The 144,179-nt window shown below is 43.5% G+C and overlaps 2 protein-coding genes and 1 long non-coding RNA gene across 13 annotated transcripts in view; 2 read left to right on the top strand and 1 right to left on the bottom strand.

Moving 5' to 3' along the window:
- Positions 1–19,296, top strand: part of Enpep (glutamyl aminopeptidase) — a 63,573-nt gene extending 44,277 nt beyond the window's left edge. Inside the window, exons 12-20 of the mRNA NM_007934.3 lie at positions 4,290–4,423; positions 4,550–4,605; positions 6,779–6,929; positions 7,498–7,571; positions 7,684–7,788; positions 7,880–8,050; positions 11,691–11,831; positions 17,050–17,128; positions 18,051–19,296. Of these exons, the coding sequence (NP_031960.1) occupies positions 4,290–4,423; positions 4,550–4,605; positions 6,779–6,929; positions 7,498–7,571; positions 7,684–7,788; positions 7,880–8,050; positions 11,691–11,831; positions 17,050–17,128; positions 18,051–18,194 (1,055 nt within the window). The 3' untranslated portion in view covers positions 18,195–19,296. The remainder of the gene's footprint in view (positions 1–4,289; positions 4,424–4,549; positions 4,606–6,778; positions 6,930–7,497; positions 7,572–7,683; positions 7,789–7,879; positions 8,051–11,690; positions 11,832–17,049; positions 17,129–18,050) is intronic.
- Positions 19,297–68,878: 49,582 nt separating this feature from the next.
- Pitx2 (paired-like homeodomain transcription factor 2) lies at positions 68,879–88,595 on the bottom strand. Of its 9 annotated transcripts, none has more exons than NM_011098.4 (5): positions 88,311–88,595; positions 84,481–84,536; positions 83,896–84,033; positions 72,629–72,834; positions 68,879–70,139 (listed from the first exon to the last, which is right to left on the bottom strand). In NM_011098.4, exons 2-5 carry the CDS (start codon positions 84,524–84,526, stop codon positions 69,576–69,578), a joined length of 954 nt encoding a protein of 317 aa, NP_035228.2. In that variant the 5' UTR covers positions 84,527–84,536; positions 88,311–88,595; the 3' UTR covers positions 68,879–69,575. The 9 variants fall into 8 exon arrangements, with proteins under 9 accessions (NP_035228.2, NP_001273871.1, XP_030108320.1 ...); NM_001286942.1 differs by having other exon boundaries at positions 83,896–83,994; XM_030252460.1 differs by lacking the exon at positions 88,311–88,595 and adding an exon at positions 85,178–85,687.
- Positions 88,596–89,563: 968 nt separating this feature from the next.
- On the top strand, positions 89,564–112,219 carry Gm40149. Of its 3 annotated transcripts, XR_003954553.1 has the most exons (5): positions 89,564–90,697; positions 91,028–91,218; positions 100,519–100,658; positions 102,513–102,611; positions 112,053–112,219. It is a non-coding gene; the product is annotated as a predicted gene, 40149 (long non-coding RNA). The 3 variants fall into 3 exon arrangements; XR_867634.2 differs by having other exon boundaries at positions 89,564–91,218; XR_003954552.1 differs by lacking the exons at positions 89,564–90,697; positions 91,028–91,218 and adding an exon at positions 92,972–93,306.
- The last annotated feature ends 31,960 nt before the right edge of the window (positions 112,220–144,179 follow it).

The raw sequence follows: 144,179 nt of genomic DNA, 5'->3' as shown, positions 1-144,179 counted from the left end.
TGCCTAGGCTAGCCTTCAGCTCATGATTCACGATCCTCTGATAACAGTCTCTTGAAAAGCTAGGGTTGTGCATGTAGCACAATTTTGTTGAAGACATTTTTTTCATTGTGTGTGTATCTGCACACTATAGACGTGTGTGTGCACTGGCACATACACATTCAACCATGTATATGGCTATAGACGTCAGAGGTCATGCACTCTCCATCTTATTTTTTTGAGGCAAGATCTCTCTCTGATCCTGAAGCTCACTGTTTTGGGTGTTTTGGGTAAACTGGCTGGCCATAAGCCCTGAGGAATTCACCTCTGCTTACCCTTAGTGTTGGGCTTACAGATGCGTGCCTACGTTGTGGTGTTGGGGGTCCCAGCATGAGTTTTCCATCTGTATAGCCAGTCTTTTTCTCACTGGACCATCTCAGCAGCCCTGAGAGGGAAATTTCTTAGAAAGAGCCCCTACCCAGGGATGATTTCTTCAACGTTTGCAGCACATAATCATTTATGAGAGTCCTTTGTGGTCATTGTGCATACATTTTCAAATATGTAAAATAAAATTTCGTAGTATAATTTCAAATGACCAAAGATTACTAATCTTAGAAAGAGTAGGTAGAGTATCATTGTGTGTTTTATGTCTGCTTATGCACACATGCAGAAACCTCTCATATGCATACATACAAAGAAAAATTAAAAATTTAAGCTTAATGAGTAATTTTTTATATTATTGTGTACTTTGGGGGGGTTGGTTTTGTTTGAAACACGGCCAATACTGTAGCACAGGTTAGCCTTGAATTTACAGCTATCCTGTCTTAGCCTCTCGAGTGCTGGAATTACAGTACCGGCATGCACCACCCTGCCTGGAATTCTTTATACTTTACTTTTCAAGAACCCCATAGAGAACACATGCTGGTGTTATAATCATAAAACAAACTAGAAGCAAATGTCCACTCTTCTGCCCATAAGCAAACAAGGGTTGTTCAGTTCTACTTGCTTCATTACATTATGGAACAACCCTAGAGTTGGCTGTTGTCAGCTGTTCTCAAAGAAGCATGAACTTGGAAGGTCCTTAACTACTGACTTCCGGGGTCTCGGCTTCCTCATCTATAAAGTGAGAAAAATCACAGTCACGTTAGACAGGCTTAACTGGGTACACAGAAAGCGCAGTAAATTACTGCAGTATTTAGATGGATTGCCAGGAACTTCTCAACGATATTTATATTTGCTTGGCTATTTCTAGAACTGGCAGCCTATCCTGTTTCATAATAATGGGGATAGCTAGCATCTGTTGGTCACACAACACCAAACGAAGTGGCCCCGTGTTATCTGCGTTATCTTACTTAATCTTCACAACAGTCCCAGAAGGATTTTTTATCCCCGTTTTTCCTCCTGGGAAACTGGGACACAGGGAGGTCAAGTGATCTGGCCAGAGTTACACAGCTTGCCAGTCTTGTAGAAAGGACTTTATCCCAGGTCTGTCAAACTCCTGTTCTATCTTCAGTAACATACGGCTTTACCCTTAGCAAGAAACTTTCCTCCCAATACAAACATTCAAAGAGCGAGGTTGCCAAAAGATTAGCTTCCTTTCAACAACTTCCCCATGGCCAAATGACAAAGGAAGATTAATACTGCACCAGCGAGGTGAGGGTTTATATTTTGTCAAGTACCTGTTCTGAAGGTTCCTAAGAAAACTTACTGTCATGTTGAAGACTTGGCTTCTATATTATGAAGAACTGCTGGGTCCTGGAGATCTTCCAGACCTTGCAAATGCTTCCAAAATTTAAATCACCTTTCCTCCCAAACTTGCCTCCTTCTGTTCTGCGCTGGCAACACCATCACTCCTTCCACTGTGCGAGCCTTCGCCCCTCCCCCAAGGCAGGAGGCAGGCTATGCTGCGTTTACCTCTAACATGTCTCTGCTCTGTTCCCACGGTGGTCACATCAGTCCAAGTTCAAACTCTTTCTTGTCCTACGTGACTACAGTTGGGTTCCAAGTGGGTCTTCTTGCTTTTAGAATCTAACCCAAAATCTCTCCCATGGCACTGTCAAAAATTCGTTTTCTGGAAAGCAGACTTAAGCATGTGATTTCCTTGTTTGACAATCTTCTCGATGTTTTTTGCCTCCCAGAAGATGAATGCCTTGGCATGGCATGCATCATTAACACTAAAGCCCTGGGCTTCGTTTCTAGCCTCGCCTGCTATCTCTCAGACCTATTCCCTGCATGGTCCCTATATTAAACTCCTTGAAGACTCTCACTTATTGTAAATTTCCATACTATTATTTGAATGATTTATTTTCCATGCAGGCAAAATGTATATTAATGAGAAAGTATAGAAGTGATACTGATGAATACTTGTGATGTTAGAGCACAGTTTATTGTTATTGCTATTAGTTATTAGAAGATAATCTTGTAATTATATTTACATACAGAGAACTTAGCAGTGTACATTGTAACCCAGTTTAGTGGCAAGTTCTCTAGCCTTTGCCTTTTCCAGCTTGGTAACTCAAGCCACAGACTTAGGACTCAGGACATTGCCTCCCTAGTGGTGTCGGATCTCACTGTATTTGTCGTTGTGATTGGTCCTAATAGCTTCCATCAGCTTAGCCAGAGCACCATTGTCTTCCAAGTTAACCTGTGTGAAAGCAACAGTGGTACATGTCTTCCTGTAGAACCAGGCATCCTAGCCTGGCCTTTCCCTTGATGTTGCCGTAGGGGATCACCATCTTTCGGTACAGGGCAGGCAGGAAAACCTCCTGCTCAATGGAGTTTACATCATGGGCAATCACCACCAGCTGAGCCTTCTTGTTCTCCACCAAGGTGGTATTGACCCCCTGCTAGGAGGATGGACATCCCCTTTGCCAGTAGCTTTCTTCTCAGCACCAGCCAGTAGCCTTTGCTTCTTCTCCTGCTCTGTCTCTGGCCTGTACTTGTGGGCAAGCTTAAGCAGCTGAGTAGCTGTCTGCCTTCCAGTGCCTATGTGAACTGGTTAATGGCAGGAGGTGCTTTGAGCCGGTTATAGAGGATGGCTCTTTGCCACTGCAGCCTGATGTAGCAGGACCACTTGATGAAGCGTGTTAGATCTCTTTTGGACTGGATGTCCTGCCCAATGCCGAAGTTCTTGGGCCTTTTCTTAAACAAAGGATTGACTACCTCTTTGGCCTCCTGTTTCTTCACGAAGGCGGGGGCTGGGGCCAAGCTCTTCCCCTTGTCCTCCTTTGGGCATCTTCCTTGGCTGGAAAAGAGAGAGCCATAGGTATTATTTTTAAGGTGTATATTTGACCTAAACTTTAAGTTCCTCTCCCTTTAGCATTGGGTTTCTAAAAGCCTGATCCTTGAGCCCTATGCGTGTATTAGATGTTACTCTGGGAAGACAGTCAATTTGCTAAGTCCACTGATGAAGAAACACCATTTCATCCAGCTGAAACTGGGCTGTAGACGGCCTTGCAAAGGCAAATCTAATTGAAAGCACAAGGAAGACGTGATGGCCAAGTAAGAACATTGCATTTGAGTTCCCAGTCAATTGTAGCATGTCCTTAACACCTCAAATTGTAGTGAAGCTCACATTATTGTTCTGCTTAGCAGTACTTATTTCCACTACCTCCAATGTTAATATCTTTTGTTTTGGGAATTAGACCCAGGGGCTCCCTCCTGCTAGGCAAGGGCTCTACCACTGGTTCACATCTCCAGAGCTATTCTAGTTTTATTTTGAGACAAGCTCTCACTAGGTTATCCAGACTGGCTTTGAACTCACTGTAGCACAGGTAAGCCTATAAGCTGCCACACCTTCCGAGTAGCTGGAATTGTAAATGTATGCCAGCAGGTCCAGCTTCCGTGATGGTTTTGAGAAGGTGTTCTTTAAATGCTGGCATTTCAGCCCTTCCTGGGGCTGTCCTAGTGAAAAGCCTTCACTTCGTTGATCCATTACACTTGGGAATGGATGGATCACTTCCAGGAGGCACGGATTTCTTTGTCCACCACTGTTTTTCACTGCTAGACTGGCCAGCTTGAAGTTATTGCACTCCTGTGGCCTGCTGCTGCCAGGGAGGAGTGTAAGCTACAAACAGAAGGTTGCTGGTTGACATTACTTATTTCCTGTTCATCTCGCTCACCCCAGTGACATTCTAAAGTAAGGCAACTAAATAAGAATTAGGCTTAGAGGCTCTGGGTCTAAATCAAACTTGACTCTGTGAGCTAATATTGCTTTTCTTCCCTATTTTTTCCCTTTGCCCTCTGGGTCTAATTGCGCCGTGTTTACAGCGTATGCAAACATGTTTCTCATTAGTGTTTATTTACTGCCACAGGAATCACTCTGAATGCTAATCTTAGCGGAGATGCTTTTCTCAAAATCAACCCAGATCACATTGGGTTTTATCGTGTAAATTATGAAGGAGGAACGTGGGATTGGATAGCCGAGGCTCTCTCCTCAAACCACACGGTAAGGCACCGCGTGGTTAATGAACGATTGCCATTTTGTTGCAAGAACAGCATTTTCGCAATACTAATTTTTCTTCCTCAATGCTCTTTGCTTTGAGAATCATGGCGTCCCTGTTTCTTCTTCCAGAGATTCTCCGCTGCTGACCGGTCAAGTTTTATTGATGATGCTTTTGCTTTGGCAAGGTATGTTTTAAACTAAGATTGGGTCACTCAAAACACCCTGAGTTTTCCCATATGTCTTTAGAATTAATTACAATCACATTTGACTTCTTAATTGAAAACATCCACATGTCTGTATTTTAAGCATTATTGTTATTATTTTTTTTTTTTTGCTCACTCCCTTTTTAAATTCACACGAGCCTTATGACAAATACTGATGCTAGCTATTCATAGAATACCTTCCCATCCCAACCCCCTTCCCTGTTAGAATGGAGTATGAGTTACTCTAGATCAGGGTCTTTGACTTCATTAGTGATGTTTGAAAGGGATCAGAGTGTACCTTGAGCTGATAAGATGACTCAAAGGATAAAGGTGGCCTCTGCCAAGTCTGCTGACCTGAGTTCTAGCCCAGGACCCACACGACAGGAGAAGAGACATAATTCCAATATACTGTCCTCTTACCTCCATGTGTGCACAGTGGCAGGCCCATCCCCCTAAAAAAACAAGTGAAATATCAATGACATAGTTTTAAAATATACCTTCAGAATTTGATTTAACAAATGCATAGTGTATTTCAGTTTTGTGAGTCCACACTTACTACTAGATATTTTGAACTAGAATTGTCATTCTTATCTAGGTTTTTGGGACAAGAACAAGCCACGGTAAGCTAGCATTGGCTAGCATTCGGACACCATTTTAGAGATTTGACTTTTTTTTTCCTTCATGACCTGAGAGTAACTGGAACTTAGAGAAAGATAAGCAATCTAGATTGGGGAGTAGAGGAACAGTGACCATGGCTTCTCGACTTTTTCAGGTCCCCTGACCCTAATAATTATCCTCTGCAGGAGCTACATACTCAGCTGATTATTGGTATCAAAGTTTTTCAGAAGCTTTGCACCCTGCTAACATGAGAGTAGATAGATGCTAATTCCTTTGGAAGCATCTTCTGGGTTCTTCCTGAGCAAAGCATTAATTTTTCACTCTGTGTCTTTTCCAACAGTACTGTATTGTCATTGCTTATTAGTATCCATACTGCCCAAGAAACACTCTTATGAGGATGGGCATCTGAACCCCGCTCAGGAGAACGTGTGACTGTTAGAGATGTTGTCCAATAGCTACTAGCCAAGCATAGCGATAGCTGGTTGGCTAGGATAACAAGGAGAAACGTTTCACATGAACCCCTTAGATAACTTACGGGAAGTCAAAAGATGCCATCAGTCTTCCCAGGGTTAAATTCCAAAGGTTAGCCCTTCTTCCAAGGGCTTTGAGCTTGCCTAACATCCTGGTTCTGTAGAAGCTGGAGCAAGTCTCCTTCCTCACCACTGTCTGGGTCAATCTCCTAATAGAAGATTGGAGATGACTTCAGAAGACTATTGTAAGGATCAGGGAGAAGACAGATACATGGAACCTCAAAGATGATTTTTCGTACGAGTTCCTACTAAATTCTGTCACTTGATCGAAATACATGCCCCTTAGATTTTTAACAGCAAAGATGTGTCTCAAAGCTCTTCTGCACTGCTCCCTGAACCTTACAGGGAGACGTAGAGATGTGTGATTTAGGGCTGAGCCTTCAGTCTCCATTTATGCTCAGGAACTTGAGCAGCCATGTCTTCCTCACTCACCACTCTTCACCACAGAGAGGTGAGACTAGCGTTTTCTTGGATATCAACATTCGAAATACAAGCTTTAAAGACTGTTTTTCTATTTGATTTTTTTTTTCTCAAGTACTCCTGAACTATAACTTAAAAAAAAAAAAAACTTTTCCATACATTTTTGTAGAATTGACTACTATGGTATCATGGTATCATGGTGGCATCAGTTGAGTCTCAACAATGAATGCAATTTCTTTTCTTTCCTTTTTTAGTACTTACTTTATTATTTTTATTTGTGTGTGTTGGTGTGGGTACACTCACATATGTGTGGGGCACACAGAGGTCAGGATTGGGCATTGGATCCCCTAGAGCTAGAATTCTAAACAGCTCTGAGGCTACTGAGAGGGGGGTTGAGAACTGTGGTCTCCTGCAAGAACACAAAGTGCACTTAACCAATAAGCCATCTCTCTAGCTCCGAAGTACAGTGTTTTTAATTACTTAGCAGAGGAATTCTCACGAACATGAAACGCTAGGGTCACCACACTGGTCCTTTTCAGTTGAAAGTCTGGTTTTCAATTAATTGTCTTATTTACTTTCTCTCTCAGAGCTCAACTTCTGAATTATAAAATAGCTCTGAACTTGACCATGTATCTCAAATCAGAAGAGGATTTCCTACCATGGGAGAGAGTCATTTCATCTGTAAGCTACATCATTAGCATGTTTGAAGATGACAGAGAGCTGTACCCCATGATAGAGGTGACGTTAATGTTATTAGTATACCACAAATGTAAATGTTTAGTCGATTGGGGTGGCTTCTAGGGGAAGGACCTCTTGGGGAATCTCTATCTACCACATGAAGTTAAGAGATGAGGTCATGACTGGTCCTGCAGATGGGTTGTGTGATCTTTTGCACTTTAAAATATTTAGTATTTGTGTTTCTGTATGTCTCCAAAAGGTATCAATTTTAATATCAAAGTGAATATAAGACTGTTTTATTTAAAAATTTAACACATTATAAATTAGAACACGCTTTGAAATGGAGTTACCTGCTAAATTTATTTTAACAAAATACAGCAAAGTAAAAAAAATATATTACCTCCACATTGATATTTTTGTTTTATTTTTCATCTCTACTTACCTTTTCTTTGTTATTTCCATAGCACTTTGGCAAGCTGCTTGCAATTTTAAACAAATTCTTTTTCTAAGCACTGATCCAAACCTCTCAGGTCTAGTAGGGGAAAGATTACAAGGGGGGCTCTTGGTTGACAGGAGATTCAGAGACGTAGCAATTTCTTACTCATGGTGTCCTGTGCTTCTCTTTCAGACGTACTTTCAAGGCCAAGTGAAGCCCGTTGCAGATTTGCTGGGATGGCAGGATACCGGAAGCCACATCACAAAGTTATTTCTTACCTTTTAAAAACTAATATTCACTTAACATTTGTGTATTTGTGTTTTAAGATATAGTGAACATTTGCTGAGGCCCTGGCTCTGTGCTTGTTTGTTTTTGAAGGTTACTCCGGGCCTCTATCTTAGGATTCGCATGCAAGATGGGGGACAGAGAAGCCTTGGGCAATGCTTCCCAGTTATTTGACTCCTGGCTGAAAGGGAGCGCAAGGTGACTACTTATGTTGTTTGCCTGTGGAGAAGATTTGAAACAAAGTGTGAACAAACACAGAAGATGCCTGAAACATTGTTTCTTCTTGCAGTATTCCGGTAAACCTCAGGCTGCTTGTGTACCGCTATGGAATGCAGAACTCTGGCAATGAGGCAGCGTGGAACTATACCCTAGAGCAGTATCAGAAAACATCGCTTGCCCAAGAGAAAGAAAAACTGCTCTATGGGTTAGCTTCAGTGAAGGATGTTAAACTCTTGGCAAGGTAATCTGTTCCCGGTTTGCTGTTTGCTTTCTGGTCCTGGGGATTAAATCCAACCAATGCTTTGTCTGTACCAGGCAAGCCTTTAAGCATTACTATGTATACTTATGTGTAATTTATTTTTTCACTTCTTTCTTTCTTTCTTTCTTTCTTTCTTTCTTTCTTTCTTTCTTTCTTTCTTTCTTTCTTTCTTTCTCTCTCTCTCTCTCTCTCTCTCTCTCTCTCTCTCTCTCTCTCTCTCTCTCTTTCTTTCTTTCTTTCTTTCTTTCTGTTTGTTTTCCAGATAGGGTCTCACAGGATGGCCCTGTAGGTTAACCTTAAGGCAATCTCCCTGTTTCTGCTTTCCACGAGGCCTGACATGTTTTAATGTGTACTTTAAAATAAATTTGAGGAACTGGAGAGATGGCTCAGCAGTTAGGAACACTTGGCTGTTCTTCCAGAGGACCCCAGTTCAACTCCCAGCACCCACATGGTGACTCACACCTGCATAACTACCACGGGAGTTCATGGCCTCTTCTGGCCTCTATGAACACCAGGCTCTAAAGTGGTGCACAGATATGTACACATAAAATAATAATAATAATAAAAGATTAAATAACTAAAGTAAAATTGGTTTCGATTAACTAAAGAACATGACCATCTTGACATTTGTCAACACATTATGCTAGGCGGCATGGTGCTAATTATATGTGTTAAAGAATTTAGCAACTACTTTGCGTGCTTTAGCAAGACCTGGATGCATGTGCAGGAGAAGATTGCACAACAAAGAAAAACCGATTGCCTTCAGGGCCCACGGTATCAGTATAGTTTCTAGAATTTCGGCGGCTTAGTGTGTCAAAATGTTTCCTAAGACATTCCTTGAGAAAGACAAGTTGTACCCCCTTATCGTATCTGCTGTAGAAAGTGGTTTGAGTGGTTAATGATTTTTGTAATCTACTTGTGAGTTTGAAGCAATATATTTTAGACCTTGAGTGATGACCATAACACAGTGAGGTTTGGTAGCAAGTTTGGAGTGAAGTGAGGGGTTCTCTGGAACTCCTTGCTTTTCTGAGCACGTGGTAAACATGCTGCTGCATTTCACACGAAACCAGGTTTATGCGTACAACTGCAAGAGCCTAAAAAGGTAGCCACCTCTGCTTTCTATCTGACTGGGACTAAAAGTCAATATAATGAGGAACCACGGATGCTGGCTGTTTTTGTCTGCAAGTCTGTTTTTTAAATAAATTGTTAAACCCTAGTTTATGGAGTCTATGAAAGTAAGTATCGGAGAGTTTCCTCACTCCCATATTTTCCTTTTATACAAAGGAGACACACATCCTTTTGTAGTGATGGAGAGAGGGATGCTCTGTTTTTCTTCCTGGTCTTCCTGAAGGAATTGATCTAAGTTGATCCTGGGCCAAGTCTACTGGGTTTTAACCAGTCACATTTTACCTGCTAGAATACTGTCTGTCTTCTAGAGAGGAATGCTGTGGTCAGTCATGTCTTCTGATCATGAAGTGCTTGTGATGTATAATACTTTAGTTTGCCCAAGGGCTTCTTCAGTATCCCTGAATATCTTTTTTAAGAGACTGAAAATAAGTCTAGGGTTCATCTACACAGCCAACAAGCCAAAGCAACAAGGGTGTTCCTGAAACCAATTAATATAGTCACCTCATCTTGCCTATGAGGTATATCATCCTGTTTTGCTCCCAATCCATGCTGGGCATTGCACAACTAAATATTGATCTACAGTACTTTCCCTTGTAGAATGAAAGGACACCATGGCATTTTCGAATGTCCCACAGAATATGAGCTTACCTTAAAACTTGAGTTTTCTTCTGTCTCATTTATGATAAATTTCTTAGGTCAAATGTCTTCCTTCTCTACTGCGGTGCCAGAGCACCCAAGAAAACAACTTAAAGTGAGGAAATATTAATTTTGACTCATGGCTTAGCGATCTGAGTTCACATTCCAATACTCTCAGTCCTGACAGAAGGCAAAAACATCACAGTAGAAGCGTCAGGAGAAGGAAGGCTATTCATCACATGTCAGCCAAGAAACAGGGAGAAACAGAGAAGGAGAGACAGCATGCACCCCTCAAAGTGATCTACCCCTAAGCAGGACCTCTTCACAGCCTATTGAGTTAAGCATTCATCACAATGGATGAATCGACTGATGAAAATGGCACCATCATGGTGCAAATACTTTTGATACATTACCAGCTGAGGACCAGGCTTTCAACTATAGACCTTTGGGGCCATTTTACATCTAGACTCCAGCATTAAGTATGCTCAACTTTGATAAAGTATAAAATGTCAGAAAAATCTATACATTTCATTCTTTTTGGATAAAAGCTATTTCTCTAATCTACCTCACATCTCAAGTTGAACAGTAATCTTTTAAATGTATTTATTAACTCTTCTTTCCCCCAAAAATATGAATCGTTTAAGTCAAAATGCAGGAAGCCATTGAATGAGACAAGAAGATTATTAAAATGAATCTGATTATTAGCAGTAGATATTTTTGAGGTGCCTTTTTCACAGTAAACAAAACATGTGGTGACTTCAGATAGAAGTAATTCTAATAGCAATATAGACTTAGAAGGTCAACTCTAGTTAACACCACAGCATCACAATTGATAAACATCTATTTGTTTTTCTTTAATTTATTCTAGATTTATTTGTATTAAACTATAATTATACCTAGATAGCTTATATTAGCAAACAAAGTTTAAGTTTTGTCCCATAGAATAAGACCTTAAGTTTTTCTTTACATATACTTTTTAAAAATTAAGTAAGTAATTCAGCAATTAAGTAAGTTCTTGTATTCAATAATTGGTCTTTATCAGAGCAGTTGTTCAAATTTAGTTTGTTTTGATATTTCTAAAATGATTTAAGTTTTAAATTAATTGAATTTTCAATAACCATTTTAATATTCAATATTAGCTAAATTTAAATTATTAGATTTAGGTGTTTGTATTTCAGTACTCACCAAAACTAGAGGTTATTCTTTTTTTAATTATTTATTTAATGTATGTGAGTACACTGTAGCTGTCTTCAGACACACGAGAGGGCATCAGATCCCATTACAGATGGTTATATCCACTATGTAGTTGCTGGGAATTGAACTCAGGACCTTTGGAAGAGCAGTCAGTGCCCTTAACCACTGAGCCATCTCTCTAGCCCTAAGGTTATTTTTAAAGAACAGTTAAATACGCTGATATGAGGTCCGTAACACACATACACTTCCAGGTCTGTGTTCATTCAGAGATGATGCATCTATCCCTGAAGAGACTGGAGGCCCCAGGGAGTTTAGAGGTCATGTGGGGTGGGGGGAGGGGGCATCCACGTGGAGAGGGGGTGGGGGGAGGGGGCATCCACGTGGAGAGGGGGTGGGGTGGGGAGGAGGGATGTAGAACAGACAAAGGGTGGATGGGGGGGTGGGGAATGGAATATGGAGTGTTAAAAATAAATGTAAAATAAAATTAAATTAAAAAACAAAACAAAACAAACAAAACCCATCTTTCCCCAGTTGCCATATTTAACTCACTCTGTCAGCTGACACCTCAAGAATTGAATTGCTGGGTTGAAAGCTGGGAAAACTTTAAGCAACAGTCAATATTCAAAGTTCACTTTGAAGCCGTTTTCTTCTTGCCTTCTCTTAGGTATCTGGAAATGCTCAAAGACCCCAATATTATTAAAACTCAGGATGTATTTACCGTCATCCGCTACATCTCCTACAACAGTTATGGGAAGACAATGGCCTGGAATTGGATACAACTCAACTGGGACTATCTGGTCAGCAGGTGAGATGATCAGATAACGGCCTCTTGTCCTCCTTGTTTGACACACCTTACAGGTGCCATCTTTTTGTCTTGGCTGTGCTTTCTCTGACCTCTGTACCACACCAAAGTGGCATATTGCTAAGGTAAAGGGACACACTACTGTTCTGGGTGTGTTCATTTAGACACAATTCATTTTTCTTTCTTTCTTTTTTTTAATTAGATATTTTTTCATTTACATTTCAAATGCTATCGCAAAAGTCCCCTATACCTTCCCCCCGCCAGGTAACCCAATCACAAAAGAAGTAACTTGGTATGAACAATTCATTTTTCTTAAAGTTACTGCTTCTGGTTGATCCACAGGATTCTGAGATCTGGAGAGAGAGAACTAAATTGCACTATTTTTTGTTTAATTAAAATGAGTTAATATGGGGCTGGAGAGATGGCTCAGTGGATAAGGGCACTAGCTACTCTTCCAGAAAATCCAGGTTCAATTCCTAGCACCCACATGGCAGCTCACAACTGTTTGTAACTCCAGCTTCAGGGACTATGACACCCTCACACAGACACGCATGAAGGTAAAACACTAGTGCACATAAAAACTGCAATAATAAATGAATTAATATAATTCTTCACACTATATCATTGCATAGCAAAATGTCAGATAGGTGTTTAGTTCTCAGCTCCTATTTGCTGAAAACTAGATGAAAATTCCTGGAGTTGAGCTCCAAGAAGAGCCCTATGTTCTCAGAACTTTCATCTCCCTTGACCAGATAATAAACTCTAAGTATTCTGAATATTTTTTAAAAGAGATCTACATTTTTTAGGCGATAGTACTTTGGGAGGTGGGGTGGGTGGAGACTTGGTCTAGTCACCTCTGTGTGTGTGTGTCATGTGCGTGGTGTGTGGGTGTGTGGTATATGTGGTGTGTGTGTGCACCTGCGTGTGCGCACGTTCATGTCCATGGTTCACCTGTTTGTAATTACTTCAGTGAAAGACTTGGTTTAAACTGAGCAAATCTATTCAACAAGCACATGCCATCTGAGCATATGAGTTAATCTTGGGCGAGGAGCACTTTCTGTTTATAAAGATGGGTTACCTACTATATGTTCTCAGTTAGCTGAAACACTCCGAGTCTATATATGGTGCAAGAAATTTATATAAATAAAACACAATGTTTACCTTTGAGTTATTGTGAAAAGATAAAAATATCTTGTGTTTATTATATAACTTAACAATTAATAAGTAGAAAAAGACCTTATAGGGACCATAAACATCTGGCTTTAGAGTAAACATGTTAGATCTTATAAACTAAGCCTTTTTCCAAGGGCAGTGAATTGATTGACCATTGTCAGAGCTATGCCCAGAAGCCTCGCCTGAGGCTTTTAATATTTCTTCATCATTGGCTGCTCTAACATTCATGAGATATTATTGCAGATGGACCCAACACACACACACAAATCATACAATAGCCACATGTCTGTTACACAAAAGGCATTATTAATTATGTTTGGTTTGAAGAAATAGAATTTCCCTATGAAAAATTGTAAAAGACAAGTTAAATAGAAATGAGCCAAATTTTATTCAAATATTTCCAAACTTCTAAATGCTTTCCAAATTTTGGATTGAGTGCTGTTTCTGCCTGTGTTTCAGAACAATTTATTTTTAGCCTCAAATACATGATCTGTTTTTCTACTAAGCTTTATGACTGCTGTTTGCCAGATCACTGCTGTGTTTTCCAGTTTAAACCTTGAACACAAAGCTCCAATCTCTATGGGAAATGACTCTTCACCCTGTGCCTCCTCAACCCTTAGGTACAACTCTGAGGATCAGTGAGTTTAGTTGGGCAACAGTGAGGTTTGATCAAATTTGATTTTAGTTTGTCACGGATGAAAAAATTCATTAATTTTGACATAATGAACATGGCGTAAACATCTCAAGAAAATTTAATAAGCACGTTATTATAAGTTTTGAATATATCAAAATAATTTCTATATGATCTAATATTAGGTTTACACTTGTTAAGTCGAAGCAGACGATCTCATCTAAGTTTTTCAAGCCATTTAAGATATACTTGAATTCTTACTGTAGTTTTAGCTACTTTGATAAAGACATAGAACGCTTCTGCACTTCCTGTGATATTGGGCCCTTGAGATGAACACAATTTGTTGCAGCATTGGTAGTGTCTATATAAGTATTTGCAGTTTTTATTCGTTGCATTTGTTGCTAACTCCCAAGTACTTCTCTTAGTTTTTAGTTTATAAGACTCAAACAAGAATAATAATGCAGAAATTATAGTCCATTTAAAAAACTATGACTTGCAATTAGCAGCTGTTCATGGGACTCGTAGACTCTCACTGCAGCAACAAACACATTTTGCCTTTTAAAAATTCCCATCTTCCTCTTACAACACCAGTATGTATACTCTTCAGAAACTGGGTGGTAGTAGTGTTTAAGTAATCTATAAAATGGAATTGGTCAGAAATAACTTCTGCCATCAGATCGGTGTCTATTCTTGAGTCGTTTCTCTATGAATGCTTATTAGACACATGTGGAATCACGCTAGCCACATGTTTTTATGTTTTACTCTTTTCATAGCATATTGCTACTGAATAAAAGAATTTTACGGTTTCTGGTAAATGGCGCTTTACAGTAACTGCCCATTTCCCAGGAAGCTCCCGTACTTAGTGTTGTTCTTAAATATCCTCATTATCATTTTCTTTCTTCATTTTTAATTTGAAATTTATTTTACTTTATATGTATGCGTGTTTGGTCTGCATATATATATGTGTGTGTGTGTACCATATGCATGTCTGATACCTAGAGAGGCCAGAAGAAGGCATCAGATCCTCTGAAACTGGCATCACAGATAGTTGTAAGCCACCATGAAGGTGCTCAGAATTGCACCCTGGTCTTCTAGAAGAGCAACAAGTGTTCTTAACTGTCGAGCTATCTCTCTAACCCCCAATACCTCATTTTAAATTGTAATTCTTCCCTCTAGTGAGTAATGTAGGGCACACATTATGCGCTAGGCTTGATCTTTGGTATTGGGGCTGCAATGAGGAAGACAAACAGACCCAACTTTCTGCTTTTGCAGAACTTAATGTGTTGGTGAGAGCAATGTTATTATAGCAAGAGTTACACAGATGCATGCATGAAACCTTAGTCATTACCCAGGAAAGAGGCTCAGGGGACAGCAAAATAATGCAACTAAGGGGAAACTAAGCAACCTGAAAGAAGTTGGCGGCAAGGTCTCCCTAAGGAAGTTCAGGCTGAACTGAAGGAAGGGCAGGAATGAGCTGGGTAAACAAAACCTTGAGGATCTTGGCTGAAGCTACCAGGAAAGAAAGGGATAAAGGTCAAAAGGGATAGAGTCGTGTTAAAGTTTGACTTTTAGTCCAAGAACAATGATAACTCAGTCACTAGAAGTTTGAAACAAAGTGAAATGATGGGTTTATTCTGAAAAAGCATGCTTGGGTCGGCGATAGGGAAGTGTAGGCACCAGGGAGACCAGAGTGGAGTTCAGAAACACAATCAGCTTCTTTAATAGGCCCAGCAAAAGGCAATGGTCAACTGGCAGCAAAAGACAGTGAGACCTATACCATGGAACAATAGTAAAGATGAAAGATTCACAGGCATGGAGGGGCATGGAAGTAGGAGAGGAAAGAGGTGACCAGGGCAAGCCTGGGTTTGTAGCAGGGTTCAGCTTGCTAAGCATTCATTTATCTATATATCTGTCTGTCTGTCTGTCTGTCTGTCTGTCTATCTATCTATCTATCTATCTATCTATCTATCTATCTATCTATCTATCTATCTATCTCCTTCCTCCCTCCCTCCCTCTCCCCCTCCCTCCCTTCCTTTTTTTTTTTTGTTTTTTTTTGTTTTTTTTTTTTCAAGACAGAGTTTCTCTGTATATCCTTAGCTGTCCTAGGACTCACCATGAAGACAAGGCCTGCCTTGAACTCACAGAGATCTGCCTGCCTCTGCCTCCCAAATGCTGGGATGAAAGGCGTGAGCCACCACCACCATCTTTTTTCTTTTAAGGGTATGAGGGGAGTTGTTTTTGTTGTTGTTGTTTACTGCTTTTCGTTTTTCAAGACAGGGTTTCTCTGTATAGCCCTGGCTGTCCTGGAACTCACTTTGTAGACCAGACTGGCTTCAAACTCAGAAATCCACCTGCCTCTGCCTCCCAAGTGCTGGGATTAAAGGCATGCGCCATCACCGTTTTGTTTGTTTTGTTTTTTGTTTTTTTGTTTTTGTTTTTTTTAAAGAAAAATATGGCCTCTTGTCTGATTCCACTTAAAAAATTTGAGTAAACTGAAAATCAAAAAAAAAAAAAAAAGCCAGCTAGATTTATTGATATAAAAGCCATTAGTAACTCTAGAAAGAGCTATTTAGGACATGATGGTCAAAGCTTTCAAGAGCCAGTTCCTTTTTTCCACTGTGTGTGAGCGCCTGACTCACCAGCAATAGGATCCTTCTGCACACGTTTATTGGGAGAGCTCAATTACAGAGGCGAAAAGACCCTGAGCCAAGAAATGGCGCTGCTTATATAGGCCTAGGAGTGACATGTCCATACCTGATTGGTTATGCTACCAGTACCTCATTAATATGCATCGGGCCAGGCAGTGACTCGGCAAAAAACTCTTATGCACATGCGCACATTGGTTGTTTACCCATAATCATGGGCGGTGGCCAGTGGTAGCCAGCGCCATCTTGTAGTGGCGTTTGCTGCTTCCCACAACTGTGGAATTTTAGGATTGGACTCAGGGCATCAGGTTTGCATGACTTGAGGTTTTTTATTCCCTGAGACATCTTATATCTTCCTACTGTGTCTAGTTTCCTTTGAAAGCTACTTTACACACACACACACACACACACACACACACACACACACACACACACTCTTGTATACACACACACTCACATGTACAGTCATACACACATGAGTGTACCACCTGTGCACATGCATACACACGCATACACACACTTGTGCAAACACACACACACACACACGAGTGCGCACACCTATGCACATGCACACGTATTCACATGCACATACATACACACTCACATACATACACACACAAGTGTACAGAGCTGGACACTCATACATGCACACATGTGCACACATGAGTGCGCACACACACACTCGCACACAAACACACACCTTTGTCATCTAGTAAAAGATTTCATGCTTGAAAACGAATATTCTGATTTATTCTCCTCCATTTCTCTACAGATTTACAATCAATGACAGATACCTTGGCCGGATCGTCACCATAGCTGAGCCCTTCAACACTGAACTGCAGCTCTGGCAGGTATGGAGGCCGATTCCATTCTGCTTGTCTAGGAAGAAACAAACTTGAACTTTCCTCCAATCAAATCCCAGATGCAAGAAGGGGGGAAAAGCCCCTATATCTAATTAATTATACACTACTTTCTTTCCTAACCTGAAAAATGATTCAAATGACAAAGAAATAATGAGGTTTAAAAACTGAGAAACCTAAGGCCTGGGAAGGTTGGGGCTGGCTCATGGAAGTGTCTTTCCTATCCAGGTGGCCGTCTGTGACTCTGAGATAAGTTGGGTTGAGATTTGAGTCCATTCAGAATTGAGAGTTTGGGATGTTTGAAACTAATACCAATTCTCTGAAATCCCAGCAAAGGAAAAAAAATGTCAATAGGACAAAGAGATGCCATGAAGTTTCCATGTCTGTGTATTAGATAGTGCAATGTTTTGATTCTTGTATATGTTAAGAAACAAAATCATTCTTACTTTTGAAAATGGCAGCATTACTCTGGTTTAGGGGTAAGCTCAGGAGAGAGGGGTAAGACAGAGTATAGAACTTTGTTGAAGAGAAATTTTTCTTATAAGTCTTTAGGAAATGAAAGCATATGAAACCCTCCAGACCCCTAGGATAAAAGCTGGAGAAAACTGATCACATCACAGATCACAGCGTCCACAGAATACTTTAGTAAATGTGCAGACAATAGGGAAATCCACAGAAGTGGGTGGTGACCTCTTTCCCGATCAATGCCTCTTGTGGTTACGCCAGCTCACAGGGACCCTCAAGCCAGAGAAGTGACTGCTCATGCACCTGGCAGGCTTGTTCTGAGTGCTGCACCAGGAGATGCCATCCAAACAGATCCCCCATAAGAAGAAACAGAGCTAGTTTCCAAATGGAACTTCTGAAGAAGCAGGCTTCGAATGGTTTTTCTAACTACTCCCCCTGCCTTTTCTAGATGCAGAGCTTTTTTGCAAAATATCCAAATGCTGGCGCTGGAGCAAAACCTAGAGAGCAAGTGCTGGAGACGGTGAAGAACAACATCGAGTGGCTAAACGTGAACAGACAGTCCATCAGAGAGTGGTTCGCTAGCCTGCCGTAGGACGGACAGTGAAAACACGTGCAAGGGTGAAGGCACGTCATCTGTGCCTCTGCTGCACCGTGGGCGGAGCCTGAGATGGCCTGTTTTACAGACCGCAGAGGGGAGCCTTTGAAACCAGTTCTGCTTTTGCTAAGTACTGTATTTATGTCACGCAAAGCTTTTAAATTATTCCTCTTTGTTTTTGCAGGAAGATACTAATAGAGTATTTAATATACTCAGGGATTTCTGCTAAGTGTTCTTCATGGGAAAGTCTTTACAAACTGAAGGGTTTAATAGTCACATTAATGTCTTTAATATCATTCCTTGTATCTTAGATCTGTGAAAATGGAGCAATTTGGTCCTAGCTTTACATTTTTAGTACCAAAGAAACACCACTTAATCTTCTCTCTTGATTGATTTTTAAAGTTTAAATACCAGTACTTGCAGGGTGTATTGCCATCTTAATCTTTATTTTATTATTCAGAATTACATAGACCTAATATCATTTTATTCACAAATGTCTCACTGCTTTAAATCCTACCAAAGTAACCTTGGCTTAAGTTTTGATCAAGGATTGAAGGAATGAGCCAAAGAAATGACTGACTGTTGCCTTTGGTCTTACAAAATCAGACAATGCTGTATTCTTTTTTTTTTTTAAATAAATTTAAATTATTACCTTGAAAAACACATTGTTTCCCAGTATCACCTTACTCCTGAGTGAATGTGACGGCACCATTCCCCAAATAATTTAGCACATTACAAGTGTGCTTCAAGAGCCTGACCTTGGTCACGCATGATGCACTGCTGTCTCTCCTGATGCGTGCAAAGTTCCCTTCAAATGAGCTATGAAATTAGTGGGCATGGGGGCGCTTAACTGCGCTCCATGGATTTTTATAGGGAAGAATGAAAGTAATTGGAAACTGTTCAGGAAGGAGAGAAGGCGGATTTAAATTTAACTTTGCCCTCCCTAGCAGCAAAAGTGTGAAAATGGAGAAAGTTGAGGTTGTCCTCCAGCAAAGCTGCACATCTAAGGATATGTCTTCTTATAGATAAATTTTATATATACACCTTTAAATGTAAACCAATATAGAAGACCACTAATAAAAATTATATATGTAGACTGGTGAGATGGCTCAGGGTGACAACCTATGTTCCATTTCCAGGCTCCACAGGGTAGGAGGAGCGAGCCCAAGCCTGCTGATAGTCCTCTGACCTCCAGACATGTGCTGTGGTGTAGTGTATAGTATGTGTGTGTGTGTGTATTTGTGTGTGCAGGGGTATGTGTTTGTATGCGGGTATGGGTGCGTATGTGCCCGTGATCACAGGCACACATACTAAATTAATAAATAAAAACTTTAATTTATGCGTGAGACTGGACAGACGATGTTAGCTTCATAGGAGCTGGTGGCCAGGGTCTGTTGATTGTGGCACTTGATGATCACAATGGCAGTCCAGTCGGCAGAAGAGACAGAATCCCTGTTTTCTCATCTGTTCCATTGAGAAAAATCTAAATTTACTTGGAAAATTCAGAGCTGGTTTGAGGAGAATCGAGGGCACTATGCACGCAATAAAAGATGCCATATTTCAATTTATTTCCATAATAGGCCCTCAACCATGTACCCCACTGCCATACTTACAGTTGTCTGAGATCAACAAGTGGCTTTAAAAGAGTAATGGAGGAAGTGAACGTGGGGTGTGGTGGGGGGACACAGAGGGAAGACAGGGTGCAGAACCAGGGTTCCCTCCTGATGCTCCTTTAGAAAACCCTGGAATAGTACACAGCAACAGATAAAAGTAAAATACGCATGCCCTCATGGCAATTAAAGTACATGGTTTCAAGCTTGGTTAGATATTGTCCGTTAGCACTGGACCACCCAGGGCAGGAATGATAGACTCTGAGTTTTCACCCGGCTTAGAGTCCACAGCTGATGTCCACCTGTGTGAAGTTTGGAAGACAATCAGCTGAGGGGCCACTCTTCCCATGACACTGAGGAGAAAAGAGTGTTGTGGGCAGACAGGAGCAGGCAGCCTCTGAAGGACTCTCCCTTCCCGCTTAGCACATCTGCGGTCAGGGCATTACCGTTGTGACCCCTAACTTGCTCACTTCTGGGTGATATTAGTTGTGTTTATTTCTGGATCAGAAAGAGATGGGTGTAGAAAGCCCGGCACTCACCTCTGTGTTGTACTCAAGTCCCTTGAATGGCAGGCACCTTCTTCATTCCCTCTGCTGAATTCCTTTCTGCTTGGAGAACCTAGAGTATTTCTTGGGCTGATCCTGAAAATATGCAAACTAGAGTCACAGAGATGTATTTCATTTTGTATTTCCACTGACCCAGCACTTGTTTGCTGCTCTTATTCTTCATACATAAATGCTGCAAATAGACCCCTTGTCTGGTGATGAACTAATGAACCAGGGTGCCCCCTTCACCCCTATATACACAAAGATTCTGCTTTAGTTCCAACAAGCTTTAGAATATGGGAGCTGTGGTGGTTTGAATGAAAAAAGCCACATCTTCTCAGGCATTTAAATACTTGGTCATCAGTTGGTGGTATTGCCTGGAAAGGCTTAGGAGGTGTGGCCTTGTTGGAGGAGGTGTGGCCTTGTTGGAGGAGGTGTGGCCTTGTTGGAGGAGGTGTGGCCTTGTTGGAGGAGGTGTGGCCTTGTTGGAGGAGGTGTGGCATTGGAGGTAGGCTTTGATAGTTCACTCAGGCCCTTTTCAGTCTCCTCTTTCTGGTGTATGCCATCATGCCTGTCACTGGCTGCTTCCACTTCACCATCATGGACACAACCCCCCTGGAGCAGTAAACCCAAATGAACGTTTTCCTCTATAAGTCGCCTTCATTGTGGTGTTTCATTATAGCAATAAAAAAGTAATGAAAAACTATTAGAAGGGAACATAACATATTAGAAGCAAAGTAAAATGAAATAATATAAAATGTTTAATTAAAAATTTAAAAAGTTGGCACAATGGCTCCAAAGGGCACTTGAGCAGAAGTGCTGGAGCCCGCCCCAGAGCCTTAGGAAGGAAAGGGAAACCAGTCTGGGGACTCTTCTGACTTCACTCATGCATCATGACATGTGCAAGCACACACAAAAGCATATACATGCCTGTGTATATACATACAAAATGGACAGTAAATCAGTAAGTTGTAAAAAAAAATAAGTAATGAATTCAGGGACATTTAAGGAATGTGGAGTAAGGACTGTTGTTCCCTGTGGTAAGGAGAAATAGAGCCAGAACTATGTTCAACTTCTTATTTATTTTTTCTTAATTTTTTATTAGTTATTTTATTTATTTACATTTCAAATGTTATCCCCCTTCCCACTTTTCTCTCTGAAATCCCCCTATCCCAACCCCCCTGCTTCTATGAGGGTGCTCGCCCAGCCATCCACCCACTTCTGCCGTACCACCCTAGCATTCCCCTACACTGGGGCATTGAGCCTTCGCAGGACCAAGGGCCTCCCCTCCCATTGTTGCCAGATAAGGCTATCCTCTGCTACATATGCAGCTGTAGTCATGAGTCCCTCTATGTGTACTCTTTGGTTAGTGATTTAGTCCTTGGGAGCTCTGAGGTGTCTGGTTGGTTGATATTGTTGTTCTTCCTATGGGGTTGTAAACACCTTCAGCTCCTTCAGTCCTTCCCCTAACTCCTCCATTGGGGTCTCCATGCACACTCTGATAGTTGGCTGCAAGCATCTGCATCTGTATTGGTGAGGCTCTGGCAGAGCCTCTCAGGGGACAGTCATACCAGGCTCCTGTCAGCAAGCACTTCTTGGCATCAGCAGTAGTGTCTGGGTTTGGTGTCTGCAGATGGGATGGATCCCTGTGGGGAATTGGGCTATGCACAGACAGGCTGGTCTCCAGTTGATCTGAGGTCTGAACACTGGAAATGGTGATAATTCACCTACATGACACGGTAGGCATTCCCTCATGCTCCTGGAACTCTGGCTCCTGCCTAAGTTACCACCCCCCACAGCCCCCACAAGAGAAGCATGGCTAAAATTCATGTAGGCAATGGCCCAAGCTTCTGACCTTCAGGCTAAACTACTCCTCAGTTACCTAGCAACAGTAAAGACCATAAAAAGGGCTGTTCAGCCCCACCTCACTCTCTTACTTGTCTCTCTCTCTTACTTCTTACTCCTCACTCTCACCCTCTTTCCTCTCTCTTTGTCTTTTCCTCTCTCTCCTCTCTTTGTCATCTCTTCTCCTCTCTCTTTGTCTCCTCTCCTCTCCTCTCCTCTCCTCTCCTCTCCTCTCCTCTCCTCTCCTCTCCTCTCCTCTCCTCTCTCCCTCTTACTCTCTCTTTCTCTCTAGCCTTCCTTCCTCTCTGTCTTCTCCCTTCTCTCTTTCCCCCTGCCTCTCTATAATAAAGCTCTAAAACCATAGAGAGTCTCTGCTCATCAAGGCTGTGCTCACTATCACTGGTGTTGGGAACCTCTCTTCTCTCATCCCTCTTTCCCATAACCCCTGGTGGCTTTAGCAAAGTAGCTCCAGAGCTCCCAGGTAGGGCTGCCCCTTGCCACCCCCTGAAGAGTGAGTCAGAGGCTTAGATGCCCACCTGGAGATAAGTAGAAGGTAGATAGCAGCCCTCCCAGGCCTGACTGATGAGAGCATAAGTGAAACTCTGGCAGGGTGTGGGTTTTTCCTTCCCCCTCTTCCCCAGGGACCCCCTTTTTAGTTCCCAACAGATCCCCAGGTGGGGCAGTCTCTGGATGGCTTTTCCTCCAGTCCCTACACTTCCTTTTGACAGGAGGAAATCTGGGTTAAAATTTTTGAGATGTTTGGGTGGCCCCATCCCTCAACCGGGGGCCGTGCCTAACCTCTGAATATGGTCTCTACAGCTTCTCTCTCCCCTTTAGGGGTTTTTCAGCTAATGGCATCCCTGATATTTGACTTTTGTATCTTGATACTTCTATTGATTGAGATATATTCCTGCATTGCCTTCAACACTGATGTCCCCAGCTCTGCAAATGTTAAATGTGGTCACCAATGATGAGAATTCTATTCTTAGGAATATCTCCAGGAAAATATGTTCATACTTACACAGAAACTCTGTTGTTGTTGTTTGAGGCAGGGTTTTTCTGTGTAGCCTTGGCTGTCCTGGAACTTGCTCTGTAGACCAGGCTAGCCTCAGACTCACAGAGATTTATCTACCCGCCTCTGCCTCCCAAGTGCTGGGATTAAAGGCATGCCCACCACCACCCAGCCAAACTCTTATACATGGATATTCATAGAGGTGTTACTCAAAGTAGTGAAACAGTAAGTAAATGCTCAGCAATTAATAAACAAAAGAAAACACAGCCATAAAGTAGACTACAGTTTAGCCAGGGTCTGGTCACCTTATACCATATAGATAGACCCTGGTCTTTGAAATCTGTAAGCCTGTAAATCTCTACAGTTATGCTAATTTAAATTGAGTTATTTATTTTCAATTTCAGTGAAAAAGGCCCTCCAAAGAAAGACTCTATTATTTTCCCAAAAGAAATACACACACACACACACACACACACACACACACACACACAACTATATGACAAATTCTATGGAAAAGAAAACTGAAGGTTACAATAAACATTGACAGGAGGAAGAATGGCAGGAGGGAGGGGAGGAAAGGATGACAGGGAGCTGAGAACACTGTTATAATCACCACGGTAACCCAGGTGTGAATAAGATGATGGTTATAATCACCACGGTAACCCAGGTGTGAATATGATGAATCACTTCTTTTTTTTTTTTTATCAATAATTTGTTTCTATTAGGAAAAACACAGTCATTTGTTTTTCCCTCTAGTTGAAAACCAACAGAGACAGTTTGTTGGTCTGCTTTCCACTGCTTGACAGCATAGTTGAAAAATCTACTTTAAAAAAGGAGATTTATTTCAGCTCCTGTTTCTGTTCTTGGTCATCTGGCCTGGTTGTTTGGGGGCCTGTGGCAAGGCATAACAATGAGGCAGAAGGACTTGATGGAGGAGGCTACTTACCTCATAGTGATCAGGGTAACAGAGGAGGGGGAAGATGGCCAGGGTCCCAAGATCCTCTTCAAGGGTTTATCCCAATGAGCTGCATCCTCCAACTGGGTTCCACCTCCGGAAACTAGTATGGGACCAAGCTTTTAACACGCGTGTTTGTGGGGCACATTTAAGGTGGTGGGGTGGTGGTAGCTGATAGTAATGTTATTTTGTTATCATTAAAGCAGTCTATCAATCATTGAAATTCCATGGAAGAACAAGCAGAGGAACTCCCTTCCCCTGAACTAGTCAACGGAGCACAGGAAGGACAGAAGGAAGACACAATGAACCAGACAACACAGAGCCTAAAAGACTGGCTGACTCATTTTGCCACGTGTCATACTAAATCAAATGGTTTGAAATGCCCAGGGAGAATTTTTATTTTAATGACAGGTACCTTTGTCCCCATTTATTTAAATCCTACAGTGTGCCACTTTTCAGTGAGAAAGAGAAAGGCAGCCAGCGGCAAAGCCAGATTGTATTTCCCTGAATCCACACTCTTTTCTGGAATGTAAAGTTATCCAAGGAAAAGAACATGGTCTTCTAGTGTTCTTAGCTTGGCATACAGTCCGGGCGTAAAGATGCGTGCAACGTAGATTTTTTTTTTTGAAATAATAACTGTTTTCTTGTTTTCCAGGCGTGTCAGCTAACCAGTGTCCCTTCAACTAGCGTGGCTTCTGTCATTTTTCTCATTTGACTACTTTCTTTAGTATTTCAAAAGAAAAGTCACTGAAGGATGGCCAGTGGCAGATGGGGCAGAGAACCACACCTGTGATAGGCCAGTGCCTTCTTAAGAGCATGGGCAATGTCTTCTATTTGAGCGCTCAGCTCCATCATCATTCCACTCTACAAAGCATTCTCTCTCTTCTGTCAAATATCCCACATAATAGTTGGTTTTCTTCTCCCCTTTGTACCTGTAGAGAAATGGATCATTATTCTTCTGAGAGGAAAAATAAAACAACAAAGTTTTCTTGATATCCTTTTCAGGTCTTGCAGTATCTTTACCACACATTTTCTCTAAAGAGCTGTTGGCACTCACCTAAGATCTCACTTTGATCCCATCCTAATAGGGCTTTGATCTCACCAGTCTGCTAAAACTACATTTCCTGAGGGAAGCAATCGAAACTCAGTAGTGAATTATTGAAACGGTTGTACAGGAAGTCAGAGTTATGGTGTGCAAGTACAGAGTTAATTCATAACATAAAGCCAAATTCAGAATATCCAAATGGAAGAAACGCATTCTTCAGAAAAATCTTACTACAATATTATTTTAGTGGGAGTTTAGTAAGTCCTATCAAACCAAAATGACTTTGAATATAGATATTTGTCCCAGTGACTTTAATAACTCGATGAGCTAGGGACCATGCTGGCAAATACTTATGAAAGTTCAAAGGCACCTGTCTAGATAGAAATCACTCTAAAAGTTGTGAAAGGTAATACATAAATAATTCTACATCCTTTTGCTTTAATGTATAGAATAATTAGCAAATTTCCCCCAATTATAGGATACAGAGGAGGATTTCGATTTTGCAAAAAGCTTTATAAAAATGTGGTTAAGCTCCTATCTTGCCCATTTTCCCTTAGAAGAAAGAAATAAAACAATTTGATAAGCAATTCATGATAAAGTAACATGTAATCTATAACTTTAGTCAATATATCTTTCCAATTACCATTTCCAGATCAATAGAATTTGTACTCTAATTGAAGGATCTTGTGCTAAAATTGTAACAATGATTACACTTGAGCAGTGTGCCTGATTCTCACCCCAGGTGCTAAAGGTCCAAATGTAGAGACCAGTAAAGGCTCAAATAAAGGTATGATTTTGTAAAATATTTCCTCACACTGTAATGAGAAATGATGTTCCAACTTTTCAAAACATCCAAACTTGCAATTTATCTAGAAGAAAGCCATAAAAGTTTAACAAAGCCTCTAATAGACAGACAGGGCCGTAATTTGAGGTAATTAAAAGGCTGTGATTTTGGTCTTTCTTTTAAATATAAATGATAAACTATACTCTATAGCCAACCAAGATTCGTCAATAAAACACCAAAGTTTGCCTAAAACTTTGAAATCAAGTGTGTACTCACAAATTAAAGCACAACAGAATACCATGAGATCTCCGTGGTCTTAGTTAGGCTGGGTTTATATGTCTGAGACCTAGTGTTCAACTGAAATCTAATCTTTAAACTTTAATACACTGCTTTCATGCTTCAAATTACTGTACCCTAGAAACTATCCTACATCTTGGTCTTGATTTCCAAGCTAAGATCTTTTTTTAAATTTTCCATTTTTCATCATGGCATTGAAGGGAAGGGATACTTTCCTTGGGGATCATTAGGGAGCACAACTCAAACATGACAAGCCCTGTGTGTGCTTTGACATTACATGGCACTTGATCTGTTTGAGTTACACCTTTGACTTTACCCAAAGGTTTGGTGCTGTGACAAAACACTGGAGGGAAATAGTTTAACGGGAAGAGAGTTTTATTTTGACTTGCGATTTCAGAGGTCTTAGTCCACAATCACTTGACTCCATTGCTCCTGGCTCCAGCGTGGCAAGGCAGAATGTCAGAGCTGATAGCGTACAGTAAAGTAGGTCTCTTTGTGATGGTGGTGCCTATGTGGTCCAAATACTTGCCCAAATCCCATCAGATAGCATCCAAGTCTTGAGCACTTGGCTGGGGGACATTTTGTGTCTAAATCATAAAATTCTCCCCAAGGCTCATGTCTATCTATCTCAATGCAGAAATGTGGTTATTCTTTCTCCAAGAGTCCCCAAACCTAAACATTTCCAATAATGTTTGAAGGTCCAAATACACGGTTTCAGTCTCTGTAAAGCTAAACAATTTATATATGCCTGATGCACGATGTCAGAGATGCCAGTATTCTCATTCTGAAAGTGAACAACTGGGTTATAGGAAAGAAAGATGAGATCAAAGCAATGCTAAAACACAGAAGGACAAACATTAAATCCTACAGACTAGCACACAGAGCACACAGAAGCCTGATGTGTGCTCAACAGGGCTTGATGGTTCTACCACTACAGGTTTTTCCTGTGCTTCTCTCCTCTCTGGCTGTTTTCCTTGGCAGATAGTCCACATCCATGACATTTCTAGTTCCTTGGGGAAGGGGGTCTCCATTAATCTTTGTCTTCATTCTAATCACTTCCTGTGTCACCCTTTTCTGGGCTACTTAAAGGAATCCTGGCCTTGACATACATTGCCTGGCGTTGCTTTCAGAGCTAGGAGGAAGCTTCCATGACTTTACAACTCTTGAGTTCTTCATTATTAACAATATTAGCGCCGGGAGTGGTGGTGCACGCCTTTAATCCCAGCACTTGGGAGGCAGAGGCAGGTGGATTTCTGAGTTCGAGGCCAGCCTGGTCTACGGCGTGAGTTCTAGGACAGCCAGGGCTACACAGAGAAACCCTGTCTCGAAAAACAACAACAACAACAACAAAAAACAAAAACAAACCAACCAATATTAGCATCACGGAAACAATGGCAAGATCATCAGCAATAAGTAGATTCACTTGAATTGTGGCCTTAATGATCTCTGACTACCCAGGCAACTGAACATTAAAGCAAGGTGCCCAACAAAGACACTCTGTTCTCAAGGGAAAGACTTTCGGTGACTTTCTTCTTTAATACTCTCGATCTGGAAATGGGTTGAGTCTGGCCAATTTCAGAACTATATTCAAAGTATCTTTCCTACTGTCCCTGTGCAAAAGACTTGTGTTTTGGCTGTTGATGTTTTGAAATCATGTGGTCAGAAACTATGTCTTCTTTAGCTCCAACTTTATTCCAGATTTTCTGATGAAACACCAGATTTTTCAAAACCTTTCCGCTCTGTTTTTTACTCCCAATTTTCATTTTCAACCTGGGTAAGAGCAACTAACTATACTCACACAACAACTTTGAATGTTGGGCTACCTTAAAATATCTCTACAGATTAATTAGAAGATAATGCTTTCTTCCTACCCTCCCTCTTTCTCGCTACTCTTCTCTCTCTCTCTCTCTCTCTCTCTCTCTCTCTCTCTCTCCCTCCCCCCTCTCTTTTCTTTGAGAGAGGGTCTCTATGTAGCTATGGTGGTCCTAGAACTTACTATGTGAATCAGGCTGGTCTTGAAGTCAAAGTTCTGTTTCTGCCTTTCAAGTGCTAGGCTTTGAAGGCATGTACCATCACACACTTATGATAACATCTTAAAACTCAGTCTCCCATGCAGTCTTTGAGCACCAAAATAATTTAGACAAAAAAAATATTTTTTTGATTTAACATAACAAGCATGGCTTCTAATTCAACTCTCAATAGAATGTTTGTTCTCATCAAGTCGTTGTGAGCACCATCTTTACTGTCTCCCTTCCTATTTGCATTGTGGACTTCTGAAAACCCATCAAAATGGTCTTCTAAGCTCAGCTTACAGATGCTAGATCTCCACTGGTCCATATCTCCAAACTTTTCTAAATTCCTCCCACAAACCATGAGCAGGAACACTGAACCTTTGACAAGCGTGTAGTCACATCAGCCCCCAGGTAAGACGCCATTTTTCTATGCTAGGCAGACTTTTGTTGCACTGATGAAATGCCTGAGAGAAATACTTTGAAAAAAAGGAAATGCTTATTTTGATTTATGTTTTCAGACCATGGTTCCATGCATGGTCAATAGAATGTTAATGTGCTATAAAATGTGCTGAGGTGGCTTACAGCACAGGGACAGAAGGGGGGGGTGGATTGAAAGGGACATGATATTCATTCTTCATAGGTCTGCCCCACGGCGGTCTATTTCCTCTAACTAGGACTCATCTCCCAATAAAGCAATCAAATAATGAATCAGTTAATGGATGAATCTGCTGGTGAAGATCAAGCCCTCAGGAATCCCCAGAATTTACCATCTGGCTGTTGAGCATTTACACTTGGGCCTTTGGGGGAAAGCCTTCATATCTAAATGACACCATTTGTTTGGTCAGCTTCCAGTCTTTTATAAACCTGACAGTAACAAGACAGAGAAATGATAAAGTCTTAGTGCAAGGGTGTAGCAGCTATCCACGAAGAAAACTCAACAACTAGCTTTTTAGAGACAGTAAATTGTTGTTGTTTTTTTCTTTCAAGTTTTCTACACTATTGTAGAAATTCTATGAGTCTCTAGAAAAGTTTCTTGGGAAAAAATCCTTTCTTTTTTCTTTTCTTTTTATTTATTTTTCTGTTCCACAGGTATTAGTAATGAGTTAATTCCTAGTTCCCACGGTGTCCTTAAAAGTGTGTGTGTGTGTGTGGTGGGGGGAGGGAGGCACCTGGATCTGGATGGATGGCTCAGTGGTTATTGGTGCTTTCTGTGAAGCCAGGAGGATAGGCGTTCAGATCCAAGCATCCATGTAACAAACTGGCTTTGCCATCCACACCAAATAATTCCAGCTCCGAGAAAGTCAGAGACAGAAGGATAATCGTGACTTGCTGGCTTCCAGCACAGCCAAGAAAACATCAGCCCTAGATTTAGGAAGAGATCTGGCCTCAAAGGAATAGACAGAGTAATAGACTAGCACACACACACAATGCCCTCTCCTGGCCTCTGTGCACACACACACATAGAGAAATAGACTAGCACACACACAATGCCCTCTCCTGGCCACTGTGCGCACACAGACATAAACAGAAAAATGCACCCTCCTCCCAGGTGTCTACAAGCTAAAACTGCTGCCCGCAGATACCTTCTACCGAGACTAGCTGGCCCCTTCTCCACACTGTGCATTTGGAGAACCCAGTCTGATCCCAGCCCCATTGTAAGGCCATCTGGGTTTTCTTCCTTTCTTTGCTATCTCATTGCCCCTCATCAGTGTTTCAGGATCCAAGCCTAGAAGGATGGGACACTAAGCAGGCCCTGAGTCATCTATGAAACTGTAGGTATTTTGTTTTTGAAACAGAGTTTCTTTCTATATAGCCCTAGGTATCCTGGAACTTGCTATATAGAGTAGGGTAGCCTCACAGAGGCTAAACTATACAGCTCTTTAGGCTCATGCACGTATCACCCCAATATGCACACATACATAACATTTATTTAAAAACATTATAATAGCTGCTTTATCAGACTTTTATAGATATTAAGCACTGGCACAGAAAACACCTAGCATAGGTCAGTGGTTAAGAACCATCTTGCAAAGGACCTGAATTCAGTCCCCAGCACTCACGTGGCGTCTCACAACTCCAGTTACAGGGAATCTGGCGCTCTCCTCCGACCTCTGCAGGTATCAGACACACAAGTGGTCCATAGACACACACAAACACTCATACACATAAAATAGATACTTAAAAAAAAAACAAACTAAAACATCCAAAAGCAAAATAAAGCTAGAACAAAACAACCCACCTAGCATAGTAATTTAGTGTGCAAAATGGTGCACCTGTAAATCTCATGTGTTAGATTATCCACTTGCCACCTGACGAGGTGGGTCTCGCTTGTTGGAATGCAGTATGCTTTTAATAAGAGCAGAAGTCTTTATCAGCTACTGAAACTCTTCATAAATCTTCACCTTGTGTCATCTGGTGTTTGCTTATTTGAGATATAATTATATCATGCCTTTTCGGGGGGAAAAACCCCAACCTTTCTCAATATCCCTTATATTATTAAAGGGGACAGAGGGATGAAAACAGCCATTTAACCCACCTTAATGGTTTGTAAGAAATGTTATAGACATAGGGCATTTTGGTCATGAACTCTGCCTTTTATGCAAGAGAGATTCTTTCTAATAGCAAAATGAACATTTAGCAATAGAGGACACAGGCTTTCCGGGTGTATATACTAAACTTCTTTGAAATACAGAGGCAATAAGGAAAAAAAAAAGTAAGAATTTCTTTAGTGTCTACTTGGATGCCCACAGAAACCAAACACTGATTTGAACCAAAGAAAGGAAGAAGAGCAGGGTGGTGGTGGCTCACGCCTTTAATCCCAGCACTCAGGAGGCAGAGGGAAGCAGATCCCTGAGTTCGAGGCCAGCCTGGTCTACAGTGTGAGTTCCAGCACAGGCAGGGCTATACAGAGAAACCCTGTATCAAACAAACAAACAAAAAACAAAAGGAGGTAAGGAAGGAAGGAAAAGAAAGACAGGAAAAACAAAGGCTCTTTGTGGGGATCAAATACCACCACGTGAATTGCAAACTAGTTCCACTTCCAGACTTTTCCAGTTCCTAACTAAGAGAGGGAGGATTCCTTCTCTCTACATTAGACTTCATATTAAGACTTCAGAGCAGCCTCTAGTGGCAGATTAAGGACTTTACAGTGACCTTGCCAAACCCAAATGCTGTCTACTTCTTTTACTACTGAGCAAGGGCTAAGCCAAAATAGCTAAGCAGCCTTGGCAGCTACACATCTAACTGTCCTCAATGCTTACTTCTGTTTGGATTTGTGCGCGTAGTGACAAAGCGTCCAATGCATTGCAGATGGCGGTGGACCTTGTGGTCTCTCAGATGAAGCGTGGTGGGTGCGGTGAACGAGTATTTTACTTTAAGCAACAAAGACATGAAGACAAGATGAACTTGACCACCTTTAACATGAAGCCCTCTCCTCCAGCGTCTTTCTGTCTCCTTGAAATTATTGTAGGAGGAACTCCGGGAAGAAGGTTTGCTGTCTCCTTCTCTAGCGGAGTAGCGCTCAACAAAGATTGATCCTTCTGGTCCGATGCCCACGGGGGACCCTCCTCCTTTCCGCTATCGATCTGTCCGCATGAAGGACAGGGCCCACACCACACAGGCACAAGCCTGGGAGAGGTGGAATGCACCGGGGTGGCGCTGTGCCCGCACCCTGTGGTCCAGGAAGAGCGACCCGGGGTGACCAGGGCCACTGCAGGGAGGCGGAGGACTGCGTTTGCGCATGCCTTCCCTTAAAGATGCAGCCTAGCCCTCGTAGGCCAGTGGAGGTGGAACACCTTGCTGTCTTCTAAGGTGGCTCCAGTTCCCTTTATGGAAACAAATGTCGCTGGAGGCTACGACCCTCAAGCTTCCTGAGGAATCTGACCCGCAGCCTTGTTAAGAGATGAGAAAGAGCAGTTTATTAATTCCTTCAATTTCAATTTTAGAATTAGTGAGAAGCCATGCTTTGAGATGACAGATGGAAGGAGTAGAAAAGCAGGCACATGGACTGAGAAAATACCTATTTGACAAATTGGCACTTTTGAAAGATGTACCTCAGGGACGTTTCCTGATTATTTCTACTTCTCTATTATTATTAATAATAATTTATTAATATTAATAATTATTCTGATTATTTCTATTTCTAGTTTTTTTCTCATTCTTATAGAATAAACTTTGGTTATTTTTGGCACGGTCTCCTCCACCCTACTCCTATTCCCCTGAAACCCTTCTCCTAACAAACTCTTTTGTTCTAGGGAGAATGAACAATAAAACTGTGTGCTACCTTACTTTATGTCATTAATATAAACATGCAATTTAATTTCGCGGCGTCTCTTACCCAGGTGCTTTCAAATAAATTAATCCTGATTTTATTTTTATTATATTTTGTTTATTAAAATTTTTCTGCCTCATCAGTAGGAGTGCTGCAACGATGAATTCCTATTTGCTGAGTCCCTGGAAGTTACAACAACGTGAACCATGGTAGAATTATTTGCTTATTACTGACGCTTAATGTTTCCTTGCTAGACCATCTGTGACACTAACTGAACTTACTGCTGGAAAAGGGCTTTGCCTGCTCAGTCCGAGTGCTAGAATTCAGGATTAATTACCTAGGTAATTCAAATTCCCAGAAAAATGAGATCCTGCTTTGAAGGAAAGTCTCATAATTGATTTAGTTTTTTTTTTTCCTCTATCTCTCTCTCTCCTCCTCCTCCTCCTTAGCATCATGTTTAATTACTTACATAAATGGATAGATTTTCTTTCCTTTTTTTTATTATTTATTTATTTATTTATTTATTTATTTATTTTAAACAGGGTTTCTCTGTGTAGCCCTGGCTGTCCTGGAACTCTCTCTGTAGACCAGGCTGGCCTCGAACGCAGAAATCCACCTGCCTCTGCCTCCCCCAAGTGCTGGGATTAAAGGCGTGCGCCACCACTGCCTGGCCACAGATAGATTTTCTATGTTAACTTTTCATTGATTTAAAACAAATTGTGTTCAAGTCTGCACTTGAGGGTTAAGTAATTTTATTCTCTTCATAGAAGCCCCACTGCTCAGGTATTGTAAAAGAAATGAAAATTAAACCCCAGAGATTTTCAAATATTTTTACCGTGGCTATTGGTTACACAGCCTTTCTGACTCGTGGGCAGGAACAGACTTTAAATATTAAAACAATTGGCCTTAATTCTTACTCTCTTTAGTTCACTAAATGTCCACTGAACACAGCTCTCAAAATCACATAGTCCTGATTGGGTTTCAAAAAGTAATCTCAAGAGTTTTAGTAATAAATTATTTTGTCAACACGGGGCTTTTAAAAGTAATGTTCTGAAATAGCCAGCAAGCGGCTCTAATCAATCATCGAGAAACTTTTCTATATCCAAGCACAGAAGACATTAAAACTTAATATTGCAAAAGCAGGCCAGACCACTATCATCAACATGATCACGCTCATCATTTATATAACATATTAAACGACTCAGCGCAGAAGCGCCAGCAAGCGAAATGGCAGAGCACTGGAGGCAGCGATTCTTTTCAGTAAATTAGTGTCAGCGCTTCTGCTTATTAACCCTAAGATGGACCTCCTAGACATTTAAGATAATTTGAGAATACAAATATGAAGGATTAGTGAGGGAGAGCTCCGTGCAGACATGCTGTGATTCCTAAAATTCTTCAGAGGTTTTCTTTGTCTGAGGAGGAAGGAGCTGGAGAACAGCGCAGGCGCAGGCCCATCCCCTGGCTACCCGCCATTCCCACTGTGCTTTTCTGTTCACACGCGGGTACTTTTAGATGAGAGATGGTTGCCAATTGAAATTGGTGGATCTTCCAACCCAGGAAAAGTCCCACAACGACCCTGCTAGTTTCCAGGTATCTGGTAAAAATACAAACAAAGTCAGACGCGTTTGAAGGAAGCATTCAAAGCAGCCTGTGCCTCAGACCCATCGTCTCTGCTGCATGTTCCTATCCTTAGCTGCTCTGACTGAAATCTCCGCAACTCGTTTGATTCGTGCACTGTTCGATGAACTTCATTACCCTGGATTTGACCTAGAAAAGTATTTTTTTAAGCAAGAGTTAAAACGGGATTGGTAAATGGCCTTGGTACAGTTGTGCCTGCTTGTGTTAAGCTGTGACTACTTACTTACTGTTAATACTTAAGGATATAGATTTTGCTCTGTGAAATTAAACATGACCTGTCATGGAACCAAATTTCATAAATGATGCTTTGTCTTCAAAAATTTAGATTTTATTTATTTATTTGACTCTTCTAGATTAGGTTTCTCTGTGTAGCTCTGGCTGTCCTGATACTCACTCTGTAGCCCAGGATATCCTCAAACTCAGAAATCAGCCTGCTTCTACCTCTCAGTGCTCAAATTAAAGGCATGACTCACCACATCTAGCCTAAAAATTTAGTTTTATTTTTGAAATAATTCGTCCAAAACATATGTAGTGAATATCTGCCCGATATAGAGAACAATTAAGATCTAAGGATAGGTACTTCCTATGCAGACACAGTTTACCGGTTCTTTTAAAGTAAAATTATTTTTCAGTAATAATGTTTAAGTGGAAAAACAAGCAATGTTTTTAGGAACCTTTTCAAGTCTCTTATTGAAAGGGGTAGCATTTTTTAAACTTTTTAAAATACATGCATGGGTACACACACACACACACACACACACACACACAGAGAGAGAGAGAGAGAGAGAGAGAGAGAGAGAGAGACTGGATTGAAGTGGTTAGAAAGCAGTCTGATTACTTGTGCTATTGCAAGGATGGCTTTGATCTTGCTCTTCTGCATGAAGGACAGGATTGCTCAGTAGCAATCCTCAGGACCGTTCTTTGGTACTGGCACATCTGCATGAAATTGCTCCTCTTTTCTCATTATTTGTAAAATACTGTGCCATCCTGTAGTTCTGTGTACAGAGTAAAGCAAAAAGTTTCTGAAATGATATTCCAAACTGTAGAGATGTACATTCTTTCAAGGAAAAAGGGGAAAAAACCCCTGGGGATTTTGAACATTAGATTTTTCCTAAGAAGGCAATTAAAAAATGGTGTATATATGTGTGTGTGTGTATAAAATGTGATGTCAAAAGAAAAAGAAGCTATTTCACAATTCACATTTTAGATCAGATATGAAATATATATATGTACACACACACACACACACACACACACACACACACATACACACACACACACACATGTTTCCCAGACAAAGGAGGCTGCCATCTCAGTAAAATTTAAATATGAAACTTTGAAAGCTATTTCATAAATAATATGACTCTTTATCTTCAAACAACAATCCATAACAAATCAAAATTTTATAATGTTCATGTATTTTCATCAACATTAAGCCCAACTTATAGATGGCAAAATAGAAAAGCATTCTTAATTTAGAGACAATTAGCCAAAAACAAAACAAGGAAAATCAAAAGGCAGGGGGGGGGGTGGCTGGAAAGAAAGCTTAGAGGTTAAGAGCACTGGCTGCTCTTCCAAAGGACTTGAGTTCAATTCCCAGCAACCACATGGTGACTCACAACCATCCATAATGAGATCTGGTGCCCTCTTTTGGCCGTGCAGTCATACATACAGACAGAACATTATATACATAATAAATAATTCATTTTTTAAAATAAAACAAAACAAAACCCCCAAAACAAAAACCCAAAACCAAAACAAAAAAACAAAAAACAAACCTTATCCTTTCCTTTTTATCACATCAAGCAAAATCCAACAAAGTACTGCAGGTACATCATTGTTCTTATAATTATAAACATCATTTTGCAATAGTTTCTAGCTTGCTCTTTAGAATTAGAATATTAATTTAACGGTTCTTCTTTTATTTTTACTAAAATGAGCCCCTCCCCCAATTGTAACTGTTACCTTGGCAATGAAGCACATTCATTTCTTTTCTCAACTGTGTCATCAATAATTAGGAGACAGGGGGCTGGTGAGATGGCTCAGTGGGTAAGAGCACCCGACTGCTCTTCCGAAGAGTTCAAATCCCATCAACCACATGGTGGCTCACAACCATCTGTAACGAGATCTGACACCCTCTTCTGGTGTGTCTGAAGACAGCTACAGTGTACTTACATGTAATAAATAAATTTTTAAAAAAAAGTTTTAAAAAGTTTAAAATAATTAGGAGACATTGTCAAATGGTTGACAGCTTCTCGCTTCCATGTTTGGTACATGAAAGAGTCTCTGCATAGGTCTCCAACAGTGGAGACTAAGTTGACTTCTGTGAGGCAAGTGACCTATGTCTACCTTCTTCATACTCTGCAATATGCAAGTTAATCTTACATCTTACAAGTTGCTCTAAACCGCAGGGTTTTGGTTTAACATGATGACAAAGATTAACACAGATATCAGCTTCAGGAGTTTGGCAATCCTAGCGATGCCACCTTTTCAGGTTTTAACCTGTTTATAAAGCAGGGTCAAGGGGAACATCCTTTGCTACGTGTCTAAGTGTTTGTGTATCCGGGACGCACTAATGAAGACCAGTTATCTGAAGAAAGCCCCTTCAGTGTCCACAGTGTCATCTAAGTTTTGGAACTTCCGTGAGAGAGGTCCTTTAAGTCTGGTTGCTGTAGTTCACTAAACAAATGGACCAGAGTAGAAAGCAGCTTCATGGCAGTTCTTTGTTTGTTTGTTTGCTTGCTTGCTTTTGTTTTTTGTTTGAAGTTTGTACAACATTCCAGTTGAGGATTTTTCTGCATACATATTTGGAGGTGGTAACTCAGCCTAGGTTGTAACTCTTTCATCGAGGAAGCCATTATTTTGCTAAATAATCTGGAGTACAAAAAAAAAAATCCGCATATCTGGTTGATATATACGGAATCTAGTCCTTTATCATTTCAGCCTTTTGTTCTATGGGACATCGGATCCACAGGAAATATGTTAGCATCAGAAGCTGTTTATAGCCAGCCTCTGAATCCATCGATGATGTCATCCCTAGGAGACAAGGACCTGCCTGTGTCTGTTGCCATGGCAACCGTCTCAGACCTCCTGTGCATGCTTTACCTGTGTGTTACCTGCTTCACCTGCATCACCTATATCACCTGCACCACCTGCACGCTTCACCACCTGCGTTACCTACATCAAGGCCCAGATAAAAAACAGATCCCCCCCCCCCGACCCATAGCTCTTCTTTCTCTTCCTCGATTCTTCCCCTCTTTCAATAAAGACCTCCCAAAGTGAGAACTGTGCTAGCTTCGCTTGATCTGGCTAGTAATACGCCGCTTTTAAACTAACAATATCTATTACATTTACCTTGAATGTGTGCAGATAATCAAGCCATGCTTAAACCTACTCAAGCATAAACAGTTGTCTCAAGCATTCCACATGTTACACACGTGCTTCTCAACTTACAATAGGGCTACACATCACTGAATACACTGCATATTGAAAATGCAATGTAGCTAGGGCTGTACTACAGAGCAATTGTGATAAAAACTGCATGGTACTGGTATAGCGACAGACAAGTAGACCAATGGAATAGAACTGAAGACCCAGAAGTGAACCCACACACCTATGGTCACTTGATCTTTGACAAGGGAGTTAAAACCATCCAGTGGAAAAAAGACAGCATGTTCAGCAAATGGTGCTGGCACAACTGGTTGTTATCATGTAGAAGAATGCGAATCGATCCATTCCTATCTCCATGGACTAAGATCAAATCTAAATGGATCAAGGAACTTCACATAAAACCAGAGACACTGAAACTTATAGAGGAGAAAGTGGGGAAAAGCCTTGAAGATATGGGCACAGGGGGAAAATTCCTGAATAGAACAGCAATGGCTTGCGCTGTAAGATCAAGAATCGACAAATGGGACCTCATAAAATTGCAAAGCTTCTGTAAGGCAAAAGACACCGTCAATAAGACAAAAAGGCCACCAACAGATTGGGAAAGGATCTTTGCCTATCCTAAATCAGATAGGGGACTAATATCCAATATATATAAAGAACTCAGGAAGATGGACTCCAGAAAATCAAATAACCCCATTAAAAATGGGGCTCAGAGCTAAACAAAGAATTCTCACCTGAGGAATACTGAATGACTGAGAAGCACCTAAAAAAAATGTTCAGCATCCTTAATCATCAGGGAAATGCAAATCAAAGCAACCCTGAGATTCCATCTCACACCATTCAGAATGGCTATCAAAAATTCAGGTGACAGTAGATGCTGGCGAAGATGTGGAGAAAGAGGAACACTCCTCCATTGTTGGTGGGATTGCAAGCTTGTACAACCACTCTGGAAATCAGTCTGGTGGTTCCTCAGAAAATTGGACATAGTACTACCGGAGGATCCCGCAATACCTCTGCTGGGCATATATCCAGAAGATGTTCCAACCGGTAAGAAGGACACATGCTCCACTATGTTCATAGCAGCCTTATTTATAATAGCCAGAAGCTGGAAAGAACCCAGATGCCCCTCAACAGAGGAATGGATACAGAAAATGTGGTACATTTACACAATGGAGTACTATTCAGCTATTAAAAAGAATGAATTTATGAAATTCCTAGGCAAATGGATGGACCTTGAGGGCATCATCCTGAGTGAGGTAACCCAATCACAAAAGAACTCACATGATATGTACTCACTGATAAGTGGATATTAGCCCAGAAACTTAGAATACCCAAGATATAAGATACAATTTGCAAAACACATGAAACTCAAGAAGAATGAAGACCAAAGTGTGGACACTTTGCCCCTTCTTAGAATTGGGAACAAAACACCCATGGAAGTAGTTACAGAGACAAAGTTTGGAGCTGTGACGAAAGAATGGACCATCTAGAGACTGCCATATCCAGGGATCCATCCCATAATCAGCCTCCAAACGCTGACACCATTGCATACACTAGTAAGATTTTGCTGAAAGGACCCTGATATAGCTGTCTCTTGTGAGGCTATTCTTGGGCCTAGCAAACACAGAAGTGGATGCTCACAGTCAGCTATTGGATGGATCACAGGGCCCCAAATGGAGGAGCTAGAGAAAGTACCAAGGAGCTGGGGGGATCTGCAACCCTATAGGTGGAACAACAATATGAATTAACCAGTACCCCCCCGGAGCTCGTGTCTCTAGCTGCATATGTATCAGAAGATGGCCTAGTCAGCCATCAGTGGAAAGAGAGGCCCATTAGTCTTGCAAACTTCATATGCCTCAGTACCGGGGAACGCCAGGGCCAAGAAGTGGGAGTGGGTGGGTAGGGGGAGTGGGGGGGGGTAATGGGGGACTTTTGGGATAGCATTGGAAATGTAAATGAAGAAAATACCTAATAAAAAAAATAAAGAAAATGCAAGGTAGCGATACATTTATCACACTTGCCTCCCAGCCATGATAACTCAGTCACACCACACACAGGAGTCCACCAGCCACTGCTCCTACTGAGTGTGTGGTTGACTGGGAGCTCTCTGCTGCTGCCAAGCACTCTAAGCGAGTCATCACAGCACAATTACTTTCCCAGAAAAAGATCAAAATTCAAAGTATAGTTTTTTCTAAGTGTGTATTTCTTCAGCATCATCAGAAAGTCAAGACTCATAAGTCAAAACTTGGTTAAGTTAGGGATGCTGTGTATTTTGAGTATGCATCGTTCTGACAGTCCCTTAGTGCTGCTGTCTGTGTGTTTGAACAGTTATCTTTCAGAGTATAGGAATCAAAGCATATGCAACATCTCATATAGGCAAAAAAAAAAAAAAAAAAAAAAGATACTGTGGTTTCTTCGTTCTCTTCTGTTGGATCACCTACTCTGAGGCAAGTCAGCTGCCATGCAGGTCACATAGAGCTAAGAAATCTGTGTGGTGAAGGGCTAAGCTGTAGTGAGTTAGTCATGTGAGTGAGCTCTTAGAGGAAGACTCCAGCTCCACACCAGCTCGAGGGAGATCCCACTGAAGTTGAGGATTTTAGCTTTGATTTCCCGAGAGACACTGGTCCAGAGTCACTCAGCTAAGCTGACTTCAGATTCCTAAGCCACAGAAACCATGTAAGGTGACAAGCGTTTGTTGTCATTTTTAGCTACTACGTGTTGGGGTAGTTTGTTATGCAGCTATAGCTAACTAATCCAGAGTGGCTGGAGTATGACCTAGTTGCTTAAAGATGTTAAACATGTCTTGGTTACATCAGTTGAAGACTTTTGTATTATCTAGGTGATCCAAGAAAGGAAAACAAAGAAACCACAGTATATATTTTTGTAACTAGCATTGACAGCCACATACTATCCTTTTCCATTCCTATACCACGGGTGGTACAGGTTAGTTTGTTCTACTGTGGGAGAAGACTATTCAGGAACATCAGGAGAGAGAATTACTCAGCAGCCACCTTGCCCACTAACATGACAGTTAACCCTATATCTCCTATACCACCCCCTACCACCATCACCACCACCCCTGTGTGAAATATCTTCCATCTTCTCAAGGGTCCTAATGCCTTATTCCATCAATGATAGCTTCTTAAAGTCCAGTCAAAATCCGTCAATAGCTCCCTAAAAGCTAGTCAGAATCTTGCATACCAACCAGGTCTAAATGTAGATGAAGCTTTTATCAGTGTGGTTTCTTGACCTGAAGAGCTGAGGAGTAAATAGAAAAGATGCCTTCTCCAAGAGTATAACCCAACAGTGGGACAGAATTGCAGTAACCACTGTACAATACAGGGAGCTGCTGGAGCCACTGGCTCACAGAAGTTCTGGAATCTGGCTGAGCAAATCTCAGAAGTTCTCCATGAATGCTCATTCCTGCTTCCAGGGAATGACTATCATCCATCTGGGAGCTTTTGAGATTTCTGCTTCCAGTTTGGAGGGACCATCTTTTCCACGACATGCCACTTGTTTTTAAGTCTGGTTCCTGCCTAGAGAAATCTGCCAGTGGGTAAGCTTTCCTTCTTGTCTCAACTCTGTTCCTTTCCATAAAACCTATCAGCTTTCTTGACTATTGAGTCCTCCTAGAAACAATACAGTATCTTCTGCATTTTAGCCAATTCCATTTATACAGGGAGGGGGGAGGGAGGGAGGGAGGGAGGGAGGGAGGGAGGGAGGGAGGGAGGGAGGGAGGGAGGGAGGGAGGGAGAGCTACAAAATCTGTCACCATCATTTCTTCTCTGCGTGGGGTTCCTGCAGAAATCACTGAGCTAGTGAAGTACCCTGCATCTATCTGACTCAGCGGCTCTCTGAGGGTTTAACAGAGAGTATCCCAGTTCCATCCTCAGCTTCATTTTCAGCTCCGGTTTCTCATGCAGCCCTGCACTGCATCTCAGTGTAGAAGCCTCTTCTTTGTCTTGGCATTGTTTTCCATCTTGGAAAGCTTGGTAATTTTGAAGTCCACAATTCTTGGGTTCTGTTGGCTTGACAATTCTTCCATTCGTTTGTTTTCTTCTTCTCACATTTCATCATGAACTGCAAAATAAACCGAGAGAGAGAGAGAGAGAGAGAGAGAGAGAGAGAGAGAGAGAGAGAGAGAGAGAGAGAAGAAAAAGAAAAAAATAGCTTCAAGACTTTAATTGGAAATCTGTTACCTAAACAATCAATGCTCCAGTCTTGCTCCACTTTCCATTTTCTTTTGTGGTGTTAGGAATGGAACCCGGGACCTTGTGTGTGTGTTTGGGGGGGGGGGCAGCAAGACTTCTACCACTGAGCTTTCCCAGTCTTTTTAAAAAACATTATTTATTTATTTATTTATTTATTTATTTTTATTTATATGACTACGCTGTAGCTGTCTTCAGACACACACCAGAAGAGGGCATCAGATCCCATTACAGATGGTTGTGAGCCAACATGTGGTTGCTGGGAATTGAACTCAGGACCTCTGGAAGAGCAGTCAGTGCTCTTGACTGCTGAGCCATCTTTCGAGCCCCTACTATCCCAGTCTTGCTTTGGCTTTGGCTTACGTTTGCTTTATTCTTGTTGCCATGCTGTTTGGTTAGATGTTTTGAGATAGTATCTCACTCTACTGCTCAGACTGGCAATCTTCAATCCACCTGCTTTAGCCATCAGAGTTCTAAGATTACAAGCATGTTTCACACCACTGGGATAAAACATCTGTTTTTCTTGGCTGTAGTTTCCAGTTCTACAATACGGCAGGCAACAGAGTTCAACTGTTTTCTCAAGTCACCATGGGTATTCCTTCATGAGTAGTCTTCAATGGCCATTAGATCTATTCAACGGGTTTTCAAGTTTAATTAATAATCCCTTCAATCTCAGTTTCTTCAACTGGATATTTCCAGTACCTCTTCCGTCATCTTATGGTTTGTTAAAATGGCAGCAACCCACTTCCAGAGATACTAAGTAATTGTTAACATATAGCAAATTACCAAACTCCTTCAGATAATAAAAAGTTGCTATCTCAGTTTCTGTGAGTTGGGAATTGGGGAAGAGCTTATCCAAGTGATTCTGGGGCAAGGTCTTTTATGAAGTTGGATTGATACTGAATGCCATTGTAACTATCTAAAAAGTGACTATGGTATTAGAGTCCTCTTCCCAGACACTTCTCCACATGGTTGTTGTCTTAGGGTTTTCTTCGCTGTGAAGAGACACCATGACCAAGAAAATGCTCATAGGGAAACCATTAATTGAGTCTGGTTTACAGTTTTAGAGATTCATTCTATTATCATCATAGTGGGAAGCAGGGCTGTGTCCAGGCAGACTTGGTGCTGGAGGAGCCAAAAGCTCTAAATTTGCATCTGAAGGCAGTTATGAGTAAACTTTTCTGAGTGCTGGGATTGAAGCCATGTATCACCACACCTGGACCAAAGCCTTTCTTTACCTTTTCACAAGATCATTATAAATTCTGGGTTGTAGTTCATTCCATATATAGTCAAGTTGACAACTGAGACTAGCCATCACACCTGATAAGTTCCTGCTGGCTCTTGTCAGGCATCCCCAATTCTTAAATGCTACAGACTTCTTCATAGGGCTATCAGAGTGACCTCATGGGATAGTATCTACTTCCTGCCTTATTGTCAGAGAGCTATTCAGAGGAACGCAAAATCAAGGTGCGTGTCTCTCATGTCTTAACCTGGGCAGTGACACTGACACATCATCATTTCTTCAATGTCACCTTTTCAGTTAACGTGTTAGGAATTGAACTGAAGGCCTTGTGCGTATTAAACACATATTCTACCCTAAATCACAAGCCTGTGCCAACTGCTATGTCTTCTAGCTAGGAAATCAACTCCTGATCACGGTGAGAGAAAGTAAGCCGAAGAATGTCAACCATAGGAGCTGGGAATTATTGGGGAAATCATGGCACTTAGTGGCCATGTTCAGTAAAGACGCTGATAACTTAATTTTTTAGGTGCGTCTATTAATCTAGCTTTACCTCACTAAGTACTCATTTCTACTGTTTAAGCTTACCCTTACTTATTATTTGATTATTATTTTTTGCCTTGTGTAATTCTGTGAATTGAAGCCACGGCCTCCTGTATGAAAGGCTGGTGCTCCATCACTGACACCTGACATCTTCTCAGCTGTCACTCTCTAAACTTTGACCAAATTCAGTTTTACATTCCCACCTAATCATATGTTCTGAGTTGTATTTCTGTTATGTCAACAATGTTTTTGAACTTTGAGTGATTGATTAGTTTGATAAGCTAATTCAGTTTACTTATGTATCTACTATTCACTTGCTTTTTTACTTAGTGTGTGTGTGTGTGTGTGTGTGTGTGTGTGTGTAGGGGTATATGTATGTAGACACAAAGTTGCCACAGCACATGTGTGGAAGTTAGAAAACATTTATAGAAGTGAACCTACATTATACCTTGTCATCTATAACATAGCTCGAACTTCTCTAGGAACTTTAACACTTTTTAGAAAAAGACTGGATTAGGCTGACAAATCCCTTAAGAGGTGACTATTGAAGATTACAAGTTTAGATTTCTAATTTGGGAAAATACAAACATATGGCAAAAATCATAAGGTAAAATAAATTCATTTTTCTTTGCAGATGCAGTGTTTTTTTGTTGTTATTATTTGTTTCCCATTAGATTTTGCTGGATGAGATTTCACAGATCTTCAGTTTTCCCCCCTACCTCTGGGATTGGACCTGGGACTTGGAACCCTACACAGGTTAGGCAAATGTTCCACCATGAAGCTATAGTTAGTGTCCAGCAAATGTTTTTGTAAGTGATCAATTGGTTAATAAACTATTCATAGATTACAAATCTCCCTCTTGCGTCTCTTTTTTATTTTATGTGCATGCCTTGAGGTTTTGTCTGCATATGTCTGTGAGAAGGGTCAGATTTTGGACTTAGAGTTATGAGGTGCCACGTTGGTGATGGGAATTGAACCCAGGTGCCAGGAAGAGCAGTCAGTGCTCTTAACCACAGAGCCATCTCTACAGCCCCAATCTTTAGTCTCTTGGTGCCCAATTTCTCCTAACACTAGGGACACTCCCTACCCAAAGTCTGTCCCTGGCAGTCTAACCTAAATCTAAAACCTGACCCTGAGCTGGAGACCTGACTTTGTGCTTAAAATCACTTACGGATCTCTTGTTGGACCCCAACTCTGTTCCCTGAACCATTATAGCTGTAACCCTGGTTCCATGGGATCCTACGCCTATGTCTCTGTGGATCATAAACATGATACACATAAACTCATGCAGTTACACACAAATAAGTTCACATAAAATAATAAATACTTTAAATAAATAATCTCTACTCAGTTAAAGCTTAACTACCTAGAGCTGGGGGGCTGGCTCGGTAGGGAAATACCTGCCACACTAGCATGAGGACCTGAGTTCGAATCTCCAGCACCCAAAATGGCAAGATACATAGCCCCAGTGCTGGGAGAGTGAGGGAGATGATGAGTGGATTGTGGGTGATCAGTGGTCAGACACTATACTTGACAGAGTCCACGTTCACTGACAGGGTGGACAGATGCTAGAGAGGGAGCCATAGTCCTCAGTGGTGTAAGCAAGGTAAGCTGCCCTTGGTGATGTCAGTCAACCCTACCGGTGCTCATGCACAACACCCTAATTGACCGCAGTGGGGTTCCCCCTCCAAAAGGCTTCAATGTAGAAAAGGAGTTCCTGTGACAGGGGCTTGATGGGATGAGATAACATGACAGGATCGTGGGAGGGGGTGTGTGTGATTAAAGCACGTTTCACACATATACTATGGAATTTTGAAGTAAGACAGAAACAACAGAAGAAGACAGAAAATGTTGGCCTCTGGCACCCACTGTAAACGCACAAGTACCTCACACACAAGTAAGCCACGGACACAGAAACCGCTCTGTCTGTTTGTCTGTCTCTCTGTCTCTCTCTCTGTCTGTCTCTCTGTCTGTCTCTCTCTGTGTGTGTGTGTGTCTCTCTCTCTGTCTCTCTCTCTGTCTCTGTCTCTCTCTGTCTCTATCTCTGTCTCTCTCTCTCTCTCTCTGTCTGTCTGTCTGTCTCCCTCTCTCTCTGTGTGTCTGTGTGTTGTCCACACCTTGGTTCACGTTCAACCATAAAAAGGTTTTGATTTTCTGATGCAATTGAGAAATAAATAAATAAAAATTGTGCAAAGTATTTGCTGATTTATAAACTGTAATGATTTTCTTTTTCCTTTTAATTACATATTTTCTTTATTTACATTTCAAACGTTATCCCCTTTCCTAGTTTCCCCTCCGAAAATTCCCTGTCCTCTCTCCCCTCCCCCTGCTCCCCAACCCACCCACTCCCCCTTCCTGGCCCTGGCATTCCCCTACACTGGGCATAGAACCTTCACAGGACCAAGGGCCTCTCCTCCCATTGATGGCCCACTAGGACATCCTCTGCTACATATGCAGCTAGAGCCATGAGTCCTACCATGTGTTTTCTTTGATTGGTGATTGTAACGATTTTCTAGGTACCGTTTGAAGGTTAGTCTTGGATCAGTCGGTGGCTTCTTTACCTGGAAAATCTGGGCTTCGTGAAGTTGGCATTCCAAAGCTATTTCTTCGCATCTTGTTTTGCTACGCAAGATTTCTCTTCCTTGAGCACCCAACTTCAGCTCTCCTCTTCAAATGGGTAGTTTCTGCTAACGATCTCACCATCTACCCAGTCACCCACAGAAGCTACAGAAGCAGGAGCGCACCAGCGTGCCACCTTCCCAGGGCAGCTTACCCAAGTCTCCTGATGGTATTTCTTTTGGTTGAATTTTCTCTTTTCCCCAGTTTAGAGTATTTAGCTTTCCTCTCCCAGCAGGTCATCCAGCCACACATCCTTACCGCTGGAACACAAAGCCAGCGCTCACATGCTCATATGCTGTCCAGAAACCGCAATCCCAGCTCCTCCCCAGATCTGTGAACTACCAGTGAGCTTTAGATCTGTGAACTGCCAGTGAGCTTTAGATTTCAGTGTCTGCCATGGCTTAGCCACAGTTTAGCTTTCCAAGTTTATCTTCCACATCTTCCCTACACCATATTATTTTTGGTTCACCGAATCCCTCCCACACACCATTGAGTCTCTATTTTGAATTTCTCCCGCTCTGCCACGAGTGTGCTCCTTCCACTTCCACTAAAATTCTACTGGGTTTTAGTGGAAAAATCAGAAGGACTTGAAAACCGTCTTTTCTACTGAAAGCACTGGTGTTTGCTCTCTCTCTCTCTCTCTCTCTCTCTCTCTCTCTCTCTCTTAATTAGGTATTTTCCTCGTTTACATTTCCAATGCTATCCCAAAAGTCCCCCATACCCACCCACCCCCAATCCCCTACCCACCCACTCCCCCTTTTTGGCCCTGGCGTTCCCCTGTACTGGGGCATATAAAGTTTGCAAGTCCAATGGGCCTCTCTTTGCAGTGATGGCTGACTAGGCCATCTTTTGATGCATATGCAGCTAGAGTCAAGAGCTCCGAGGTACTGGTTAGTTCATAATGTTGTTCCACCTATAGGGTTGCAGATCCCTTTAGCTCCTTGGCTACTTTCTCTAGCTCCTCCATTGGGGGCCGTGTGACCCATCCAATAGCTGACTGTGATCATCCACTTCTGTGTTTGCTAGGCCCCGGCATAGTCTCACAAGAGACAGCTATATCTGGGTCCTTTCAGCAAAATCTTGCTAGTGTATGCAATGGTGTCAGCGTTTGGAAGCTGATTATGGGATGGATCCCTGCATATGGCAATCACTAGATGGTCCATTCTTTCGTCACAGCTCCAAATTTTGTCTCTGTAACTCCTTCCATGGGTGTTTTGTTCCCATTTCTAAGAAGGGGCAAAGTGTCCACACTTTGATCTTCGTTCTTCTTGAATTTCATGCATTTAGCAAATTGTATCTTATATCTTGGGTATCCTAAGTTTCTGCGCTAATATCCACTTATCAGTGAGTACATATTGTGCGAGTTCCTTTGTGATTGGGTTACCTCACTCAGGATGATGCCCTCCAGGTCCATCCATTTGCCTAGGAATTTCATAAATTCATTTTTTAAATAGCTGAGTAGTACTCCATTGTGTAAATGTACCACATTTTTTTTGTTTTTGTTTTGTTTTATTTTGTTTTGTTTTTCCCTCCCTTGAAAGTTCAGGGTATTACGTACCACATTGTAACTGAGTTTCAGACACCTGACAGCACAGTTTCTCTTGTCTGTTTTAAGTATCTCAGGACTCAGGTTACAGCATTGTGTGTACAGCAGTTAGCACATCAACCTTCACAGAGGTTCATCGTGAGTTATGGAACGGACCGAACTAAGACTTACCTAAGACTTACCTCTTGGTTTTGGGTGGTTGGTAGTAATGGAGGATTGTGTGTGGTTAAGAGGAAAATCTTTGGAGTTCAAACAACCGCAGAGTTAAATTAAACTTTACCAGTTCCTAGATGGATTATCTTGGGTAAATCAACTTTGAGCTCTCCTCATCTGCAAAATGAGTATGTCTACCTCATAATCTGTTCTCATAATTAAATGGCATGCCCTCTATAAAACCCTTCCTCTGCCAAGTGCCCTGCCACATGCTAGTAATCCCAGCACTCAGAAGGCACAGACAGGAGACCCGAGGGTTCAAGGGCAGCCTGGGCTACATAGGCTCCATTTTAAAATAAATACAACTAAGAAATAATTATTATCTTCCTTTCATCTCTTATACCTAGCAAAAGCTTGTAACAGCTTTCAATATGTGTGTGTGTGTATAATTAGTTAGAAATAAATCTGCCCCTTTAATCTCAGCATTCAGCAGAAAAGGGGAGCAGGATTTGTGAGTTCAAGTCCAGCCTGTTCTACGAAGCAAGTTCTAAGACAGCCAGGGCTACACAGAGAAGCCTTATACCAAACAAACAAAGAAAGAAAAAAATTATAAAACAAAATGTATTATTTAGAATTAAGAGTAAATATGAAATCTGAGTTGCAGGACAACTAAGAAAATATTAGCAGTGTGGGGGAAAGGGTAAAGACGTCAGTGCAAAGTTAGAATCGAGGTTTTTGAAATTTCTTTTTATATTTATGTAGTTTATTTTTATGTGTTGAGTGGTTTTGCCTACATGTCTACAGTGTACCGTCTGTGCCTGGTCCCATTAGCATCAGAAGGGGGCCTCAGGTCCTCTGATCCTGGAGTTATAGATGATTGTGGATCATATGTAGGTGCTGGGAACCAAACGCAGGCCCTCAGTGAAAGCAACAGGAGCTCTTAACCACCAGGCCAAGCCTGGAGATTTTTTTTTTAAGTAAGCATGATGAAATTTAATCTTTTTGTTTGTTTTGAGCTGTGTTTTGTGGTATATGCCTGAAATCCTAGCCTATAGCAGACACAGGCAGGGGGGTTGAGAGTTTAAGACCAGCTGCAGCTACCTAGTGAGTTCAAGGCTAAATATGAGATTCTGTTTTATAAAACCAAAGATAGGGGCTAGAGGGCCCTGGTGGAGACCAGGGGAGATTTGCAGGATTCTGTTCTTTCCTTCTACCAGGTAGGTCCCTGGGCTCAGGCGCGATCCTAAATACCTTTACCCTCTGAGCCATATTTTCATCCCTGACTTTTTTTTAATATAAATTCATAGCTTAGTCTTAACTACAGAATATGATGAAAATTCCCTACATTTTTCTAATGGGAACCTCCCAATTATCTATTGTTATTCCTAAGAGTTTGGATCTTGCCTTAGAAATGAAGTCATTTAAATACTGCAGGCTAGGGGGAGTCTAGGGCTCAGCCACAGGACAAAGACAGTACTGGACCACCCACATGGAAGGCGAACCTTTAGTGCCCCTCCTTGCCAGCATCTGTGTTTCCTCCGAGGGGGCACTGTAAGCGGTTGTGACCACTTGCCTTCAGGAATGCTCAGGGGAGAAAGACACCTGAAGAACTACTGGACAAACACGAGTTGTTTGTTTCGAGGGAGTAACCAAAGCTGGGATGAGTGCCTTCCGTATGGCTGCGCTCCTACACACAGGCTGTGCGCTCCTACACACAGGCTGTGCTTATAGGTTTAGCTTGGCTTTTATCAGTCCGCTTCTTCCCATGAGGAGAGCTAGAGTTTCAGGGCACGTCACGCTATTTAGTTATAGTTAATTTAGCGTTTGGGTTCATTTTTTAAAAAAAATAACCTTTCCCCAAAACGTCTTTAGAACCAGGTCCCTCAAGCTGTAGCATTGCGCAGTGTTTGCATTTGAGATCTTATTTCGAGTTCCTTGAGATAATCTTTTCCTAAAACACCAGAAAAGACACTCAAGTAGTGGGCGGAAGCCAAAAAGGTGTGGGAAGGTACAGAGGAACTTCACCCAGGATTTTCCAGCTTTGTAAAGGGTAATATTCAGTTTGTTTCATTTTAAAGATGTTATCTTATCTATAATTAGATACACTTTGAAAATCTAGTGTCTTGAACTAATGCAGAGCAGATGTTTTTCAGAAGTGCTGGAAATATAATAGACCTTCAATGACTGTTACAGCAAAGGCCGAAAAAAAATCACAAAAATAAAGAAATAACTTAACAGGTGTGTATGTATATTTATGTATTCTATGTACCTATGTGTGTGTGGGTAGGTATGTGTGTGTATGTGTGTGTATGTGTGTGTTTTTGTGTGGGTGGATGGTATGAGTGTGTATGTGTGTGGGTGTATGTGTGGGTATATGTGTGGGTATATGTGTGGGTATATGTCTGCAGGTGTGTGGAGTGGTGTGTTGTAGGTATATGTGTATATGTTGTATATGGATGTATTTATGTTTGGGAGGTATGTGTATGTGTGTCTGCTTGTTCCAGGGGAAAGGGGGAGAAGGGATTTGTGTGTGTGTGTGTGTGTGTGTGTGTGAGACTCTTCTTTTTCATTCCCTCAGTACCACCCAGCCAGTGTCAGCTGAGGGCCACTACAAGATATTTCTTCTGCTTACCATTGAACTTCTGAGGATCCCAACAGAGAACGTCAAATTCTGATTCCAAAAGCGCCTTCTCCTCTCTCAGCGAGAAGCCCATGAGTAAGAAGTGTGTGTCTACTGAAACAGGGATGTGGTTCTAAGTGGGAGAGACTCATTATGCCCTACGTCAGGCAAACACACACACACACACACACACGTACACACACACACACACGTACACACATACACATGCACACACGCAGGCCTAAGTAGCAGGACCTGAGGAAGGACACAGCTTTAAAGGGACTGCACATATTATATGCACAGTGATCCCCTCCACCCACCCTCTCTTCCTCAGTCTTTCATGTGTGTTTCTCTTTAAGTCAGTTGTATCTCCTGCCAGACTCTTCAGTCTTCTTCCCTGGCTGGAACGTAGATCTTGAAAAACTCATCTCTTCAGCAAGAGCTCTTTCTTCTTTCTTCTTCTTCTTTCTTCTTCTTTCTTCTTCTTTCTTCTTCCTTCTTCTTCCTTCTTCTTCCTTCTTCTTCCTTCTTCTTCCTTCTTCTTCCTTCTTCTTCCTTCTTCTTCCTTCTTCTTCCTTCTTCTTCTTCCTTCTTCTTCCTTCTTCCTCCTTCTTCTTCCTTCTTCTTCCTTCTTCTTCCTTCTTCTTCCTTCTTCTTCCTTCTTCTTCCTTCTTCTTCTTCCTTCTTCTTCCTTCTTCTTCCTTCTTCCTCCTTCTTCTTCCTTCTTCTTCCTTCTTCTTCCTTCTTCTTCTTCTTCTTCTTCTTCTTCTTCTTCTTCTTCTTCTTCTTCTTCTTCTTCTTCTTCTTCTTCTTTTCTTCTTCTTCTTCTTCTTCCTTCTTCTTCCTTCTTCTTCCTTCTTCCTCCTTCTTCTTCCTTCTTCTTCCTTCTTCTTCCTTCTTCTTCTTTCTTCTTTCTTCTTCTTCTTTCTTCTTCTTCTTCTTCTTCTTCTTCTTCTTCTTCTTCTTCTTCTTCTTCTTCTTCTTCTTCTTCTTCTTCTTCTTCTTCTTTCTTCTTCTTCTTCTTCTAAAACTTCTGCTTGAAAATTTGTGCGGTCACTTCCTGGTCTTGGGAGCTGCTCTGATTGGCAGCCTCCAGTGACCGATATAGTTGGAATAAAAAAGACAGCTTCATCCCAGAGGAAAACACCTATTGACAGAAAAATGAATCACACTGGGAAAAGTAAGTCTTGTTAAACTATAGTTTTAAAGGTCATATGTAAGCTGGAGTGGTAAGACCCTCCTGCAGTCCCAGCTCCTGGTACAGTCTTTCAGCCCTTTCTTTCTCAATGTCCTTCTGAGCCTTGGAGGCCACAGAACTGCTTGAACTTAAGGCCAGCCTTGGCAATGATGGTCTTATCCATTAGGAAATAAAGACGTCTTCTTAAAGCTTGCTTTTGTTTTCTATAAAATGTCATTGTTTTAAAAATGTCACTGGATTTTCTTTAGACAGGATTGAATCCAGGTTAAAATTGTGGATATGGGTGGATGGCGCCATCTCTCAATGGGGAGTGGGGATGCCTAACTTCTAGATATGATCTCAACAGGTTCTCTCTCCCCTTTGTGGGGTATTTCAGCTAATGTCATCCCTGTGGAGTCCTGGGAGGCTCTTGCTTTCCTGGCATCTGGGACTTTCTGGTTGCTACCCCCAATTCCCCATCCCTCATTGCTACACACCTCTGTTCAATTTCCTGATCCTTTGTACATCTCCTCCATCTCCTCCCATACCTTATTCTGCTCCTCTTTTCCCCTCCCCCTCTTCTCTTCCTCCCAAGTCCCTCCCACCCTCTACTTCCCTTAATTATTTTGTCCCCCCCTTCTAAGTAGGACTGAAGCACCCACTCTTTGGTTTTCCTTCCTCTTGAGCTTCATGTGGTCCATGAGCTGTACCGTGGGTATTCTGCTCTTTACCTAATATCCACTTTTCAGTGAGTACATGCTATGTGTGGTGTTTTGTGACTGAGTTACCTCACTCAGGATGACATTTTCTAGATCCATGAGTGGAGCAGAGACCGAAGGAAAGGCCATCCAGAGACTGCCCCACCTGGGGATCCATTCCACATGCAGACACCAAACCCAGACACTATTGTGGATGCCAAGAAGTGCTTGCTGACAGGGTTCTGATACAGCTGTCTCCTGAGAGGCTTTCCCAGAGCCTGACTAATACAGAGGTGGATGCTCACAGCCAACCATAGGACTGAGCACAGGGACCCCAGTGGAGGAGTTAGGGGAAGGACTGAAGCAGCTGAAGGGGCCTTATCTGGCATCAATGGGACAGGAGGCCCTTGGTTCTGTGAAGCCTCGATGGCCCAGTGTAGAGGAATGCTAGGGCAGTGAGGTGGGAGTGGGTGGGTGAGTGGGTAAATACCCTTATAGAAGTAGGGTAAGGGGGATGGGGTAGGGGGTTTGCAGAGGCAAAATTGGGAAAGGGGATAACATTTGAAATGTAAATAAATAAAATGTCCATTAAAAAAAAAGAAGAAGAAAAGAAAAAGTCACTGGAGAGGATGCGCTTAGTCCTGTAGTGATTTGATGTGCTGGGGATGGGAGGAAGCGTGTGGGGGTGACACCTAGAAGGGGGTCTCCCCCTTCTCAAAAGAGAGATGAATGGGGGCAGCATCTACGTGAGGGAGTACTGGGAGGAGAGGGGGTTGATATTGGGATATAAAATGAATACATAAATAAATTTGATTAAAAACATCTTTAAAGGTCACTGTTTTCTGTCTGCTGCCACTGATTTCATATTTCTTTTGTGTCCTAAATGTCCCTAAGCCCCATCCCCTCCCCATTTCAACTCCACTTAAGATGTGCTTCTTTGGCATGTTTTAAAATGTGGTTTTTTGAGTACATTGACTTATTTCTAAATCCCCCCAAGTGGTTTTATTTTTTAAAAGATTTATTTATTTATTTATTTATTTATTTATTTATTTATTTATTTCTATGAGTACACTGTAGCTGTCCCCAGACATACCAGAAGAGGGCATCAGATCCCATTACAGATGGTTGTGAGCCACTGTGAGGTTGTTGGGAATTGAACTCAAGACCACTGGAAGAGCAGTCAGAGGTCTTAACTGCTGAGCCATCTTTCCAGCCCCCCACCAAATGATTTTAAAGTAGCATAAAAAACTCTATGTACAAGTGAGATTGTAATAAATTAAAAATGGCAGATATTTTACTATAAAATGTAAATATACAGTGTTTTAGCTATGTATCACAACACAACAAAATTGTTCTAAAATAGAACATTCTAAAACAAACTTGTCATCTCACCAAGTTCAAGTGTGTCTGTGTGTGTGTGTGTGTCTGAGTGTGTGTGTCTGTATGTGTGTGTGTGTATGTGAGTGTGTGTATGTGTGTGTGAGTGTGTGTGTTTGTGTGTGTCTAAAATTGAACCTAGGGCTTTGCACTTGCTAGGAAGGTAGTCTAGTAATGTCTTGTCACCAGACATGTTTTTACTTTTTATTTTCAGACAGAGTCTCAATTGCCTAAGCTGGCAGTGACCTTGCTCTGGAGCCTAGGCAGGCAGACCTTGAGCATTTGCCGTCTTTCTTCCTTAGCCTCTTGATTAGCTGGGATTACAAGCCTGTCCCATCAGGCTTGCCTAATCTACTTCCTAAAGCGTCTTTACTTTTCTTTCTTTTTTTACTAGCAAATATAAATTATACATAAGAAAGAGTTTCACTACAACATCTTCGGACACATGTATATTTTGATTATAATAGTCCCTATGACCCTCTTATGTTCCCTTTCCCTTCCAATAATCTCACAACTCTTTCTAATGAGTCCCCTTTCTACTGTCATTTCTTGTTTTCTTAGGGGTTTGAGCCAGTGACTCAGTGATTTTTACTTAAGGTTGCTTACAGGGGTCTCAATGAGAGATTATTCATAGTAATCACCACCAGCTAGATCCCTGAAGAATGTGTCTCTCCATCCCGAGTAACCATTAACTCCCTTTATGTCCTCAGAGAGCATGGTGTCGCATGAGTCCTGCCTCATGTCCATGGGTCAAATCTTCAGTGAGGGTAAGCTCAGCTTTTGTGAGCTCAGGAGTGCAAAGGCCATGACACATTCTAGAGTGGTCTACAACACTCCGTGGCTTTCTCCAGCTCCACAATGTTCCCTGAGCCTTGGAAAGGACAACGTAGACATCTGGTTTAGGGCTAAGCATTCAAAAGTCATGAATTTGCCACTTTGACTAGCTATATGTCTCTGCAATAGCCGTCATTCACTGCAAAAGGAAGCTTCCTGGACAAAGCTGGCATCAGCACTTATCTATGTGCATAAACATAAATATTTAGAAGGCGATTTGACTAGCATATCCTGTCCAATAGCAATAGCTTTATCACTAGGGCCTATGACCTCCCCCAGCCAAGAGCTTTTCACAGCTGCCAAACATCAATTTCCTTTCGTAGACCTTAAATTCAGCTAAAAAGCAGTTGCTTATTCGCATTGATATCATCTAGTGTTTTATGCTTGGGAACCTGGGAGCTGCTTTAGCTGGGATTCTGAGGAGAGAAGCAAGCTGTTGAACATGGCAGTATATATTTAAAGAGCCGCAGACTCTGGTCCCAACCTCAATCATATAGTGTGCTGCATGAATTTTCCTGGGAAGGCAAATATCTATGCACCCAGATAGGATGCTGACAACAGGTCAAAATAAACTGTTCCCTTCAAGTGTAGGTTGGTGAATCAATCATCTTATTAGAGGAACATGGGTAACAGGTTACTTGGGTGAACAGTTATTTATAATAGCATGTCTGTGCACTGTAGCCTTGATATCCTGAACACCATAGAAAATGTGTAGTCTGAACATGTGAGAGTAGTGGAAAATCCCAACAGAGAGATTCTAAACTTAGCCATTTGTTTTATGCTCTTCAAATGTTCTAAGTTGAGGCTGGAGAGATGGCTCAGCGGGTAAGAACACTGACTGCTCTTCCGAAGGTCCTGAGTTCAAATCCTAGCAACCACATGGTGGCTCACAACCATCTTTAACAAGATCTAATTCCCTCTTCTGGTGTGTCTGAAGACAGCTACAGTGTACTTACATATAATAAATAAATAAATCTTAAAAATGTTTAAGTGTATGAAATTGTTTTTATATGATTGTTAATTTTAACGGTTAACTTGACACAATCTAGAATCAGTGAGAGATTCTCTGGATCAAGGTGGTCTGTGGGTATGTGTCCACAGTGGGTGGCACAATACCCTAGGCAAGGGAATCCCAAGCTGTATAAGAATAAAGAAAGAGAGCTGAGTGAAATGGAATTTTCTGGTTTCTTTGGAGACTTAGCTGTGTCATGTGATGTTTTTCTGGGGACTGTCTTATGAGAAGATGTTTTGCTGTGGTGGGCACATGGGAGGATGTTTGGCTGAGAACAGACACATGGTGTTTTCTGGAAGCTGCCTGGAAAAAGGGTGTGTGATGTTTGGCTGAGTGGATGCTTGAGAGAACACGTGATGGTTGGAAAGGGTATAAGTATAACCCAACAGACAGTGGATGACAGTGTGTCACCTTGCCACTCTTTGGTGGTCTTCACTGGGCTTTACTGACACTGGTCCTCTCACTGATGACACTGTGTCATTGGCTTGCTTTGCCACTCTTTGCAGGTCATCGTTTGTCTTGACGTCGTAGAAAGAAATGCACCAAAGAGCTCCTGATATTTCAGCAGCTTCCTGCCTCCCTTCTGCAGACGCAGGCCGATTGTCAGAGCCTTGTGGTTTATTCTGAATCACACTGCAGTTTCTGATTCATGACTGGTGTTTATGAGTGGACAGAGCTACTGTTGCTAATTCATGTGAACTAAACTGCTGATATCCTGACAACAAAGATTAGAATCACCTCAAAGAACTATTTCTAAACAGGTCCACATCTTCCTTTGCCCTATTAACCTTTCCTTTCCACTACCCCTGGTGGGCAGAAGGATAGAAGAGACGTTAAAGCGTCTGTGAACCCTCATTAAAGTAGGTTTTGAAAAATGTAAGCCTAAACAGCTGAGTGTAAGTGTGCATGCCTTAATCCACTCGTTCCCACTTCTGACTGTTGTTGTAATATGTGTGCAGTTCTCTCAAAGCCCCCACCACTGTGACTTCTCTACTACGATGGTCCGTAACCTAGAAACTGACTTGCTTTTGTCAGTGTATTTTATCATACCAACAAGACACGGAACCATGAAAACACAAAAGAAAGTTAGTCTGGCCCAGCCTACTGACAGGGTATCAGGGAGGCTTTTTCTGGAGTATGAATATGCAAGCTAAGTAAGATCTTCAGATAGTCTTAAGTAGGGACAGTACAGATGAGGGAGGAGGAACAAGAAAGCAGGGCAGGTACAATATACAAAATGAAGGCAAAAAAATTAACTTGATTATATACTGTATAACTGTTACTCATTTGTGTGTATATAGATAATTATATGTGTGAATAGATAAATGATAGATAGATAGATAGATAGATAGATAGATAGATAGATAGATAGATCATTTTAGTGATGTCAGGGTGAGTGTGCTGATTTTTCCATTATATCTAAAATATCACATGTTAAAATGTCTTAAGAGGGAGCTGGAGAGATGGCTCAGTGGTTAAGAGCACTGACTGCTCTTCCAGAGGTCCTGAGTTTAATTCCCAGGAACCACAAGGTGGCTCACAACCATCTGTAATGGGATTTGATGCCCTCTTCTGGTGTGTCTGAGGACAGCTACAGTTTATTTCCATACATAAAATAAATAAATAAATCTGAAAACAAATGTCTTAAGAATCTGTGTGTATTGCTTTATCCTAAGAAATGGGCTGAGATACACAAGAAAGAGTAAAACTTAATCTTCAACTCAGTCTTTGTAATTATCTTGCTTTTCCAGCACTGTTCATCCTAGAAGACAGTAGGTGCTATTATTGTCACATCACTTTTAACATCATTTTTCTTTTATCTAATAAATGGCATTTTCCCAATCATGTCATCAAAAAGTAACGCAGAACAGTCACAACCCCAGGCGGTTGAGATTGCTTAGTGCCCGATTTCAGTCCTGGGTTAGACGCTTCCTCACTGTGACAAACACTGAGAGAGATAGTTTAAAGAGGAAATATGAGGGTTAGCTCTCATGGTTTTGGAGGTCAGCTGTTTGCACTGCTAGGCCACAGTGAGGCAGACCAGCATGGAAGCATGTGGCAGAGGCTGCTTACCTCAAGACAGCCAGGGAGCAAAGAGACTGAGATAGATAGATAGATAGATAGATAGATAGATAGATAGATAGATAGATAGATAGATAGATAGAGAGATAGAGAGATAGATAGATAGATAGGTAGATGAATGGGTCAATGGATGGATAGATAAATAGAGACAGAGAGAAGAGAGATTGGGAGAGGGGAGAGAGAGAGAGAGAAAGAGAGAGAGAGAGAGAGAGAGAGAGAGAATATATTAAAGAACAACAACCAAGAGTCCTACTATATATAATACATATTTATATTAGCAAAAACTAAAATATAATTTGTTTAGTCTGTAACTTTAATAAAACTCTGATTGAGTAAAATATCTTTGTTGATTTTTTCCCCCGGTATTTTTAACCACACAGACTTTCTTGTCTCTAATCATAAAAATGAAAACTCAAAGTCTGGGAACAGAGCTCAGTGAAAGATGAGAAACATAAAAGAAACTAAGTCTTGCGGGCTGGAGAGACCTCTCAGAAGTTAAGAGTACCAACTGCCCTTCCAGAGGTCCTGAGTTCAATGCTCAGCAATAATATAGTGGCTCACAACCATCTGTGATGGGATCTGATTCCCTCTTGTGGTGTGTCTGAAGAGAGGACACTAATATAGGTAAAATAAATAAGCTGCTTTTCTTTTTTAAAAAAGGAAGAATGGCTGGAGAGATGGCTCAGGAGTTAAGAGCAGTGACTGCTCTTCCAGAGGTACTGAGCTCAAAATCCAACAACCACATGGTAGCTTACAAACATCTGTAGTGGAATCTGATGCCCTCTTCTGGTGTGTCTGAAGACAGCTACTGTGTACTCATATACATAAAATAAATAAATATATATTTAAAAAGAAAAAAAAAGAGGAAGAAACCAAAGCTCATTCAAAGCACTAAAGACAAAAAGAAGATGGAAAGAAAGACCAATTTTGTTGATAGATTTATCTCTATACTCTTGACAGTCATCATATATGTTGATACTGTTGTAAACAGCAAAACTAATTAAAGAGTAAAATAATTTCAAAGCTTGGATACTCTAACCCATTAGCTAGACACACTATCTCAGACAAGCTGGAATATTTGTATCATCTGTTCCTCGTGTTATACACACATAGCCCGCCCCAGTACCTCCCTTCCCTCTCATTTTGAGCAGTGGTCTCATTTTATTGCCAAAGCTGGGTTTGAACTTGTAGCAACACTCAAACCTCATCCTCCTAAGGATTACACACACAAGACCCCCATCCAATCAGCCAGAACTCCTTTTCCCACCTACTTACCACACCTATTTCCCAAGTTAACTTATTTTAGAAACATCTTTATAGATAAAGTCAACATGCTAGCACTTGTCTGGCATCTTATGACCCCAGACTCATCACTCTGACGTCATGAGGGTGATGGGAAGATTAATGTGAAACTTCCACAGAATGGTTTTACATGGGTTTGTTGAGAAAAAAAAATCTTAAAATTAATTAGAATTAATCTGAGATTTAATTCGTGCCAACTGAATAGATTTTAATGTCTTTGATGTTTTATTTCTGTACACAAAGGTTTTAATTATACCATTTGATCAATAGGCATTTATTGAACATCTACTATCTTATCAAGTATTGTGTCAAGTTCCAACAAAAAGCTAAAATATGACCTCCAAAGACTTAGCTCACAATACAATGCCCTATTTAGGAATCACCAAAGGAGTTATTACAGCAAAAGGTAGTTTTGAGTATGAGAACAGTAATGTCTAGAGGCTAGGTTTAACACAAAGATGGTGGGGCTGATTTGAAATGACATCAGCTGAGGCTTTGGATGGGATTAGAAAAACAGAGAAGAGATCTAAGAAGAGGGAAAGAGAATGGGGCAGCTTGTGTGTGGAGGAAGGGTCTCTCTCTGCCAACTCAGGTCTAGTATAAAGAGCTACAGCAAGAAAACAAAAGGATTTGCCAATCACAAAAGAAAGAAAACTCACCACGAGATGCTGCTTATCCAATAAACATATACTACTACACACCAAGACCTTTGTATGGGAAGATGGACAGAGGAACTGATTATCACACCGGTCCAACAAAAGCTCTGCTGTATGCTTTCCTGAAAGACACTTATATATTCCAAGTCAGGTGGTAGTTCCAGGGAGGAAACTTCCAAGATAGGACAGACACTTGGGGATGGGAGATGGCTCAGTCAGCAAAGTTCTCTCCTTGCAAGCAGGAAAACCTGGGTTGCACACCCAGAGCCTGGTAAAATGTAGGTGTGGTGGTGCAGCTGAGGTTGACCCCTGGGACCCACCAAAAGGGGAGAACTGTTCCCAAAGAGTCATCCCCTTTCTCCACATATATGACATGGCATGACATGAATGGCATGACATGCAGACAGGCTTGGCATGACATGACATGCAGACAGGCTAAAAATATTTCTTTTATAAATAAAAAAAAACAAGTTGAGTCGTGTTTCTAAATGGTAGAACTTAAGTTGTCTTCTGGCCTACACACACAAGTGTACTGACACACACAAACCTATACATTTTTTGTTTTGTCTCTGTATTAAATGAAGAAGGTAAAATGAAGTCTTAAATGACTTTCTGGTCATTTTAAGGGTCTTGCTATCCCCTGAAAGGACTGTTCTCATGACTGCCCAGGATATCCAGTGTGCCAGGAAGCTTCACTCAAGAGCAGGCGTGGCCTCTCTTAAAAGACAAAGGTAGAGTGTGTAGTGGCTGCCCATCCCGAAAGCTCAGAGGTTCACAGGAGCACTCCATGTTCTGGACAACAAGTGGATTACAGGTAGACTCTTATTTGCACGAAACAGCTTTTTATATAGGAGAGAGAGGGGGGAGAGAGAGAGAGAGAGAGAGAGAGAGAGAGAGAGAGAGAGAGAGAGAGAGAGAGAGATATGAAAGTAATCCAGTGTCTAATTTAAAGGAGAAGACAAGTAGAGGATAAACCACGAGTACCCAAAGCCTGGGGAGATTGTACTGAGGTGGAATAGGGTAGAAAGGAAGGGGAAATAATGAGGAGGCAAAGGCGTAGACAGAGGTTGCCATTTTCCTCCTCCGTGACATCGTACTGTTAACTCTTCTCTGAGGAAGGGTTTTGTGTAAATCAGGATTCCGCAGAGCCTGGGGCTGCTGAGCTGCCCCTGGAAGTGTAGCCCCCATCCTCTCTCCATCTCCATAGTGGCACTCCACCCAGATTCCATTCTTGTCAAACTTGTTTTCAGTCACCCAAGCCCTCTAGTCTGTGACCTGTCAGTCAAACCCCTGTTACCAGGGACACAAATAGATGCAGAGTGTCAGATAACATGGTAGTTTGGTGAGGAAGAAGATAGTTTGAGGCTATTAGACTCCTCAGAATTCTCCTCCCCAGCCACCGGGTAACTTTAAGAGTAAATACCCTCTCCAGCCTGTTTCTGAGTTTCACATTCACGTTGAGAAGGGCAGCTGAGTGCACGATCCGAACCTCGTTTTGTCCCCTTGCTTTGATGTGTTCATTGTCTCTCTGGAGCAAAGCAACGGAACATTTGAGTCGATTCTGTTTTTCTTGGAGAAGTGGTGTAAGGCAGAATTGGACGATGACAAAGTTGGGCTGTCACCGCTGTGCTCGAATGACAGGGGACACTATGTGCGATGAAGTATGAGCAGTGACAAGCTGGGAGAGGACGAGATTAAGTGTGTAACCACATCTTAAACTCAAGCCCTGTTCCCTAAGAACCAACTGAATGGTGACATCCAATTAATACCTGTACACGGAGCTCAGTACAGGCATGGTGAGTACACTTGCTGAGTCTCCAAAAACTCCTGTTCTCTAGATGCTGCCGCCAGCCTCTAAACCTTCCCAGAAATACTTAGGATTTCTAACTCTACAGGCTGTGAACACTGGGAAGGAGTAGCTGCCTTTGAAGGAGCTAAGAGGGGGGTCTGAAGCCATTCAGCGATACAGAGTTCTAACTAGACAGGCAAATCACCAAACCACTTTTTTGGGACCTCCTAAGTAGAAAAGTTAGGTAAACACTCTCCGTGAAAATGAGGCTGCTTCAGGGTCATTTTTTCAGGTCAGAGGCAGGGTCCGGGTTAAGGAAACCGCTGTTGTCACCTGCAAAGGGGCTGAACAATGACCACAGACCAGGCACTGCATTTTAAATCAAATAAGTATTTTGCTGGAGAAGTGATTCCACTTTGTTAGGAGGCAGGGGCATTTCCTGCAGCTTGTCAATAATGTGTGGAAGCTTCATGTCGCATTACATCTTTCTGTAAGGAGCAACCAACCACCTTATCTTTTTAGAGCGGGGAGGGGGGTGGTGGGGTGGGGGGAGAGGATCAGACTGAGGGAGAAGGAGAGAAAGAAACCAAAATCGCCATCCTACTCATGAGTTTATGATGAATATAGGAGTAGTGAGGTGGCGCTTGTCACCAGTGTTTCCCAGGTAAGGTCACCGAAGTGAAAAGGTGCAGAACCCCTCATTCCTCGTCCAATCCCTGTTATCTTTTGGTAAATTCTGAGAGACTAGGTACTTGGGCCTATCTGCTAACACTGAGTAGCACATTGTTGCTTTTTTGTTAATAGAAACAAATAGGTGGGAGAGAGGAGGGAAAACCTGAGGCAGGGGGCTGAAGTGGGGACTAGTAGGAGGAGTTTCCTGAGGACCTCAGGTCAGGATACTCAGTCTAGGCCAGCCCCCATTAGCTTGTGGCCACCCACGGCTGGCCTCTCTCCATGCTCAGGCTCCTGACGCTGCCTGCCATGGGCTACCCACCCAGCCTAGGCTCTCAGCAATGCCAGAGGCGGAGGTGGGGGGTGGGAGTGTGTGTGTGTGTGGGGGGGGGGGGAGGGACGACGACACTTCCTTCTTTACCCTGAGGCCAGAGGGTCCTCTTAGATTAACGACTGCCCCCACCAGTTCTTATAAGAGATGAAATGCTGTCCTTTCTCTAAAGGACTTTAGCTTGTGTTTGAAACCATCAATTAACCACAGACTCCGTAAGGGGAATTACTGGCTATCCAGTGTATCTGTCCCCGGCCACTTGTGGCAGATTGGTCAGTGGGTAAAGGCAGTCAGTGGAGTGAGTACGTGGGACGTGGCCAGATCTTTTCTAGACGCAGAGCTGGCTATAGGTCTTCTCTTCTGGGATCGGATAGATGATTCATTTTTATATGTAATGTTTTACCTCACTCTATAGCTCTGGTCGGTTAATATTCAACCCCCGGGCTTGAGACATCTCGAAGGAGGCAAGCAGGGGTGACCCACTCAAGGTATATGGTCGCTCGGGAGCGAAGAAGCAGAGGCCAGGAGAGGGTGAGAAGGGATGTGAAGGGGAGGAGGGCTCCTACTGCCCAGGGACTACAGCCGCTGGGATAGCTGCTATGAGGTCGCGCCCTGACTGTGTTGGGACCGGGACCGCCGGCCAGGCTGAGGTCCCGGTCCCTATTGGTGCTTGTAGGGCCACCCAGGGGCGCAAGCGCTAGGTTCCGCGCAACTTCACTGCTGGGCCCTGCGTCCATCCAAACTGCCCCGCCCAAGGGTGTTGGACTCCGTATTCGGGGCTACTGGCTGCAGGCGCTGGCAGGAAGCAGGGGGGTTTGTCCAGCTGCTGATTAGGATAGATTATGTTGTTTGTGAGACACGGAAAAACCATGCTGAGACCCTGGACTTGCGTAGGTGTCCCGCGGGCTTCCATATTCTTCTACTGTATCAGAAAAGTACGGTTAGATTGAAGAGAGCTCCGACCCATTACCACCGCCCATTAACCTCCAGACAAAAACCAAAAACGGTAAAACAAAAAAGTCAGGATATTCAGGTGAAGCGGCTTCGGGGATCGGTGGGCAGTCACAGAGCTGGGCTGTACCGAGCCACCAGGTCTAGCGGCCCTAGGAGGAGCTGCTGGCTTGAGGGCACGCTCAGGTGGAGCCGCGGTATCTGGACAATCCGAGAAGCTAAGCTCTGTGGGCCGGGTGGAACGGAACTCCAAGGTCCAAAAGGTCCTTCCCAGCTACCCGGGACCTGGTGTTTGGTAACTGGCAAACCAGATCAGCTATGCTGGAGAAGGGGATCGAAGCTTGGGAACCTCCGGACGGGGAAGCTGGAGTCTGGAAGGGCGGCCCAGCAGTCGCAGCCGGGATCCACCCTTTTGAAACAGATAAAACACTACCTCGTCAGATAAGATCAACTGCCTCCATTTCTGGATTTAAGCAGGGACCCCAGGGGCTGCGGCTGGTGAAGCCCTGGGAATGAAGACTCACCTGGGGCCCAGAGCCCGCGGAGAGACTTTATTTCACTTTCTTTTGTTTGATATTACTTTATTTTCAAAGAGATCTGTAGCCTTGGGCTCTGGCAGGCAAAGCCGTGTCCTGAGGACAGCCTGCAGGATCCCCACCTCTGTCCGAAGACTTCTCCTCCCCCTCCCCCGTGCCCGCACGCAGCGAGGTGAAGCCAGCTGCTTGGGAGACAGGCGGTCCAGCAAACGCAGGCTTCAGTGCGAAGGGACTCCCGTGAAAGTCCTGCCTCTTCATCCGGAAGAACAGGAAAGGATTCCATCAAAGTGTCCTCTTTTTTCCCTCCCTCCCTCTCCTTCCGTGCAGAAATCAACCCATGGGTGATAGCTACCCCAGAGACAGAGTTGCAGGGACTGTAGACAAGAGGCAGAGCAGGACAAATGGACTGTCACTTGAATGAGTTCTGAATCAAGACAGAAACCCTGCCCTACTGTTCTTTCGCGGACAGTTCAAAGGGTCCTAGGTGCTACCATCTCAAACGGACCTTGGGGGCTGCAACCAGCTGCTGGCTGAAGGAAGCAAAGGGGCTTTTCTAGTTCTTGAACAAGGAAGCTGTGGCCAGGACTCTAAGAAAAACAACCCCCAAGACTTAATCTTGGTGCATCAGCCTTCAGCGCTACAGGCCATTTTCTAAATTGCTAGGATTGAGAACAGGAGGAAGAAAACAGCAAAAGAAAACAAAGTAAAACCTTGGCTGGGTACAAAGAAGACAGTAAGGGGGCGGGGGGGGGGGAAGAGGAGAGAGAAAACCGAAGGAGACCTTAAACTTTTTAACCAGAAGATTAGGTTAGCTGGATGGGAAGGGATCCATCAAAATCGCAGGGCGCCTCCCCCTCCTACACGTACACACAGTGATTGGGGAGCAACTAATTAGTCTCAACTTCATTTATCCTCTTTTAAAAAGGAAGGGGGAAGACAAGCAATCCCCCAACACTATCACCTTAAAGTAAATACTTCTCCATCCAGTCATTGAATGTTTTCAAAGAGTGTTTTAAATTAAAAGGAAGCTAGATGGTTCTATTAGGCATCCTTCAGCTAAGTAGCTTAGTCGTCAAGTGTCTCCCCCTTTTCTACAACTACTACAGTACATCACCACAAAAGGGTTAACTGTGATTTTTTTGGAGCAATTAAGTAGAATTAACTACTTTAATGGGGGTACTTTATTTCTTGCAGGACTTCCTTAGTCCCCAAACAAAATCTAAAAGCAACATTTACATAAAACATAAAGTACTCAGTACAGAAATGAAGTTATGTTTCCCCGAACACAATAAATCCTACTTCTAATCTTCTCAGATAGAAAAATCAGCAATGAAAAGGTCTCCCTTTGTGGGGAGGCAGGAGAAAGGAAGAGGGGACAACTTTGAAGATTAACATAAAACCTCCTCGGTTTCATCTGCTAAAGTCTGTATAGGTAAATCAGCCACGTGCTCACAGTGACTTTAAAAACATCTCTAGAATTATTGTTCTTTTCAGATTAAATTCAAACACAATGGTTTGGGAGGATGGGTGAGGAAAGATGTTCGCTTTCTAATTTCTCCTGAAAAAAAAATCGGCTACCAGAGATATCTTTTTATTTCTTTTCAGACCTGCTTCACTGACCGAGCGAGTCCACCAGTGTCTCTTGCATGTCAGTGTGCTTGCTTACATTAACTGCCGTTCGCGGAGGGTTTATAAATCAATCAGTGGGAGTCTATATTCATAAAGACACTGATCTGGTTACATGCCCCCCTTTCTCCTCAGCTCTAAAAAAAAAAAAAAAAGTTAAATCTCCCAGCCGGGACTACTCAGCTAGCTCGGATCTCTGGTGGGCCGGGCCGACAGAGGCTGGGGAGCCTAGGGACGAGTGTCGTGTGGATTTGAATGTGGATTGCAGAGCAGACCTTTGTTTTGGTCACGCTGTAACAGGGGGTGGGGAGGTTGTCCTCTGACCAGAACACGCAGGAGTTTTATAGACGCTCCTTAAAAGGGTTCGATGCTCTCCACGGGTTAATTTATAGGACTTTGAGGAATATTGGGACTTTAAAGATGGTATTTCTTTTTCTCCCATTAATTTGTTGGCGGTGTTGTTATGCTCTAAAAAGGACTTCTGGTTTCAGTACCCTGAGAGATGGGGGGGGGTGGGGGGGTGGGAGGGGGTAAGGGGGGAGGGAAGCCAGGTCAGGGAGAAGCAGATTCCTCTTTTAATCAGGCTGCTTATAGGGCTGGGGCTTGCCACTATCTTTCCCTTATAATTACCTTTGTAAGCAAGTTGTGGGCATCCAATCTGAGATTTAGGGACAGAAGGTGGTGAGAACGTACATAGAGGTTTTATACACCATTCTCCCAGCCTCCACCAACCTGAATTCCATATTAGAAGAATGGTGAGTTTGAGACTCTAAGAAGATGTTTAAAAAGATAAAATAAAAACTTAATTATACCGTAGCCATCAAGGTGGGAGAAAGTTCGGATGTGTAGCAAGGCGACAGGGACTTGGAGCCTATTCCACTGCGGGTCCAAGCAAGGCCTCCTTTGCTTTAAGGCAGGTTTGCTCTGGCTCTCGCTGAGGTGCTTCGCTGGGTGTCTAGGCCACGGAAGCCTGGCTCCCTCGCTAAGCGCTCGTCATGTTTGAACCCACGCGGGATGGGGCGGTGGCGGAGGGGGGGTTCACCTTCATGCTATAGATTACCTTAAAGTTTCCTTTAAGCACTTTAATACACAACTAGCTCAGAAATCATTAAGAGACCTAAAGAAGGAGAAAAAAATACCCTCACACTCACCGGTAATAAGTGTTGACATGCAGCAAAAATCGATTGAGTGGAACCGAGGTGGTGGAGGTGGCGATGGCTGGGGGGTGGGGGGGTGGGGGGGGGCGGGTAGGAGCGGGAGGGGCAAGGGGGCGGGCTCCACCCGCTCGGGAACTAGGTTTCCAGGGAAAAGAGAGGTGCTGCTGGAAGAGTGAGTTGGCTGTGAATCCTGGAGGAGGCCAGAATGGAAGTCCAGAGAGCGTAGCTTTGGTAGTTGAGGCAGGGCCTATCTTCTGTCCCAAGTCCCCGCCCCTCTTTTGAACCTCTAAAGTCCGGGGACTTGATAACTCTTCCATTTGTTGTTTTGTTTTGATTTTGCAGATTGGCTTTCTCTAACAGAATTCTAGTTAAACCAACAAACTAGGCCGAGACTCACCCCTTAAACGTGTGCTCCCAAGTCATCCTGGATCAGACAAGCAGAAAAAGCAAAATAGGCCAGCTGCCCTCTTTCGCGCTTCTAGACAAGATCCCCAAATCTTCCACCCAGCTTGCTCCCCTTCTCAACTCTCCCCAACCAGGCCAAGACTCTGAGAGGCAGCGGCTGGTTCCCTCCTACCCGCCTCCCCCGTTCCAGAAGGCAAAGTCCACCCTTGGTGACCGCTTTCCTCTCCACTGCTCTCAAGTGAACAAGGACGGAGGTGACCCTCGTCCAAAGGCCTTCTCTCTAACTCCTCTGCCCCCCCCCCCCCACCACCACCACCGCGTGATCCTGCAACAGGACAGGGCGCGAAGCTTTCAAAAGAAAGAAAAAGAAAGTCAATGTGCGCCCGAGCAGTTGATCTTAAATCGGGGATATTATCTGAGATCTGTTTAAGCGGCTGCAGCAGGTCCTCCCAGAACAAAGACTGGGTGTCTGAACTCTCAAAGCTCCTAGGTAAAGTTTCGGCGAGATAAAAAAGCAACTTAAGCGTAAAAACACCCGTTTTCTCGGCTTCAGAAAACCGGAGGCCACTTTTCTTTTCCAGTTCCTAGGCTGGTGTTTGTCTTAGCATACTGTGTGTGTGTGTGTGTGTGTGTGTGTGTGTGTGTGTGTGTGTGTGTGTCTCGGGGTGGGGGGTGGAGGTGGGGGGGTGGGGGCAGGAATAACAAAAGACCTCAGAATACCCTCTGGTGAACCTCCCAGCGCTTAGGCGATGAAGTCTTAGGAAAGTAAGCCTTATTTGCTACTATTGGTTACAAAATCAAATTTCACATTTAACAAAAAGGAGCTAAAACGCTGGGCTGGAAGGAGGAGCCAGGGCTTTAAGTTCTTTCAAACACTCACACGGACCTCATTCCCTGTTTAGATGTCAGAGGATAGGAGGGAGGGCCCAGGCTGTAATTCATCTTGATTTGCTTCATTGTCCGGCAGTTTGCAAACTATAATCCTGTATAATTTCAGGAACAAGCAGGTTTAGAATTAATGGGTCAATATTATTTAAAACAAAACACAGGGGGCATGACCTTTGCCTCAGCTACATATTGCTCTACAAGACTCAGGAAACTCCACTCTAACCCCTCAACCCCTGGACTCTTTGGCACACCGAACCAAACGGGCTGTAGTTATTAGAAATGGTCTTTGTTTCCTTTAATGTCTCTAAAGGGCTTGGAAATAGCAATGCAATATAAATGAAGGATCTCTCTACTTAAGCCTCAAAGATAAACGTGGAGGCCTAAATATTTTGAACAGGAGGTGTTTCCTTGTAAATTTATTATAAATGTATCCCTTCTAAGGAGTTTATGTATACAAACTGTACACGGGTACACACTCTCATCTTTTCTCCAGAGCTGTTTAGGGGGGGGGGGGCGTCCTTCTGACTGAGCAAGCTTCGGAATCACTCCAAGCTGGTTGGCATACTTCAAAATTTCTTCCACCTTTCTTCTTTCTCTGGTATTATTTGCTAACAACAATGGCACCTGATGGATTTAGGCCAAAAGGAGAATCTAGGGTATATATACCAGCTTGCAGGGTCTCTGCATCCCATTCTTTTTTCTTTTTTAGTGTCTGGTGAATGGCTAGAATCTATTTCTATGGAATTTAAATAGTGCCTTGTGTGTTTGACTAGGCAGGCAGAGGACACTGGCTTGTTTTGGAGGCAGTGACTGAGACACTCTTGCCAGGTGACAAAGAGGGAGAAAGAATCCAGACCAATTTGTATGCAGTATATTTTACTCCCAAGAAATAAAACACATTTTTTTTCATATTTGCTGAAAAGTAAAACAATAATATCGTACGAAATGTTATACACAGGATGGGTCGTACATAGCAGTTTCAGAAACAAGGCATCCACCAGAGAAACTACTCTAAAACTTATATTCACACATTTTTATAATAATAATATGTTAGAAACATACAGTGTGGCATTTAGTATATACATTCCTTTGCTCGCAAGCGAAAAATCCTAACTGATTCTGTATAACATGCTTTATTTTAAAGCCTAGCCTTTAAAAACACTGTCGTGATAGTACTAACAACTGCTTTTATAAAATTAATTTGACATTTCGATATATATACATCCTTTCAGTCATTTTAATGTTAACAATGCTAAACTTAAAAAATAACAAGCTTATAGTAATGTTAAAATGTCATATCCAGTCAAACATTTGTGGGCGTACGCGTCCTCCAACTGTTGGGAATACTCTTAGCGAAAGACGTAGACACTTGGGGACATTCCTTTGAAATCAAAGGCGCTCTCTCTTTGAATTCAGTGGTTTCTTTTCCTCTGATCTTTTTTCCCCCCTCTTCCTTCCCATAGTGCGCACGACCTTCTAGCACAATTCTCAGTCTTTCTGGGGCAGAGTTGCCCACTCCGACAGTCCTCGGATCCCCGCGCCCTGGGCGCGGTTCACACCGGCCGGTCGACTGCATACTGGCAAGCACTCAGGTTGGAGGCCGGGTTCTGCACGCTGGCGTAGCCGAAGCTGGAGTGCTGCTTTGCTTTCAGTCTCAGGCTGGCCAGGCTCGAGTTACATGTGTCCCTATAAACGTACGGAGGAGTCGGCGGCGCGTAAGGACAGGCGGGCGTGGGCACCGCGGAATTCAGCGACGGGCTGCTCAGGTTGTTCAAGTTATTCAGGCTATTGAGGCTGGAGCCCGGGACGCCGGTCACCGCGGAGGGCACCATGCTGGACGACATACTCATAGATGAGATGGAGTTGGGCGGGGAAAACATACTCTGAGAGGACAGGGGATTGACGTTCATGGAGTTGAAGAAGGGGAAGCTCTTGGTGGACAGAGACGCTGACGTGAGGCCCTTGGCAGCCCAATTGTTGTACGAATAGCCGGGGTACATGTCATCGTAGGGCTGCATGAGCCCGTTGAACTGCGGCCCAAAGCCATTCTTGCACAGCTCGGCCTGCTGGTTGCGTTCCCGCTTTCTCCATTTGGCCCGGCGATTCTTGAACCAAACCTGGGGTAGTGCAGATAGGGATGAGACAGAGGGCACAGGGACAATGAGTTTAAAACTCGTAAAAATCGTCTCAAAACAAAGTACCAGAACCCAACCTGGGCCACACTGGACCTTGCAAGCATGCACATGGACTCTTGCTGTCCCAGGTCCATGCAGTCTACACCACGCGGCGTGGAAGGCACTGACAATAGCTAAAAGGCCCTGGTGCTTGTCACAAGCCTTAGTATAGCTCTAGAGGCCTCACCCTCTCCAACCCAGGAGTCTGGGCTGGCAGTTCTGGGAGCCACAGAAGCCATCAACTTCACAGAATGCCTGGCGGCCTAGGGTGCCCCTTGATCCTCTAGGCCCTCTTTGGGGGTCCAAAAACAGTGTAAAATACACGGGACCCTTCCCGAACCTTGCAAACTTGCTTCTATTCCAAAACCACCGATCCAGTAATGAGGACCAGGGCCTTGGGAGGGTACCGACTCTCCTCCCACACAGCCCCTCCCTTCCCTCCAGTACGTCCAAACTCACCCCCCCCACCCCCTACCCCGCACCTCCCCGAAAGCGCTAGGACCCGGATGCCCTAGAAAAATAACCAAATAAAAAGCAAAAGACCACCTCGTCGTTTGCCTGTTAAATTCCAGGAGCCAAGAACGGTAAACTGGGATTTCTGAACCAGTGAGCATAGCCCTCTACCTTCCTTCGTTTTGATCTGTATCACCTTCCTCTTACCCAAACCTAGCCAGCTTCTGGACTCAGCTTAGCACGGGTCCAGTCTGTCTTGTGGATTTGCGGGAGGCTGGCCGACCCCCACCCCCCACCCGCGTCCCGTGGCCCCGCCACAACCCCTCTTCCAATCCACACTCGGCCCGCCAGTCGCCCCAGAGAGCAGCTTTTGTGTATTGGAGAGAGGCCTGGCTCAACAGCCCAGGGCTGACAACGGTGATGTTTCACATTACACATCTCCGTCGCGCCCAGCCATCTAATCCGCTTTTTTCCCCTCTTTTCCCATTCATTCTTGATTTCCTATTCCGCCCCCCTTCCTCTTTACACCTGATTGCTATAAGAAGCAAGCCTCACGCACTTGGCTAAAAAGTAAGCGTTTGGAAGTAGGCCTTTGGAGCGCGCACCCGCTGCAGAGGAACAGGGCCGAGGAAAAGCGGGTGGGGTGGGAGGGCTCTCCCCAGGGATTTCAGTGAAAGACAAATTGTGTCTTTATTTTAATTACTTGTCATTTCTACTCCAGGCCTTCTAAACTTTGCCCAGGCGAGAAGAGTACGTGCAAGTCCCATCGTTCCCTGATGCTAAAGAAAGCTAATGAAAGACTGACCTTGCTCAAAACCACGCGGCCCCTGCACGAGCGCTGGCTCCGGGCAGTTAAACTAAAACCACTCTCCGCGGCTTCCCGGCTCCTTTATCAACCCGCATTTCCTAGCCAGCCTCAGAGCTACACTGACTGCGTCTTCCTTCTCTTTGCGTTGGGAATTCTCTTCAGTTTTAATTTTCGTCGTTGCCTGACAATTTCTTTATTTTTCTTTTTATTTTTCCTCCCCCACCTTTTCTTTCTTTCTTCTACACAGAACGTGTTTTCTAAAACAGGCGGTTCTGGAGTCTGCTGAGTCCCTCTTTCAGAATCTTAATAATCTTGAACATTCCAACCGACCGGCGTTAAACCAGGATACTGCTACTGGGTAATGTGTTTAAGCTCATTTTTTTTTCTTTTTTCTTTTTGGCCAGTCCATAAAGGGGCAGATTTGCTACAAAGTAAAGGTAAGCTGTCTTTATAAATCTATGACTATAATTAAGCAAGGGGTGTGAGCACAGCCTTCACTGAGCTGAACTTTCTTGAGAAGATAAATAAACCAAATTGAAACGTCTTTCTTCTCCTTTTTTTCGAAAAGCGCTAACAGAATAGTCGTTACTTCCAGATTTACAAAACTAGGTAATAGACTGTGAGAGAAATCTGAATGGCTGAAAAACCCGCCCCGGTAAAGACCAGCGAGCAACTCTTGCTAGTCAAGGGAGAAAAGGCTGGGCCGGGCTAGGCGCGAAGGTTCTCCAGTGAAGCCAAGCCTTGCGTGTTTCTGGAGGGTTTTCTTGTTCTAGGAGCACAGGTTGGAGCCTGTTCACAGCTCCTGGCGGGGAGGGATTTTATTGGCGCTTGTCTGGCGACGGTAAGCCGGGAACACAATGCCCTTTGCTGAGGAATGCCCGCGCAGCTTAGCTTGGGAGGGCGCCGGATGGGCCGGCAGAGAGCCGCTGAGGTTGTAGGCGCCTGCGCCAGGCGGCAGCTCTGCCTGGGAACCGGGAGCAGTAACCTCGGGCACACTCGCTCCCTGGAGGCCTTCGGCCCTTTCTTCTTCTAAAGCGACTTCCCACCCACGTCCTTAAGGGGTGACCCTGCCTTCCACCCACCACTCCTACCGCCACCCATGATCTGCAGGCTCTGATTCTTGGCAAGGCCTCGGCCCCCTCGTTTTCCCAGATTGGGTGCTGGCTCCTACCCGGACTCGGGCTTCCGTAAGGTTGGTCCACACGGCGATTTCTTCGCGAGTGGACATGTCTGGGTAGCGGTTTCTCTGGAAAGTGGCTTCCAGCTCCTGCAGCTGCTGGCTAGTGAAATGAGTCCTCTGCCGGCGTTGCCGCTTCTTCTTGGACGGGTCCTCGGCGCCCACATCCTCATTCTTTCCTTGCTGGCCCTTATCTTTCTCTGAAAAAGCAAAGCAGAAAGAAACACATAGTTTCGGGTCAGACTCCCATCTACAACCTCTCTACCGGACCGGGTGGCAGAGGCGGCAAAGAGCCCGGCTGCTGGCCGGGGAAAGGTCTGTGCTCGGCACCTCCGTTCCTTAGGGAGCGCTGTGTCTGGGGGTGAGCGGTGAAAGTGTGGGTGTGTGCGCCCCATTTCTTCCCCTCCCCCAGCGCCGCACGTTTTATTTACACGTTTATCTCACTGAGGCGGTACATTCATTTTTTTATAGCCTTTGCTCAAAAGTATACACCGTTGAGAAGAAACACATCCTTTTAAGACACGAACATGCGCGTGTTTTACAGACACCCCCACCCCACCCCAAACCTCAGATTTCCATGAGGCTTTGGAGGACTAGGAAAGTAGATGTTAGGATAGAGTTAGGAACGCAAGTCCTCCAGCTCCTCGCGGGGTGGGGAGATTTGCTTCGTTGCCAGGGGCCTTTCTAAGTAATTTTAGAAATACTTTTTAAAGGCGTGAGGCTCCCCGGGTGGTAAAAGCTAACAAGAGGAGGGGGGCAGAGTTGGGGCGGCCTCTGAACGCCCTTGAATAGAAATGCCGAGGCATCCGTGACCCAAGAAACTGAAGGAAGACCAAGGTAGACTCGGCGGCGTGGGAGGGAACCAAGTCGGCAGGGGACTGAATGGAAGGGACGGGGTCACCAGAATCCAGAATCCCGGAAGTTCTCCCTTGAGTTAACAGAACGACCACTCCGACCACGCCTTCCCTAGGAGGGGGCGACTTCCTCGAGGGTCGAGCGGGCCGGGAGGCGCCAGGGGGCTGCGCTCAAGTGTCCGAGGGGCAGCGCGGCGCCTTACCTGCGACTTCAGGGCTGGAAGTATCGGAGATTGTATGCACCTCCAGTCTATGTTTGGAGGAGTCCAAGGAGCGGGGCTGGCCAGGAGCTAGGACCGAAGCCATGGCTAACGCCTGGGGATGGTGACAGAAGGGTGAGGAGGCGGCCGACAGCTTAGTCCCGGCTGCTCGGTGCTCCAAGGGCAGCGGGCCTTTCATGCAGTTCATGGACGAGGGAGTGCGGAGCCCTATGAGTCCAGGGCTACCGCCAGTGGAGCCCCGGTGGCCGCCGGTTCTCGGTAGCGCTCTAGGCGCCAAGTGTCCCCGTGTTAGCCGAGACTTGAAAGAGCCAGGGAACGCAAACTGCCGAATCCTCCAGCCCTGTCTCCTCTAGCTTCAGACTCCAGCCAAAAAGAGTTCGGCAGCCGAAAGGCAGGGGGGCCAACGCAGACGTGGGGACGTGGGCAGGAGGGAACCGCTGCGAGCCTCTTTAGGGAGCCGACTTCCACGATCCAAAGCGAAACAAGAATGGGCAAAGACCCTTTTCTTGCCTCCCTCCCTCCCCTTGATACCCCTCCAATAAGGACAGCTACGAGAGCGCTTTGCCCGCCCCCCGCGCTGCAGCCCTGACAGCGAAGTGTCAAGAGTGACAGGGACAGGTAGCTGATATTAGATTCCCCGAGGCGGCTGCAGCCGCCACGGCCACGGCCACAGCCACGGCGCGGGCCTCCGAGCACACCCTCCGCGGCTCGCACGCACACCCCCTCGGGCAGTCGAGCTGGAGCCAGACCCTGCCGCAGCTCAGTTCCAGACACCCCAGCGAGAGACCGGCAAGATCTGCGGCTCCGCGCTTCCCTGTTGGCCTAACATCTTAAAACCAGAGGCGGGCTTCCTGGTGGCAAGACGTCACTCTGCGGCGGCCCTCCCCAGCTCTCCCCGCCTCCGCCTCCTCCCAGACCCTTCTTCGGGTCGGAGTGACGTGGCTCCACACCAATCACGAGGCCCCGAGCCGCGGCAGAGGGATGGTTCTGTCTGCACCTATCAGCAGTGCGAGGCCCAACTAATTCCTTGCTGTGCCCACCCGGTCTACACAGGCGCGCTCCTGGGAATTCTGCTCCTGCCCAGCCAAAGGCTATTCGGCTTTTGGTTAGGACTATAAGGTGGGGGAGAGGAGACTTGGAATCAGAGGGTTAGGGTAAAGAAGCAAGAAAGTCTAAGACTGAGAGGTATAGGTTTAGCCAGCAAGCACCCCCTCTCTTCCTTTTGTGTCTCACTACATCCATTTCTAGACCAGCCCCCCCCCCCCCCAACTTCCACACCCCAGGTCAGGACAGAAAGGCGATGTGCTACCTAAAGCTAAAGTTAAAAACATCAGCAAATCACCTTTCTCATCTTAATTCCGCCCTCCCTCCCATTCGCCTGTCAGGTGAATGTCGCGCTAATCTGAGGAAGCTTTACTTTAATTGCAAAGAAGACAGAGTCTTGAAAAGGCAGGCTAATAAATTAGAAATCGAGAAGAAAATGGACCCGTCAAAAGAAAATTACCTTGACTTTAGTCGAACAACTGCTTGGTGGTTCACTCTGGATTTATACATGAATAAAATAAGTCGCCTCACATCACGTCCTCTGTAATGCTTATTAGTCCCCAGACAGAAAACTCACAATAGAGTAGAAACCCTAACCCAGCGTTTTCAAAATGCCGAAAGCTTATCCATTCTACTTAACGTTGATTAAGACACAACCTACGTCTTTCAAATTCCTTGCACACTGTATTAAGCTCGTCCTAGCCAGAGAGAAGCTACGCTTTAAATTCGACTCTCTTGTTTACTTTATTATCAATCAGATTCAAATCCAGGCTTTAGCCGGTAGAATCAACAACCTTGAGCTAATTATATAGAAAATATGCCTTAATGAATTTCCATACAATTAAGAACGTTGCCAAATGACCAATTTCAAGGATGATTCTTTAACAGTCATTTTCTTTTCCTAGGGAGCTCAAGGCTGCCTTGAATCATTAAAGCACAAGTAGGCAGAAACAGTAGATTTGCACTGGGGGTGGGGGTGGGGTGGGGAGCCTAGCGAACTGGCCAAGTAGGAAAAGCAAAATCTTTTTCATTTGTATAAAACAAAACAGATCACCCACGGAGGGGCCAGCCCTGTGCAGCATTAGTCCGAAGGAAATTTAAGTTCCAAAGGTATAAATTCAAACACATTCAAGATAATTGTTCTAAGTCCTTTGTGGGACTGGGGGAGGGGGGGGGGTATTCTGCTCGGTGTTGGCACACTTCCCTAGCACCCAGGAGGTTCTGGGTTTGAGATCTGGCAACACACACACACACACACACACACACCTCTTTTGTCCCCCCAGCCTAGGTCAGCTGAAGAACCCAGAGTAATCTACTCCCCTCCCCAGATTTCTGCGTTTGCGATTGTTTCACGGTGGACTTAGTGTTATCTTCCCTGAATGTAATTTGTTTGACGTTATAGTCAATGATTTGCAGGCCCAGCATAAGGAATCTTCAGCAAACTCCTTCCTAGCTCTTGCTCACAAGACTGGGGAACTTAGCCAGGCACTAAGCACATGAAGCTGACTACAGATATAACATCTGTCTCTCTTTTCCCTTACCCCCAACACTACCAACAATCAATCCCTCTCATCTTAAAGACACCCAAGACCTTTCAAAGAAACAAATGAGAATTGTTTTCAGTCTTTTCACAATACTACCGTTCCACTTTAAGAATTTAGATTTTTTAGACATTTAGACATTTCTTTCTAAGCTTTAGGTCAGCATTCTGAGTTTTAACCTTTATTCTGCCTCACCCTGTTCTACACAACACACACACACATGCACCTGCTCAGCAGAACACCAGCCCGTGTGGCAGGCCTGAATTAACTGAGGCTCATACATCCAGCTACATTAGGTCTTCCAACCTTATCACTAAATTATACACATTACACCAGCAGCCTGTTGGTAAAGAAGGTTAAATTAATTTACATTCTACTCATTATCTGGTGCTTAAATGACGCATTTTATCCCTGAGATTTGGCGGGGGCGGGAGAATCTCCTCAGACCCCACAGCGTTTGCTTGAAGACAATGTTCTTACATTTGTAGTGGTTTTTAATCTGATAAGACTCTAATTTGCTTAAGTCTCTTAAATAAGGGTTTTCAATGTTTCTAGCCATTTTCTTATTGAATTTCCTTTAATTCCCTCAAGTTCGTAAAGTATATGTGTAGAGTAAATATTTTCTCCTGGCACTTGCCAGCCAATGACCTATAACTAAAGTCAATAGGAATCCAGATCTTTCTACCCAACGTGTTTACTAATCCTATTCTAGTTTCTCCTTTTAAACCTCAGTATAACTGTGGGCATCCCAGTGCCATCTCCCACAATGCCTCATTTTACTGTAGACTCGTTTGCATCAAAGATAGAAGGTTCTCTAGATTACAGGCGTCCTTGTCTCAAGATTTGAATTCTGGAGTGGCAAGAGTTGTTGCTAATGATATTTGTCTATTTTTGAGGCTAGGTTTCTTTTTTCTTATCTCTTCTCTTCTCTTCTCTTCTCTTCTCTTCTCTTCTCTTCTCTTCTCTTCTCTTCTCTTCTCTTCTTTTCTTTTTAACTGTCCTTTTCAGAAAAACTGAGGAGTTGCAAAGAGTCGTACAGATTTTCAAGGTCATCTCTCATTCAACGTAGAGATTCTCAGCTTGAGCTCTGCCAGCTCCACTCCTGCAGCAGGATGTTCATATGGAAAACTACACATGAGGAGGGGCTCAAGTAGTCCCCCAGATGGATGGAAAACTCAAGGTTAAGTGGTAGTTCCCCATAGTGCCAAAGTAGGGGAGATTTTTTTGGAAAGACACAGATGCACAGACAGCCAAGACAAATAGAGAGAAATTTAGATTGTGTGGAACCACCGAGGTGGAGAATAAAGACATCCACATTGATTAGAGCAAAGACAGAATTGCATATCAGTGATGTGTGCATATATACATTTGAGCACACGTGCGCACACACAACTGATTAAAATATGTATTTCTTAAAAATATTTTTTCACTTAACTGACCCTCTCCTAACTTGCTTTATACTTGCCAAGCAGTCCTGATAGGATGTCTGCCTTTCAAGGAAGAGTAGGTGTGGGTGTGTGTGATGGAGACCAAACTATGCTCTGCAATGATGTCATAGGTGGCATAGATGAAGAAGGTCTTGTAAGTCAAATCATACCTGAAGGGAGTTTAGTAGTACTGTGAACCCACATGGACTCTTCTTGATTGTCTCTAGAAATGACGGCAACTTAAGCCATCATTAGAGTTTTCTATTCAAGGTTAAAAAAGAAAGAAAGGTTGGGAAAGAAAGGAAGGAAGGGACGGAGGGAGGGAGGAGAGAGAGAGAGAGAGAGAGAGAGAGAGAGAGAGAGAGAGAGAGAGAGAGAGATTGGAGAGGCTTGGACTGTGCTATATATCTTCTCTGAGGCCAAGGAAAGGAAGCTTGGTGTTAGGAGGCACCCGTGGTCACCTTAATTGGGTTTTCTTTTCTTGCTTACCCCTTCAAAGAAAGACCCTCCGGGAGGGAAGTATGGAACGCAGGGTCAGGCATGTCTTCAGCTGGTGTTTGCCACCGATTACAGGTCTTAAAGTCTTATTTAATTTCACACTCTTTAGTGTTAGTTGGGCAAACTCCCTCCAGCCATCCCGGTAAGCGGTAGGTCTGGGTAGGTCTGGGCAGTCCGTTTTGGTAGTTGTGGAGTATGAGCTGGGACCCAATCAATCAGTCTTTAAATTTTGTAAAGACTCTGCCCTCAGAACTCACCTGGAAGATGGCTCAATTAGAGGTCTCCCTGAACTGTTAGGTCATAAAGGGGTGTGTGCACAGCTTATTCCCAGGTGGCTCAAGGATTCTGCCTGGCCAGGACTCAGCCACGTGATGGGTAATGTGTGTGTGTGTGTGTGTGTGTGTGTGTGTGTGTGTGTGTGTGTGTGTGTTGGTGGAAGAGGAGACCTGGCACCATACCCAAAGAAGTGGCCTCTTATCCCCTCTTTCAACTGTTTGGACACAAACCAGGCTTGACCTTCCCCTCCCACTCACAAGAGTGACCTCCCTCCCAAATAAAAAGCTTCCCTGTGGATGATTTTGCTTGTTCCGTAAATGAAAACAAAAGACAAAACAAAACAAAACAAAAATGGTTGGGCTTGTTAACGATTCTGTTGGGTTTCCGAAGGTCAGAGATTAACTGACACTCATCCACTGCAGCCCCATAAAAACAGAGCTGTGTTTCTCTGCCCTTGCCAGAGCCCCTGTGGAAAAGCTCAACTCTGACAGTCAAAGGAGTTGTGAGGGTGCCAGTGGGAGGTACCCCCCACTGCTCAGTGATGGGCAGGGAGGCTGGTGTTAACACCTACTAACCTAAGAGCAGCCAGTGCCCCTCCTGTATTTGCACCTGAGCAGGGCAGGTTTATTAGACACACACTTGTTTCTGGAGATCATCAATTCACTGACCTGTGAGATTGGTGTAGTTAAATGTGACTTTGCGGTATGGAGAAAAGAGGGGCAAAGAAAGAGAGAGAGAGAGAGAGAGAGAGAGAGAGAGAGAGAGAGAGAGAGAGAGAGAGAGAGAGATAGATAGATTCAGGAGAGGAGAGGAAAGCTGAGAACAGCCCCAACAGGAAGAGAATGAAAATGAAAATAAATTCAGGTATCCAGGTTTGGAGAGGAGGAGGTGCAGGGGCTAACTGAAGTCACTTAAAAAAATAATTGGATTAAATCAATCCCCTCTCTCCAACTCATGTTCACCTCCTTTTCCTATTTCTCCCATTCTCCTTTCTTTCTTTCCCAGACATGCTGGTAGCTAACATTCGGCATTAGTTGCCATGGTGACCATAAATCACATAAATCCAAAAATACCCACCTATAATCTGAGATGAAGCTTTTATTTCCCTAGCGAAATAATATTTTAAAAGCTGTCAGCTGACAAAAAAAAAAAAAAAAAGGAGCCCACCTCATTGTAGTAACCTTAGTAATGTATTACTCTAAAGGTTTAAATTAAAATGTCAGCCTGTTCAAAACACGTTGGGAGAATCTTGGGCACTCCATGTCAGGCTCTCACAAAGACGTTGACTCCATCACTCCTAATGGTTCTTCAGCACACAGACACACTTGTGTGTGTGTGCACGTGCGTGTGCATGTACGTGTGCGCGCGTGCCTTTGCTCAGATCCAGGCTTTTCTTCCCTTTACCTCCGATGCTTTAGTCCTGACGGACTCTAAGCCAGGTTTGTAAAAGAAGGGAGTGTCCTGGAGCCAAAAGAGGCCTTGACCAGTGTTGAGGCTTTTAAGGGACCTTTTGTGTGTGTGTGTGTGGATTCTTAGATGGCTTTGAGATGGGGAGATCTTAAAGAAGTTAAGAAGAAAAAGAGAAGAGTTGGAGAGAGAAAAGCTGCGTTTTGGAGCACGGAACCCATCCATGGTCAAGTTCTATGGTTAGTGAAGCCCAGGAAGGATGGGGCTTGTCCCCCACCCCTTCTTTCTTTCCCAGGGGAAGAAACTTTCCCAGTGGGAGTCCCTGGGGAGGGTTGTGTGGCTGCAGCCGTGCCTTTTGTCTTCTAACTTGGGCTGTTGTCTTTTGCCTATCTTGGATTACAGGGTATTCGCCTAGATGAAGAGCCATTAATTACCCATTCAGTCAATATTAGGAAGACGACAAAGCTTTTTACATAGGATTAAGAAGACATCAGATTGTTCCATTAGTATATTCCTGCTCACGAATAAGCTTTCGTTATACATTTCCTTTTCCCCGGAGTCGCTCTAACAACTGCTGCATATATTAACAGCAGTCTGTGCGGAGTAACCGCCTAAGCAGCCTAAAGAAACTTTGAGTGAGAATGGAACGGGTTGGGAGAGTCGCCACCTGCAAAGAATGCTTGCCACCGACCTTCAGGGACTGACTACCTGGACATCTGGTACAATTTCCCACTGGGGTGGGGGTGGTTGGAAACCACAGGAAGAGAGGAGGCTTCTGCCAAGAAAACTGCAGGTTTAATGGCGGAGGTGGTGTCCAGTGGGGAAAAGAAAATAGATAACTGTCACCACCCAGTTCTCCTGTCTCTTTGCCTTTGCAAGCTTCAGATCTCCTCCAGCTAGCACCTGCACCTTGCCTTCCAGTTACATCCAAGATCGCTCCACTTTCCCCCACAACCTTCTTCCTCAGGGCTCAGATCCCTCCTCCAGACACCACCATTTTGCCTTTTGCTCCAGAAGGTTTGAATGTTAGAAGGCCTCCGCTTTAAGCGGCTTCATAATGGAAACCAGATCGTTTTGCTTTTGTGGGTAGAATAGGAGTTCACATCGTTCGAGTTTCGCCAACATTTGCTGATTAAGTGAATGGGAGCCCAAGAGGAAAACAGGGCCTTAGCGAGGGCCAGAGTTTACTCGCGTTCTCCGAAGGCGATTAAGCTGCGACCCCCAACCCCCGAGGGAGAAGGGATGTTTAGGGACCCAGAGTGTCGGGAGGGACCTAGGAGTTTTCTTCTGAGGCGGGGAAAATCTAGGACTTGGGGCAATCAGAATACTTTCAGCCCAGCCAGTCTCTCAAAGCTTTTTAAAAATTAATGGCATGGCTGGGGGTAGGGAAAGCGGGCGAAGTACTGGGCGCCTGTCGCAGGGCAAACCGGACAGACTTTGAGGCCAAGCCCGGCAGTGCTGTGGGCTTTATGCCCTACTCTATAGCAACGGCGCCCAAACATTCTGCACTCTCTTCTCTTCCTGAAGGTCAAGACCATTTGAGAGTTCCTAAAAACGTAGCCATACGTGAAGTCTTTAGCTGGACTTTGCTCCTTTCTATAGGACTGGCCAAAATGCCTCCCTCCAAGTGCCAGGCCTGGAGGCTCGATTAACTCTCTCAGCCCCTACACTGCCTCCAGTTTCAAGTTTTGAGCTTAGTGGTGGTATATGGAGCCCGCCTTAGCCCGAATACGGATCTGGGGAGTCTCCCTTAGAGAGTCTGCATCTGAGGCTATTTGAGGAAGAAGAGGTGGGCGCCGTCACGGGAGTGTACTGGCTTCATCTTTTTCACTACATGATATTTAAAAACATGCATTTTTTAAAGTATAGGAAACCTTAAAAGTACAAAAACTAAATTCAAGTCAGAAGTTTGTATAGTCTATAAATTATTTTCTGTAATCTCCAAAAGGTACTTAACTCTGGTGATCTTCCCGCAGTGATTAGAGGTTTTACCTTACTGGTGCATATTATTATTATTATTATTATTATTATTATTATTATTATTATTATTATTGTTATCATCATCGTCATCATCATCATCATCGTCATCATCATCATTTTGATTTATCAGTACACACACACACACACACACACACACACACACACACACACCACAAACCAGCTAAAACCCAAGGTTTTCAGTATCTTGTCCCACTACATGCCTTTTTAAAATGAATGCTATTAAACACATTTGGACAGCTTTTTAAAACTTAAGTCCAAAAGATAGAAAAACAGACATTTTTGGCAATATAGGGGGAGAACCTTTCATACACTCTTTAAAATAATCCGTCCTTCAAGTAAACGCCACAATTCTTCATATTCATATTCATATTCATATTCGCTCTCTCTCTCTCCCCACCATTTTCTTTTTCCTTTCTTTCTCCTATTATTAAAAGCGAATGCCAGGACACTTGACAGCGGGGACTAAACTCTGTAGGCTCTCAGACACATCCTGCCTACCTACAAGGACATCATCCCACTGCAGACTCCTTGACGGGGTCTGCGTCTATTAGCCCCAAAGCAGGCCACCTAGCCTCAGAAACAATTCTTTGGGTCAACGAAATCAGGGTTAGAGGTGGGGTCGAGTTCTAGGGTCACAAGCCACAGGATGTAACTTGCCCTCCGCTGGGCGGCGGCTGCCCCCCCACCCCCACCCCTGGGCCTAGGCCGGGCTTGCACAAAGCCTTCTCCCTGGGATTCATCGCTACTCTTGATTTTTAACCATATCCCAAACATTCTCCGGTCTAATAATTTATTTTTACGACCGATTATCAAACAGAAGAAGAATTTAACACAATCTTAATGACAGAAATCAACCGACATTATCTCTGCATTGCCCCCATTTAACCCCTTGGGGTTAATCCCGGACAAGTGAGCATTTAACTGACCCAGCAGGAGGACTCAGGATGGGAAAGCTGCAGGTTGCTTTAAGCGTTTTTGATTCAACAAATGCTGCTTTCTGCTCAGATACCCGCAGAAAGTCTTTTTTTCCTTAGTAATACTTTTTATTTACTTGACTGCAGTTCCAAATTACCCCCTCTGGCAATATTATATTTGTGTAGGGGTTGGGGTCGAGGGCTGTGGGGAGTTTTATCTCCTCACACAATCAAAGGTCAACAACCTCCTAAGGTCCGGCACTTACTTATTTTGAAGCTGGGAAAACCCGGAGACTAGAAAAAAATATGTAAATTAGAATTCTACACCTATTCCAAATGAAGGCCCCTCCATCTCTTATACACACACATACATTATCTAAGGATGAGTTTGTATTTCTCCAGGGCCTTTGCTGTGCGTGAGAGACATTTTCACCTTTTGCACAAGCCTATGGACTGGTCTAGGGTGAAATCAAACAACGAAGAAACTACATTATTCAAGCCCAAGGCCTAACAGCTAACACAGCAGCAGGGGCTCTTCAACAGGAGCACCCAATCGCTGCGGCCCTCATGTGCTGTGCATCGTTCTGTCTCCTGCTCTTTAGGGCTGTGGTCCAAACCCAGACCCTTCAAAGCGAGCCTTCAGCACGACTTTCCAGCGTTCGCCTGGCGCGATAAACTGCACCCAGCCGCCTGGGCGAGGCTTGGCTGTGAGCTTCAGGGACCGGGTGGGCCCTGATGGTGCAACGTGCAGTGGGACCAGGAGAGCGACAGAGGTCGCTGTTGGACCACTTTGCACACCAGAAGCAGCGGCCGTAGTAGGCTGGGGCGTGCGCAGGGGATCAGACCACAGGGAGAGAGAAAAGGGAGAGGTGTTGGGTCTCAGGAGTGCAGTATAATTTGTGGAAAGGAATTAAAGTCCCTGGGACGGCTGCTTCGCGCTCTACCCAGAGGCCAATAGTCTAAGTTCTGCAGCAGGGGACACCGGCTTTGGCAGCTTCGCCCGCCCGTGCTTCACCGGCAGCCCGGAGTCCCGGAGGCAGGAGCCCGGCGCGCGGCCTGCGCTTCCCTCCCCCCTTACCATTGGCGCCGGGGTGCTGCCGCGGGAACAGCTTGCTGCTGGCCGACTCTTTCCGGCTCTTGGGAGAGTCCGTGAACTCGACCTTTTTGATTTCGGAGTCTTTGGAGAAGAGACATTCAACGGCTGCCGGCTGCACGCCTGGGCCGTTAGTGCGCCCGCCCCACGTGCGGTGGCAGCGGATGCCAAAGGGCGGAGGGAAGGAGCCCCGGACCAGGGTTAGGGGGCGAGGCGGGACGGAGGGGGAAGAGGGACAGAGAGCAAAGAGCCCGTTAGAGGAAGGACAGACCACACTCCCAGCCCTCCGGCCCCTTGGCAACCCAGTGAGGGCAGTGATCTGTCCCTGGGCCACCCGACGGGAAGCTTAGAGGAGTGTCAGAGCAGTCCTTGCTAGTTCGCCTGAGCCCAAACCTCCCCGAAAGGGCAAGGCCACGGCTGTACTAGTTTGATTTCCTTTTCGCCTAACCCCCCCCTGGAGAAAGTTCCAGTTGCTGGGGGCCTCGCTGTCGAGCCGGAGCCTTCTCCTCTCTCTCAAGACGCAGCCTGACTCCCTTCTAGGGACCCGGGCAGGAGAAGTGAGCTTCTTACCTAATTGCACGCAGGCCGACACTAGTTTGCGACAATTGGTCTCCATTCCCGGTTATCTGCAAAACAGAAGAGAAGTGGGACTTTGAGAAGTGGCAGCTGTAGGGAGTTGGAGGCTCAAAGGCAGCTAGCTACTTGCGCGGAGGTCAGGATCGACTCTAGGTGTGAAGTGTGCTGCTAGGTGCTGGGGGATTCAGGCACGCCTCTCGGGCCGGAGAGCCCCACGGAGTCCAGCAACGTCTTCCGGGCTCTAAATCCAGGACTCCCACCGAGATGTTTACCTGGAGGAATTAAGTCCCCAGTTGAAGGGGAAAGGGCCCAGAGGTTAGGAGGCCAGTGAACCCACAAGCTTCTGGAGAAGCTGCGGGGACTACGTTCAAGGGCGCCTAGGCCGAGGAGCCACCTTAAGCTGATACACGATTTGGGGGTGGAGAGAATGGACTTCTCTTTGGAAAGATCGCCATTCAATACGGTGTCAGTCAATTTGAGCTCAGCAAACATTTGCAGAAGGCCAGAAACAGCATGCCGGGTCGCACAAAGCAACTTTCCCTCCGCTTTTCTGTTATTCTGAAAGGGAGGGAACTCTCGGCCAAGGGTGCTCCAGGAGCGAGCTGAGTTAGGGCCGCTCATCCACCAGGAGCCGCGTTTCCATATTTAGCCATACTTTTCCCTGGAGATACTCATCCAGCCATTTATTTACCCTAAAGTATGATTTAAGATCGTAGAGCCGAGTTACACGACGGGCTGGAGCGAGACAGGAGACCCGGGCAAGCGTTTCTGGAGGGGCCGCCAAGCCCAAACAGCACCGAGGAGGCTGCTCCTCCAGTTTCGGCCTTTGCCGTCCCAGGCAAGCTAGATCCTTTTCAAATTTCCAACCGCAACTCAGACAGCCAAGCTTTTGACGCGGCCCCTTTTCTTTGCCACAGGCAAACCGGGAGAGGTGGGTGGCGGAGGGCTAGATGGAATGGTTGCTTTCAAGACAAGAAAGGGAAGAAGGGATTCTCAGGCCCCCTGAATCTTGGCTCCTGACTCTTGCTAACAGGGTATGCCTGCGATCGGAGGATCCTTTTCTCTTAGAGACCAGGGCTGGAGGTGAGAGCGGGCATTGCCAGGCCAGTGGGCCGAGTTTTGGCCTCAGGAGCATTTTCACGCGCTCCTCAGTCTCTTCTGGAGCAATCCAAGCTCCAGGGGACTCTGGCCAAGGTCGTGCTGCCTGGAGGAGGGGCCGCCTGGTGTGGTGGCCTGGGGATCCAAGACTGGGGAGCCACAAGCAGGTCCCCCCTCCCCCAGCTAATGAGACCCGGGTAGGGATTCTGCCGATCCTTGTGGACCCGTGGGCCCAGAAGTAGCAGTTTGGCGGCTCCAGATTTAGCGATTCTGCAGTAAAATCACAGGATTAGTGTCTGATTGAGATGTCTGTTCGGGAGATATTACAAAATTCATTATCACAGCTTTCTACTAACTCGATATGAAGTAACACAGATGGGATTTTATTAGTCCAGACTCCAAATGTTTACTTATGATAATTTCGGGGGAAATTTGCATGGCATCATCATTTCGATAATCTTTTTTTTTTTTATATGTCTGAACTGGCTGCATTATTAGCCGGTAGCCCCAACATTGCAGATGGCTACTGCAAATAGTTTTATTTATTTATTTATTTTCAAGGACTGAAATATACAGAAGAGAAAGACCTGACCTGTAAAGTCAGTTGCTACACATTTCCTCCCACCCCCATCCCCCCACGCTTTGGTGCTGAAGACCAATCAAAGCAGTAAGAAGCAACGCTTCAAGACCCCGTAGGTTTCGGCCCAAGGAGTGAAAAGATCAAGACGTGTTCCTTAGCTCCTTGCTACACGTCCTTGTGACTTTGAGATGTATTTTATTTCGCAGTAATGTGAATCCTGAGACTTTATGCTCCATAGAACGACCAGGCCTAATAAATGGGTCCAGTCTAACTAACTGAGGAAGATTTTTTTCTTTAAAGAGAGACCTTCAAGTCTTATCTGATGATACTTAAACTTGTCCTATCAAGGTGGCTAACGTGTGACAGACAAATTTCACTGCCAGATTACAACACTGGTTTTGATGGCTAATCTCAACATTTTAGATAGGAGACGTTTCCTGATTAGAAGTTATTCTCATGCCAAAAGTTCCCATCCTGGTTGGAATGTATATACCAAGCAATCTGGTTTGGGTCAGCTTCCATTCCATATTGTGTTAATGAAGCACTATCCAGCAATTAGCATGCACAGTGCCACTCCGGCCAGGCAGATAGGCAAGCCCTAAGAAACAGAGCAGTTTGTTTCAAAAATGATTTCTGCCCAAGCAGTACAAGGATGGAATTGTAGAAGAAGCTACGAGTTCTAATCAGTCCAAGAAAACACAAAAAACAAAAAACAAAAAAACAAAAATTCTTTCCCATTTCACCCTTTTCATTTCCTTTCTTATCCCACAGCAGAACCATTCATGGAAAGCTGAAAAATAAAAAGCATGAGGCCATATGTTTTAAATGAACTAAATTGGTGTGATTAGCCAGCAAATTAATTTGCAGTGGGTAATCATTTAAGGAAATTAAGATACCACTTTAGCACAGCCCCGTGCTTCACCATGAGCAAGCTTTCTTTAAAGCTCTGTGGAATGTGTGCTTCTGGAGCTTTGGAGCTACAGTGCTCAGCTTACAGGACAAAGCAGGGCAGTAACTTAGGCGTAGTTTTGCTGAGGCAAAGCAAAACATTCCATAAGTGAAGTAGCTACTTTGTTTTGAAACTAAACTTTGATTATTGGAATACTGTGCTCATTTTCAACGCCCCCCAAACAACAACAACAACAACAACAACAACAACAACAACAAGTCCTCAATTCACTTCAGTAACAATCTTTGTTTCTGTGAAATTATTGGTTTTAGGTGGAGTCTCCTCTAAATGATACTGCATGAGAATAAAATATCTTTAATTGTAACTAATGGTCTGAAAAGGATGCAGAGATCTCTTAAAAATCAAATTACTTGTTCGTTAAATCGTTTAGAATGTATGAATGCATATTATTGTAATTCATAATAGTAAAAGACTCTCTCCCCATTTTAATTTACCTCAAAAAAATACGGTAGTCCTACAAAATAGAATAAAAACAAAAATATCCCAGCCTCCTAGGATAGTTTGATTTCTAAATTGTTTAGGGAAGGTGATTTAATTGGAATAAAAGGACTGTATTTCGCTGGTTTGGAATCGCATGTTTTTACTTAGTTACCAGTTGCAAAATAGTGGCCTCTCCGCATCCGTTTAAAATGCATCTCCCTCAGTACAAGATTGGAGTTGACTGATGATCAATTTAAAGGATTTATAATCCGAAGTAATTGTGCGGGTTGGCATCTAGGCCTGGCTCTCAGGTAATTCGCTTGGGCCTGAGAGGTCACTAACCGCCGGTTAAGATGGAATCTCCTTTTTTTTCCAATGGGTAATGATGGGAAGGGGCTAATCTATTCCAGTAGCTGAAACTTTGTAGCTGGCCCTTTATCTTGACTGGGCTAATCCTCAGCTGGAGGATTTCTCCCTACCCTGTTGGCATCGAAATTTCAGGGAAGATGCCTCGTTTTAACTGCCAGCCATGCCTGGCTTCCAGTCGACTTCAACGCCGGGTAGGACTGTTCTAGTGTCTGCGATTGAGGGCGAACGGAACAGGGGCTCTGTAAGATCTGTTTGCCAACTGCGCTGAATCTGGAGAAACAAGCCCGGCGAGCCACAAATCATACACGGCGGAGGTTCTCCAGAGTGGAACAAATTTCCAGACTCGCATTATCTCACAGCTCTGTGGGAGAGAGGGCCTCCACTTACCGGCTACCGGAGAGAGAACGGCTGTCTCCCCGTCCCACCGCTTCCCAGGGTGACTGCCAGGCGGCCGAGGCTCGGGCTGCACAGCCAGCGCCGTGGAGCGGGTCTGGGTGGAACTGCGGGGATCTTGAGGGTGCCAAGTTCCGAGAGGGTCCACGCGGGGGGCTGCTAAAGCTAGCGGGCGCCGGCAGTTTCTGTCTGCTGCTCTCCGGCTTTCTCTCTCGGTCTCGCACTCTCTCTCCCCTCCCTCGCTCTCATCCCTCTCTCTTCCCTCCGCTCCGACTCCGTGTGCGGAGTGTCGTGACGTCAGCAGAGATTCCACCAAACTCCAGTGCACAGTGGCGCGCGGGCGGGCGGCCGAGCCTGCTGTACGCTGGGCGATCAAGGGGCGAGCACAGCCTTGGGCCACTGCGGGGGTGGGGGAGCGTGCAGGGGCGATCGAGGGGACAGGGGACCACTAGGGCTGAGAAGTGAGGCCCAGGGGCCCAGGAGACTGCGGTCCCGGACAGAACCCAGGAGGGAGGAGCGGAGGATCAGGGGCCGGAGGCAACTACCGACCGACAGGAGCTGACCAGTGGCAGGAGCTAGCACTCAAGCTGGGGAGCAGGATGGTGGGGATGGTAGGAAAGGGACAAGGATGGAATGGACGGAGAAAAAACGGTTGTGCGTCAAACCCCTTCTAAATCTGAGTGGGAGGGCCAGAGCCTGGGGAGACAGAAACCTATTCGCGCGGAGCAAAGTCTGGGTGGCTTACGAGGAAGGGACTAGCAAAGTGGCCCATGAAATGAAACAAAGGGCAGTGTGGCTTGGTTTGATCCGGGTGAGGCTTTCGAAGTGTGGATGTGAGTGTGCGCGCGCGTGACCTCCTTTCAGGCCCGCGGAGTAGAGGAAAGCTGGTTACTGTACTGATTGTCTACAGGGGCAGTGGGAGGGAATTGAGGGATCCACAGAGGGCAGCACTGAAGGTGGGTGGATGGATGGGGTGGCAAAGAGAAGATGATGACTGGGAGAAGTTAGAAAAATAGGGTGAGCTAGCGGCAGAAGGTGGGAGAGCCACAGCCGATAGGTGTGTGTGGGGGGGATGAAAGAAGGGAGGGAAGGAGAGAGAAAGAAAGAAAGAAAAAGGGGTAAGGAAGGGAGAGAGGGAGGGAGAGAGGGAGGGAGGGAGAGAGGGAGGGGGAGGAGGAGGAGGAGGAGGAGGAGGAGGAGGAGGAGGAGGAGGAGGAGGAGGAGGAGGAGGAGGAGGAGGGAGATATTACCAGACGATGACCGGAGGGAGGCCTGAACTACAGTAAGGCAAGGGCTAGGTCACGGTGGTGTCTGAGGTCAAGACGGGTGGATCAGAGTGGAAGAGCGCAGGTAGACAGGGCCACACACCGGCCAGTGTGTCGGCATGGGATCTCTTGCTCAAGTCTGGGACTCTCAGAGTCTAGAATTTCCTCTGCTGTACCTACACTCAACAAGTTCACCCCGGGTCGCGGATATCTCATTTTTTAAAATGACGAGGTTAAGGTTCCTGACTGAGAGTGGTATTAAATTGCACCGGGATGGGGGTGGGGAAGGAGAAGGAAGTTCCCCCCCATATGAGCGAATGTTCTTGAAAGTCCAGAGTATGTAAGGCTGAAAGGGGCCTTTCCTAGTCTACAAGTGGGTCCTACTTCTAATTTCATATTTTCTGATTTCCTAATGCGTCTGTACTTTGGAAACGAACAGGATATTTTGGCAGGGTCTTGCCTTTGCGTGGAAGGGCTATAAATATGATTCGCCTGGAAGACCAGGAGTGAAGGCTTCTGCCAGACATATGGGACAAAGTTCTTTCAATCTCAAGTGCATCCCTTCAAGATATGTTTTAGGAAAATATCAGAAAATAGCTGTACCTCATGGTTTGGCGTTTTTCTCACCAATATTAAACCTTGCCTGGGAACAAAACCCAACCAGACCCGCCATTAAACTGCATTTCTCCTTGGTCCCTAATTCTCCTTGGTCCCTAATAGAAAATAAAGTCCCCTCTAAAATTCATACAGCTTTTCTTCCTAAATCAGCACACCAGTTCATGCAATTTGAGGAAGATAATGCTGACTCCTCTGAAGGATGCCCACGGGATGTATACACAAGAAAAGTTAACCCAGGGCTACCGCACACACGCCGAGTTTCCTTTGAATCTGGAGGCTGTTTGGAGTATGTTCTGTGTTTTCTTGAATGACTCCGTGGTTTCAATTCATTGGTGTTAGCAGGAAAAACAGGCAAACAAACTTGCTCAATTTGTTTTGAGTGCCAAATCCCTTCACTTTGAAATAGCTAACAGTCGACTCATTTTATGGAAAGAGTTAGCCTCTTCAGTCTCCAGGAAAACCGACGAGAGATCTGCATTTTAAGCCATCTCTAACCTTGTAAGATCCATGAAAACTCAAACTTTTTCTCCTAACTCAATGGGAAACCAAAGTAATGCCATTTAAAGGAAGAGATTCAGGAGGAAAACAGTCACGTGCTGTTTTTATTTTTATTTCCTCTTCCCCCCACCCCCTTTGAGCCTTTTGGGGGAAAAAAATCAAGCATCTCAACAAGTCCTCTCACTGAACTCTGGTCTCACCTCACCGGAATACTTCCTGAACAAGAACATTGTCATCTCTGCCCATCCATTATTATTTTGCTGGGTCGTCACCCTCTAAAATAATGGGCTATTGCCCCATCTCTCTCTTATTTTTCCCTTTGCATTTTAGAGACATTAAGAGGGGCTCCTAAAAGATCAGTCTGGCCAGGAGCTGGTGGCGTGGCTGGAGAGTCTCACAGAAATGTGGGAAGAAGCTGGAAATCAAGACCGGCTTGAGAGCAGAGGAAAAGAGAAAGGAGCAGAGTAGAGAGCCGCGCACATCTGCCCAGACAACTCTTTCCCCACTTTCAGGATTCAGAGGTTTGCAGCCAGGGCTGGGGGAAGGGGCTCCGGGAAGGGAAGCGGACGCCCACTCTCCACTCTCTGTCGTCGGGAGTCTCCCCCACCCGGCTGGGTTAACCCCCAGAATGGGCGGCTGTAGTCTCTCGGTGCTGAGCTGGGTCTTCAGCAGCGCCCAGCACCAGTGCAGCAGAAGTGAGCAGCTGGTGGGAATGCAAATGGCTCCTGGAGAAATAGAAGATCCAGAATGATTCTCATTCCCTCCTCGAGTGTGGGGAAGGAGCTGGACATACGTTTCACGCTCCTAATCCTTCTTTTACATTTTTAGTCATACTCCCATTAAACAACTAATTAATGCTCAGAATCACCAGGGAATACATTAGGCATGCATCAGGGAGGCAGGGTGCTGGGGGGTGGGTAGGGGTGGGTAACAAACCACTGAGCTGATTTAAGACGTGGATTTCAGGTCTTTTTTTTTTTTTTTTTTTTTTCCCTTCGTCAAAGCAGCAACGCCAGAGTGGGCCACAGCGGTTGTATTTAGATTCTGATCGCTACTTCGAAGCAGAAGGGGTTAGAAGGAGTGTCCAAGCCAAGCGAGCAATTCTTTGCCTTGCAGATGTAAACAAGATTGTAGCATCAAAGATACTAGCTTCTTAAGGGCCGGGTCGTCTGGACTGGGAGCCTGGGTTTCGCAGACACTGACCTATGTATCTGTGAATTTCAAGGATGTTACACTTTTACATAAACAACCCAGTGCAAGAGCCTGGTAATCCCTGGTAAAAAACCACACACTCTAGTCTATCTTAGTCAGTACTCTGCATCCTTAAGCTTATATCCCTTTTGCTTTTATCCCTCCAAATTTGAGCTCTATCTAAAGATGATAGCCTTCCAGTAAAGCAAGGCATCGAACCATTTCCTTCATTCGTTTCTGGTGACTCTTCGATGATCTGATTTAAAAGGAGGGGGCTAGAGGTGGGCAGCAAAGAGGACATACAAACGGCTGCACGAGGGTGCAGACTCACATGATCTTTAGAAAGATTTTGAATTTTATCTCTCCCAAACAGTGTTTTGAAGCAATCAACAGGGTTGTCAGAGAGGGACTTAAAATGGGAAGCTTATAGAAGACATTCTGTGATCACAAAGGGCAAAACCAAGGACAGATATTGGGTGACCCTAGGCTACTTGCTCATCCCAATCAGGATTTAGAAAAGACACACTGTTATTTCCAGGCTCGCTGAGATGGGCTGAATGCTACCGTTTACTTTCCTCAGGCTTCAGCACCGGCAAGCAATTGCCCCAGCCCCCTTTATCTGACAAGAAGCAAGTATGTAAATACCCATGGCTAGCGATGTTTAACTGCCTCACAAATTATTGATTTGTTGGTGCGTCTAAAATTTTTTCTCTCCAATCCAGATCTTGTTTCCGAATTACCTATCTGAGAGGTTCGATCAGGGTTTTTTGATGCTATAGTATAGCAGTTGTTGTTTGTGAAAAGGCATTTAAGATGAACTGATTGATTTGCATATAAATTAAAATTATTATGCATTGTCTATTCCTGTGTTTTTATAATCATTTTGAAATTAGTACTTAACCACTTGAGCTAAAAGAATATATAAAAGTCTGTATTGACTTTCTAATGAATTACCTAATTAAAACGTCCGGGGGATGCTGTGTTAAATCAAGACTTATTAGGAGAAGGGTGGATACTGGAAGGTAACAGACCAGTATCTTGAATTCTGAATCCTGGAGTCCGAGCCTTAATTTTGCAGCCCAGGTCTCTGTGGTTAGTGATTTTGTGTTTGTAAATAAATGAAGTGGAGAAGAGATCGCCATTGGCCTCAGTGTCTCTGCCCCTTTGCTCTGTCTGGAACTCTCCAGTTCCAACCCAGAAGCGATACTGCTAGAGAGACTCAGGCCTGCCCCTCGAGGTGTGCGGGTCTCCTCCGGTCTGCAGGCCAAAGCTTTGCCAGTGCTGGGGTCCCGCCGGCAGACGGGTGGGAGAGAGCCAAAGCCCTGTTTTCGGTGCGATCTGAGAGCTGAAGCCAGAGCGGACATTTAATAGATGAACTAACTGAGCATTCACCTTCGTCCCGAGACTAAGAATAAAAGGTAACTCATCTTAAGAGGGGCGGTGCGAGGCACACACTACAGGAGTTCAGAAAAGGCTGGCGGTGGGAAATCTGTAGCCTGGGGGCTTGCCAGCATCCCTTTCATTTCAAGCACTTATCGATTTGCTGTTGTCATCTTTGGCGACTCAGAAGGACACTTGAAAGAATTTCTGATGGGGCTCTGATCTGAGAAAGGAGGTGACCTGCCTAGGCTCCCACCAAATTGTTAATTACCACATCAACTGCCTTTTCCCCCCATCCCTTCACCCCACCTCCTTCCCCCATGGCAACCGAGTTTGCTCATTCTTAACTTTTTAATTATTCAGAAACTCCCTTACCTCGGTGGCTTTGCTCCTGCAGCAGCGTTTCCGTTCGACCCCTCTCCTTTCCGCAGCAGGGCCCTTTCTATTGATCTCCCTGACCTTTGGCACATCTGGGTCCTCTGAAATTTCTCAATCTTTTCAGATTTGAGGATGGAAGGCTACATCCATTCTGCCCGTGTGCACACACTCAGAGATATGAAGACTTACACACAGGCTGCCCTCAAACCCGAGGGGGGGGGGATCTAACAGATGTTAGCTTTTTCAGTTGTCTATGGAGATCTGAAATGTCTGCCTAATTCCAACGTGGATGCGGCTCTCCTGCTTTTTCTTTCGCAGAGCAAGCAGTTCGGACATGTGTGAAGTGTGCAGGGGCCATCCACAGTATCTAACGTGCTGTAAATAAGGAGGGGCCACTGCTGCATACTGGTCTTTAGATGGCATTAAGAATATGCCCTCATTTGGGGGTTCTTCAATCAGCTCTTGTCCACACTGAGACATTCTGAGCAGGAAGGAGCCCACAAGAAGCTGCAGTAAAATGAAGACCATTTCAGGGTCATTTCATTAGAATGTGATTTGTATTTCTTGGGTTTTGTCACCACTGGGATTTTCTCATATGTAGAATTGGGTGAGGTAAAATGTCAACAATTGTTGGTGCTGGAGGAGGAGGAGGAGGAGGAGGAGGAGGAGAAGGAGGAGGAAGAGGAGGAGGAGGAGGAAGAGAGAGAGAGAGAGAGAGAGAGAGAGAGAGAGAGAGAGAGAGAGAGAGAGAGAAAGAGAGAGAGATCCTTGGGGTCTATAACTTGGTGTTTTAACTTAATTTTTAAAAAAGATTTTATCTTTATTATCTTTTATCTCTCTATCTATACATATATGGAGAGAGAGAGAGAGAGAGAGAGAGAGAGAGAGAGAGAGAGAGAAAGAGAGAGAGATCCTTGGGGTCTATAACTTGGTGTTTTAACTTAATTTTTAAAAAAGATTTTATCTTTATTATCTTTTATCTCTCTATCTATACATATATGGAGAGAGAGAGAGAGAGAGAGAGAGAGAGAGAGAGAGAGAGAGAGCGCAGTACAAGGCCTGTTAAGGCCAAAGGCACTAGAATCCCTAGCACTGGAGTCAGCAGAAGACACTGCTCTAAGCTGCCTGACTTAGGTGTTAGGAACTGAACTTGGGTGTTCTGGAAGGCTGGTAGTATTTCTAATATCTGAGCCACCTCTCTAGCTCCTGTGCTAATTTACAACTATGGAGATGAATCAGACATGAACTGATATCTATATCTATAAATGTAGAGAGGGAGAGAGAGAAAGAATGAGAGAGCCTGAGCTTACATCAGAAATAACTATACAACACTTTTTTTTTTTTTTTAGTTTTTGATAGCAAGCTCATAAAATGAAATCAAAGAGACGATCTGAACCAGCCAATCTGATGAGCTGACGATTTCTGCAAATCCTAGAATGTAATGTCCATTTTGGTTGGTCTTTTTGGATTACCTCCTAAGACTCAGAAGTCTCTATTAGGTCTGCCCTCATCATTTCATTTTGTATTCACTATGTGACAGTTCTATTACTATGCTCACTTTAAAAAGTGTGTGTGTGAACACTCCGTTGTAAGTGTGAGTATGTAGGAAGGGCAGAAGGCAGTCACAGGCGTGTTCCCTGGGAACACTGTCCACCTCCTATGAGGCAACATCTTTCATTGGCCTGAAGCTCACACTTATGATAAACTGGCTGTCCAGTGAAACCTGGGGATGCTCTTGTCTCCAGCTTGCCTGAACCGCAGACATTTTCACATGGGTTCTGTGGGCCACACTTAGCTCCTTATACTTGCTTGTAAGTACTTTACCAACTAGTCCATTCCCTACATCCCCCCATGCTGATTTAAAAATAGATGGTTCTGTCACTGAAATACCAAAAGTCCCTTGTTTAATATAAAATATTAGTCATTATCTCTTCATACTTTTCATTTTAATTCTTATAAGCATTGTATTATTCTTGTATTATTATTCATATTTTCGTACACCTTTAGAGAAAGGCTTGGATTCTAGGGCAGGTAGCTGTCGTCATCACAACAACATCCTCATCACAAGCAACACACTGTAAAACCTATGCTTCTTCTTGGATAGCATTTGGTGCTTCGGATACTTCTGATTTCTTCAAGTCATCTTATAAATACTCCTTGAAAACTTTCTTTTGGAATGCCAGGCAAGGCGTTGTAGCAATTTCTGTCTATATAGACACCTCTCTGATGGGCTCTTGGTTTCTGAGGATCGGCTAAAAGCAAAGAGTGAAAGAGGGGCCTGAAAAATGGTCAGGCCCCTCAGCAAGAACAAGCCAGGCAGGGTTCAGGGAGCTGACTGGTACTGTGGTCAGACCTCTCCCTCTGAGACACTCTCATTTACCTCACTGACTTCTGTGATACCTTGAAGTCCCTGGGTCTGTTATTCCTTCCTGGGCTCCTCCCTGTGTGATCACTCAAGGACTCTAATTTAGTGATGTTTTGTAGTCATCTCCATACTTAGACTCTTAGTATTTAGGTGAAAGCTATTGCGGGGGAAGTTGGGTCACACAGGACAGATGCGTACAAGTCAGGATTCAACAGCACTCACCGTAAGACATATTTCTACTGTTTGTAAGGCACAGCAGTGTTTCCTCCAGATTTCTAGCCTAAACTTCATTCAGACCACAGGAGGAAGCAAAGTAGATACGTCACCTGACGTTTTCTGTGTAGTTGTTTCCCAGGCTTGAAGGAGACCTTCTGGGAAGGCTCACAAAACTCACGAGAAACTTAAAAGAACACGGCCCCTCCTTAAGGTTGTAGGAGCAGTAACATTTCGATGGAAGAGAAGAAACCTCTTCTGTGGGTATGACAAGTGTCTCAGGGATGAGCCTCCTGGGTTGTGAGCCATGTGAGCAGGATGTTTGGTGAGTTACTGAGGCCCCTGTCAGCCATCTCAGTAAGCTCATTGCCCCACTAGGCTGGACAGGAGGGAAAGAAGGGAAGTGTGTCTTTGGTGGGAGCTAACCCTTATTATCTGGAGTGAAGAGAGATAGGCTTGTAGAAAAGGTGTGCTGTCGGGGTTAAGCATAATATCTGTTGAGGTCAGTGTGAGCTCAGGAAACCTTACCTACACAAAAGTGAGTCCAGTAACTGGAGCTAGTGATAAAGTATTTAGGACATTTAGCCATTGTGCTAAACAGCAATTGCTTGACCCACAGTTCCTCCTTATATTAATTCTACATAGTGGAGAGCAAAATTTTAAATGTGAACAGTGAGGTCTGCAGGTGATTCCGCCTCTAGCATATGATTGTCCAGCTGGTTAAAGCAAAGGCTTGTAAGCGCTGGAGCTTGGAGAGGTAAGAAATGACTTAGGCCACAAAGTTGGTAAGTGGTACAATGGAGACCTGAATACAACCGTTTTCTACTTTGACATTCTGTCTGCCTAATTTTGACATCCTACATCCTATCACCAGTGTGCTGAACTGAAAGTATTCAGGCATGGAAGGTCAGAGTCCTGGAAGGACACGAAACATAGAAAATAAATTAGAAACTTTTTAAGTAAGAAAGAAAGAAGAAAGAAAAAAAAACAAGGAAAGAAAAATGCAGACAAGGGAAAGCAAAACCAAAGTAAAACAAAACCAAACCTCAACCTACTAAACGAGCAAAACCCCTCCCACTCCAAAACCACAGAAAACCATCCAATGAACAGCAAGACCCCTGGGATGGATGAAGTGAGACCTGTAAATGCTAGAAGAGAAGAAAGGAGAAGTGAGTATCAGGAAGAGAACAGAGAAAACCGGGTTCCATGGTTTGTCCTGGGTCATTCATTCTAAGAAGAGAAGGGACATTTCAGGGATATTTCTGATTTAATGCTCAAGTTGTCAGGCTGCTCTGAAATTAGCATAAAATTTGAGTAGTCTGGTTTGTAAGGGACTCTGTCCCAAAAGATCCAAGGGAGGGTAAAATCTCTGCATTGACTTTTGAATGGTTTCATGTTAGAATGAGAGAGAGAGAGAGAGAGAGAGAGAGAGAGAGAGAGAGAGAGAGAGAGAGTAAAATAAGGACAGGTATATTTGCAGGAATGCGTAGGTGAGCGGGGAGTGAAATCTAGAAAAACCTGTTGGGAGTCTGGCTACTGTATAAAGCCATGCCAAGCTGAGAGAAGAAATAAGATATTAACCTACACAGTCTAGTTCAGGTGTTTATTACTGTTGGTCATTAAGTGGGATGGCTGTGTGTTGAAGGAGAAGTCTTGGGTGAGGGGTGTCAGGAGCCACATGCAGAAGAAAGACAAGACTCCTAAGGATGCAATCTTAGGGGAGCCTCTGGGCCAGAGTCCACTGTCCTCACTGAAAGCCAATGGGGCGGGGCGGGGTGGGGTGGGGTGGGGGGGAGGGGTAGCCAAGTAGTCTTCTCCAAGGGTCATCTCATTACGAAAGGCCAGCAAATGATCCAAAAGGTTAACTCCCATTTAAGTTTATCCCACTGTGAAAATGGCCCCAAACTGAACCCCTTCTGCCATTTTCAGAAAGGGTAGATACATGTAAGCTGTGAATGGCTTTTCAGTTTTAGGAACTGTAGGCTAATGAGAGTGGAAGGATGGATCACAGATCCTACTCTTTGGTAAGTGTTTATTCTCTGTGCTAAGGGTGAACTAATGTAATACCGGTGGTTGGGTCATATCATTAAAAAAAATGCTGATAAATTCACTTCAAGGGAGTTCTCAGCTGTGACATCACAGAAGTCTGTGGCTAACACCCCCAGACGGCTAAAGTATTATTATTATTATTATTTTGGTTTTTCGAGACAAGGTTTCTCTGTGTAGCCCTGGCTGTCCTGGAACTCACTCTGTAGACCAGGCTGTCCTTGAACTCAGAAATCCTCCTGCCTCTGACTCCCAAGTGCTGGGATTAAAGGTGTGCACCATCACTGCCTGGCTAAAGTATTATTAAAAGTAAGATTTGAAGGTACCTATTTTATTTCTACCTTTGCCTAGGGCTTTCATGGTAGTTTTCAAATGAGAAAATCAGTATCCATAGAAACCAAGACCTGGACAGGACATAGACAGGCCCCTCTCCCTCAGCCTACGTTTCAATTATTTCTAGAAAGAAAGTCAGCTGCCATTTTGGCAAGAGACTACTAAGGTCCTTTGGTGATATATTCTGATACTTCTTAATTTTACTTATACATTCTATCTGCCTATCCACTGGACACCAGCTACAAAGTAAACGGCATTACATTAAATAGGACATCCAATGAACAGAGGGCACAGTTTCTAAGGACCTCAAATATCTTCAGTGTCCTTTGCCCCTTCTCTCAAAGCTATACGAAAACATTATTAACTTCATTTAATAGATGGAAAATGTCATAGAGGTTTTAGGTGTGTTCTCCCCACCCACATAGTATGACACTAGAAGAAGTAAATTAAAAAGGAAGCAATAGCATCCCAGGTTTAGGGCTGTCTTCCCTGACACACTACTTCTTCTTGCCTCAGGTAAGTACACTTTTTGACTGTGACTCTATCTGTACCTTCTGTTTGCCAGTGAGTCGTTTATCTTTTAATCCATCACTTTATCTCCTGACCAGTGTCCTAATGCACCATACGTTAGCTGCTGTTGATAAAATTTCACCCTTACTGTGAGAGCTACTTGAGCAGGTTGAGGGGGCTGTGATGTTTATAGGTATCACAAGTGAGGGACACGGCCACACCATTCACCTGTCACGGTTTCGTCCTTGTCTAGGAGCTATGCACATTTCACACCTGCTGTGAGGAGGCCTTCTCCACTCATTAGAACTTTGGGCACTTGTTCATATTGGAAGGGGACTTATTACTTTGCTCTTACGGCTCTGAGGTCATGTCACCTCCCTTCTGTTCAGTTGTGACTCTTATGAAGACATATTTGGGTGTTTTGTACTCCTAACATCATGAAACTAGCAATTCACTAAAAAGTGTTTCCATTTCCCAAGGGAAAATCTGTAGGTAATCACATAACAGGTATGATTTCCTGTGTCTTCTATCTCTTACTTTTTTTCTTTTAAATTTATGTATTCCAAATACTTTGTTGGGGTTTTGTTGTTGTTGTTTGTTTGTTTTATTGTTTGTTTGTTTTGGGACAGAATCTCTCTACATAGCCTTGGCTTTCTTAAATCTCACTATGTAGACCAGGCTGCCTTTGAAATTGTTTTCTGGAAGCTATGAGTTTAAGGACAGCCTGGGACATTGTAACTAGTTACTTTTCCTTCTGTTGTGATAAAAAAAATCTTGGCAAATTATTCAAGGAAGAAAGGATTTATTTCAGCTCACGGCTTAAGAATACAGTTCATTATGGCAGGGAAATTCTGGTGGCTAGAGTCTGATCACATTGCATTCGCCTCCAGGAAGCAGAGAAGGCTGAGCACCTGTGCTCTGCTAGAATCCTTTCCGCTCAGCCCTGGATCCAAGCAGAGCGAATGATGGTGCCGTCTTCTGTTAGGGTGGGACTTCCACTTCAGTTAACCTATTGAAGATAATCTCTCAGGCAGAGTCAGAAGCTAACTTAATTTAAGTAATTTCTTATAGATGTGCCTAAATGCTTGTTTCCCAGGTGATTCACAAAATAGCATGTCATTCATGTATGTATGTATGTATGTATGTATGTATGTATGCATGCATGTATGTATGATTTGTTAGTGTGTGTATTGTGTGTATGTGTGTGTGTGCATGGCACATGGGGTGTTAGGAGTTCAGAAGACAACTTGCAAGAGTCACTTCTCTCCTTTCACCATGTGGGTCCTAGAGATCAAACTTAAGCCAAGGCTTGGTGGCAGGCACCCTTATTTGCGGAGTCACTTCACAGGCCCTCACAATAGCATGCTTTACGACATTATCTCACTCATATGTGGTCTCTAAACAGAGTTGATGTCATGGAAACAAGCAGTGGAGTGAGAATGGTGCTCAGCCAGGCTAGGGTGACTAGGAGTATGGAGTAATGGAGCATGTTGGCTGAAGGATGTTGAGTAGACGGGACAAGAAACTTCAGCAGTGTATGGCAAGGTGAGTATAGGTAATAGTAACAACATTCCTCCTTCTCCTTCTCCTTCTTCCCTCTCCTCTTCTTCCTCTTTCTCTTTTCCTTCCTCCTCCCCTTCCTTCTCCCTCCCTTCACCCCTCCCTTCCTCTTCTTTCTCCACTTCCTCCTCCACTTTCTCCTCTTTCTTCTCCTCCTCCTCTTTCTTCTCCTCCTCCTCGTCCTCCTCCTTCTCCTCCTCCTTCTTCTGGGTTTCTCTTTCCATGTGGCCTCAAACTCAGAGATCTGCCTATTTCTGCCTCCCAAATGCTGAGATTTAAAGACATGTGCCACCCCCACACACTGTATTCTTGAAAAACAACAACAATGAGAACAGATATTTAAACATTCTAACCAGAAAAATCTGATCATTATGCTTATACTTGAAAACATAGTGTTGCATATGGTCAGTGTGTGTGTGTGTGTGTGTGTGTGTGTGTGTAATTTTCTTTTCAGTTGAAAGTAATAGCTCTTTTGTTCATGTTTCACTCTGGTACATTCTATTTTTTTTTTTTTTTTTTTTTGGTTTGTTTGTTTTTTTTGTTTTTGCTTTTTTTTTTTTTCCCGAGACAGGGTTTCTCCGTGTAGCCCTGGCTGCCCTGGAACTCACTTTACTCACTTTGTAGACCAGGCTGGCCTCGAACTCAGAAATCTGCCTGCCTCTGCCTCCTGAGTGCTGGGATTAAAGGCGTGCACCACCACGCCCAGCTTGATACATTCTTTTATAATGTCCCAGAAATATTACCTGTTTGTCTCTTAGATATAATCACCAAGCATATTTTGTATTCTATTGTCCAACAGAGAGAGAGTAGCTCATGGATATTTTTAATCACATGCAAATGATCACAAAACAAAAAAGAAGTATATTGTTAAACTGATATGATAGAATTCAGGATCCAGTAAAGACGAGAATGGGTTTATGGTGACTTTAGACACCTTTTTTGAATCTTTGGCTTCTTAGATTAAACTTGGAGTCACACTTTCAAACTAGATGTTTGCTCTGAGTTACAGGAGATGCTAACATCTTACTTCTCTAACAATTTGCTACAAGTGACCTCCTATACTGTGAAAAAATACAGCAATTTGGCTTAAGTGCATCTTCTGGCCTCACTTTTTCTTTAAAGACCTTTTAGAAAGTTGGAAAAGCCAGGCAAATCCATCATTTTCACACTGTCCTAAGATTATTTCGCTGAAAAGCTGCAAGTCAATCAGTGAGTTACTCAAACTAGGAAGTTTGAAGTTTGAGGACCGACTTCCAGCCCACCCTGCCTTTTTTTATTTTATTTTATTTTTTTTGATTACCAATCTACCAGTCAGGGTCTCCCACAGGGGATTGTGGTCATGACTATCACCCAAAAAGGGGTTTGTAGCAGAATGTTAGCAATCACGTAAGACACGAAGGACAAGAGATTAGCCAGGACAGAGTGACTTCAGGGTTGTGAGCTGGAGCCTCTAGATGCCGTGAGCCTTCTAAGCATCCACACTCCATCCATCACCATGCTCACGAGGCTTGCTGCTTGTCTGTGAACATTGTCTGTTGGTAGGGCATTGCTCCATGTCTGCCTGAAAGATTAAAACATAAGAGCAGAGAGGAAGGGCAAGGAGAAAATAAAAGTCATCTCGTCCCTCGCCCCCCGTTTGTGTGTGTGAATAACAATAACTTAACTTTAGCAGAAGGTGAATGAGTTACTGATCAGGTTAACATTCATTAATTTTAATATTAACTCTTGTCAGAATGTAGCCAAATACCCCAAACCTGTGAAACTGATATCAATACAAACTTTATTTTATTTAAGGATTTATTTATATTTATTTTCCGTGTATGGGTGTTTTGCCTGAAGGTATGGTTGTGCCCCATACGTGTGGCTGAAGCCCATGGACGTGAGAAGAGGCTGTCAGGTTCTCTGGAACTGGAGCTACAGAAGATTTCGAGCTGCTATGTAAGTACTCGGCAATGGACCAGGGTCTTCTGCAAGAGCAGCTAAATGAAGAAGGATACAGACCTTGATGCTAGAGGGGCCTGTGACATAGAGCTGCATATTGTATTCTCTCCTACCATCGGACCTTAGTCAGTAGACATTACTTTCAGACTGAAGAATACTTCAGTGTTCCTGAAGTGGTTTTTGGTTGTCATCATTATTTTGAAATTTTTTTGAGGTTACCATTTTTAATCATATTTTGGAAAGATCTTAATTCATATGCCCAAAGAATAGAAATAGCACATAGCCTTTCAGTGGAGTATTTGACTATTGCCACAGGTTGGAATTCCCAGACCCGCAAGACAAAGACATTAACAAGAGTCTAAAGATGCACGCAGAGTTAAAATGTTCCAGAAAGTTAAGTCAACTAGGTCTATCAGACACAGAAGTGAAATCATTAGATTTTGTTTCTTGTTTCACAGCAGGGTTTTGTTTTATTTAACTTTTTACCCATAAGAAAAAAAGAAAGCTTAAAATAATCACATTGTTATTAATGTGTTCTCTCTCTTTAGACCTGTCATTCTCTCTCTCTCTCTCTCTCTCTCTCTCTCTCTCTCTCTCTCTCTGCAATCCCCACAATAGGAGGTCTATGTGAAGCAGTATGATTTTAAATAGAGCACCTATAAAATGTTTATAAATATTTATGTATATATATATATATACACACACATACACATATATATCAACATTTCCATTATATTCTATCTGCTTATAATTTTAACAATGGAAGCTGAGAATAGGGATTAAATTATTGTTCAACAATCTAAATGGGACAGCCCTCCAACTCATATGGAGAACTTAGACAAATTCTTTTAAAATTCTGTTATTTTTAAAAAAGTACAGATGTCTCATGAATCTATGCAATTGTTTAAAACCTAGGGCAAGATTTAACTGCACAGAATGCCATGTGAAAGAAGGCTGGGTGTGATCACAGTGCTTGTCATTTTTACAGAGCATCCAGTGGAATGTTCAGTTTAGAGGAACCCAGCAAACCAGTTCTGACTCTCCCTGCCTCTTCTGCGCCGGATCTTTGCACTCATAGAGGGGATTTTCCTACAATCGTAGCAACTAGTTAGCTTCTATTTAATAAAGGATTGACTCTTAATTTAAATCAGGGTGAAGTCTCCGTGGTGAGACTCCTGGTAAGGTTTATGAGGCAGCCTCCTGCTTTTCCTCCCCAAGAACACCTTGACACAGTTACACATAATTTAAAAAGTATACTGCATTATCCGAGACTAAGTCCTCTTTGGAGTAATGTTGGTGAGAGTTAATGAAACCTTCTGTCTCAGGCCAATTAAAAAAAAAAAAGAAGAAGAAAGAAATTCCATGAAGACTGTATGGTCTTGATAGTCTTAAAATGATAGACTGAAATATTTTTATACAAGATCTAAAAATGAGTCAGTTGCATTCACTAGATCACTAGATTGTTTTGGCCTGAAAAACTAAAAGTTGCTTCTCTCTCTCTCTCTCTCTCTCTCTTTCTCCATTACAGAATTCAGGGGAAGGTAAGAGGGCAACCTCAGGAGTTGATTCTCTGCTTTTACCAGGCAGGTTCTGGGAATGGAACCCAGGTTGTCTTACTCGGTGATAAGTCCTTTTCCATGTTGGGCCATCTCACCAGCCCCTAGTCAAACTCTGGTTCCCAACACCCACATGGTGGCTAAGAACCATTTTCAACTCCTGTCACAAACAGTTCTATGCCCGCTTCTGAACTCCAAAGGCACCAGGAACACACGGAGTACACATACACACACATGGGCAAAATACACACACACACACGTGTAAGTATAACAATGTAAAGAATATAATTTTCTACGTTATAAAGGTTCTCAAAATAGCTTTATTATTAATGCAGAACCATTATATAAAATTTCTCATAACATGTTTTCCATATGCTATTTAGCCAAACTTTAAAAATCTTGTTCAATATGTTCTTTAATTTTATCTTCTCTCCTTGCCTCTCTCTCTCCCTCCCTCCCTCCCTCCCTCCCTCCCTCCCTCTCTCTCTCTCTCTCTCTCTCCTTTCCTCCCTCCCTCCTTCTCTCCCTCTCTCCTTCTCTCCCTCCCTCTCTCCTTCCTGCCCTCCCACCCTCCCACCCTCCATCTCTTTGCTTTTCTCTCTCCCTCCCTCCCTCAAATATTAAATTCACAAATTCACTTGAGAAATTATCCATTACTCAGTTTTGTATTTTGGGAGCAGAAAAACTGATGTCAAGCATGTGGTTGTGACAGTGAGCCCCTTCTTCCCAAGGGCGAGCAGTTTCCCATCATTTTATTTGCACACGTACCCACCAGTATCTGTGGAGTTAATGAGCTGCTAGCTTTGAGTCTGGCTTTTGTTACAAACGGGATTTTTCATTCCCGTCTTTACCTCCTTTCTAAAGCATCTGAGTCCCATTCCCCTTTGAGTCAAACGAGGGATATCTGTTTATTTCCACAGACTTTGGAGTAAATTTTGTATTTTCCCTCCTAACCTCTCCTAGTCTTTGTGTTCACTCTTTTGCATTTGATGTCTGAGATCTCATAACTGGAAGGCTGGTTTAGGCAACAGATTTGCTATGAATGGTCTGTGTTTGACCAAGAAACAATGGTAAGTGACAAGGTCTTTGTCTAGAAGACTTGCTATTGGGAGGGAAATGGAGAACACAGAGAAACAGGTGAAAAGGGAACTTCAAACATTTTGTAACTTGCTTTAAGGACTGGTCTGTTTACCTTCCGCTGGGCAGGGCAAACAGAAGGAAAGGAGCAGACAGCCAGAAGCTGCCTCTCAGTGGGTACCTAGCTGAGTTGAGTCTTCACTGATCCCTAGAGAATTTTCCAGTTTTGTGGCTTGCTGGTATACTCATTTTCCGTGAGTATATAGCATCTAGAAAGCCTTATGTGTGTGTGCACACTCGTGGATGTGGTGTATGAGTGAGCATGTGTTTGTGTGTGTGCATAAGTGCGCAGGTGTGCATGTGGAGAGCAATGGTTGATGTTGGGTGTTTTTCTCAATCATCTTCCACTTTCTAAAAATTATTATATTTTAGAGAGAGAGAGAGAGAGAGAGAGAGAGAGAGAGAGAGAGAGAGAGTCTTTTAATGAACCTGAAGCTTCCTGCTTCTGCAAGACTAGCTGGTAGTATGTTTCAGAGATCTTTCTGTCTTGGTCTCCCCTGTGTTAGAATTACAGATGTGCACCCACATTCCTAGATTTTTGCATGAATGCTGGGGATGGATCAGGAAGTCAAGCCTTGGGATGTATACATGCTAGGGAAACTTGGCACCACAGAGCTAGTCTTTATCTCGGCTCAAACTGAAACCAGAATTCATACATTTTCCATGGTGTCATGGTGTTTCCTTAGCAGAGTTCAAAATCTAGTATGCATCAAGGTCCCATGAGCTGGTAGCAGACGTCTCTGCTTCAGATTAGTTATGCTGGGGCCTTTCCTTCCTTCTTTTCTCTTTCTCCTTTTTTGGTAGCCTACTTTGTATCTATAAAGTAGCTCAATGTTGTTGGGCTTGTTCTTAGCCCCATGCAAGTTGTGAAGATTGATGCTTTAGCTAGTGCAATAGTCTATTCACAGACATACCAAGGGCTCCTACGTTTGAAGAGGAAAGAGAACATTCAGCAGGGTTTGTGGACTCAAAGACCAGCTGCGATAACATTATTTCTGTCTGTTTTCTAGCTATGCAGATTCTGGTCTTTAAAATATGCTTGGAATTTTCTGTGGGCTCACGATGCCAAAGTTGGAAGGGTACTGAAGAAACATCTGAGAAGTCCTCTTTGGAGATAAGAGGCCTTGCCGGGATCAGTACTGAGTCACCCAGCATCAGCAGGCCTGCTGTGCATTGTAGGATTCCCCCTAGGGATCACAGTGCAATCTCTGTCTCAGCGTTTTCCTGGAATAGATGGGGCCGGGGCTCTAAAACAGCCCCCTTCCCTTGCTTGTGTTTTGGATGAGATGTTCTTGGATGAATGGTTGCCTCCCAAATTGACATGCGAATGTCAACTCGTATGAAGAAGAATCTTATAGATGCAATGAAACTCAGGTTTTTAAGATAAAAAAATATCATCTTGGATTATTTGGAGGAGCCCTGACTCCAGTGGTAAGTGTCTTTAGCACCAAAAGGCAGAGGAGGCCTGAGACTTACTGGAGAAGGTGATGGAAAGATAGTCCCAGAGACCCTCCAGGAGAGGGGCCTGCTAACATCTAGACTTCTAACATCCGGTCTCTACATAGTTGAGGGAATATACCTGTTGCTTAAGTTGGCAAGTCTCACTTGCCATCACTTCTTAAAGCAGCCACAGAAAACTGGCAACTGACAGAAAAGGGAGAGCCCAGAATCTACACCTTTCGGTCATTTGTCATTTCACAGGAGAGAGAGAGAGAGAGAGAGGGAGAGAGAGAGAGAGAGAGAGAGAGAGAGAGAGAGAGAGAGAGAGAGAGAACATTTCTGTAGTTGAAGAGTTTCAGGGACACACAAAGGTTTTGGTTATGATCATTAGAAAAATAACCCGGATTGAACGAAAAACATCTCCTAAAGGTGGACTTGAGGACATTGTGTTGGCTAAAATGAAGGAGAACAGAGAGGCAGGCCACTTTTGCTTTGTGCGCACACTCTCCCGAGGCCTCCTCCTCTTCTCTGAGCAGTGTTAGCCAGCTGCACACCAGAGAACACTCCTGTCTTTCTTCTAACCCCCTCTGACCTCTGACTCATTCCTTCAGGCTTTTCTTAGTGCTCGCCCACCCCCACCTTCAAATTAATATATAGCAACAAGATAAATGCTGATTGTAACTCATTGTTACCCTGTGTTAGCAAGACTCAGATCTTTTACCTGAGAGGGGAAGGGAAACTGGTGAGGGTTTCTGCGGGATTCTACACTAGTAAAAGGGACAGAAATGGTAAAGATGGTGACAGAAAAGCAGTCTTGCTCTCCTTGCTGTGCTTGGCCAAGGCCAGCTCAGTTGGTGAGCAGTCTCATGTGCAAGTGTTTTCCCATGTATGTAAGAGGAGTAGATGTTTGTGGAGTAGAAACCCCAAGTATAGAAAAGAACATTAGCGTATTTCTCCAGGCATGGCTCTATCGTGTCTTCTGACAGTGAGACAGTGCTACTTGCTTCTCTGTGAGCCTCCTACTTGGATATGGTTTTCTTCCTATCATTTAAGTGCTTTGCCCTTTCTGTGCCTCAGTTTCCTTAAATATACAAAAGGTACAATAGTGTGCTTCCAGCATAGGCTTGCTGTGAGGGTAAATGACTGAATCTGAGAGAACTTTGAGGACAGTGCCTGGTGCACACAGAGACTCCCATAAATGTTAGCTGTCTTGGTTTATTAGAATGAAACCCCTTTTTCTGGCCCCTGCTTCTATGAGGAGGGGCCATTTCTAGGGCTGCCAAAGCTTTTGACTCATTTCCTAGTCCCTGTGGACTTGCTCAGCAGGGATAGTCATCCTTCTGATTCAGTTTACTGGGGACTCCTTTGAAAGTCCTTCAACCTAGGCTGGATCAGAAATAAGTTGCAATTTTTTTAATTAAAAAAATACTCTGGGGTCGTAGGGATGACACAGGTTCAGAGCACTGGCTCTTCTTCCAGAGGATCTAGGTTCAATTCCCAGTTCCCATATGGTGGCTCACAACCATCTGTAACTCTAGCCTAAGGTGACCCAATATTTTCTTTGGCTTTTGCAGGCACTAAGCATGCATATGGTGCCCAGATATACATGTAAGCAAAACACTCACATAGATAAAACAAATTAAAAATAAATTAGAAAAAGTGCATTGCAATTGTGAATGTGTAAGGGATAGGTTTTTGTGTGTGTGTGTGTGTGTGTGTGTGTGTGTGTGTGTGTGTGTGTGTGTGTGTGTGAGAGAGAGAGAGAGAGAGAGAGAGAGAGTGTAAATCTATGTGAATGTATCCATAGAGTAAATATAAATGATCAGGTCAGTGGAATTAGCATATCTAAATTTTAGATGTTGTCTTAGTTAGAGTTACTATTGCTCTGATGAAACACCATGACCAAAAGCAACCTGGGGAGGGAAGAGTTTATTTTGCTTACATTTCCACATCACTACTTACCATCAATGGAAGTCAGGACAGGAACTCAAACAGGGCAGGAACATGGAGATAGGAGCTGATGCAGACGCCATGGAGGAGTGCTGCTTACCGGCTTGTTCCCCTTGGCTTGGTCAACGTGCTTTCTTATAGAACCCTGAACCATCAGGCCAAGGATGGCACCACCCACAATGGGATGGGCCTCCCCCATCCATCACTAATCAGGAATTAAGCTTGGCTTCAGCTTAATTATGAAGTCCCTTTCTCAATTTCTTCCTCTCAGATGACTCTTGCGTGTGTCAAATGGACATAAAACTTGCCAGTACAGATGTACTGTACTTCGTATTGGGAATATTCAAAATCTTTCTTACTCGCTGTTTTAAAACACTCAACTTCATTGTTGTCTAAGGATCCTGACTCCCCTCTACCTGTCCATCAGGTAGACAAGCTTGCTCTCATATTCCTTTTAAAGTGACTCATCAACAGGAAGGTCCATAGCCACTCCTGTAGTTCTTACTCCTATTTTGGTACCAGTTGGAGGGAAGCCTGTTATCCTACAATGTGGAATATGGTGGGTCCTTCAACCCTCCTGCCTCCTGGGTCTGCCACCCAAGCTTTCTCCATGTCTCTTTCCTCACATTAGATCCTGGTATCTGCCATCATCAAGTTTCTGGTTTTATTCTTTTGTGATCCTTTCTTTCGTCTTCTTATTGACTCTGTGTTCCCAACGGGTGCCATGAGGAACATCGACATAGCTGTTAACGGTTGGGTAGAACTTCAGCCAGGGTAGAGGGAGTCTTGTTTGAAGAAAAGGTTCTTGGTCTACATGGGCATTCAGATGCATTCCCTATGAACAGAGGGTTAAGGATCCAGGTTCCTCCCTCCTCTAATGAGTCACTTAAGATATCTTGTTCAAATATCTCTTTAAGTTGGCTCACAAGGAGAAAATACCCACAGTTTTCCTTCCTCACATCCACATGCTCCCCTGAAAGGAATCTTTAAAGATATACCAAGAATGCTAGGCTGTGAAAATGAGCAAAGCTGTGCAGTTCGGGGATCATAAACAAGATTTTTATTCCTGAGCAAGCAAAATGAAAATTCAGCAAACAAATGGAAGAATCAAGATAAAGACCCCAAAGACGAAACAGGAACTTGAACTGTGTAACAGTGAACATGAAACCAAATCCTCTCAACACCTGGAGATTATACTGGTCTTGTCCTGAGTCAGGGGGACAAACTACTCCTAGAAGCAATCGGGAAGTGTTTCTGCAACCATAGAAATCCTGACATTCAGCATATGTGCAATGTACTTTTCAACTTTGCTCTGCATGTTTTCTTATATGTTCCTATACTAACCATGGGTACTTGTACTTGAAACTGCTTCCCTGATGGGAACTGCTTTCCCAGGGGGAAAAGGGTTAGCCTAGGGACAGAGCTTTTTAGCACACAATGGTATGTATCACTTTGGGTGTGATACTTGAGTTCTCTCTCTCTCTCTCTCTCTCTCTCTCTCTCTCTCCCTCCCTCCCTCCCTCCCTCCCTCCCTCCCTCCTTTCTCTCTCTCATTTTCTTTCTCTCTTTCTCTTTATCTCTCTCTTTCTCTCACTTTCTCTCTCTCTCTCTTTCTTTCTTTCTTTCTTTCTTTCTTTCTTTCTTTCTTTCTTTCTTTCTTTCTTTTTTCTTCCCTTCCCTTCCCTTCCCCTTCCCCTTCCCCCCTTTCCTTTCCCTTCCCCCTCCCCTTCCCCCCTTCCCCTTCCCCCTTCCCCCTCCCCCCTCCCCCCTTTCCTTCCCTTTCCTTCCCTTCCCTTCCCTTCCCTTCCCTTCCCTTCCCTTCCTTCCTTCCTTCTCTCTCTCTCTTTCTCTTTCTTTCTTTCTTTCTTTCTTTCTTTCTTTCTTTCTTTCTTTCTTTCTTTCTTTCTTTCTTTCTTCTTATGTTTTGTGCACAATGAATCTGACTTCTAAATCAAGACAGAAAAAAAAAATTCATGATTTGCCATTTTGGAAACACGCGTTCTTCCGTTAGTGCCTGGACCCAGAGGCTTTCCCTTTTCGGGTTGTTGGTAGGAGATCTGGTTAGGGCCAGAACATGCTAGGGCCTAAAGTGAACTCTTACCTCCTGTGTTAGCACAAGAACATTCCCAGAGCGTGCAAGTAAGCACAAAAGGTGAGCATGCAGGGCTGTTCTGACTGCTTGGAGGGTAAGCACTAACTCTGTGGGGTTGAGGATGGATGTCCCATCCCTGCAATCCATGTAAAGTGAGAGGAGAGAGAGGACTCCACAAAGTCATTCTGTGAACTCCGTGTGCGTTGTCTTCACCATACCCACTGTACTGGCTAGTTTTGTGTCAACTTGACACAGCTGCAGTTACCACAGAGAAAGGAGCTTCAGTTGAGGAAATGCCTCCATGAGATACAACTGTAAGGCATTTTCTCAATTAGTGATCAAGGGGGAAGGGCCCCTTGTGGGTGGGACCATCTCTGGGCTGGTAGTCTTGGATTCTATAAGAGAGCAGGCTGAGCAAGCCAGAGGAGGCAAGCTAGTAAGGAACATCCCTCCATGGCCTCTGCATCAGCTCCTGCTTCCTGACCTGCCTGAGTTCCTGTCCTGACTTCCTTTGGTGATGAACAGCAGCATGGAAGTGTAAGCCGAATAAACCCTTTCCTCCCCAGCTTGCTTCTTGGTCATGATGTTTGTGCAGGAATAGAGACCCTGACTAAGACACCCACCATGTACACTCACCACACACATATATATACACACACACAGCAACAATCTCACTACACTCTCATTCAACACACACTCATTCACCATACATACATAGATACACACCACAAACACATACATACACATTCACCACACACACACACACACACACACACACACACTCATTCACTACACATATACACACACATTCATCACACATACACGGTCACCACTCTCTCTCTCACACACACACACACACACACACACACACACACACTCATTCACTACACATACACACACACATTCATCACACATACACGGTCACCACTCTCTCTCTCACACACACACACACACACACACACACACACACACTCATTCACTACACATACACACACACATTCATCACACATACACAGTCACCACACACACACTCAACATAAGCACACACACATTTACTACATGCACACACATTCACCCTTCCCACACACCCACAAGGATAAACAAGCAATATTAAAAGTTACAAATGTCATAGAAAGCCCTGGCCAGTTCTGATCTCACTGAACGTGCACTTCCCATCAGTGGATGTCCATGGTGGGGCTCACCACAGTCTGCATTTTTCTTGTTCACATTGTGTTAATGGATGTCTTCTTCCTTGCTTCTTAGGGTGAAGTTCTGAAGAGTATGTTGTTCCCGTATTTGTGCTTTGCCAAGGGACTCTTACATCTACTCTTGTTATGGACAAGGAGTTTACCTGGCTCATCGGCCTTTTATTTTGTTTTGTTTTGAATTCATCTTGGTTTCTGTTTGCTGCTCAATCTTTCTTAATTTTTTAAAAATTATGATTTTATACCTATGGGTGTTTTGCTTGCATATATGTCTATACACCATGTGCAAGGCTGATGTGTTTTGAGGCCAGAAGAAGGCATCAGATCTCCTGGAACTGGAGTTACAGATGGCTGTGAGCTGCCATGTAGGCACTGAGAACTGTACGCAGGTCCTCTGCAGGAGCAGCCAATGCTCTTAACCATGGAGCCACCTCTCCAGCCCAAGTTCAAGCTGTCTTAATGGGGGATTATTTTCTGGCCTCGTTCCCATACAGTCTACTTCCTAGACTGAGGTTTCATCCCTGGATGATTCATACTATGTTAAACAGTGTTTCTGGACAACGTTCTGGTATGTAATGGACTTTGAGCACTGGCGTTAGAGGAGTCCCTCAAACTTCTCTTTGTCCCATCGGCTCATGTTGGTTGTCCCTGATTACTACCTACATTGGGCAAAGGTTGATCAATGGTATTTCCATTTTCACTGTCTGGGCTAATGTGGGGCTGCTCCATTCTGGTGAGTTGGAAGCTGCTGCTAACTGCCTTTTCTCCTCAGCCTGTGCTTTTCCTTCTTCTGGCTGTGACCCCTGGGTTTGGATCTTGTCCTCTTACCTGTTGCGCTGCCTTTGTTCACATGGTCTTGGTAGAGACCCCTCTAGAAGTACTTGAATATTGTCCCAGCAAAAGGGTAGCAATGGAAGGAATTGTAAAGATGGTTATAATGGTCAATAGTTGTAGTGATGTTTAAGCTGATGCAATTGGTGGCGATGTCACAGAACTCTGCGGAAACTAAATAAACAGGTAGCACTGAGGGTAGAGAAAGAATACAGAAGCAGTTACTGCAAATGTCATTTTAAATTACAGTAAATCCAGGCTTTCTGCAGGCTTCGAGCCTCTACTAAACAATGCAAGATTTCAATTCTCTTATACAATGCCGAAATATGCTTTTACTATTAGGTCAGAGATATTTTAGAGTTCTTCAAAGAATTTTCCAGTTCTTTGTTAATAATAACATTCTTGGGTTTTAGATGGGCAAATGTCTTCCCAGAATGAGGTCTATGGTTCAAGTTTCCTTTGCAGCTAGGCTCACCATCTAATGAAACCCCAGTAGATGGGGTATACTTGGCAATGATGAGAGACATTTCCATGATGTTTTCTTAAAGGGAAAGTCTCTACCTCGCTCTTTGTTAGTCTTTTTAACTTTAAGGTAAAGGAATAGAAGTCATCTGTATGTAAATAAGATTGATGCTATTTGAGCCTCCTTTTGTTTTTGGCAACATACGTTATAAAGCTGATAACTTAAATACAGCCTATTCAACTTTTCTTGAGCATCATAGTTTTGCTGACCATGAAAAGAGCATTTCAAAATTATTATTATCTAGAAAAACCTATTTGCCCCCAGAGCATATTTGTTTAATTGGGACAGATCACTAATCCTCTTTAAAGAACCTATCCTATTTCCTATTATCATATTATTTTTTCTTTGAAAGGCGATCAAATGACGCTCATGAATTCAAATCAAACCACCAGCATTGGTTTAAAATGGTTGTTTTACTGTGTAGATGGATGAGGCGCCCCACTCAGAGAGCGCTCAGCCTCTGTAATAACAAGGAGCACCATCCATCAGTTTTGCAGAATGGCAAACATGGCATCGAAAACAGCCACTAAATAAACAGTGCATCTGACATGTGAATATTGACTTGCTAACGGGAGCATCCTGGACTGATTTCCTACCTACCAACTGGGGTGTGAATAAGTCTTAGTCAGGTAGCAAGGCAGTGTGTGTGTGTGTGTGTGTGTGTGTGTGTGTGTGTGTGTGTGTATGTGTGTGTGTATGTGAGAGAGCGAGAGCAGTTAGTTTTTACATACAGTCTTCATTTACACAAAACTTTCATTATCTTGTTCTATCGCTTAGAGAGCCCTTAGCTTATAAGCACTCTGGAGGGTGACTGAAGAGTCCCCATTCACATATCAACCGGGAGAACATGCATTGTCCATCCCCCCCCCCCCCACTTTACTTCCTCTTCCTACTTCTAGATTCCTGGATTACTTCTTCCAGTGTGACTCACAGCTCCCCACGTGACACTGAGTAGCCTCAGCCCCATCGGAAGCGTGCCTGCTTGTACGATCACCGTAAAATGGAAGCATTGACTAAGATTGTAAGACCCTTGGCTGAAGTTGGTAGTCCTTATTAAGTTTGTAATTTCAGTAGAAACGAGTCTTAAGAATAGTGGCTTGAGGCGATGAACTTTTATAAAGTATAGTTTTTCTCTTTTTCTTTAATTATTATTGTTACACATATATTTACATACAAATTTATAAATACAACCCACGTAGTCCATACATTATTGTTTACATGTATATATTTTTAGGGATGACCAGTTTATTGGATAATCAGATAGGGGGCTTATCCCTGGGGAAGTCTAACGAAATATTAACAAAAGCCGCCTAACAAGACCTGAACAAAGAGAACACCAGTTGATTCAGACAAAGGACGTGATGTAGACAAGGAAGTCTCACAATGCTCCGCCTTTAGATGAAGAGCTGTAGGTAACAAATGACTACTGAGAGAGGTGGGGGATTGTATAGTGAAACTTGGAAGGTTTGCTGACCTTGAGGTCAATTCTTTCATATATAACCAGGCTTGTTAACCAAGTTATAATAGCAACATCACGGAATTCGATAACAAGAGCAGAAAGAAGCAAAGAGGAAATGTGAAATGTAAAGAATAAGCTGAGTTAAAAAGGGATGAGAGAGAGAGAGAGAGAGAGAGAGAGAGAGAGAGAGAGAGAGCGCAAGAGCTGAGCAGTGGTGGCACACACCTTTAGTCCTGGCACTCAGAAAGCAGAGGCAAGCAGATCTCTGTGAGTTTGAAGCCAGCCTGGTCTACAGAGTGAGTTTTGGGACACTCAGGGCTACACAGAGAAACCTTGGCTGGAAAAACCAACCACCTAGCCCCCTCAAAAAGGGGAGATCTTTCTATACTGACTTGCTAAGGTAGGTCTCATTGTTTCTTTTGTGGCAGTTGGGACTCTTATTCAGGCAAGGGCCTGGCAATAGAAGCCAGAAAACAAAGTCACCTTCTGGGGTTGCTATCAGCTGGTTAGCTGAAAGCCAGAACTTGTACAAGCATGGAACAAATGGGAGAAAGATAAAGTCCTGCTAGGGACTGGAAATACTATGCAAAAGGCCCTGGGTTTAATCATTGGCTTCCTGGCACCACAAAAAATCCAAACCAAACCAACCAACTAGTCAACCAAAAGACAAACCAAAGAAACCAAATAAAAAACAAAAACCAAGACATCAAGAACAACAATAGCCACAACAGAGCAGAACGGAAGTGCAAACCTTTAACCCCAGGACTTTAGAGGGAAAGGTGGGAACTTCAGCAGTTCCCAGTCAGCCAGGGCTACTTGAGACCTGTGTTAAAGCAAAATAACCCGACCCCCAAACAAGCAAAAACACCTCATGACTTCTCAGTTCCAGTTGGATTATATTGTTGGCCATCCACATTATTTTGTATGTATTTACTGGTTTAAAATTTTCTTCATGTAATACATTTTGAACATGTTTTTTTCTGATTATGGAATTTCTCCCAGATTCCCTTTACCTTCGTAACCACCCAACCTCATGTTTGTCTCTTTCAAAAAAAATCCCAAATCAAAACAAAAACAAACAAACAAACAAAACCGAAACAAAGCAAAGCAAAACTTTTGGGTAGAGAAAACCCCCAAAAGCACACAAAGATCAGAGTCTGTTTTGTGTTGGCCAGCTACTCCTGAGTGTGGGGCCTGCCCTGGAGTGTAGTTGATAGAGCCAGCCTTACTCCATTGTGACTCCATTATCTCTCTCAGCAGATACCATTTGTAAACAGCATCTTGGTTAGGAGCAGGGTTTTGTACCCAATTCCCCTTCTCAGAGCCAGGATTCTGAAACTTCAGTGTGTGCAAGCCTCACGCATGCTCTCACAGTCCCTGTGAGTTCATGTGTGTACCAGTCCTGTGTATCCCCTTAATGCTGCATCTACCACCTCTGGCTTTTAAGGTCTTTCTGTCTCTCTAAAGATCTCTGAGTTCTCAGGGGAGGGGGGATGCCAAAGACATCCCATTCTGACTGAGCGCTGCAAAGTCTCTCACTCACTCTAGTTGTGGGTCTCTGTGTTGATTACCATCTGTTACCTGAAGAAACTTCTCTGGTGAGGGTTGAGCAATACACTTAGCTATGGGGCCAGGAATATGTATGGCAATCTGTCATTAGGAGTCATTTTATTGCTATGTTCCTTTAGCCGAATGGTAACAGCAGGTTTCCCCCTACGGCCTATAACCTGTGTGGTTTCTCATTTTGGATGCGTTAACTGTGCCAGCTATGGTTCCAACTCATGGAGTAAGACTTAAATCCAATCAAATATCATATGCACATTTAAAAAATGCTCTGTACCACACCTAACTTGTCAACTATCATTGGGGAAAAAAGATGGGAAACATCTCATATATCGAAAGATAAAGATGGGATGCCAACTAGCAGGAGCCTGATATAGCTGTCTCCTGAGAGGCTCTGCCAGTGCCTGACAAATACAGAAGTGGAAGCTCACACCCATCCATTGGACAGAGCACAGGGTCCCCAATGAAGGAGCTAGAGAAAAGACCCAAGGAGCCGAAGGAGTTTGCTGCCCTATAGGAGGAACTACAATATGAACTAACCAATACCTCCAGAGCTCCCTGGGACTAAACCACCAACCAAAGAAAACACATGGTGGAACTTGTGGCTCTAATTATACATGTAGCAGAGGATGGCCTAGCCAGTCATCAATGGGAGGAGAGGCCCTTGGTCCTGTGAAGGTTCTATGTTCCAGTATAGGGGAATGCCAGGGCCAGGAAGCAGGAATGGGTGGGTTGGTGAGCAGGGGGAGGGGGAGGGATAGGGGTTTTTGGAGGGGAAACTAGGAAATGGGATACCATTTGAAATGTAAATAAAAAATCTAATAAAAAAGAAAGATAAACATTATACTTATTTACTGACATTTACCGTTAATATAATCTTGAGAGTGCTTAAATTAAATGTAAGGTTAATTTTATTCACATACTGCTTCTCCTTAGAATTTGGATGAGAGGACTCAAGGCTAAAGGAAAGTCATAGGCACTAAATTAATGTCCCGCCCCCCCCCCCCAATTTCTTTAAAGCAACTTGAAAAAAAGAAGAAACCCAGCTTTCTATAGCATACATACCTTAGGGGCTTGTTTGGTGTACACAATAGTTATTAGTAATATCACAGGAGGCAAAAAAAAAACCGCATATTCTCCCATGTTGAAAATTGTATTTACTTGAATCGTTATTTGCACAAGTCTTGAATAATTCTTTGTTTTAAGTTCGTTTTGATTAACCTCAATTCCATTAGCAATTAAGCCCCGGTAAGGCAAGAGTTGCAACACTTTTAGAATTTGTAGAGACCTGCTGCCTCTGAGCAGCTGATTAATGGACATCTAAGGTGGCAGACAAGGATGCCCTTGAGGACAGCAGTGGCCCAGTGAAAATGTCATGGTGACGGGACAGAACTTGCCCTGGCCCTTCTCCCTCCTGCCAATCTGGGGGCTAGAGATGCTCAGGTTGGGTTCCCAAGAGCTGGAGCTGGATGTGTGGGAGCTACTGTCCTGAGGCTGTAGGGCATGAGACACCAGGATGGAACTGGGAAGAGAGGCGCTGTTGAGGAAGCTGGCAGAACTGGGGAGAACTGGTGGGTGTGATCTAGACAATTAGCCAAAGCAAATGAACAGGTTAGAGAGGCGGGGGCTTGTCTGTGGGCTTCTAGAGACCACGTGGCTATAGCGGAGGCGGCTTCAGAGTGTACGCTTTCCCACTAAGCAGGGCTTCACTGTGCTCGACTTCCTGTCTCCTTTCTCTCTCTTTTTTTTTCTCCTTGGTTTGTCCACAAAGGCTTGTGAGAAAGGCAAATCTTGTGACCCTGTTCTCGGACACCCTCACAGTGCTTTGACGTAAAAGTGTGCGGAGATTGGGCAAGTTTTCACACTCCAACTGCAAAGCTTATGATTTTTATGCATTTCCCCCCCCAAGGCTACTTTAAACACCTGCAGTTTGGCAGAGGCCTGTGCGATGACAGAAGCCAGGAGAGCAAAACTGTTCAACACAACTGTTCAACACTGAGGCTTACCATCTCAGTGCTACTTGTAGTTCTCTAATCCAGGTCAATGTTCTAAAGGGTCTGTGTTTCATTGAAGAATGAAAATATAATGGTGGGAAGAGAAGATAGAACATATTTTAAGGGGTTGATGAGACAGCCTGTGTGTTGCTCTCTGTGCGAGCCCGAGGAATTGAACTTGATCCAACATAAAAAGCCAGGCGCAGTGACACACTTCTTTAACCCCGACTCTGGGGTGAAACTGACACCATCGGTTTTACTGAATTCTCTTAAAAGTCATTTAAAAACTGTGTGTGCATACACGTTCACATGTAAGGGTGCGTGTATGTGCGCCTCCGTGTAGAGGTGTTCTCCTCTGTGGTTCCCACCCCCTGCGTTTTGAGAAAGGGCATCTCACTGAATTTGAACTTCACCAGTTTGGCTAATCCGGCTGGCCATAGAACTCCTGGATGCGTCTGTCTGTTTCTGGCCTCACAGAGTTGGGGTTATGGAAGGACAACCCTGCACCTGGCTTTTTATGTGGGTTCTTGGGATCCGATTCAAGTTCCCATGATGGCATAGTATGTTACTCATCAAGTGATCCCTTCAGCTCTGATTAAGTCTTTTTTTTTTTTTTTTTTTTTGTTTGTTTGTTTGTTTGTTTTTCTTTTCATGATACCTTGCTGGACATGGGATGATATTCAAAACAATGAACAAATTGTGTGACAAAACCAGTCAATCTGAAGAGACATCAGCTGCGAGCACCGGAGCTTCCCTAGTCTCCTGCTGTGCCTGGTGCTGTCTGTTGCATTTGTAGCAACAGGGTTAGGGGAGCAGAAGGGCCAGAAAATCCTCCTACACAGCGTGATTAGACATCTTGCTAATTCAAAGCATCAACTGTTTTACCTATCCCCATTGAATTATCCCCTTTTTCGTACCAACTTATCAGCTGAATCTAGCATATGGCAGCAGCACACTTGTCCCTGGCCTTAGCCATTTTAAGGAGATCCCTCATCACTTTAGAACTGCACAGAGGCTAGGCTACTTCAGTCCCCTAGAACAGGTAGGTCTGACATTGTCAGCTTCCCAGTGTTTCTTCAGTACAGCCTAGGCTGGCTGCAATCAACATCCTCCTGCCTCAGCCTCCCTAGTGCTAGAATTACAAGTCTGTGCTGCTATATTCCACCTTGCTTGCTGGTTTCTGGGTGTCAGGTTCCTTCTAGGTGCTTTCCCCTTGCAGAGCTGATATTAAGATATTCATTTAAAGTGTGGCCCGGAGAGTTCTACATTGATGACATCACAACTTTGCGACAATCAGGTAAACTTGTGTTATGTGGAGAGTTGAGAAAAAAATCAATCATATCTAAAACGTTTTGAGATCTTCACACATTTTTTTTGGGAAACGCAATGGGGAAAAACAAAAGGCAATTTTCAACTTAAAATCCTTTTATCAGAGTCGAGCTCTCTGCAGAATGGCCTGCAATGAGGAGCCCAGGGAGAGCTAACTGACAACATGTGTTTTTGTTGAAATGTATTTGCTAATGTAAACAACTTATGCCTGCCTGTGGCACCCAAGGCTGTCACGAGGAGTTTGCATGATCCTTGGAGATCACTTCTTCCACAAAGATTAATACGCAAAAATCTGCAACTCATATTTCTGTGCTCACACGTGTCTCGCGCAATTAAGAGAAAGGAACTCATTTGCATCCAGCTGGCAGTTGGAAAATTTCAACATCTGACCGATAAAAAACAGAAGGAAGAAAATTCAATGCAAACTCAGGGAGGGGAATAAGAAAAAAAATGGCTCCCTCTCCCTTTTTTGATCCTGCAGAGAGAGAGCCTGTGCACAGTAGGAGTGCCCTGCCACTCAGCTACATCCAGGCTTTTCTCCCACACCTCTGGATTTGTTGATGGAAATCCACATTTTTCTCAACGTAAAGTTTGTTTTTTTCTTTTTTTTTCTAATGTTATAGAATCAGAAGGCCCAGGAATATCTTAGGTAGCCCACAGCTCTTTGAATCACCACATATCATCAAGATGTGCTTCCGAATGTGCACAGAATCTCCTGGGTGAAGACTCCAGAGGTTTTAAATTCTAGCTCCCTGGGGTAGGACTCTGAGACTGCATTTCTAACAAGTTCCTAGAGCATGCCCTGGTTCTGACTGCCTAGTACAGGGCCCTGATGCCCAGTGGAACACCTGGAGAACCCCCTATCCCAGCCCAGTTTTCCAGGTTTAGAGATTTTTCACTTCATTGTCTGGGATGGATCTAAAGGAACTGGCCCTGTTAAGGAAAGTCTTCTGGTGACTGTAAGTGTTCCCCAGCCAGTGGTGGGAAGGACAGTGTGGAGACTGATTGCTGATATGGGGTTTATCATTGGCTTGTGTCATTGGCTTGTGACAGGAAATGAAGTTGGATATGGGAATGTTGTTGGCATTGGCATATAACCAAATAAACTTTTTTTTTTTTTAAAGTCAACTGTAGTTTGGTAGAAGCCAAGTGTGTTTTTAAAAGGAGTGTTTATATCACATGATATAGTATACATATTTGCACAAATTTTTCCATCATGAAAGTTTTAAAATGTGTATTATTTTACATTCATAAAACCTTACTAGCAGGTAAATCTACCAAGCCTTGCCGGAATCCTGCCTTCCCTTTCCTTTCACTGTAGGAGGGTGGACTTACCACTTAAAAAAAAATCAGTTGTACTAAATTTGTAATCACAGGATATGTATTATTTGAAAAGCCCTTGGCAATCGTTATACTTTTCTTACTAAAATTTAAGAAATGATTTTGTATATACTCATGGTGTTGGTTTGACATACTATGTAGGCAAAATGTAAAAATGTGTAACTTTCACACATACTGAGAGACAGAGAAACAGAGAGAGAGACTGAGAAAGAGAGAGAGAGAGAGAGAGAGAGAGAGAGAGAGAGAGAGAGAGAGAGGAGAGGGGACAGGGGAGAGGGGACAGGGGAGAGGGGACAGGAGAGAGGGGACAGGGGAGAGGGGACAGGGGAGAGGGGACAGGGGAGAGGGGAGAGAGAGAAAGTGTTAACATTCTAATTAAACAAGCCTTTTAAAAGTGTGAATTTCACTTCCCAGTCTCTCATGTGGTGAGAGGAGGGAGCCTATTCTGGCGTTCTCTGCCACACCTTTACCTCAGGTACTCTCTTCCCTTTGTCCTGGTCTCTGTGTTCAAAGGTCAGTTGGCTGACTGCTGGTGCTGTCCTTAAGATAATAGGTGACTGAGAACGGCCACAAAAGGGTTGCGGGCACCCCCTGGAGGTGGAGACACTTTCTGGAGCACTGACCTGGGAGTCAGCTTACAATTTCGATCCTTGCAACTTTCTCAGTTTCTGTGGCTCGACCGTCTTGGGAAAATCCCTTAAACCAGCTAAACTTCCATTTTCCCCCCTTCTTCTTAATTTACAAAAGGAATCATATGTACCTCCTGTGAGTTTATTTCGAGGATTAAACCTCAGAGCACAGATGGGACTTTGATGGCGTGGTCCTTACCAATGCCAGAGTGCCTGGGACAGAGCCAGCTAGGAGAAGGCACTAATATGAAATCGGCTAATTTAAAACAAGCGCTATAAACTCTTAGGGTAGCAAGCAAAGGAAGTGGCCCTGAGCGAACAGGCTTTCCAGCCTCAAGCTCTTTCTGCCTCTTGTGCCCTCTTCCGGTCACAGTCCCGTGGGCCCAGAGTTTATAAAACCCAATGATGAGAGCAAAATCTGATAGGAACATGAGTATTCTCTGGTGGAGCAAAACACCTGGTAATCACAGCTCATTTCTAGAATATTCATCAAATAAAAAAACGCAGAAGACCCTCTTCATGGTGACAGTATTTTCATGGTTCTTTTCTCAGAACTGCAGAGGTCATTGTGTCAGTCAAGAAAGAAGTGATAGCTGGTTAGGAATTGAAGTCTTGGGTTCTATTTATTCCTGACAGGACTGTGGTACACTCATGCTTTATAAATAACCTTTATTGACTTAACTTTGGACGTGCCCCATGTTACTGATTACGATTATGCCAACTACTGTCTTGTCCCTTGTAATATACTTCCCCTTTTTGTTTTAAATATATATACATTTATACGTATGCCACAGTTGAGTTGGTTGACCCGGATGAAGGAGAAGGCTGTGGCAATGTCTCATGTGTCAAGTTTGAAGGCGGCAAACATGGACAAAAGCCAGGCTTGGCTGCGGAACATTAGCCTTCACATGCCTGGCAAAGGATCTTCACAGAATATTTTGGTAGGAGCAGATTTACCACAGCACACTAAGTTTCTCGGTTAACGACTGCTTATTCCTTGTTGGCAGAGCCAAGGGTATGGACATGGGCATGTGTGTGGAATATGGGTAGAGCTTATTTTTTAATCTTTATACTAGTTTGATGGGTGATCGCTCTGTGCTGACACCATTGTGCCAAACTTCGTTTTTGCTAAATAGTCACGAACAAGTGACAAATAATTATGTCATCATGCCTTAAGGTTTTCACAGAGAATTTACGTTTAAATGGGTATAAGACATTTCTACATAATACATATTACTATAAGATAGTGTTTTGAAATAGACAAAGACCTCTAAAAGCATACTTTGAAGGGAAATGTATGGCTAATTAAAGGATTAGAAAGTTTTGACTTTCCCAAAGTAGGAAATACAAAAAAAAAAAGAAAGAAAGAAAAAAAAATTAAAAAGCTGTTTTCTCCCTCCTTAGCCACGCTACTGGTCTGGATTTCCCAGGCAACAAGCTACCCTTCGTGCGGTTGTAAAGCTAGTCTTCAAATATAAACTAAAGTCCTGGGCTCCATTACTGTTCCTGGCCAGAAAACTAGAGTCACTGTTATCTCTAAGTTTGTGAAATTCAGAAAGAGCAGCTCTGTGGTGGCAGGGCTGGAATTTTATAGCCTGGGTAAGGAATGCCATTGAAGTTGTCAGACTCATAAACTTCTAATGTTTAGATCTTTGGGAGGGAGAGCACAGAATGATGGTGGTGGCACAGAATTCAGGATGCTGCCTCTCTTCTCTCATGCTCGCAAGACTCTCCATTTGCAGATCAGGGTCTTTTGGTCTCAGTAACTGGGTTTACAGGGCACAATTATCATGGAACTAATATATCTCTGTTTAAGGTCTCAGATGGAGATTTATTTTCTCCTGGCAAATTTCTATGAAACATCCATTTTTTTGGTTCTTTTGGTGTGATTTCGTTTGATGCTTAATTTTTAATGAACCCACTCCCTTTAATCAACTTCCCTACTTCCACCTCTTGCCTGAAACTCAGTGCTCACTTATACACTTTTCTGATTTATTCTCTTTCTGTTTGCCTCTCTTCGCGTTTTTTCCTAGACTGTAAATTGTACATAAAACTGCAATGCATTTCGGTGAGTTGCAGCACTTAGCCTTGTATCTAGGGATAGGTACTCAGTACAAGCTTGGTAAAATGAATGGAAGAAGAGATACTGTTCTTGGTGTTGGAGGAGAAGTTTACAGGTGTAATTGTTGCATGGTTATTATTAATTTTGCAAATATATGCATGTGTGGTGAGTGATGCAGCCTTATTATCATGACCCCACCCCCTCCAAAAAAAGGGAGAAGGTCATGGTGGTGAATGATTCTTTAACAGCCAAAATGATTCATGGAGGTATGCACGCTTGGAAAACATCCACTGCTGGTGTGACAGGCAGGGCACAGCTGTCCTAGGAACTATTAGACTGCCTATACCCACAAAGAGGGAGGCTCTCTTCTGTTCTACATTCATATAAGGACACATCATATGGTATGATGTGCCAGGAAATCCAGATGACTTTAAACCAGCATGGCCAACTACTCTCTCATTCATCATACTACCATCTAGTATGATCTCACTGGATCTAGCTATCTTTCTAAGCACATCCATAGTTAACTTAGTTGATACTCAGGGTAGAGATAGCCAGGAGTCCCACTTTAGGGATTTTTTTTTAAGGCACAAGGAAACATGATGAATTGCCTAAGTTGACATAATCCAAAAATGGAAGAGGCAAATTTTGAGTCCTAGTGGTTAGAGTCTTCTTGCAATATGGACCCATAAGTGATGTGCCTTTGAGAAGCAGGGCTGCCTGCATTCTCAGAGAGGCAGCTAGGAAAACCAGTTGTTAGCTCAGTCACTCAACCAGCAACCCATCAATGTTTTGAGCTATGGCTTTGTGCTGTTGGATCATCAAAATAGTGGATGTCAAGGCTATGCCTGTGAAGCTGTCAGTCATGCCAGTTTGTAGAAAACACCTGGAGACGAGCTGTGTGGGTTTGTCTGCTTAGATTGGGAGTGTCATTTCTACCTAGATACAGAGCCTCAGCCCTGCCCTTCTGGTGGTTAACTTTAAAGAAAAAGAAGTTTGTTGACTGCTGCCTGTCTCAACTGAAATGACAGTAGTTGACAACCAGCTCTGTCACTTCTGCTACTCCTTTTAGGACAAATTGTTCAAGCAGGAACCAGCTTGATGGCTTCTGAGGCAGAGCAGACTTTTGTGTGACCAAGAAAAGGATCAAAATGGTAAATGGTAACAGTGTCTTCTACATAATAACCATGATAAAAGTTAGCACCTGATGCATGCTTACACACCACCGTGGAAAACACACAACTTCTGTTGGCTCTGAGCACATTTACCTCTTTCTTCCTCACGCTAACAATATAAAGTAGTTACTATTCTATCTTCCTCTGCATGTGTGCATGTGTGAGTGTGTGTATTCATGTGTATGTGTGTGCGAGTGTGTGTGCACATGTTAGTGTATGCATGTGTGTGTATGAGAATGTCAGCTTGTGTATGTGCATATGTGTATTATGTGTGGTATGTGTGTATGTGTGTGTGAGTACGTACGTGTATGTGTGTGAGTGTGTGTGCATGTGTGTGAATGTGAGTGTGTGTGTATGTGTGTGAGTGTGTGCATGTAAGTGTGTGTGTATGAGTGTGTGTTTGTGTATGTGTACGAAGTGAGTATGTGGTTGTGTGTGTGTACAACTGTGTCAGTTTGTATATGTGTGTATGTGTGGTGTGTGTTCATGTGTGTGTGAATGTGTACATGTGTGCGAGAGTGTGTGCATGTGTGTGTGCATGTGAGTGTGTATGTGTGTGTATGAGTGTGTAAGTGTGTGTGTGTGTGTGTGTGTGTGTGTGTGTGCATGTGTGTATGTGTGTATGTGTGTGTGTGTGTAGGCCAGAAGTCATCCTCAGGGTTTCTCATTGCTCTGGAGCCCATCAGGGTAGGCTGTCTGGCCAGTGAGCCCTAGGAAGCCTCCTGTCTCTGATTCCCCAGTGCTGGGATTGTGACTGTAGGCTGCCCTCTTACAACTGTTACGTCATCTCTCTAGTGGATCAAACCCAAGCCCTCATATTTGCAAAGCAAGCACTTTACTAAGTGATCTATCTCCCCAGTCCTATTGTTAAAGAATATATTTTATAAATAATTAAACGGAGGCACAGAGAGATAAAAAGCAGCTCTGCTAATAAAAGGCCAACTCTGGGCTCCCATTTCCTCTGTCTTGACAGCTGCATGGTTTTCCCCAGTGTTGGAGATAGCTCTATGTGGTTCTCATACAGTAACAACAGGAAATCTTCAGAATTCACTGGCTTCACATACAGAGCAACGGAGGCACAGTTGAGTTGGGTGATTTGTCAAGAAAACAAATGAGTATCTATTTCTAAGGAGAAAACTGTATGGTGTCTGATCCTTGTCTTGTAAGGTTTGGCTCTAGAGAACCCCTGGATGACTTTCTCTTATGACTTAACCAAGACATCCAGGTTTTGGCATCCATTTGAAGAGTGGCGGTAATCACAATAATACCAGTCTTGGAGGATTGTCAGGAGGGTTACAGGTGACAGTTGGAGATGAAACATTTAGCACAGGGCCCAGCATGTTGTAAAAGATTAGTAAATGTTAACTTAGAACGTTACCGGCATTTATCAGTTGTCATTTACCTTGGAAATAGAGCTACATGCAGATATGTGTTGTTGCTTTTTTTCTTTAACTTGTGACTTGTGTGGTTTTTCTGTGCCTCAGTGTCCTTCCTGAGAGAGGGAGGAGCTAGTAGTATCGACCTCAGAGGACTGCTGTGAAGGCTAAGGGAGAGATCTATTTAAAGAGCTGAGAAGTGTGGCAAATGCTCAATTAATGTTTGCATCTATTATTAGGAGAAGAAGTAAGGGGATGGAGTTGGGAGGGACACAAAGAATGTTTACTGTGGAGACTCCATGGTGTAATTAAATATGGGTGACTCAGAGAGCACAGCCAAGCGTGGGGGTAAGGGAGCTGGCAAGGACGGAATGACCTCCTTCAGGCATTGAGCCCAGGGCTGCAGAGCTGCCTTGGAGATGGGCAGCCATGGCTTCTCCTTGATACTCTGCATGGCACAGGCAAATTATTTAGTCACTCCCAAGTCCCTGGTTCCTCATCTGTGCAATGGGGATAACTATAGCTGCTCTCACGGAGCTGTCAAGAGGATTAGCCGAGATATTGTGTGTAATTCTCTTGGCACCGAGCCTGGCAAGTAACCAACTCCCAGTAAGAAGGTAACTAGCAGTTTCTAAAAGTTGTCATGGGTGGCGCAAGATACAGCCCCGTGACTTACGCAATCGCTGTAGCCATTTCTGAGTAATTCAAAGGATACTCCCGTGTTCCTAAGCACTTTTACTACAAGGTAGGGCAGTTTGCTGTCCCTGTTGAGAGCAGGGCCTCATGGTTACAGGACAGGGGGACTTTAGAACCAGAAGGATAGTAGGCAGAGTGGAACGAGGTTTTTGAGATTGTTCAAACATTTCCTTTAAGGAATGGGAAAATTAGGTTAAAAGTATTTAAGAGATTGGTGAAGGTAGGGAGCCCAAATATAGTAAGAACAACCAGAAGCCCTGTATTCTTGTTCCCAAGCTTAGACCTCTCCATGAAGTAAAAAATTCCATTTCTGTCATTAAATTGGACTTTTGCGATGTGTGCTGACGCTGTTTGACACTTAGAGGAGCATTCAATTTAGGCAGTTCTTAGTTATAAAATCGAATGACTGCCTCCTTCGTTGTGAAATATAAATGTGTGTGTGAACTCTTTAAAAAGATATGGTTAGATCATGTAAATAGCTCACTGGAGATGCGTGGCAGATAACAGAGTTGCAGAAGCAAAACAAAATAAAGCAAGCAACCAACCAAAATCTAAACATCACCACAGCAAAACCAAAATGAAATGATCAAGCTACAATGATACTACCTCTATCCTTACCAACCTCAAGAAAAAGTTTTGTAGTATCACATGAAATAGTATATATTGCTTGAAATCACTTAAGAATGCTTTCTCACAGGAGACATATATCTTTTTTAATATATAATTCATAAAAATCTTACTACAAATGATTCTTTTTTTTAAAAAAATCTTACTTCAAAAATGTAGACTTCACTAGCTAGCTTATTAAACAATCTAGATTAAAAGAACTGTCATCTATTACGTAACTCTAAAGTCTAGAGTTGATGTCACTCTATCAAGTGAATCTAGGACTTATATCAATGCTATTATATTTTGGCCTGAAAGAAACACATGCTATATTGTACAATTAAAAGGCCAGAAGTTGGGGGGGGGAGGAAAAGTTGCATTTTATTGTACATATTTATTGTGGGTGTGTACGCATGTATATGTGTGCATGTGTTGAGGTCAGAGGACAATCTACAGGAATTGTTTCTCTCTTCCCACCATATGAGTCCCAGGGATTGGACTCAGATAGGTTTGGTGGCAAGTTCCTTTACCCACCATCAATACTGTATTTTAAAAGTTAACTCAAAATTGCAGCAATGGCCTCCCCGACTTATTTAATCAAATCTTCGTAACTTAAATCATGTTAAATGACCATATGTATTTTGAACTCGAAGCTTAAAGAGTCCCCCATTTAAAGGTAAAACCGAATAGTGTGCACTGCTTAGAGTTAGTTTTAAATTGAAAAGGAGGGGGAGCAACTCTTCATATTGATAACAATATGAAAATTGCTTTTTGACTTCAATAAAAGGAGTGTAGAAGTGGGAAGAAGAGAATGGGGTTCCAGAAGGTTCCACCAGAGGTGCAAACACCCAGCCCACCGTTTCTCTACCTGTCCTGAGACCGAAGCTTCTTCTTAGCCAGGGTGGTGAATTGTGTCTCAATGTGGCTGTCTGCTAAGGATGGAGTTTCTCACTGATGCCCTTGAAGCTGAATGTCAAAGCTTTTCCAGCAAAGGGGGACCGGCATGCTGAGGTGACCGTCCCTGGACAATCTTTGACCCAGCTTCCTGTAACTTTGGAATTTAGTTTCGGTTAGACAGTGATTCTTTGAGTGGTTTTGAAAGCCTCAAGCACAGATGACAGAATCCCAGGAGCCCCATAAGGACTGCCTAGAAACCTTGCTTCCCTGACTGGTTACACAAGAGAGAAGCTAAGGTTTTCCAAGTCATAAAGTCTAGGTTCTGTTTGTTGCAGCAACTTAGCTTGCTTTGATAAGGCATGGCTTACATCTGTAGTCACCTCAGGGTCTGAGCCAGTTGCTTGGGCCACTGAGTCACAGCCCCAGTTTGATCTGTGCTTTCAGTCAGCAAGAAGGAGAAAGGAGGCATAAGAATGAGCTTGGAAATCACCTTCTTAATCTCCCTTTGAGGAGATCTTACTCTGTGCTCACACCAAGAAGTCTGAGACATACAACGCTTAATTTTGAGGAGTAATCCACTCAGCACAAAAATTAAAATTCTGCTCCCCAAGTAGATATTGTTAAAGGTGAATAGTGCCCAGGCTATCTATCACAAATGGCCTTTTAAATTTTATTTCAATGAAATGGCAAAAGGTAAATCACTTGCAGCCATAGCCTTAATCACCGGACCACAAAATGTATTGAGGAATACAGCCATCTTTCTTATTACTAATTACATTCTTCACTACCCCACCCCTGTGCTCAAATACCTGGTGTGTGTGCATACACATTGGTGAGGAGGTGACAGTAGGGGTTGGCAGTTGTGATACAGCTGCGAAGTCTCTCGAATGCTGCTTCACCCTGAGGGGAAATGTAGTTCTTCTAGGATTCGATGTCATCTTTTTCCCAGAGCTAGAGATGTTACAGATGTTGCATCCCCCCTTGGGAGACGGCCTGCCAGGGGAATCTCGCTCAGCTGATGAAATATGATTCCACAGGGCTGCTTGTAGTGCTACACAGCCAGCGGAGTAATTTCTCCAGGAGACTCTCTCTTCTTTGGCGATTTATATTGTTAAACCTTCAAGTAAACTCAGCTTAGGGATTTTTCTGACTGGCTTCCAGACCCATATTTAATGTTGCCGTATACAAGATGTTTGACAGCGCCTTCAGTGTAATATAACTCCTGGATGGTATATGTACATGCTCTGGACAGCAATGAGGACCTCAGATTTCTTGTGACATGGAATGTCTTTTGTGCTCCTTGATGAGAGTGTTATTAATCCAAACGAATTGCATGCATACATTCAATGCCATTTTAATTGGAGCCAGGTACAATTCATTTTAACCCTGGATTTAATGTTCTTCGCCTTTATTAATGTAATGAATACTTGGGATTGGTACATGAGAGAAGATTCAAGAGTGGAGAAATGTGCTCGGAGAGATCACTTTCATTTCCTCAAATCTCAAGTATTAAAGTGATATAATATGCCCACCGTACCAAAGGCTACACCAATTCCTAGAAGGGGACTGGGACCATTCATCTCTCATAGACTGACATCTTTTTGTAAAATAGGTAATGTTTCTTTTGTTCGCAAATCAGTTCTCACTCTTTTATTAAGGTGTGAACAAGCTTTTAAATAGACCAGTCATATGTATATTCATCTAGAGGAGGGGCACCTCACAGCAGACCCTCTGCTAGCCATTCTGAGCTCGAGGCTCTTAATCTGTGAGGACTGGCCAGTCACAGTGCCCTGCAGTGGGAGCATAATTCAGGTTCAACAGTGGTTCCCTAATGACAGCAAATTCTTGATTAAGTGAAGGGGTGAAGGTGAGTCTGGTCCCACATGACTCTCTGGATCTGTGGCAGCAGCAGCTGGCTGCACTCTGCGTGTCTGCTCCGTGCTAGCAGAGTTGTTTTTTTTTTTTTTAACTGAACCAGTTGTATAACGTGGTGTGTTTCTGGGAAGGAGGTGAGCCAATCAGAGATGCGATTTGTGTTCAAGAAAACCTTCTTTCATGAGGTCTGAGAACTGCACTGAACTATGGGTAGAGAGATACAAATTTAGAGGACAGATTGATACTATGTCTGTTTAGCAAATCAATAGTGAGAGCCTCACTCATTTGGAGCCTGTAAGTTTGGGCTCTCAGATTGAGAGCCTATTCCTTTCCCCTTCTCTCCCCTGGTCGGAATGCAAAGAAGGGCTAGAGCCAGAGCTTACGCCATGGAGCCAAGGCTGGAAGGATCCTGGCTTCTGGGAACCCTGAAACTCTCATACTTGTGGGACTTCTTAGACTATCACACTAAAGAAGCAAAGGTCCATTTGTTGTATTATTTGTAGCCTATCTGTTTCTATAGATAGGATCTGCATGGACATAGCCCATGATGGTGTTATCCGAAAGCTTTAGTTAGTTACAGTGCCTTTGGGATAGCTGAAGTCCCTCCATCCTCACCATCAGGTACTTCCAACCGAGGACTACTCTCATGTTTCAATTTTATTTTTATTCAGCCGAAGATGTAACAGAGGAAAAAACTCAGTCTAGACATTGAGTAAGGTGTGGAAGGCACTGAAAATCAGATGTATACTCATCATCTAGAGAGATGCAATGGAACACATCTGATCTCTCTAACCCATAGGCTGTGTTGGTGTTTGAATGCAGAGGTCATGACTTGATGGAAGAGTATTGTCTGAGAGTCTGGAGAACTGAAGAACGAATAATCCTGGACATGGTTCTTCTAGTGCGGTTCAATTCCCTAGTCAGATTGGAATTTGCACATCCCCTCCCCTGCTCCTGGCCCAGTGCCTCCAAATACAACAACAACAACAACAACAACAACAACAACAACAACAACAACAATAAACACAACAACAGCTACCACCATTACCAAACAACCAAGCAAACCAGTAGTCTGTCCTTCTTCTCTCTCTCTCTCTCTCACTTGTGTGCACATAGGTGTGTTTATTTCAGTGAGTGTGTTTGTATGTATAGTCTACACAGCTATGCACATATGTGGAGGCCAGAAATTGCCATCATATGTCTTCCTCCATCACTCTTTGCCTTATTATTATTATTATTATTATTATTATTATTATTATTATTATTTAGACACAGGATCTCTCATTGAATCTGGAGCTCATGGGTTAGCTAGACTGGATGATCACATACCCAGGACCTTCTTGTCTCTACATGCTGTACTACCTGGCTTTAAAAATGTATAGACTGCTTAAGTTACTTTTTTGGAGAGTTTCACAGATGTATGCAATGCAATTTGATCATACTCATCCCTGCTCCCCTGCTTAACTCCTCCAAGATCCACCCTCCAGCCCCTCCTAACTTCGTGTCTTCTTTTATTAACAACCGGTCTGTAGAGAGAATCTCTTATAAACGTCACCTGTGAATAAAAAAGTGGATGGTTAATGAACTGAGGCAGGGAACAGAAGGTCGGACCCTGGCAGGAACAGAGAGGATTCTGGGAAATAGAGATAAAAGAGAGGCTCAGGGAGAGCCAAGAGAGACAAAACGGGACAGAGATTGAGAAGACGGATGCAAAACCATCAGGGAGATGCTGGGGAGGCGCTAAGGAAGAAATGGGAGGGCACTGAAGGAGAGGTAACTAACTACATGGTAGACAAAGAATAGCTTAAATGGGTATATAAGCTCATGGACCATCCTTTCCCCCATGAACCACCACCTCTCTCCCAAATCCACACCACAAATGTTGCCTGGCAACCACAGCTGCTTGGAGTCCATGAGGGCAGAATGCCAGTTGTGCCCAGAAGACACTGTCTCAATCCAGGCCTTGCCAATGTCTGGCTCTTTCTGTCTTTCTACCCTTGCTTTCATATTAGTTCTCAAGCTTTGTGTGTGTGGTGATGAGACCTCATCGACAGATGAGCTCCCTGCAGACACCGGCTCTCTGCACTTTGACCAGTTGTGAGTTTCTGGGTTAACCACTACTTATTGCACAAAGAAACTTCTCTGATGAGGTCTGAGAGCTGTACTAATCTACGGGTAGAGAGCTAGGAAATTAAAAGGCATCTTGATACTATGTCCATTCAACAAACTAATAGAAATAGGTTCACTCACCTGGAGCCTACAACTCCCCATCCATGGGTTCTTGGCCAGGTCAACAGTACCAGGAATGTGTTTCCTTCTATGGAATGGGTCTTAAATCCAAGCAGTCAGTGGTCAGTTACCCTCAAAACACTGGAGTCACTATTCTACCACGGGCACATCTTACCATGCCACACTCAGCTTTTTTAGGTGAGCGCTTGGGATTTGAACTCAGGTCCTCATGTTTTCACAGCAAACACTACCTGCAGAGCCATCTCCTGGAACCCTCTAGTAGCCTTCTTCAAGTGAGAAGGGAAGTCCTTGGAAAGGATTGAGACTGGTAACCGTTGAGGCCAGCATCATGTTGAGTTAGAAATCGTCTGCATGGGTGTGTTCTGGCTGTCCTCTAGTGAAAATCGGCTGCTAATTCCCATTCTCACATATGGGCTTGGATCCCATGTCTGCTAAGCAAGACGCTCAATAATTTACATATGTTTCTAGTCTTCCCTAGGTTTCCCTTTTGTCTTCCCCTTTAGCTATCTATTCATCATAATAATTTCAAGTTTCTTTTTCTAGAAAAGATGATGTTACGGACATTACGGAGAAGCAGCAGCACAAACGCGTATCCCACATAAGAACGTTTTATAAATCCTGGGCGGTAGTATAGTTACCTTTCTTTAAAGGGAAGCTTAAATGGGCTCTGGGTGAAAGGAGTTAGCTCATCTTTCTTTTCCTCTTCTCTATACTCAGACCTGGCATTGGCATCTTGAGTTTACACCGAAGAGGAAAAGAAGCAGGCATCTTGGTGACCTTTAAACCGTAGCGAAGGAGTGAGGGAATGAACGAAATGATGGTAAATTGCTTCTCTGGGACAGTCAGCATGTCAGTGATAAAATTCAGGTTAGTGCTTTCAGGGACTGGCAATTGAATGGCCCTTTGTCAGTATCTACCAGAACATTAAAACTGTAGAATAGATGTAAGGGGGTTGAGGAGAAGCCAAGCACATCGCCTGGAGATGCAGCCTGGAAACCGGAAGTGGAGGAAGAGCAGCGTGAGAGAGGGAGGCAAGGCTGGTACTGTGTCACGCCAGCTCTCGAGGCTCTGGAAAATATCTTGCTCAGTACTGTACACTTCAGGCTCCCTAAATAAATCACTGGGAATTATTTATTCCTGCTGTGTTCTCTAGGCTGCTTCCGCCCTACCCCCCAGCTCCATCTTATTAGAAGAGTGCGTTCCTTAGAGCTGTGTGTCTGTATGGTTCTCACTTTCCAAACGTTTTAATAGGTCGCATCAGAGTCGCATCACCGGTTTTTCCTTTCTCAGGCTGGACAAACAGGAGCGTGCCTCATCGACGACACGCTGCTTTTTGATAGCAATATGGGCTAATATTCTCTTTTAAAAAGCCACTGCTATCTGCTGTTTCTTAGCTATGAGTAGATGTTTAGATGCTTAACTTTTAAGGTGCCAAGTCCCCAAATGAAAATGCTTCCAAATTAGGGATCGTGTCAGGTACCACAAAGTAAACGGTCAGAGGAGGCTCTATGGTGTGCTGTCCCAAGGGAAGCCCAGTTTTGCTGCCTTCGTTTTGAGCTCACCTCCCCACTACTCCAATGTTACCAGATTGGGAAACACAGAAAGATTTATCATTAGTGAAAACACACCTTCTGCTTATCCCCCGGGCCCCAGAAATTTGAGTGAGTCAAAATGATATACCATTTATTTAATTGCTGACTCAACTTTCTCTCCTATTAATGTATCCCTCCCCCCTTTCCCTGGTGCCCTTTGAAGGGGAGAGAGCTGATATGCTCCAATCATATCTAGTCAACCTTGTTCCTCTTCCTGTTCCATTTCAATGTCTAGGGCGCAGTTTTCAGATTAAGCATCCGAATCCCCTTTGCTGTTTATTTATATAGTATTGCTTTTAAACCGATCACAACAAGCAACTCAGCTGGTGTGGTCTATACCCTATCTTTTTAGGTATTTTTCAGGCCTCACACACAAGCCTCCAAGAATAGGGTTTTTTTTTTTTTTTTTTTTTTTTTCCTTTCTGGGTTTCCTTCAGTTTTGGTATTCGGGGTTTCCAGTAGTGGGTTATCTCAGTTAGCTAAAATTTAGCCTTTTATTCTAAAAATGGTATCAGAGTTCCCCCTGCCCTTATGCATTTATTTTTTCCTTCTCCTTTTTTTTCCTTACCACACTTATCTGCCAGAGTCACAGTCCTTGGATTAAGAACTTGGAATACTAGCGATGAGCTGAAACCCAGATCTGAGGAGCTCCCAGCTACCCGTGCGCTGCTGATTTTATTTTTCCTGTGAGACAGGTGTCCTCAGAGAAGATTCTGGATGGTGTTCATGAAGGAGGAGCAGGGGGAGATGAATTTGTAAAGAATTTTAGTGCGGATTTTATGAGGCATGGTGGGAGTTATATTTGTGTGGAGAAAGCGACAGATTCAAAAATAAAAAGAGATTGGACTAGGGAAGTGAAAGCAGGATAAACATGGTCGCTGGCAGCAGCTGGGTGTGAGAAGTACCGTCTGAAATTAAGTCTTTAGACCAGGGGCCCTAGGGTCTTGCGAGCACAGGAATATGGCGGCTGGAGTTAAATGAAGGGAACACAGAAAGAGAAGGACGACGAAGGGAGACATTAAAAACGTTGCAGCAGCCCAAGCAAGAAAATATAAAAGCCTCTACAGAGGACGGCAGAGGGCAGGAGAAATGAAGTAAGAATCAAGGACCTTTTGGATGGCCTTATGGGGTTGAGAGGTGGGCGGAGTCTCCCAGCCCAGGAAGTTTTCTCTTGTGTGGTAGGATGCTCACCATTGAGACCGGTAGTCCTGGAAATGGAGGTTTCATGGAGGGAAGACGGTGACTTCTTGGAACTCATTTAGTCAGACTGTACCATTGCAGTCCCCATCCACCTTGCCAGGGGAAGCTGATTTCCGAGAAAATTCAAGGAAAGAAGTTAGTCAACATAACTATTCTGATATAAGGAAGAGGTCTCAAAACTCCCATGGAAAAGAAGCTGATCAGAAATAAAAACAAACAAACAACAACGAAAACCACCAACCAACCAACCAACCAACCAACCAACCAACCAACCAACCAACCAAAAAACCAAACCAACCAACCAAACACCCCAGCCCCAAACCTGATTCATTAAAAAAAAAATTACACACATCGCTAGTGTTTTGTAACACTGATCGGCTGCTTTAAAATAACACAACTTATGAATTTTTGTCAGTAGTGTTCTAAGTCTTGAGAACCTAGGTAACTTCACGCCTTCCTCCTCCTCCGTTTCCGTGTTTTCTTCACGCGGATTCAGTGGCCCGCAAACAGCTCCGCCATATAGCCTGTTAGCTCAGTTCTGTGGTCAAGAGAGGTCTTCTTTTACAAGATATCTTGCGGCTACGGAGACTGCAGAACCCCGGCTAGTCACCGGAGCAGTCAATGTAGACCTTTGTTCCATGGAAAGCTTCTGAGAATCAGGGCACCGCACCTCTGGGGCTACATTCAGGCTCCAGCAATTACCTGACTGACCAATCTGACATCTTTCCAGAGCACCGCTCACCAAAGGATCTGGACCTCCCCCTGCACCTCCCCCCAGCTTATCTGCATGTGTGGAATTCCTAGTAAGAGATGTCTCCCTGAGTTGATGAGTGGAGTCAGAGGACACATGGACTCTGGTATGAATAGGACCATAGTACAATGTAGATTTTCATAATGACTTTTTCTGTCAGTTCTCCAAATTATTCAATATTTTTGTCCCCATTCTTACAAAAGAAAAGTGTCTATAGACTACATACTTCTTGTTCTATTTATTTATTTATATTTCAAACTGTTGAATAGCAAGAGTAGCACGGACAGTATTAAAACCTCTGAATTTAATACTGTCAAATTAAATGCTCAAACCCTTGGGAAATGCATCATAGTATTAAGAATTATTAGCTATTTTAATTAATGCATAAGTATAAGAAGTAAAACTTCACGTACACACCCAACGAAAGCATATCTACTTGAACTATGATTTGAATATTATGAAATGAGATCAGATTTCCAAAATTTATGCTCATGGAATCTTTTGTGTGGCTGAGGAGATCTTCTTAACATTGACCATTAATATGAATTAAACGTTACTTCATCATGAAAGCACTAATGATATTTTTTTGGCAAACAGATGCCGGTTTCTTTCTTAGGCTGTGCTATTAATTTTGTACCACCACAGAAGGTAGCCTAGTTTTATTTTGAGGTTGTTTTATTTTCCCTGGACATTTGGGAAGGATAGCTCAGCATAACAAATTATTCTATATGCTCCAGTTTCAAGCGCTTAAAGTGGAATCCAAGTTTTAGCATCAGGAACCAATTAAATGATAGTTAGATCTGACTGAAAAATTAATGGCTCAGAACAGAAACTGTGTAGCATTTTTTTTCAGTGTTTTTTTTTCCCCCCTTTGAGTTTCTGTTTTAAATAAAAATCTGGATAGTTACCAGTAAAATACAAAGCGTCATTTTTTTTTTTTTTTTAAAGACTGAGTTCAAATGGAGCCCCGCCCTGATTTGAAAGTCTCTTAATGATGGCTGCACCCATAGGCTGCTGTTAAGCCCGGGTGTTTATCAGCTTTCACCAGGTTGTTAAGACTTCGGCTACAGAAATACAGCACGGTGTGGCAAAGAAGGCTTGAAATGCTACTGTGCAACTTCCTGCCGAGTGTGATTTGTGTTTAAATAAACTCTAAAACGAGGGCCCTTTTACAGTTGCAGCATAGGTTAGTGACAAGAAGGTCTGATTCTCCTTTAGAGATCAATCAGACTCACTGATATTTTGTACTAAGGATTTTCAAATTTGCAGAAAAAAAATATGTCGATGGTCAGCTTACTGCCTTGAACCTTGTAAGTGTGCATCGACAGGGCCTGGTGGCCTTAGGCGGCACACAAGCACCTAAGGTTCTGGTCCTGGTACGCTAGGGTTCAGACATGAACATCTGGCTGCTGTTTCAAGCACTCTACACAGCAAGCTAACATAGTACCTTTAATCTGGCTCTAATCCAGACCTATCAGTAGTCACTTAGCTTGCTGTACATCTTCTGTCTGTCGCTTTGCCAAAAAAGATTTCATGGGTAGCAATATCAGAAGCATTTTTTGTAATTAAATTATTGTCGCTTTCCTGGAAAATCCCCTTACATTTGCAAAGACTGAATGCGTGCTCATTTCCTCACACCCTACTTGACTTGCGCTCTGTGAAGGCCCTTTTGGCTGTGAGTCTTTCTCCCCTAATGGCCTCCATACAGCACTTCATTTTGGTTGGGTTTCTCCAGCCATTATTTTTCAGAGACAGTCGAAATCCCTAGATGACGACAGAAGTCATTTGATCTTGAGGGGGCAAGAAATAAAAAGAGAAATAGGGATTTCTCTTGGACCCTTTCTAAGGATTTCTAAGAGAGGTTGTGAGATAAGAATAAGGTCTGTGTTTCCATACTGGAACATATCTCCCTAACCCTTTCCCCAGGGGCTAAGGGAATGCATTTGCTGTATGGAAAGGACTTGCTTCTCCTCCTCCTCTGTCACATACATTTCTCCTTCTGCACAGGCTTGTGACTTGCATGTCTCTTCATGCCCTCTTCATTTGTGTAGGGCCTATGGCACTGGTTCTTTGTGGCCCTGTGACTACTGCCCACAGCAGGTGCTTACTGTGTGCTTGCTCTTGAACGGATGAACAAGTGTCATCATGGTCCTGACTCCTGAGGTGTGACAGCCACTCCCCTCTCTTCCTCAGCTCTGCTCAGGCCTTGGCCTTGTGAAAGCTGACTGCAGTTGGCTGGGTTTCTCAGGCTCCCATCTCTTCTGGTTTGGACAACAGAAGATAGTGTTGGGAGACTGTGGGGTAGCGGAAAGGGAAAAAAAAGCTTAGCAATTGCATCACCTATATGCATTCTTTGTCAATTTTGTTTTAATCACACACAGGGTGCTCAGAAGGGTATTATGATACAAAGTTGCAGTTATCTCTCTTAACCCTTAAAGATGCTTAAGGAAGGAGGAATTGCAGCGGGGCCTGGTTGTACATGGTTGTAATCTCAGAACATGAGATGCTGAGGCAGGGCAGAACAACTCTGAACTTAAGTCTGAGCTACATAGTGATACCCTGCCTCAGAAAGAAAAAGAAAGAAAGGAAGAAAAGAGAGAGAGAAAGAAAGAAAAATGTGGAATTACATTATCCTTCAGAAGCATATATAATGATGGGCAAAGGTCTTTGCTCATATTGTACAGTCTTCAAAGGGCAGAGTGATAGGCTCTCTCTCTCTGTGTCTCTCTCTGTGTCTCTCTCTGTCTCTCTCTGCCTTTCTATCTCCGTCTCAGTCTCTGTCTTTTGTTTTTACTTTCTAGGAACACCTGATCCACGTATGTTGCCATGGTTTTCTAACTGCCCTCCTAATTAGAATTCTGGCAGTATACAGTTGTCATATTCTTCTACCGTGGAAGTCATTGGTAGAGTTGGGGCTGTCCATGGCTTTCCAGCATGGTTGAGAGCAACTCACACTGACAGAGAAAAGATAGGGGATTCTGACAAAGACAGTGTGTGACCACTTTTTGAAGATAGAAAAACAATGCTTTCTGGGTTGTTTAATTTCTAGCATACAATACTTGGATAGCTACGTGGGTCAGCAAACTAAGGGGACAAATACTGTTAGACAGCACTCCAAACTCTATAACTTTGAAATTTAGTTTTATAAAGACTTCAGATTAACTGAAATTTGCATGGAACTATTTCCCTCCTTTCTCAGCTTTGTGGTCCATCTATGTATTTTGTTGATAGATGAGAAGGATATGAAGTGTGGCTTGCATTCCATTGTGAATAGTGGGTTCTCTTCTAAGTAAGATTGAAGTTCACATGCAGAGCTAACGAACAAAGAACTTTAGATTTGAGTCAGCAGAGCCCTCTGTCCTTATTTTCTCCTGTGCATCTGACTCTGAAGCCCTGCAACATACAGACACCTCTGGTCACCAGACTGTCCTAATGTATCGGTGTGCACAAGAAAACAAGACATTTCATAGCTAGTCTGATCTTAAACATGGTCGTTCTTTTTTTAGTCAGGGTAGCCAAATAAAACGTCTCTTTTGGGGAGGACGTGCATCTCCGCAATATACACTATGGTATTATTTCACACTAAATAGTTGGGCTTCTTTTTAAAGTTTTACATCTGGAACATCATCTCAGTGTGCAGTGAACACTTAGGGTTAAAATTTCCCAAGACTTTCTATGCTATAGGCTTCCATTAGATATTCTATTCTCATATGGTAAAAGCTCTTGGCTCCAAATACATGCCATTCTGTCATAATGAGCTTCTGTATCCACTGGACTTTGCCTGGATTGTTGAGGGTGGGTTGGCTGGGAGCTATTCGTGCTCCTTATCTTTCTCTTGAGATTCTAATCACTCATCTGCTAATCACACATTACATGGTCATTTCATCCCTTTTTCTTAGATTCTACACACACACACACACACACACACACACACACACACACACACACACACAAAACTGCTAAAGGTAAAGATTTGTGAAAAATGAAGGAACACCTGAAAGTATTCTGTTTTTAAACTGGAAGATCCAAAGTGAGGGATAACGCAAACTTTTGTCTGCTTCACCTGGTAACAACCAGAGCAGCTGAAATCAGGTATTTCAAGCTTCATCCGGAAGCAAATTTCTATAGTTGAGTCCTAAGCCCCTGAAAAATGGGGTTTATAAGGAAAATGTAGAAAGACCCTCAAATTTAGGACAAGGCACAACCATAATTTTACAGGCATTAGACTCCTGAAATAACTTTGTATGAAGATTACACTGGGATTTGTCCCCCATTTTGTAGAAAATGCTTAATGGTGAACTATATTTTATGCACACAAAAAGACTTATTTCATAAGACAAGGGGCTCAAGGACTTTCATTCCAATATTCAACAATACTATTACTAAAGGGCTCTTTGCTTCTACTCTGATAATTGAGTGATCTTAAGTGATATTTAAAAGAAAATACCACTCCACTGAACTTACGTGTACAGATGATATGTGACCGCACAGTTGAGAATTTTAAGTGCAATGTATTCCATCCATGTATTTGGTATGCCGTGAAGCAGAATTGATGGGTTGTGAGAACATCTTAAATATTCTGCTCTGTACCAACCAAGGAAATGAGTTTTTATTTTTGTTTGTGTCAAGCAATAACTGAAGCGCTAACATTTGAGTGTGCAGTAGAATATTGTGTCTAAAGTAAAATCTCTAATTCTGGGCAATTCTTGTCTGTTTCCTTTCCCATTTCTTTTAGACTGAAAAAGGAAGCACACTGCTCAAAACTTAACACATAGAATGTTCAGATTTTTAAACTATATTTTGGTGATTTTTGGCTTTTTCTTTTCTTTCTTTTTTTTTTCTTTTTTTTTTTTTTTTACAAAAGGGAAGCACTAAGTTCCAACCTTAGTTTCAAATTTAATTATTGATGTATCTGTTTTAAATATAGTTTCTATAAAAATATAAAGACACATCTTTTAAAACACTTGAATTATTTTTTGTTTTGTTTTTGTTTTTCAAGACAGGGTTTCTCTGTATAGCCCTGGCTGTCCTGGAACTCACTTTGTAGACCAGGCTGGCCTCGAACTCAGAAATCCGCCTGCCTCTGCCTCCCAAGTGCTGGGACTAAAGGCGTGCGCCACCACGCCTGGCTACTTGAATTATTTTTAACGAACAAAACGCATTAATTGTGCATAAATACTTATATTTCTAGTGCTTTTAATTGACAAAGTGCATATATTTATTCTGAATAAATCAGTTATGGTGATTTCAAGTATGTATGCTATGTTGAATGGGGATCAAAGTTAGACAGAAGCTGTGGTAACTTGGAATTAAGCCTACTACTTGTGATTGGTATACGAAGTGGAGGGACCATATTATGGGCCTGAGTCATTCACTTTAAGTCCTGGATGACTCCAGTTACTGTCAGAATTGAATAGAATTGCCAGGCACCCACTAGTCTGCAAAGACGGCAGGATGGTTTTGTGTGGTTGAAAACTGCATACATTTTCAAGATCAGAAATGCTGAGAGAACGTAGAAGAACAGTCAAGCATGATTGCCCAGTACTTTATACACATTGATCAACTTTTATGGATGTTAATTAAGCTTGTGATGCTAAAATATTCTGCATTTTTAAAATCAATCCCTTACGTGGCTTTGGTTATTATTCTGTTGTTTAATCTCTTGACAATAGTGCTTTGTTTTGTTTTGTTTTGTTTTTTTTTTAAGTGGGATTTGAGACAAGGTCATGATTTCTTGTCTATGTTAGCTGCCAATTCCTTAAGTACTTTTTATTAGATGTATTCATTTCATTTTATGTGCGTAGTTTGCTTGTATGTATATATGTGTACCTCGTGCCTGCATGGCGTCTGCAGAGGTGAAAGGGGGTGGGGGGACAGATCTCCTAGAACTGGAGTGAGGGATGGTTGGAAACCACCATGTGATTTTTAGCAGCAAGTACTCTTACCCATCAAGCCATCTCTCTAGCCTCTGGCCTTCAACTTTTGATCCTCCTGCCTCAGCTTCTTGAGCGCTGGCATCACTTGTATGAATCCTCATACCTGGCTCTTAGTGTTGTAATAATTTTCTTTCCACTTTGAGACTTGTTTCATTTGTTTAAGACACATTGTCTTTGTGGTGTCATGGGTTTGAAGTCATGACTTTTGCTTCAGCCTCCAGTATTATGAGACTGTAGGTATGAACCATCATGAGTGGCTTTGTTGTTATTAATTATTATTTTTAAAACTAAAACAGTAGTAAAGATGGAAGTTAACAGAATTTACTACTGGAAGCATCTCTCCTATCTGGCCAGGTTGTAGAGTGGATCCAATCAGGAGTCCCCATTTCTCTGGTGCCCATTTTCTCTGGTGTGTCATGGGAACAATGGTCCCTTGAGACATCTTTGTCTCTGGAACCTGCAAGTGTTAAATTTTTAGAGAAAATATCTTTGCTTTCATGACCAAGAGATTATTATAGGTTATTTAAATGGGTAGCAACAAATGTCCTCACAGGTGGATAGAGATATATTAGATACACAAAAGATCATACAAAAGTTGATCTTCGCCAGACCCCCCAGAGCTTCCGAAGATTGGATTACCAACCAAATAATCCACATAGAGGGACCTATGGCTCCGGCTGCATATGTGGCAGAGGATCGCCTTGTTGGACATCAGTGGGAGGAGAGGCCCTTGGGCCTGAGGATGTTGGATGCCCCAGTGTAGGGGAATTCCTGGGAGGGAAGACAGGGGTGGGTAGGTGGGTGAGCACCTTCATAGAGGCAGAGGGAGGAGGGATGGGATAGAGGGTTTCTGAAGGGGAGACCTGGAAAGAGGAAACATTTGAAATGTAAATAAAGAAAATATTCAATAATATTTTATAAAATATAATATAAAAAAAAGAAAGAAAAAAGACCCCCCCCCAAAAAAAGTTGACCTTCACAAGATCCACTATAATACGCTGCCATTAGATCTGAAGGGCTTCAAGCCTACATACTAAAGGGATTTTTGCACAGCCCTGCTTACTATGACCCAGTTAAGGATTAAGATATCAGCATAGGTACCCACCAAATGGATAAATGGTTAGAGAAATATTGTTTATATAGATTATGGAGTATTATTTATCCTTAAAGAAAGAGAAACCATGTCAATTGCAAGAAAATGAATGGAAGCCTACATTAAACAATGTAAGCTGAGTTAGAGAAAGATCACATGATTCTTCTCACATGTGGAATGTAAAAAGGACGATATGGAAATAGAATGGGATTATTAAAGAAGAGGGAGGGAACAGAGAGATAAACAGAGAGTAATTGGGTCATATGGCCCAAGTGCATTTATACACGTGTAAAATCATTGACGTAAAACACATTGTTTTGTATAATTAAATTAATTAAAAAGAACCAACTAATTAAAAGGAATCTTCCAGGTCCTCCGCATACATTCTGACTTTTTGGTTTAGTATTTTGATGGGATTTCTGAGTGTGTGAATGAGCGGGTCTCTGATTCTTGTGCCTTTTCTCGGGACTCTTTTCCTTCTCTTGGTTGGCCTTCTTCAACTCCAATATGATAGTTTCATTCTATCTTACAGTTTATTTTGTTGTGTTTCGTTGTTATTTCTCAGAGGCCTCTTCTTTTTCTAGGGAAAGACAGAAAATGAGTGGATTGGGATGGGAGGGGAGGAAGGGAGGGGTTGAGAGGAGCGGGGGTGGGGTGGGGTGGGGTGGAGTGGGGGGAACTACAGCTAGAATATAGTGTATGAGAAAAGAATCTATTTCTAATAAAAGGGGGAAAGGAACCTCAATAAAAAGACCTAGGAAAAAAGACTTAGGTATTCATCGGAGAGTCAGACTCTCCTGAGGAATGAATGCAGAAGAGAGAAGCCATAGAGTCCCTGGGAGGACTGAGGACCTCTTGGGAGTAGGATTAACTCTGCTGACAACCAACTACATCCCTGGGGTGGGAGGGACTGGTTCAGGTGCCATGGCAAGAGAGTAAATTTCAGTTGCAATGTCACTGTACCTATTTCTCACAGTGACCATAGGAAGTCAACACATTTATAGAAG

Source organism: Mus musculus, chromosome 3, assembly GCF_000001635.26.
Source record: "Mus musculus strain C57BL/6J chromosome 3, GRCm38.p6 C57BL/6J".
NCBI classification, from domain to species: Eukaryota; Metazoa; Chordata; class Mammalia; order Rodentia; family Muridae; genus Mus; species Mus musculus.
Note: the sequence above shows the minus strand (reverse complement) of the source record. Positions and strands in the feature narration are given on the sequence as shown.

What these genes read in the sequence shown, in the direction of transcription:
- Pitx2 (NM_001042502.2), bottom strand. Translation starts at nt 73,896, where the DNA reads ATGAACTGCATGAAAGGCCCGCTGCCCTTGGAGCACCGAGCAGCCGGG. An exon ending in TTCCAGCCCTGAAGTCGCAG is followed by an intron (nt 72,835 to 73,691) that starts GTAAGGCGCCGC and finishes TTGCTTTTTCAG; the next exon opens with AGAAAGATAAGGGCCAGCAA. An exon ending in TTACGGAAGCCCGAGTCCGG is followed by an intron (nt 70,140 to 72,628) that starts GTAGGAGCCAGC and finishes GCACTACCCCAG; the next exon opens with GTTTGGTTCAAGAATCGCCG.